Genomic DNA, 120,205 nt, shown 5'->3' on the forward strand with positions numbered 1-120,205 from the left:
GGGGTAGGGGTGGGAGGTAGATAGCTTGGGCCAGTGACACAGCAGCTGGGTGTGCTGGGAGCTGGCTGTCCCTGAACTTGTTGGCCCTAAGCCCGACCCAGAATAGATCAGGGCTGAGCCCAGCCTGGGTCAGACCTGTATGAGCACGAACTTGAGCTTATGCACCAAGACACTGGCGTGTAGGGGAGTGCCTTGCGTTCTGAGTGCAGCTCCTGTGTGTCCGGGTGTCAGTCTATGTCCTCATCCATGAATGCACAAGTGTCCACGGATGAGGCTGCTACCACGGAGATGTGTGGCACCGCCTTTCCAGTGGTGGAGGGCCCAAGTGGCCAAGTTGAATACATATCCTGCCACATTTCTCAAAAGGGGAACTGCATGTATGCGCGTGCTATGTGCAAATCTGTGAGGAGCTGAAGCAGGAGTCCTGTGATGCCAGGGGCAAGGGTGGGGGATTCAATGGGCTCTATCCTCTGGGTACTACAGGGTGCCGGTAGGGGGGCAGAATCCAGACCTCAGTCAAGAACTATCTGGAAGAGATGCTGGGTAGGCCTTGCCTCGTGGCAGATAATAAAACAGGGAGTGAGGATGCCTGGGAGGAGGCCGAGTGGATAAGGAAGTCGCATCTCATGAAAGTAGCTGGGATGCCCGTTTCTTCCCTTTTTCCTCTCTGTGGAGCCTAGGCAGCCTAGCCTCCCTTCAGATACTTGTGCAGATGAAGGAACTGAGGCCCAGAGAAGGAAAGGGCTGGCTCAGAGGCACCTGGCACAAGACCGAACCTTCCCTGCCGAAAAGAGGCAGGCAGAAGGCAGAGTTAGAGAAGCAGACATTTGGGGGTGCACAGGAGAAAGAGTATTGAAAGCAGCAGAGTCAGCTCAGTCAGTTCAGCGCTTGCACGCAGGCGTGAGGACCTGAGTTTGACCTCCAAACCCCATGTGAAACACCCAGATGTGGTGGTGAACGCTTGTAATCCCATCACTGGGGAAGCAGGGACAGGCAGGTACTCACTGGCCAGTCAGTCTGGTCTGTGTGGTTAGGTGAAGGCCAATGAGAGACTATCTCAAAAAAAAAAGGGACAGCACTGGAGGACACAGCCAAACATGTATGCACACGCCCGCAAACACACACACACACACACACACACACACACACACACACACCTGCATGAATGCATACACATCATACACGAAAAAAAAAAAAGAGAACCTGTAATACATTTACTTTAAAAGAAAAAGTATTTAAAAGAAAGAAAGAAAGGACTGGAAGGAATGAGAGGTCTTGGCCAAGTGGGGAGGGAAGAAGCGGCTGGGGGAGGGCTCTTGAGGATGGAGATCAAGATTGGGGGAGGGGAGAGAATGTGAACCGCATCTGTGATAGGGTTACTGGGCAACAAATTCAGAGCCTGTCGCTGTAGGGCAGATTGGCCCAACTTAAATGCTCACCAAAAAGCGACCCCAGGGAGCCAGGGCTGTTGAGGTTGGCAGGCCCCTTCTCAGAGACTCTTAGAAGTCTCTCTTCTCTCTGGCAGGACGCATGGAGACCGTCCAAAACTTGGGTAAGGGGCAGGTGGACCATTCTTGCTCTTTCACAGCTGCCTCTTCCCCAGGCTTCTCTCTGTGCTCAGACTTGGAAGGGTTAGAAGCAATTTAGCCGGGCTAGTCAGCTCCCAGAGGCCTGGTGCCACTGCAGGCGGAGGGGTGACTTGCTTCTGGCCAAACGGGAGCCGGGCAGCTGGACAGCAGGCGTCTTTGTTACAGGTTTGAACCATCGTCCCTCCTCCTTCCAAGAGTTTGGTTTGGAACTGCGCTGCTCTTTCCAAGGTCGAAGGCTTTGGCACAGGAAACTGGCCAGCTTCAGGCTCTACCCGGAATGAATGCAGGGGGCCTCTTTCAAGGTCACACGCAGCAGTGGCTGCTACCGAAGCGCCCCCAGTCTAGGGGTTGCGGGGTCATCATGGCCGACTGCCCTAAACAAGTTTCCCGAATCTACCCGGGGCTCCTTCGCGGGTGTGTAGGGGTGAAAGGGCCGGGTGACCCAATGGGGGTCGGCAAGGTCTCAGAGGTACAGCCTGCTCAGAGTCGGTGGGTAAGGCACTGCCTGCCGTCCTCGGATCGGGAGAGGGAGGTAAGAGGCGAAAAGACAGCCTGGGTGCGATCCCGGGGTGCTCGCGGACCGGAGGGGAGTTTTTGAAGTCTGGCGGGAGAGGCTCGGGGGAGAGAGTTGTTTGCTTGGGGACATTCCGAGGCCGCGCCCCGCCTCCTCGGAGACGCCCCCGCGCGAGCAACACCTCGGGGCGGGGCGAGGAGAGGGAGGGCGGCCGGGTGCGGAGCTGCGCGGCTACTCTGGGCACCGGGGCGCATGGCGCAGGTAAGGGCGCGCGTCGGTGGGCGGGGTCCGCTGCCCCACGAGCTCGGCGTGGGGTGGGGGCTCTCGCCTCCTCCCGCTGCCATGGTCACGAGCCGTCCATCTTCGGGCTCAGCTTCCTCCTCCGGGTCCCGTGGCCACCCAGCTCCGGTTTAAACGCAGCGCGGGGTCCAACACGTAGCAGCAGTGCGGAGTGCGAGCGCAGTGCCCTATGGCCAGGCCAGAACCTGGTGCGAGTTAATCACCCAGAGGGAGAGGCTGCCAGGAGCAGGTGACCTGGCTGGTTAGGGCGAAAGGGCTGACAGAGAAGCCGAGAAGGTGGTGTTGCCTGCCTGGGACGAGCGTAGCCGGATGTCCGAATGTTGGAGCAGAGTAGTTCGGGCAACTCCCGGGACTGACTGGGCGTCATGGCAGGCTGAGGAAGGGGAAGCGACTGCAGAGACTGGGAGGCGTGTAGGGCAAGAATCTTGGACCCTTGGAGAGTCAAAGACCGGGGCTGTAGACCCGAGGGCGAGTGTGACAGTTTTGTGTACTTGCCTGGGGCAGACACACTCTTCTCTGCCCACCGGGCATGTAGGTTGATTAATGGGCTTCCAGCATAAGCCAGGAAAAGGCCTCCACAGCCGAAATAAAGGCTATGCCAGTCTAGACCAGGAAATACCAGAGTGAGTGCTATGCTAGGGTGCGGCTTAGGGGCCTGAGGGGCCAGAACAGGGTGAGGGCAGGGAAGGTTCCAGTGACCCTGCTTGGGAGCAAACTTGTGGACAGAGGCCAGGAATGCAGAGGAAAGGTCCAGTGACTGTTTAGATGGCCACAAGGACAATAGCTGAGTCACCTGCACGCCCAACTTAACTTTTTTGGCCTCACCCTGCCTGTTTGTGAGCATCAAGTCTACCTGGGGATGAGAAGGGAGGCTGGGCCCTGCTAGGAATGCACCGTGTAAGTCAGTGAGTCACTGTGCACCTCTGAGCCACCTAGTTCTGGTGAGCCTGTTAGGGTTAGGGAACCAGGGGCCTGGGTCTGAGCTCCTCCCCTCATCTACATATCGTATCTCTAGACCCTCCTGGACTTTCCATGCCTCAAGTTTATCTGTTTTGCACAGCCTGCCACTAAAGACTCCAGAGTTGGCAGGAGGGAGAATATGAGGAACCCATGTTGTTGACATGGTAGTGGTGTGGGCTAGAGGCTGGGCTTAGGGCTAGACGGGAGAATACTCTTGCTGGCACACACGCTCTCCAACACCGGTGTCTGACCTTAGAATCACATCACTGCTTCCAGAGGAGCCCAGAACTCCTAGCTCAGAGACGTCTACATCAGACTCCTAGCCTCAGGTACAGCTTTCCGAGGTTACCTTTACCAACTCCGCTCAATGTCTGCCCTTTCCTCTGGGGGTTGTCATTTCTTGGGGGTGGAAATCCTTCGGGGACCACAGACCTGAAGGGTACTATAGAGTTAGGGGCTGCTCACCTGGGTCTGTTGCACCCACCCAGGTCCAGTCTATGTTTCAGGATTTTTGGGGGTTGTAGAGCTCAAGGACCACGTTCTATACCAAAAGAAGCTTCTCTCTGCGGTTTATTCTTTTGAGGGGCAACCGCAGGAGTTTGAAATGTCCTGATCCAGTTAGATCTCCATTTCAGAGAGGACCAGGGGTGGGTAAGCTGTGATGTAACAGGCTGTGCGGGATCTCTTGTGGATTGCAGGCAAGGTGTGGGCTGGGTACCAGGGTAGTTCGAGGTTACAGTGATAGACTTTCCATTCTGTCAATGTCTGGAAACACTGTTGAGGGTCAGGGAGGTCCAGGTCACCCACCTCAATCCCTCAGCTGGGCTCTCATGGTCTGCCCTCCCCGCCGTGCGTGTGTGTGTGTGTGTTTGGGGGATTGGGAGGCACTACTTTTACTGCCTGCAAAGATGGCTGCTGCTGGGCATCTAGCAGTTTCCTTTTCCTGCCTCTCCTCTCCAGCAGCAGGAAAAGGTGGGGCAGGAATGTCTGGGCCAGAGTTCTGAGGTTCCCGCCCTACTCTGTTTTGGAGCCAATTCTCTTGGAGTCCTCGGTTCTGCCCGGGATCTGTGATGCTCCTGTGACATTTGGGGTGCCTTCAGGAAGACTGAGCCGCCCCCTTAACATTTGCTGGGGTCTACCTGATGTCATCTGCCCATCGTTGGCCACCCTGGTGCCATCTGACCCACCCCCGGCTGCTAATTTCAAAAGTTTTCAGAGTGTCAGGACCAAGCGGAGGGAAGACACTTTGACCCCACCCTGAGGCGTCTCTCCAGTCAGGCCATTTGCATAGATGAATAAACGTCCTTGCCAAGTGAAGACAGCAAGGGGGCTGGCTAGCTTCAGGAGGCTTTGGCTGAGCCGGGCCACAGATAGCCCAACTGTTGGACAGGCTCAGACATACTTCCTCACTTCCCCTGCCTCCCGTCAGGACGCCGCACTGCTGCTTGCCTAGACGGTCCCTCAGTTAGGGCAGAACATTTCAAAGTTCTAGCCGATCTACCTGCCTACCCCAGTGACTGTGAGTGGGACCCAGCCAGGCGGCTAGTCTGGTTGGGGGAGGTAGACATGTGGGGCTGGGCCCCTGTCCAGGCTGAGGTTTCTCATTGCCTGGCCCCATCTATCACCTGTCACCAGGTTTGCCTTGCTGAGTCTGATGTTTGATCTGCAGTTACCTCGTTCTGAAACTCTCCACGATCTTCAGGATTGACTGAGGCAAAGTCAAGCTCGTCTGCTGGCCAATGAAGGTGGGCCATCCTCATGGGATGGGCAGGCGCTCCAGTGAGCCTTTGATTTTACGCCTGCCTCCACACTACTAAGCTGTTTTCTCCTTGCTCTTTTCCCTTCCTCCCTCCCTCCCTCTCTTTTCCCCTTCCTTTCTGACAAGGTCACAGTCTTAGCCCTGGCTGCCCTCAAGTTCATAGCAAAATCCTGCTGACTCTGCCTCCCCAGGGCAGGGTGTGCCCCACTACTCTCTACTAGTCTCTAGTCTCTCTCCCTTCTGTGGCTTCATCCGGAGGCCTCCAGAGTGCTGTAGTATCAGATCCCTCCTGGCTTACTGAGCTCTATTCAGTGACAAGGACCCTGAACCTGGATATCAGAGTATCGTTGAGCTCTTCTGATAGCGTGTCCCTTCCCCCAAAGATCTCAGAGTCCCTGGGTGGAGGCCTTCAGTGGAAAGATGGCCAGAACAAAGACCGACTGGGTAGTTATCCCCCTGGGTGCCCGGATTCAAGGAGTGTCTGAGCAGGCCAAAACCGAGCTGGAAGAGCTCATACTTTTGGGTGGGAAGGGATGCTTCTCTTGGTAGTTTTCAGCTCTTTTATTCCTCCCCAGGGCCCCGTCAGGGAGAATAGATCTCTCTGTGAGAAGCGAGGCTACTCACTGACTCTGATATGGGTGGTGACAGGTCTTACCTCCGGGAACTGGGGAGGATATCTGTGCCCCTGTCACATTCTCTGGGTTGTGACCTGTGTCCTTCCTACCCAGTAGGCCGAGTGAGCGTCTCACACCCTGGCTATGTGTAGCTCTGAGGAGACAGACCTGCTTCGGCTGGAGGAGGTCTTCTCAACCACTCTTGCTCGAACCATCAGCCTCATCCTGCAGCCTCTGCTCTTAGCTGGTGAGTTTAGGCCCCCGGTGGAGAAGGGAGCGGGGCCCAGGGGTTGCCCCCCGGGGATGAGATTTCTCTCTTGTTAGACATTCTGAGACAGCCTTCTCAAACTCAGGAGGAAGTGCTGGCACTTGATGCTGCCATCTTTTGATGGAGCTGATGCCTTGGCCACCAGGTCATGGCTGTTACCTTCCCAAATGGCCCCTGAGGACCACAGGCCTACATATCCACTTGCCTCACTCCCGGTTCCCACGAAGGGCTCCTTGTGATGCTTTGGAAAGCCCTGATTAGAAGGCAGGACACGTAAGGGGTCTTCCTTGTAATGTGACCGTGGGCAGGTGCTTTCCTCTCTCACAGCCTGTCTGTGTATCTCTGAGGTGGCTGGAGGTGACCTCGAGGGCTCCACATTCTGCATCTGGTTCTAAAGAGAAGAGGCAGAGACTCAGGGGGGCTAGGAGTCTTGGTTCCCCAAAATGATTAGGGTTGTCCTGTTAAGTAGGAGACACAGTCTAACCCTGACTACTCAGGGTCCAGCCCTTTACCCCAGCATGCCCTGGCCCCAAGGAGCAATATGGGGTAAAATAATAATAATAATAATAATAATAATAATAATAATAATAATAATAATAATAATAACAACAACAACAACAACGATGGGTAATACCGTCCCGAGCAACTCAGCGCTACAGGCCCATGCATCGATGCCAGCTCAGGGCGGCTCTGCTTTCCACAGACCCGGAACCCTCAGATCCCTGTGGCAAAGAGTGCCTTCGGCTTCTGCAGCAGCTGCATGAGAGTGCCCAGCGGTTGTGGGAGGTGACAGAGCAGAGCCTGCTTTCTCTGAGGCAGAGGCTATACCACCCACCTTCCATGGGTCTGGAGGCCGTCCTGTTACTGAACAATGCTGACTATGTCCTACAGGCCCACATGGAGTAAGACACCCCCCCCCGCCCCGGCCCCGGGCAATCTGCTGCTGGGCCACAGTGCCACATCTGCCATTTGGTCCTGAGGGTCAGCTGGAGTGGGTCTCCCAGGGGCTAGGGTGTTGGCTTGGCAGCAGGCTTAGAGGCTCAGATCTGGACCGGGCCTATGAGATACAACTGTGGGTCACAGCTAGAGGAGCGTCAAGCAATTACCTGGACCATCAGGATTCTGGCTGCTCAATGGGTGGGGTCTGGGACCCCCCCCTCCACCCCAAGAGGGCAGGGATTGAGTGTGAGTTGGGAGCTGGACTTCCAAGGTGATCCTGGGTCGCTCATAGGTACATCAACTCCTATACTGACTGCCTGGTGGTGCAAGCCTTTCAGAAGGTCTCCAAGAAAAGGAGGTGAGCTTGGGGCTACCACAGTAGCCCCCTGTGAGGGTGTTGAGTGTCAGGGTTAAAGTTGGAGAAGCCCACCCCAAAGCACCCACCACTTGAGTGTCTGTAGTTAGGGTCCCTATCTCCTCTGAGATGAGGGTACAAAGCCCCCCAGGAAGAGAGCTCATTGTTTTGCTGGGCCAATGGGGTTCAGGGTTGGTGTCCCTGGGTCTGGGAGCCGGGAGAGAAGTTACAACCAGGGATGGTACAGGTGGACGTGGGCTTGGAACAGGGGGAGGTAGTATGTGGCCCTTCCTAACCGCAGTGAGTTCTGGAGAAGTCAGCGCAAGGCCCTGCGGCAGCTGCTGTCCTCCGGGAGCTCTGAGGGCTCCGTGGGCACCACGCTGTGCCAGGCCCTCCGCCAGCCACTCGCCCACCACGTGCAGAAATACGTGCTCCTCCTTCTGAGCCTCAGGGACACCCTTGACGAGGTGGGTACCAAAAGCAATCCAAGGACGGAGATGTGGGGAAGAGGAGGAAAAGGGCTCAGGCTCGGGACCAAGTTAAGTCCTAGGGAGGGGCCTGAGAGAGCGTAGCCCTTCCCTGGGGAGTGGTTCTGAGGGCATGAATCTGCCCTGGGGAATCTTGGGCACATGGCTCTCCATGGGTGGGACGGTTGACACCCAAAGTACAGACATAGAATTCTCTACTCAGTACGAGGACATGTGGCTCAGGGCCATGCTATGGAGTCACTGAAATATCCACCTGGAAGCGCCTTTGTGCCCACTTCCTGTCTGCAGAAGAGCTGTCAGGGAGAAGCGAGTGAGCCAAGCTGTGGCTTCCGTTTAGGCCTGACTGGCTGAGGCCAGGCTGGGGCTTTTATAACCCTCACCGGGATGGGGCTTGGTTCCAAGTATGTCAGATCCCCCCTCCTTCCCTGTCCTCCCCCAGCACCACCCAGCCCAGCAGCTGGTGATGCATGCAGTTACCCTGTTTGGAAACCTGCAGTCCTTCATGCAACAGGCCTTGGACCAAGCCATGGCCACACAGGCCCTGTGGCACAGCCTTAGCAGCCGGCTGAGGGTGAGTCTGGGGCATTGGGACAGTCGAGGAAGGGGCTGTTTTCCATATTGGATGTGAGGCCATGCTGGGTGGTTTGAGCAACTCTATGCCTCAGTTTCTCCATTGGGAAGGAGGACTGGTGGCTGTCAAGTCACCCTTAGCCATCTGCTGGGTCAGCAGAACTGACTTTTCTGGCGGTACCACCAATTACGCATGCCCGCCACTGTCTAGCACAGCATGTAATGCCCCTGCAGGAAGGAAAGTCCCCAGAAGACATAGCAGGAGTAGAACAGGTCAGAATAACCGTGGGTGACAGAGGGTATAGCATACCGGGTAATGGTATCAAGTACCTGCCAGCTGTGATGGGGCCAGTGTGGAGACCACCCAGGAAAGGACAGAGAAAGAAACTGAGCTGATCTTCTGGGCTAGATCAGGGTGACCCCTCCCCTCCCTGCCCCCTCCATCTTGGAGCATCAGTGAGAGAGAGACAGACTGACAGACAGACCTGGGTGATACTCCTGGCATGCTGGGATGGTCTCTGGGAGGTGTCTGGGGTACAAGAGAGAGAGAGGTGCAGCACTGACCAGCAGCCTCCGGTATAGGCACTGGAACTTCTTGTCTCCCTCTTTATCCCACCAGGATGTGCTCTGTACCCCGACTCACCGCCTCTTACAGGACAGCCAGGACATCCCTGTGGTGGTCACCCCACTGCGGGCTGAGCGCGTGCTGCTCTTTGATGATACCCTTGTCCTGCTGCAGGTTAGGAGGGGGTAACGTGAGGTGGAGGTCCTGGGGTTGGTCAGGTTAGAAACTGAACAGGAAAGGACCAGGGCTGAGGCTGGGGCCGAGCGCTGGGATACAGGCCAAGGATGGTGGGTCAGGAGGAAGCCATAGTAGGCGTCAGAGTTTGTCCCAGAGCCAGTAACCTTGGCCAAACTCACCTGGCACTTGCAGTGCTCCCAGCACTGTCTCCCCTGCCTCAGCATGTCAGCCTGGCTTGGGGTTTGCTCTGACCATGTCTGTAGCCTCCTCTCCTGCGGTTGCAGCTCGTCTGCTAGAGGTGTTTCTAGCCCTTCCCTGCTTGTCTGAGTTCCTTTTCTTGTTGCCGCCACAAAACAACTTGAGGCAGGGAGGGAGGGGGGAGGAGGAAGGGAGAGAAGAAGGGAGGGAGGGGAGAGGGAATAAGAGAGGGAGGGAGAGGGAAAGGGAAGGAGAGGGAGATGGAGAAGGAAGAAGGGGGAGGGAGGGAGGAGGGAGGGGAGAGGGAAGAAGGGAGAGGGAGGAAGAGGGGAGCAGCTGGAGAGGGAGGGAGAGGGGGGGAGGAAGGGGAGAGGGAAGAGGGTGAGAGGGAAGAAGGGCAAAGGGAGGATGGGGAGAGGGAGAGAGAGTTTGTTTTAGCCTGGGCCTTTACTCACGGCCGTTGTTTCTGTGGGACTCACTTGTCTCTCTGCCATGACCTATAAACTCCTCCATTCTCAGGCTTGGCCTTGAGCCCCTTCCACTTCCAGGTCAAGTGAGCAGCCTGCTTGGGCCCAGTGGGAGACATAGATAGCGTTCCAGAGAAAGGGCCTTCCCATCAGAGTCAGAGGGCGAGCCCAGGAGGGCGTGGCGGCTGAGCAGCAGACGCTCAGAGCATGGAGAATGTGGAGGCAGGTGCATGAGCCTGCACATGTCAGGCTGTGCAGTGGGCCTCGGGCCCCAGGCAAGAGGAGCCTTGGAAGCTTGCAGCAGAGGCTGCCAGGGGCCAGCTGTGTTTCTAGAAAATCCTAGCACCCACAAGGGGTGAGGGAGGCCTGTCTTGGTCCTAGGGTGAGAAGAGGAGGAGGAGCTACAGCTAAAGGGGAACAGGACGCTGTGGAAGGACCACGTATCTGGGGGGCTCCAGTGCAAGTGCTCTGTAAACACAGCTCCGGGCAACACCGTCCCCATCTTCTTCCAGGGCCACAATGTCCACACTTTCGACCTGAAGTTGGTGTGGGTGGACCCCAGCCAAGACAAGTGAGTGACTTCTCTGCAGGTGCCCTGGACTTCCCTCCCTGCGCCCTATGAAATCTGGTCACATCTCCAGGCCCCCCACATGAGCCCCACTTCCAACCCTGCACAGAAATGGGGCTCACTGATCCTCCCTGTCCACCTAGGTGTGTGCTCCACATCCTCACTCCTGAAGACGAGTTCTCCTTTTGCACCAGAGACCCCCAAGGCCAGGTGAATGCAGGAACAGGGAGGGGGGTCAAGTCAGAAGCCGGGGAGGGCAGAGTGCCAATCGTACAGGCTCTGAAGTGGATCAGGGGTGCGCCTAGGCTTGGGTGTCAGGATGTTAGAGGAGCGGGAGTTTGTCCATCAATTGTTTGGAATGGAGGCCTGCTCCCACCCTCTCGAGCAGCCCTCTGGGCTGTCTAGTCCCTGGGCTACTTGAAGGATGTCAGTCAGGTCTGCTGCCATGACATAGGAGGGCATTGTGCTTGAGGATGGAGTTGAGGGGAAGGCACTAGGTCCCCTATGCGGCCTCTTTAGGACATACCTGCAGCGGCGATGACATGTTCCCTGCCTCCCCGTCCCCACCAGGTTGTCTGGCAGTGGAAGGTGACCCAGGCTGTGTGCCAGGCCCTATGTGGCAAGAAGGACTTCCCTGTGCTGGGATCAGGCCGGGAGCCATCTGTACCTCCCGAATGTCGCTGCCTGGCCTATACTTTCCGCCGTGAGGGCAGGCTCTACCAGGCTACCTATGAAGGCGAGTGGAGTCGAGCCAAGCCCCACGGCAAGTAAGTCACCGTTGCTTGTGATGGGGCTAAGCACTTCCAGCAGAAAGAAGGAGCTCATGAAAGACCCCATTGACTAGGGGTTTTCTCAAGCTTCACGTTGCGTTCTGCAACTCCTGTGGTTCAAGGGGAAAGAAGACTAAACGCTTCCAGGGCTCTCCCCGTGGGAAGGGGTTGACTGACGGTACCCCAGTGCTCCACAAGGCTGTCTGTTCAGCTGTGCCAGGAGATGGGGGCGCTTTCCGTGAGGTATCTCGGTGCTCTCCCGAGAGCTGGGTGAGCAGGAAGTCTAGTTGGAAGAAATTAGAGTAGAGGAAGGGAGGGTCTTCAAGAGGGCTATCTGGGGATGCGGCTCTCTGGGGATGGGTCTGGTGACCTGATGTTGTGGACCTCCTGTGTCCCAGGGGAACCCTGAAGTGGCCAGATGGGCGGAACCACGTGGGGGATTTCTACCAGGGCCTGGAGCATGGGTAAGGCTGGTTGGGCGGGTGCTGGCAGGTAGGGCAACCAGAGGGGCTGTTACCTACTGGCTGCCCCAAATTCCTAAGCCTCAATTGGGTGGTCAGATGGCCCAGCTCCTCTCACAACATAGACACAGAAAGAGAACCTGGCGGGAAATAGGAACGTGGGCCTCTCGGCCTTCCCGTGGTGGGGGAGGGGTGTCCCGAAGACCTTTTAGGGGACTGTGATATCCTTGGGGGACTCCTTGGAGACAGGAACAACTGGGTAACATTGGAGGGATGTGACTGGGGCATCTGATCAGGCAAATAGCCTGGATACTCACTTCCAACCCCACCCGACCAGCTTTGGCATCTGCCTGGTGCCCCAGGCCTCTGAGGACAAGTTTGACTGTTACAAGTGTCACTGGCGGGAAGGCAGGATGTGTGAGTACGGCATCTGTGAGTAAGTGACCTTTGGCCTGCTGGGGAAAGGTGTGGAGAGACGCGTCCTCTGGACTGAGCTCCTCAAGGTGGAACCGTTGGCGAATCTCTCCAGGTATGGCACTGACGAGGTGTACAAGGGCTATTTTCAGGCTGGTGTGCGGCATGGATTTGGCGTCCTCGACAGCGCCCCGCAGGCTCCCCAGCCCTTCAGGTACACGGGCCACTGGGAGAGAGGCCAGAGGAGCGGCTACGGCATCGAGGAGGACAGGGACAGGTGAGTGCTGGTAGAGAGAAGCCAGAGGTCCAGCGGGCTCAAGCCGCAGTCTCTCTGTCCCCTGTGTACTCCCCAGCTTTTTCATCTTGTTCTGTTCTGGACACCTGCCTGTATAGTGGCTCTTCCCTCCGTCTGTGCTTCCTGCTACCTCTAGGGGGCGGCGCTTCCCTCCGTCTGTGCTTCCTGTTACCTCTAGGGGGCGGCGCTTCCCTCCGTCTGTGCTTCCTGTTACCTCTAGGGGGCTCCACCCGGCATCCCTTCTCCTACCATCTTCTGTTCTCTTCGGGCTTCATCATTTAGCGCCATCCATCTCCCTGACAGCCCAGCATCCAGAAGCCTCTCTCACACTCCTCTTCCCTTAGGGGTGAGCGCTACATTGGCATGTGGCAGGCTGACCAGCGTCATGGCCCCGGGATCGTGGTCACCCAGGCAGGCGTCTGCTATCAGGGCACATTCCAAGGAGACAAGATGGCTGTGAGTGTGTAGCCCCTGCTTTGGGCACTCTGTAGGTGAATGAAAGCCAAGCTGGGTCGATGACAAGGGATGTCCGGCTCTGCCACTGTCTACTCTGATTTTGGCACCATCCTGGCTTCTAGCCTCGATTCCCCGTTTTGCAACTCAAGTCAATGATTGGACACACATGAGCTAGCAAGAGCCAAGTGTGCCGTGGGACAGCCAGTATCATTCATGGACCCCTCACTGGCCCTGGCTGAACCTTCACCATCTTCTGGAGTCCTCGAGTGACTCCTGTGATAGATGCCATTGTCCTTAGCATATGAATGACACCTGTTTATGGATGGCAGACATCAGAGAACCTGCCCAACATCACAGCCACATCCAGCTGAGACTGAGATCAAACCCAGTCCGCCCAGCCTGGGCCTCCACCTCCTGCCTCCTACCTCTCTATGAGCCCAGTGGTGGGGCTCTGGGCAGCAGCTGTACCTGGTTTTACCGCTTGTTTGTTTAGACTCCAGTTTGTTCTGGAAAGAACCAAAGGAGACCTGAAAGAAAGGGGGGAGGGAAACGCAAAAAGAACCCCTCAGTGCAGAGTCAGGGACAAGTTGAACTTGTCAATGAGCTTTCTGGCAGGTGCGGTAGTAAGGGTACTTGATCGGCCCTGAGGACCCAGGGCAGTGGCTGGGAAGCAGGGACAGCTGAAAGGAAGCCAGCACTTCCTGAGTAACCTGGGGCTTCCTGAAGAGGCTGCTGAGAATGAGCCAAGTCTGAGGGCTAACTAGGGAAAGCAAGGAATGGGGTTCACAGGACGAAACACTTTTGAGGAGGGCAGAGCCAGGGCTTAGGGGTTCTTGGCCCTGTGGGTCAGTGTCCACCCACCCTGGTTTTCTGTCCAATCTCATCTCCCTCTCCTCTGTTCTCTTCCTTCCTTTCCAGGGCCCAGGTATCCTGCTGTGTGAGGATGATTCTCTGTATGAAGGTACTTTCACCAGGGAGCTGACGCTCTTAGGAAAGGTGAGCGGGGCTTCCACTTCTCACCCCACCCCTTAAGGCCAGGGTTCAAAGCCAAGGCTGACGGTAGAGGATGGGCAGCTGGAGGACCAGATGGGAGCTCCAAGGGGCTCCATGTCCATGTACGAAGCATGCGGTACTGACTTGACAGAGCAAGGTGACAAGGAACTGGAGGATTTGCCTCATGCCCAGAGGGCACAGTCTGGTTGTGTCTGCGCTGAGCCAGCCCCACCCGAGTCTTGGACGGCTGTCCCCAGGGTCACCATTTTTCCTACGTCCCCGACAGAGTTGACCTAGTAAAGGGTAGTTGTGTTCACGCTGGGCATTTGGAGACTTGAGGATAATTTCTGATGCAGAAGGACAGGCAGGTCTGATGCCTTATGGGTACTCCTGAGTGCTATGAATTCAGCAACTCCACCCAGCGGGGAATTGTCCCTTCTAGATCCCTGGACCAAGCCACCTAGCCTCACAGCAGAGGTGGGTGAGGCTTCTAGAATATTCTAGCCCCTTGAATAGACAGGTGGGACACATGGTCAGAGGTTTCCATCTGACCCACTTAAACAGGCCCAGCATTGACATGCTTGCCTGGACAGCTGGCTGGGCACACAGACATTTCTCCTCTCCTTCTCTCTGCCCTCAGGGCAAGGTCACCTTCCCCAATGGCTTCACCTTGGAGGGTTCTTTCTGCAGTGGGACAGATAAAGGACTGTACACACAGGGAGTGCTGGACACAACTGCCCTCCCGCCCAACCCAAGCAGTACACGCAAGAGGTGAGAGCCCAGCCTAATTGGCAGTGTGTGTTGTGTCTCTTCCCGCCCAAGGCCTCGGGCTCAGCAGGGGCCTTATTACCAGAGTTCCAGCCAGAGGCTATTGAGGTCTAGGGGTAGGTGGATAGGCTGCCGTGCATAAACTGGAAGAAAAATAGGATTTGTGAGTCTCACTCTGACCCTGGTTTTAGGTTTTCTTTTTTCTTTTTTCTAGAAAGATCATGAGTTGATCTTAGAGAGATAGACACCTAGATATAGATAGAGTTATAGTGCCCCTTGGTCTGGCTCTGAGCTCCCTGGTAGCCAAGGAGAAGAAGAAAAGAATCTTGGTAAGCAAAATCACCCTGCTTCAAAGCAGTAGCTTGTGAGACAGATTATTTTCCTATAAGAACAGAACACCCCTTTCGAAAACTCAGCTCAAGCGAATAACTCTTGTTGAGACTCTGGCTGTGTCGAAGGGGGAATTGCAGAAAACGGTCCCAGCCGCATTTCAGAGATTAGAGAGGGGTAGAGAGGACTCATCCACCTACTGTCCCTGTATGCTATGCTACTTCTCGCTGATAGCAGGAGCTGGGAGAGGAGAGTGGCCCCGGAGAGGTCTGTCCCAGCCTGGCGGGGTGCAGGTGTGGCACCCCTGTGAGGTGACAGCAAGGTGCTGTTCTCTTTGGGAGGTGTACAGTCGGGTCTCACTTGACTAGCTAGGCAGGATCAACCACAGGGAGGCTCTGAGAAAGCAGGACAGAGGGAAAAGCAAGGAAATCCCAGACTTCTGGGCGGTGGTCTATCTTGATCCAAGACCTACCGTGTGGGTTCTGCCCTTTTCAGAACTGTGTGCCTGTCTCTTCTCCACCTCAGAACACAATGCCCCCCTCTCTCTGCCTTGTCTTCTCCTCTGCTTGCCTTGGAGGTCATCTGTGTGCGTTCTCTGACCTGCCCCTTCCTGGGGCCAGGCTAGTCCCACCAACCCTCTTAGTGCTTCACGGAGGTTGCTGGCTCTGATTCCACCTTGTGCGTCTCTCACTGTTCCCCAATCACAGACAGCTGGGACTGGGTGCCTTCCCTGTGGAGAGCCGCTGGCAGGGAGTCTACAGCCCCTTCCGGGACTTCCTGCGTTTAGGCTGTCCTGGGGAACTGCAGGAAGCCCTCCTGGGCTTCCACGTGCAGAGCTCCAGGGAGCTACGCAAGTCCCAGGAGTACCTGTGTTGTGAGAGGTGAGCCTGACCCTCCTGATGTCCCTGCAGGTCAGAGAGGGTTTGGGAAGCTCCCGAGGAGGGGTACTGACTCGGGGGTGGGTGAGGGACACTGTGCATGGTGCTCCAGGAGCCACCCCAAGGACTGTGTGGGCAGCATGGAAGATATCCTGAAGGAGCTGCTGCAGCACCGAAAGCCCAAGGCCCTGCAGCAGTACCTCAGGAAGGTGAGGGCCCAGGCTTGGGGAGGCCTCCTGTGTCTCACAGCGTGGTGCTAACTGGTGGGGACAGGCCTTTGGAGCTCCTGAGGCTTGGTCTGGGCTCACTGTGCTCCAAACCCTGGCTCTAAGCATCCCTGTGGTCTCTCATGGGTCCAGGCTCTGAGCAATTCCCGACACCCCCTGGGGAAGTTACTCCAAACCCTGATGCTGACCTTCCAGGCCACGTATTCGGGCATAGGGGCCAACAAACACCTGCAGGCGATGGCCCAGGAGGAGGTGAAGCAACACGCCCGGGAGCTTTGGGCTGCCTACAGGTGAGCCTGTACACAGGTTCCTGACCACTGCCTAGGGACTAGCCCAGGATTGCCCTTTCCAAGGCCTGGCTCTGTCTGGCGCCTCTAACTCAGGTCTTGTTCGGTACAGGATCAGAGGTTGGTCAGTGTGTCAATGGTAGCCAGAGGTGTAAGAGATGACAACAAGGGCCTCCCTTAGCTCCTGGCCAGGGGCCGATCCCTATCTGGTCCCTGTCACATCCCTGACCCTATAGAAACCCTACCTTTGTTGTAGGCTGAGCGTGACCCTGGATTTCAAGCTCCATCTGTCCTGTCGCAGGTAGAACCTAGATCCCACGAATGTTACAGACAGGAGCTTCAGCTGCCACAGGAGTGCCAGCACCGCCCAGCACTCACTATAGCTCCAGCCTTGGACTCCCAGTGGCAGGAGAGGCTAGACTCTGCAAGCATTCAGTCCATATCTAGCCAGCCAGTTCTGGAAGATGGGACCACCTGCCCCCGCTTTGGGAGGATGGGGGGATGGGGTCCCATTTCCATGGGCAGAAGCCGTATCACGCCCATCTCGTTGGCTTGCAGGGGTCTGCTGAAGGTCGCCTTGCTGCGCCAGGGCCAGACCCTGGAAGAGGAGAGCATGGAGACAAGGTACCCGGCCTTCGTGCCTGGGGCCTCCCTCTGGGTGGCAATGCTTCTTAGGAGAGCACTGGGCATGTATGCTGTTCACCAAGCGTGGCGCGTTAACCATTTATACAACGCAGTGACATACGTACGACCTTGGTCCTGGGAGCCACCCAGGAGCAGGGCCACCACGCGCTAGGTACATCTCTGTTCTAAATGTGCCCTCACGGCCTCACGCTTGAGTTGCGCAGAGAGGGGTGCAGTTGTGAGAGGCCTCCGCCTGCCTGTGCGCCCTGAGACTGAGGTGTGGGGGAGATGGGTCTAAGTCACCCAGAGCAGGGGTCAGCTGGCCCCGGGTCAGGCTCCAGTTCTGCCTGCGCAGCCAGCGGTGGCCCCGACAGCAGCTTCCCTCCCACCCCGGCCTCTCAGGGACCTGCAGGTGCACGGGTTGCTGTTGCCCCTCCTCCTACCCAGCTTCTACTCGGAGCTCTTCACGCTGTATCTGCTTCTCCACGAGAGAGAGGACGGGCTGTACAGCCGGGGCATCGCCAACCTCAGCCTGTTCCCCGACACCAAGCTCCTGGAGTTCCTGGATGTGCAGAAGTAAGCTTGTCCCTGCCGGCTCAGCTAAGGGCTCTGGGGGGAGGCCACCGCAGAGGCTCTACCCAACCAACACCACAGAATCCTGGGGAGGTGGCTGGGTCTGGGTGCTCAAGCATCTCGCCAAGGAAGACACCTTTGTTTTTCCCCTCTGATTTTGCCTGAGCTCTGCACCAGCCACCCCAGCTTCCACTGTCCCCCCACCTCCCAGACAGAGCCGGCCTTTCCTGTCCCTTAGTTCCCACAGTGCACTTAGAGCCCCTCCCGGCTTGGTGTTCTACTCTGAGTGCTGGCCAGCATTGACTGGGCCTGCCTCCAGATCCACCATTGGACTTGGACTGAGAGTCGGGGAGCGGGGGTCTCCAAGGGGAAACTGAGGGCTGCTCTGGGAGCAGGCCAGACAGGTGTTTGCCATAATCTAGTGCCCGCCCTGCTGCCCTCCTCCACCCTCACCCCCTCTAACACATCCTTTTTCCTTAGTGCCCCTCAGACGCATGCATGTCACAAGTGCTTGATTGTCCCAGCTGGGCTCTCAGCCGGCCCCATTCTCCTCCAGAGCCCAGCGTTCCTTTGTCACACAGCAGTAGATCTCTTCCTTCAGGACCCAGTGGCTTCCCCGGCCTTAGGCTGTGTGTATACACCCAAAAATACCACAGTGACCCCATTCCCTTCCCCTTGCTCATGCTTAGCACTTCCTGGGGAGGACACAGAAACAGGTCCTCTGAGCACAGACTAGCAAAGCATCCCTCATGTCTCCAATTTCAGGCATCTGTGGCCCCTCAAGGACCTCAGGCTAACAAGCAATCAGGTGAGAGGGCTGTGTTCTGCTTGCCTGGGAGGAGGGGCCTGTGGTCCTGGGGGGGAGGGGCCTGTGGTCCTAGATGGAGGAGGGGCCTGTGGTCCTAGAAGGAGGAGGGGTCTGTGGTCCTAGAAGGAGGAGGGGCCTGTGGTCCTAGAAGGAGGAGGGGCCTGTGGTCCTAGATGGAGGAGGGGCCTGTGGTCCTAGAAGGAGGCGGGGCCTGTGGTCCTGGAGATTCTGAGTCCCGACTGCCTGGGGAGAGACTGGAGTGGGAGGAGAGACTCCAGGCTTCCTCCCCGTCTCATGTAGCTCCCACATGATCAGGCTAAACCGCAGGCGCTGTTCTCCTCTTGTCTGTGGCAGTGGGTCGGCTACGTGAGCTTTGAGTCTCAGTTTTCTCCTGTGTAAAAAGCCATACCAGACAGCCATGGTCAAGGGCACATGAGTCTACCCACGGTCTCCAGAGCATCTGGATCCTCCTAGGGAGACAGATTCTTGCCCACCCCCACAGCATTTTGCAATGCTAGGCAAAAATTCTACCACTGAGCCCACTAACCTTAATCCTAACCCATCCCCATCTTACCCTATAACCCGTAGAGTCAGAAAGCAGGAAGTCAACTTGGGAACATGGCTTTCGGGAAGCCCTTGCGTCTGGCGACCATTGATAATAGCTTGTGGGATTGAGTGTCACCAAATGATCTGTCCCTCTTGGTCCTCTCAACCCCTTGATCCTAGTTCCTCCGTGAAGCACACAGAGGAGCTGTGGGATTGCCCTGGGTCACTTAGCCACCGGGGCAGGAGTGTAATTAAGTCAGTTATGGCGCAGGTGTGAGTGGCAAGGGACCCTGAGCACCAAAGCATGTCAGACTGGTTCTCTGTCTGCTTCTCACCTTTACAGAGATACTCTCTAGTCCGGGACAAGTGTTTCCTGTCGGCCACTGAGTGTCTGCAGAAGATCATGTGAGTGTTTGCCCTAGCCGGGGAGGGGGGCTCATCTTCCTCCTGCTAAGACTGAGCCCTGAGGCCTTGACCAGGGGTCGCACCTTGCTTACAGCACCACAGTGGACCCTCGGGAGAAGCTGGAGGTGCTTGAGAAGACCTATGGGGAAATTGAGGCCACCGTGTCACGGGTGCTAGGCCGGGAATACAAACTACCCATGGATGACCTGTTGCCACTGCTTATCTACGTGGTGTCCCGAGCTCGGTGAGTGAGGACTGGGGACGCTGTCTACACCAAACACAGGACAGAGGGGGAGTCCAGGCCCAGAAAGGAGCCGGTCTCGTGGGAGCTTGGGACACCACTGGGGTCATTTCAGAGCTGTCTAGCTCTCTATGTGGGGGCTGCTGCCCCAGATGTGGGGTGTCTGTCCACGACCTCCTCCTTCTCTCCATCGCTGCCATGGTACTTTCTCTAGAATTCAGCATCTGGGAGCTGAGATCCACCTGATCCGAGACATGATGGACCCCATCCACACAGGTGGCCTCCATGACTTCCTGCTCACAGCTTTAGAGGTGAGGGACCGGGGCTACGAGCCCAAGAGAATTCCTTCCCTGCCCCAGACACCATGGTGGAAAGAGCTCAAATCCCCGCCTTGTGTGTCTCCATGGCAAGGGTCCTCACAGGGCTGGTGCTTTTCACAGAGCAGGTGAGCCTCACAGCCCCTCAGGCCACAGTTCCAAGCCGTGTGCAGAGGGAAGGCTGCTGGCCTGCAGAGTGTGGCTGACAGCTGTTCCTAGCTGGGGCTGCGAGCACACGGGGAGGTGGAACAGTGGCTTGCAGAGCCTAGAACCATGCATGCTGTTGGGAGCAGGTCAACCAGCTGGTCCCAACCTTGTCTGTCTGTCTCTCTCTCTCCAGTCCTGTTATGAGCACATCCAGAAGGAAGACATGAGGCTGCACCGCCTGCCTGGCCACTGGGACGCTAGAGAACTCTGGTGACACGGCCACTGTGGACCAAGTGCAGTGCTAGGGGCCACATGCCCGCCGTGGACTTTTGTGAAACAAGTGCTGAACACCTGCTCCTGAACACCTGCTCCTGAACACCTGCTCCTGAACACCTGCTCCTGAACACCTGCTCCTGAACACCTGCTCCCCAGTGCCTTGATGGAGGCAGGCTGTTCTCAAAGGAGATGGTGTTCTGCTTCCTACGGGGACACACCTAGCTGCCTCAGTGTGACCCCAGAGTTCATGGCTCTCCTTTGGCCTCTGGTCCTCTGGTAACCCTTTCCCCAGACTTAGCATCATCTCGGGTGAGGAGCCCTGGTTCCACTTGGCCTCAGCCCTTACTCTGCAGTCATCACTCTCAGGGCTACGTGATGGTCTCCACCGCTCTTCCAGTCCAATTCACGGCAGCCCTTCCCCGAGATCTGGCTTCGTTCAGCTCTTTGGACTGAAATGGTCCCAAGCTGCAGAAGGCTCTGTTTGCTCAGTTCTCTTTCCCGAAAGGGAACCTGTTTCCTCCTCCTTGGCTGGGATTCAGGCTTAAGCTGGTCTCTCAGTAGGGCCTGTGGCAGAAACACCTCAGGTCCATGCCAAGCTGCCCCAGTTGTCTCAGGCAGGCTTTGCAAAGGCAAGGGGCGTAAACACCAGCAGCCATTCACCTGGCCTAGCTTGCCAGCAGACATACCTGAAACACTTTCTGACCTCTCTGTGGGAGAGACAGCCAGCATATCCAGAGCTTGCTACCACCCTGACTGACAAACATCTCTGGGTGGGGACCGTGAGTAAGTCTGGTCCCAGTCCTGAGCTCTGGGTCACTGTTCCTGGGTAATGCCTCCCACCAATTCAGCCTGTGTGGGAAGGACTGAAAGATGCTGAGAAAGGTACACACTTAATAAGGCTGTGACAGGCCTGTGGGAGCCTCAGGGAGGGGCACCTCCAGAGGCCCTCAGAAAGCGGGAAGCCCTGTATGAAGAGAGCTGGTGATTCTCCTGCACCGTCAAACCTCAGAAAAGCAAAGAGAGGCTTTCTCTGGCTGGGTTCACCAAATATTTTATCACAAATATAGGACCTGAACTCGAGTTCTACCAGAAACCCGTGTCCCAAGAAGATCCTTGGAAGGGTTAAACTGACCAAGGCTCCTCCCGCAAAGACAGCCCTAAGGGCCTGTGACACAGTTCAGCTGTGACAAAACCCTGCCACCCACCTTCCTGCCCCCAACACTAACTGAACTTGGGCCTCTGGTCTTTGTGAGTCCACAGGGTTTCCAGAATGCCCTGGTGGGTTCCAGAAGCAGCCAGGGCTGTAGCAGACCCTTCAGACACATGACGGGCATGCAGGAAGGAAGCCGACTGACAGCAGAAGCGAGTGCCAGTCAGCCATCTGCATTTGGAGGCAGACGGGATGGGCTCACCTACGGTCAGTGCAAGGCCGTCTTCTGTAGATGTCGAGCCTGGAACATCTCCTGATTTTCGACATGTGAGCCATGCAAGAGGGCAGTGTGAGGAGTTCATGGCTGTTATCATCAATACCCCTACCTGCCTAGATCTAGCAGGTATGGCCAAGAAATAAGAGAATCAGCAGGCCGGATGTCACTCCGCCCCACTTCCAGGCTTCCCAGAAGGTGGGCCTGGAGTCAGGAGGCAAGACTGAGCTGAGACACGGCTGGTCTCATACATCTTTGCCGGGCCTTTTCACTCCCCCTCCTGCCTCACGATGTTTTTTCTCTCTCTCCTTCTCGGGGGGATGGCCACAACTACAGTCTACATATTTATTCAGCATTTTTAATAAACCCATTTCATCTTTATGTGGGTGCATGTGTGCACATGTGTGTGTTGGCATGTGCATATTTTCGCATACAAAGGCAGTAGCTAACATCAGGTGTTGTCCTTGACTCTTCTCTACCTTATTCTTTTGAAGCAGTCTGTCCTCGAACCTGGGGCTCACTGATTTGCCTAGACTGGCTCACCAGCAAGCCAAAGGGATGCTTTGTCTCTGCCTCCCCAGGTCTGTGGCTGCAGCTATGCAGCTCTGGGCCCGGCTGTGTTTGTGTGTGTGTGTGTGTGTGTGTGTGTGTGTGTGTGTGTGTGAAGCAGCTTTAAGCTCAGTCATTGCACAGTTCTTGGCACAGTAAGAAATGATCAACATGTTTTGTTCTGGGAATGGGGACTACAGTAGGGGGAATCACCTTCTTAGAAAGTTGGGAGGGCAGAGGGTGGGGAGACTCCTTCCCATGCCTGTTATGCCCAACTTTTCCCAGTGGGTCCCAGGGGTAAAAGTCAGGCCCTCTGGCTTGCACAGGTACCTGACTGAGTCAAGTCATCTTGAAGCCCCCACATCCCCATTTTGTCTCTTCATGGCGTCTCCTGACTGTGGGTGACTAGGAGCTTGTGATGCTCATAAATGCCCAGGTAGCTGCCCATGGATGGAACTCTCAGCTACAAGAGGGGCCAGAGCCCTGTTCAGACACAGGGATATTGGGAATTCGGAGCTTGCTCTCTAAGTGGGAACTGCATCGTTCCTATAAAGGGAATGTGTCGTGTGCCACGCCCAGGGGCACTCCAGAGAGGTCAAAGGGTCTGCAAAGTCCGTTTGCCAGGACTGGGTGGAGTTGGTCTGGGCATTAGTGTTCCTTTATCGCCCAACTGTGAATCTGGCCTTTGGGCACATTTGCCGGAGTCTCCAGGCTTCATGGCCTGGATTTTGGCCTGGTCCTAACACCAAAAAGTTTCCATGCCTATGTGACTGTATCCCGGCACTCTGGTCCTTACCTGGGCATGCATCTTGGTGCTTCTGCTGGTAGGCATTGCCGAGGGCTCCTTTAACATAGGATCCCATAGGCCTTTGCCATCCACACCCCTAGTGTCTATCTGCGTGGCTCGGGCTTGGATCATCTAGCTTCCAATGATGGGTGCCAGCCCACACTACCATCCCCTTGGCTGTTGGCCGTCTCCTGGTGAAACTGAACAAGCTGTGTTGTGCCTGGAAGGACCCTTTCCAGGGCAAGCACTGCTGTCTGCACCTCTACTCATAAGGCAGAGTTTTTTTGGTATAGTTCTGGTTTGTGACTACAATCCTGGTAGGCTTTTTAATTACCTCATCTTCGACTCAGGCCCAGGCTCCCCAGGGAGGGTTTTTGCAAGGAGCCTAAGGGGCTGTCCAGACTTCACCCTGGGATGCTGTACCCATGAGGTAGGAAAACAGAATTAAAGGAAAGCTTAGGTCTAGGCTTGGTGGTACGTGTCTTTAATCCAAGCACTAAGGAGACAGAGGCAGGCAGATCTCTGAGCTCAAGGCCAATCTGGTCTACAGAGCAAATTCCAAAACAGCCAAGCTTAGGCAGCGAAGGAAGTCATCGAAAACAGAAAGCTGGCGATGTTGTAATTGAACAAGAGGCCATGTTCCAGCCCCAGCTAGCAGCAGACCTCATCGACTTCAGCCAAGTGGTTCGGGCTTTAGAGTCAAGGATAGAAGAAAGGGGTTTATGGAATCTCCCTCCGTGACTAAGGAAAGTCGCCGAGGCCAGGCGCGTGGCAGGGATGTCCCTGCATGGAAGCCCAGAGAAGCCATTGTGTGACGCTGTGAAGGTGAAGCCTGGTTGCCTTGGAGATGCCAGAGTCTTGGGATCCTTGCTAAGAAAAGCTGCTAACGGAGCAGAGCCAGCCGGACGGGAAGAAGCGAGTTGCAGTCAACAGAGCTGAAAGAAGCTGGAGGTCTGAGAAGCATTTTCATATCAGACATGGAGATGCAGAGTTTGGAGCTTGCCCAGCGGGTGTTCTGTCTTGTTTTGGTCCAGTATTTCCTCACTATGCTGCCTTTCCTCCCGTTTGGAACTGTAACGGATATCCTGTGCCATTATGTGTTAGAAGTGCGTGATCTGGTTTTGTTTTTTTTTAATTATTTTGATTTTATAGGAGATTATAGTTAAGAGATGGCATGAATCTCGGAGACTTTGAACTTTGGATTTTTAAGCAAGTTTGAGGCTGTTGTAGACTATGGGGAATTTTGGAGTTGGACTGAATGGATTTTTGTATTATGTTATGGCTATAAGCCCATGGGGGGCCAGGGAGGGGAATGTGGTGGTTTGAATAGGTATGGCCTCCATAGACTCATGTTTGAAAGCTTGGCCGTGGAAAGTGATACTATTAGGAGGCGTGGCCTTGTTGGAGTAGGCGTGGCTTGTTGGAGTAGGCGTGGCTTGTTGGAGGAAGTGTGTTGCTGTGGAGGCAGGCTTTAAGGTCTCATATATGTGCTCAAACTCTGCCCAGTGTGGAAAAACAGTCTGCTCTGCTACCTGTGGATTAAGATGTAGAACTCTGTACTCCTTTTCCAGCACCATATCCACCTGCATCTGTGGCAGATAATGGACTAAAACCTCTAAAGCTCTAAAGAGCCACAGTTAAATGTTTTCCTTTACAAGTGTTGTTTTGGTCATGGTGCCTCTCTCTCCACAGCAATGGAAACCCAAACTAAGACAACTTGCCACCTATATTAGTAGTTCTAGAGTCCCTGATGGCCTTCCTTTACCCCCTGACCCTTGCTCTTCCCAGAAAAGTCTCCCTTGTGTCCTGCGGGTTTCCTGGTTCCACAGCGTTTCCTGCAAAGGCCTACTCCCCCAGGGTCCACGGCCCCTGCCCCTTCTCTTCCCTGCATCCTGTTTAGCTTTTACTGATGCATCTCAATTTCCTTGACTGTTTGAACCCCCTCCTGGAGTCACACAGAGTCCCTCCCTCTAGTCCCAGACAAGTGCCACTGTTGTTACTGATCTTCATGAAGGAGGAAGGAGGCAGATGCAGGAACACGGGCTTCAGGTTTTCAATGGATAGGGTTAATGCAAAACATGGCTCAAACCCCCAGGGATGAGGTAGTGACTAAGACAGCCAGGATCCTCCCCAGCAAACGGTGGGCTCTGAGTCTTCAAGAACCTTGCTCTTAGCTTAGAGTGGTATACAGTCAACGAGAGCGGGCAGGGACAGAGAACGACAAGGATTCCAAACCATCTCCAGCGGAATTTCACTGGAAATCAGACCTAGTTTCTGTGACACTGAGGAGGGATGAGGGGTGGGCAGAGCAGAGGAGACTGGGAGGAATTCAGAGCCTTTGCCCTGCTGTTCACGGGAAAGGGGACAGGAGGAGTCTGGCGTGCCATTTCTTTCCTCACCCTGATGCCCAGGTCTTCTGGGAGAGATCCCTGAACCCAGGTTTGAATGGAGGGAAAGAGGGCAGAAGCACGCCAGGGGCAGGCACAATGTGTAGCTTCTCCAAGACGGGAGAGAAGTCACAGTCTGAGCAAAGGAGAACTGAGCAACAAGGCTGTGTGAATCCAGCTGCCTCCCTCAGCCCCCAGGTTCATAACAACACTGTGTTTTGGCTGGGTGGTGTGGAGACAGAGCTAAACAAGGCCTGCAGTGCCCCTGGAGGGAGTTGCTGGTGATAGGGATGGATGAGTCTTGTCCAATTTATTCACTGAGGTGGTGACATCTTCTCTTGCTCTGTTGTCACATCAATGCAGGAGGAAGAGGCATTTCCTTTATCTCTAGGAGCTGGGAGCTCTCCTCACCTGTATCCCCCGGAAGCCACAGGGCAGCAGCCTGGGGGGTTGGGTACCTAGTACTGAGAAAGCACTGGGTGGGTGTAGCCCTGAGTTCAGGTCTATGTGGGAGCCAGGATCACTGGTGGGAAGACAGCAGTCCTGCTACCTTTGTCCCAGATCCTTGGTCTGTTGCTCCCAGGCCTGCCCTCTAGGACAGGGTCTTCTTGACTTAGATTGTCACGATATAGGCCTCTCATAATCTTCTAAGGTCAGGGTTGGAGGGAAGGAGAGAAGAGAGCCATCAAGGCACGAAGGAGACAGATGCCTTAGATGTTGGGAGCTGCTGTTTCTTGCTATCAAGGGTCTTTAAAACCCTTTCCAGATGCTCAAGCTCTGCCCAGCGTGGCTCACAAGTCCTATGCTGTCTGCAGATCAAGATGTAGAACTCTTAGCTCCTTCCCCAGTACCATGTCTGCCTGTCTGCCCCCATGCCTCTCTCCATGACGAAAATGGACAAGACCTCTGAAATTGTAGGCCAGCCTCAAATAACTGTTTTCTTTTATAAGAGTTGCAGTGGTCATGGTGTCTCTTCACAGCAATAGAGACTCAAACTAAGACAGGAAAGAGGCCAGGGGTAGGAACTCAGGGAGACAGTTTTCCCTCGGCCTTCAGTTTCCATATCTCTTTTGAGTCGTAGCTCTGACTGCCCTCTTCCAGGTGATTATTCCAAGGCTGTTTATAGGATCAGTAACTTCAAAAGATGGGGATTATCTCGGGAAGCGCATTTCTTCCCTCTCAAGCCCCACTGGACACCGCTTCCTCACCGCATCTCATTGGAACAGTTCCTTCTCTATGTTTCCAGTTCTTACTCGGAAACTCACCACTCATCCTACCATGCGGTTAATACCGTGGGTCACTCCACAACACACCTCCCATCTAGCGTCTCAGCTACTCCAACCTCTTGATAAGTCAGTCTCAATTAGACAGCTGCCCCCGAGACAGCCGATGGGTTCCTGGAGAGTTTGAATGGAGCCAGTTGTCAACGACTCAGGGCATGAGCCAGCCACCATGGAGTAGAAATCATATTTATCAGGGAAAATTACAACTGTGACTGGGTTCCGGTGGGCACTGCTGGAGTGGACATACCTCGGGAAGGTTCTAGAAGCCCCACACCCTATGGCCTACCCCATTCCACAGAAATGTCTGGAGAATTAGGAAAGTTTCCTGGTCAGGAGGGGACCTTCTAAAAGGACCTTCGAAAGCTCACCCACAGGCTGCAGCCTGCCTCCTGTTACTAGCTCAATGCTAAGCTGGTTCTCTGCCAAGAGAGAGGAAACACGTGGTATCATTCAGCCCCTCCCTCAGCCAGATCTGAATGGGGTTATTATGGCGGTGGCTCTCATAAAACATAGTGCTGTGCTGTATGCAAACGTTCCCCTCATTTGCCCCACAGATCAGCCTTGTGTCCCATCACATGGACGCTGTTCCCATCCCTAAGGGCTGTTCCAGATGCGGTGTGACCCATATTCAGCCTCAAAGCCCTGAGTGGTGGGCATCTCAAGTCCTCCGTCTTCTCCATTCGTCTTCGCTTTCCATACAAAGACTAGGTAGCCACAACCTGCCCTTCATGTCCCTTCCCTATTGTATCAATCAGTGTCTCCAGAAGCTGGCTATCATGGCTGCTAGGCACGTTAATCCAATTGCTTTTGCTCACAGGCAACAAAAGGAAGCATCTACAGCTCGTCTCCAGGGTATCAAGGTTTCCAGCGGCAACAGCTAGGACTGCTCAGATCCCTGTGTGGAGGCCACCACATTGATGGGGCGGGATTGACACAGAGGCTAATTTACCTACCAGGGCTCTATTTACAGCTTAAATGAACCATTTATGTGTTAGGTACACACACACACACACACACACACACACATACACACACACACATAGATAGATATATATGGAGAGAGAGAGAGAGAGGGAGATAAAGAGAGACCGAGACAGAGAGACAGAGACAGACAGAGACACAGAGAGAGACAAAGACAGAACAGATAAAGACAGGGAGAGACAGAGACAGAAAGAGACAGAGACAGAGACACAGAAAGGCAGAAGAAGAGATGCAGAGAAAGAGACAGACAGAGCAGACTGGGGGCTGGAGCGATGGCTCAGTGGTTAAGAGTACTGAATGCTCTTCCAGAGGTCCTGAGTTCAAATCCCAGCAACCACATGGTGGCTCACAACCATCTGTAATGGGATCTGATGCCCTAGTGTCTTCTGGTGTGTCTGAAGACAGCTACAGTGTGCTCATACATTAAATAAACAAATCTTTAAGAAAAGCTAGAGCAGACAGAGACAGAGAGAGACAAAGATAGGAGTTCATATACCTACATAAAAACTAAAGTCCACATGTGAGAGAAAGCATATAATATTTCTGCTTTTTTAAAAAAGATTTTTATTTATTTTAGTTATGAGTACACTGTAGCTGTCTTCAGACACACCAGAAGAGGGCATCAGATCTCATTACAGGTCGTTGTGAGCCACCATGTGGGATTTGAACTCAGGACCTCTGGGAGAGCACTCAGTGCTGTTAACCACTGAACCATTTCTCCAGCCCAATATTTCTCTTTTTGAGTCTGTCCCTCACCCCCAGTAATGTCATGGTCTCTGGCTGCATCCATACTTGTAGCAAACAACATAACTAAAAAAATGATTACTCAAGTTCGTGTGCGTGAGTGTTTTCCTGGATGCCTGTATACCGTGTGCTTATCTGGTGCACACAGATGCCAGAAGAGGGTCTTGGGCCCCCTGGGACTAGAGTTACAAATGGTCGTGAGTCACCATGTGGGTGCTGGGAACTGAACCAGCGTCCTCTGCAAGAGCGGCCACAGCTCTCAGCTGCTCAGTCGTCTCTCCAGCTTCCCAACCGTTTTGTGGCAAATGATATCATTTTGTTTGTGGCTACATAAAATTCCATCGTGTATCGAATCTATATGTTCTGTTGTATATGTAATCTATAATATACGCCCTTTATCCATCCTCCGTTAATGGACACCTGGGCTGCTTCCACGACGGGTATGGGGAATGGTCTTGCAATAAACGCACGTTCAGGTGTCTCTGTGGTGTGATGACTTAGAACCCTTCAGGTCTCGACCCTGGAGTAGTGTAATTGACTTGTTTGTATGGTGATTCTGTTTTTAAGGGTGGGTTTTTTTTTTTAAAGAATTTTCATAATGAGTGGGCCAATCTACCTTCCCAGAGTAAACCTTTAAGTGTGGGAGACTGAATTTTCTTTTAAGCAGATTTGTACTAAAGATGATGGACTTTTATAACTTTTATAAAAAGTTGACACAGAATTCTTGTAGCCCAGGCTGACCTCGAGCTTTCTATGGAGTCAGCATGTCCTTAAACTGCTGACCCCCTTGCCTCCACCTCCTGCATGCTGGGATCACAGGCCTGTACCACTAAGCCTTGCTGAAGACGATAAATTTAAGTGTGTTAAACTTTTGGAAGCGTTTGAATCAAGGGATAGTGGCTTAGAGTCTAAATCTTATGGCCTTAAGAAAGTGAAGCTGACATTTGACACTTGCTTATCATCATTTGTGTAAGTGGGTATCGTGTGTGTGTGTGTGTGTGTGTGTGTGTGTGTGTGTGTGTGTGTGTAGGACGTGTATATATTTGAGTATATTGAGTTGCCGTGGTGAATGTGTGTAGGTCAGAGGACAAGTTTCAGGAGCCAGTTCTTTGCTTCCACTGTGGATTCCAGGACTAAGCTCAGGTCCTCAGGAGCTCTCAGTGAGTAGCTTCCCCCCACTGAGCCATGTTGCTCACCCAAAGCAGACTTACAGGACCTTGAGTAGCCTAGACAGGACAGATGTGAGGGAGAGAGAAGACTGGGATGGCTAGATTTTAGCCTGAGTAACCAAGAGAATAAAGCATTGTTTATTGAGAAAACAAGATGGTGTTGGGGTCACTTAGAGTTGAGAATGGGAGTGGAAAGGCTTCTAGAAAAACACTTTTGGAGAATCAGAGGAGCAAACAGTAAGATAGCCCAAGTTTGATATTAAGAGTTGGAATAAGTTTGCTATCCTGGGGGTTGGGGATTTTGCTCAGTGGTAGAGCACTTGCCTAGCAAATGCAAGGCCCTGGGTTCGGTCCCCAGCTCCGGAAAAAAAAAAAAAGAAAAGTTTGCTATCCTCATATAATTCCCTTAATTGCCATTACTGGAGACTTGTTAATCTACTCAGCTATGTTCAGCACTGTTCACACTACCGGTGTGCCCACCTTTTAAATTAATCCAATGTAAACACCAACATGGAAAACGAGACAGGGGGACACATGGCGTCCACCGGGGAGATGGGACTCCTTGATTTGGAACACCAGTTGAACTGGCTGTTGCACACACACACACACACACACACACACACACACACTGCCCCATGCTGACATTTTTTTTTTTTTTTGGTTCTTTTTTTTTTTTGGGAGCTGGGGACCCGAACCCAGGGCCTTGTGCTTCCTAGGCAAGCGCTCTACCACTGAGCTAAATCCCCAACCCCGCTGACATTCTTTGTGCTGTTACTAACATAACCTTTCTGTTCAGGCTGCTGAGACAAAACCCTTGAGATACACAACTTCTGGGAGGGAAGGTTCATCTCTGCTCACAGTTTAGAGGATGAGTCTATATCATGGGTGGTGTTGGGAGCAGCTCAGTTTGTGGTGACTGGAACCTGTGGTGTGGCTGTTCACATCCGAGCGGTGAGGGAGCTCAACCCTCAGGCTGGAACCAGGTATAACCTCTCTCCAGCGCCCACTTTGGCTAGCTACCCACTAGCCCGAAGGATCCAAACCTTCCCAGAACAGGGCTCTCGGCTGAGGACCGGGTGCTTCAAACCTGAGTCTTCCTGGGAGGTTTCACTTCCGGCCCTAACAAGACCTACGAGCGTCTTCTAGGGAGCTGGTGCAGGCTCCCGGCATCTGAAACGGGTCGCATGCACGCCCCACACTTGAACTCTTCAATTCAGACTCCGCTGAGGATTTTTTAATTAGTGGGATTTTAGCACCATCTTATACATGGATTTTGGTATTTGATTAAAATACATTACCACCAAGCACAAGTCATGAAGTAGGGACACTTGGGCGGTCATTAATTAGTGCGATGTTTTGAAATGAGGATTTGCTTTGGAGTTGGAACTGATACCGAATCTCGGCTCTGTCGCTAATCCGTTTTATACTTGTGTCACGATTCTGAGCCTCTGTTTTCTTGTCCATAAAAAGCTGTAATAGTTGGGGCTGGAGAAATGGTTCAGAGTTTAAGAGTTTATACTGCTCTTGCTGAGGGCCTGGGTTTAGTCCCCAGCTCGGGCAGAGGGAGGCTCACATCCACCTGTAACACCAGCTCCCAAAGACTTTACAGCTCTCATAGTCCCCTGCACTCGCATGTACACCCCCACATGCACAACCACACGCAGACACACAGACACACATGCACACACCCATACATAGACACACATGCACACCCACACACAGACACACATGCACACCCACACACAGACACACATGCACACCCACACACAGACACACATGCACACCCCACACAGACACACATGCACACACCCACACACAGACACACATGCACACCCCACACACAAACACACATGCACACCCACACACAGACACACATGTGCACTCTACACAGACACATGTGCATATCCCATCTAAATGCACACACCCTCCCCAACAGATACACATGCCACCCCTGCCAGATACACTGCACCCCAGATACATACACACACCACACATTCCCCACACAGGTACACATGCCTACACATAATTTTAAATGAAAGTAAGTATTTTTAAAGTGTAGTAAATGGTAGCAACAACAACAACAATAATAATAGTAATAAATGCATATGTGACCAGGGAATTGCTTTTCTGTTTACCAGTTGAATTAGCCCTGTGTTTAAAGACTTACAGGTCTCATATACAACAATCATGAGTCTCTCTCCTCTTTTCCTCTGTGCAAAAACAAAACAAAAAAAAAAGGTTTCCCAGACCCAGTTACCACTGCATTGTCATTGATGGTGACCCTTACACTTCTGGACCCAAGAGACGGAGTGACAATGCCACTTCCGAGTCTAGCACCTGTGTGCTAAGCACCCTTGGCGTGGCCTGACACCAGCTTGGTTGAGCTAACAGACTGTACGTTAACCAGTGCAAACTCGTGGAGAGCCCACCAAATGCGTACATAGAAGAGAGTGCTCACGGACTAGCACATGACTGAATTTATTAAAATTATTTCCATATTTTATTGAGAGACATGGTTCATGAGTTCACACAGAGACTGGTTCTTCGCAAGCCTTATGTTATGACTACTGGTGTTACTGTTCCTGTAGATGGGCTCTTCTCTTCAAAGGGAAATACGAGAAAAGATTTCATGTAGTGATGTTTCCTGGGTGAAACGGTGGGGCAATGCTTAAATCCCTTCTGATGTGCACCCTTCTGGTATGCTCGTACTTTAAAACACGAGTATTTTAAAGCTAGAGGGAAGTGATAGGAAAACAAACCCCTTGATATTAAACAAGCTCAGGTTCAGAGGCGTTGGGAGTAGTAGCCTGACTTCCATGCAGAGAGGAAGACTTGGCAAGCAGCTGCCATGGGGCATTAGGGAAGGACGTGCAAGCAGAGGGGCTTGGGGTTCAACTGGCTTCTAGCGGAGTGACCTCCGGTGCCTTGGTCAGGGCTGCAGGAGCCCTCAGCTGACATTTGTCTGCTTCTCAGCCTCATCTGGGTTGTTCCTCAGCCTCAGCTTCGTCTCCAGCCTCTGCTTCCATTCTTCCCTGAGTCTAGAAATAGAAACATGACAGATGGGGCCCTCGTCACTGCAGCTGAGGCCCTGAGAAGCGTCCTCCCTGAAGCCATTCAGCATTAGGGTTTTAGGAGGGTACATGGAGGACTTGCAAGTTGAATGTATTTGTGTTTTTATTTTCCTGAGTGGAAAGGGGCAGAGTCACTTTCTGACTGGGTTTTCCATGTGTACATATACGTATGCATGTGGGGAGTGGGGGGGGCGTTGCGCTCGGAGACCAGAAATCAATGTCTGGTGGCTTGCTTGTTGTCCCTTACCTTATTTTTAAATTAAAGTGTGTGTGTGTGTGTGTGTATGTGTGTGTGTGTGTGTGTGTGTTGTATGTGTGTTGTATGTTGTGTGTGAATATTTTGTCTGCATGAATGTCTGTGTACCGCGTGCATGCCTGGTGTCCCAGAGACCAGAAGAGGGAATTGGATCCCCTGGCACTGGAATTACAGATAGTTGTGGGCCACAGATGTGGGTGCTGGGAATTGAACCTGGACTCTCTGGAAGAGTCTCTCTCTCTCTCTCCCTCTCTCTCTCCCTCTCTCTCTCTCTCTCTCTCTCTTTTCTTTTTTTCAGAGCTGGGGACCAAACCCAGGGCCTTGAGCTTCCTAGGCAAGCGCTCTACCACTGAGCTAAATCCCCACCCTCCCCAGGCTCTCTCTCTTTCAGAGCCATCTTTCCAGCCCCTACTTTATTGTTTTATAAAGGAATCTCTCGCTAAACTGGAACTGGCCAATGCAGCTAGACTGGCTAACCAGCAGGTCCTAGCGATTCTCCTGCCTCCGTCTCCCCAGCACAGAGATTATGGGTGTGCACTGCTGTGCCTGAATACTTTGTTTGGGCTGGGGATCAAACTCAGGTGTTTATGCTTGTGTGGCAAATGTTTCACCAAGTGAGCCCTCTCCTCTGTCCATTTTGTAGCTCTTTTTCTTCCTCCTTCCTTCCTTTCTCCCTCCCTTCCCCCTTCTCCCTTTCCTTCCCAACGTCCCTCTTTTTCTTTTTTTTTAACAGTTTCATGTTACCCAGACTTGCCTCAGAGCCATCTCCAGTACTTATTTTTATTATTTCAAATGATGTGTATAAATTCCTGTGCACGAGGGTGTGTGTGTGTGTGTGTGTGTGTGTGTGTGTGTGTGTGTGTGTGAGAGAGAGAGAGAGAGAGAGAGAGAGAGAGAGAGAGAGAGAGAGAGAGAGAGAGAGAAGGTATACAAAGACACCAGAGGTGTTGGGTCCCCTGGAGCTAGAGTTACAGTCGATCGTGAACACCCACTCGGCAGCTAACAAGTCTGCTATTCCAGTTCCAGAGGATCCAGCACCTTCTTCTGGCTTCCAGGGCACTGCATGCGCGTGCTGCACAGACATACAGGCGAGACATCACGGAAAACATGTAAGTGCATAAGTCGTTTTGCTGCATACTTTCTCAGCGCGCTCCTCCCCAGGCGGTGCTCCTCAGACTCTCTGTAGCATGTCTGCTTGCCGATCTCCCTCTCCCAGAACCGCTTGAGTTCATGGCAGGTGTTCCTACAGAAGACCTCTCGACGGACGTACTGATTGTTCATCCCCTGAAAAAGAAAGGAGCCGTGAAGCCCTTCCGAGCGTGATCCTTGGATTCTGCAGGATACAGGATCCATTTGAACACAGACTGCAGTTTTCTTAGGACCCTGGCCAGCCACAGGACCGGAGGCACCCGGCCTCCTGAGGGCATCCCTTGTCAACACACAGTAAGAACTGAAGACAGAAGGTCCAAGCATGAAGAGTGGAGTGTACCTGGGCAGGAGTGCTGTGAACACCAGCCTGGAGGAAAATTCCTTCCTGGAAGGAGACCCATCCCTTCACAGTAAGCACAGGCATGTGCACTGTGGGGTTGGGGCACCCACATGAGGAGCTAGGCAGTGACTCACTCAGCAGTGACAGAAGTCACCTGTGTCATCTCAAATGATGACCTGACAAACTCTGAAAGTTTTAAGCCTTCTCTGCCCAAGGGATGTGTGACGACGAATGATCTCAGGGTTTGATGCAACCAACGCCAAGCTGTCTTCAGTCAGTATGCACACGCATGGGCACCATTCATGCTAGATGGCCCTAATTTTCACTTTTAAAAAAAATGGACAGGGTATCACCGTGTGGCTCCGGGTGACCTGGAGTTTGCTGTGTTGATCATGCTGTCCTCAAATTCATAAAGATCCACTCAAGTCTGCCTCAGCAATTCTGGGATCACTTTTAACACACACACACACACACACACACACACACACACACACACACACACACACACACATTGCTCAACTCCCAGAGCTCAGTAAGTCCAGCCGACAAAACACAACTAAGACAGCAAGTATGTTCAAAGCCAGTCTGGGTTACATGGAGAGTGCCAGTCAGGCAGGGCTACACAAAAAGACCCTATCTGAACTAAGCAAGGACGGCAGCTGCTCCTGTTTGCTGGAGTTCCCCAAAGAGGCATGCACAGGAGACGCCAATCTGGAGGGAAAGCCGTGGCTCACCCAGAGAGGATTTCAGTCTTATTTTAAGAGCAGTAAGAAGGTCTGCCCATATGTGTGTGAATGAAATCAGGGCTGCCCAGACTATCTCTGTGCAAGGCATGCTGGGATGTAGACTGGACGGGTGAGAGTGGGTCCCGGGGAGGGGTGACCAAGCTGCAGGAGGCAGCCTGGGATCAGCCGAGGCCAGAGTATGAGGGGCAGAGATGCTGCAGTGTGCACTGATTCTCAAGGGATCCGGAGTGGTCAGCCCAGGGGGTCAGTGAAGAAGAGGGGTTTCAATGAAGACTCCCCTGCTGTACCTAGGGCCTGTGTACCCTTGGGGAGAGACAGAGGACAGAACTTGGGAGAGCAAGCCCAGCAAGTCAGATGGAGATGAGGGTGTGACAGCTGGATGCTGATGAAGGGCCACCGGGACTCCTAAAGGTCTGGCCCATGATTCAAGGTCAGCGACCATGAGAGTTGGGTGGGGTCTAAGTAAAGAGGAGATTGAAAACATGTTTTTTTTCCCAGACCTCTGTCTTCACGGAGCCAATGTCCTCGGCTTGTGACAGTTCTCTGAGGGCTGGGAAAATGCCTCAGTTGTCACGAACAGCTACAATTCTTTCAGAGGATCCCAGCCCAGTCCCCAGCACACAGGTTGGGCAGCTCGCAACTGCCAGTAACTCCAGCTCCAGAGGATGGATACCCTCTTCTGGTCCCCAAATATATCTGTACTCATGTGCACAGAAACATTCACACATCCGGGAATTTAAAACTTGAAAGAAAAAATTATCTTGTCAGCTAGTGGTTGTTTCACGCCTTTAATCCCAGTACCTGGGAGGCAGAGGCAGGTGAATCTCTGAGTTTTGAGGCCAGCCTGGTCTACAGAATGATTCCAGGGTAGCCAGGGCTACCCAGAGAAACTCTGTCTCGAGAAGCCTAACAGACAGACGAACAAATAAAGTGAAATCTTTAAAATATTATTTGATTTAAACATTTAAACTTAAAACATTATTTCTAATTTAAATTTAAATTTAAAAATATTCCTGCCAGGCATAATAGTACGTACATTTCTTTAATCCTGTGCTCAAGAGGCAAAGACAGATGGGCCTCTGTGAGTTTGAAGCCAGCCTGGTCTACATAGCAAGCTCTAAGCTAGCCAGGGCTACCTAGTGAGACTTGGCTTTAAAAAAAAATTGGTTTTTTATGGCGTCCACTTTTCTTATCTTCAATATTTCTCTTAAGTTCAACTTGGTCACAGATTTAAAGCACATTGCAACGTATAAGTTTTGAGTACATTTACAAACTGAATATCTTACCCAAAATGCTTGAGACCAGAAATGGTTAAAGATATTTTAATATTTGCATATGCATAATGGAATGCTTTCCCAATTCTAAACATGAAATTCATTTGTGTTTGCTGCACGCCTTGTGCACATGGCCGGGGATGCGATTTTAGGCATCGTTTTAGAGAATTTCATGCATGAAACAGTTTCACGATGTGGAATTTTCCACTGTGGCAGTGTGTCAGCACTCAAAAAGTTCTGAATTTTGAATTTTTTTTTTTTTAAGACAGGGTCTATGGTCCAGAGTGTATGGAACTCCCTACATAGCTGAGGGTAACTTTGAACTTCTGATTCTCCCGTTCCGACCTCGTGAGTATTAGGATTACAGATGTGCACTGCAATCCGTGAGTTGGTTTTTTGTTGTTGTTGTTGTTGTTTGTTTGTTTGTTTGTTTGTTTTGTTTTTGTGATCAGAATCTCACTACATTGCTTTGGCTAGGAGCTTCTGGGCCCACTCAGCGTTCCCAGAGTTAGGACTATAGTCTCAGACCTCAGACTTTCTGACTGTTGTCTGGTGGGGGTCACCAAAGCTGGAGGAACATAATAGACATCTCAGGAGAGAGTCCGTTTTCTTCGTTTGAACACGACCGTCTGGTTCCTGGATATGTGACTGAGACTCTTTCTCATTACACCTGGTCTGCTCTCTGCCACATAATGGTTTGGTGACAAGAAACCATTGTTTCTAGGTTAAGCAATGTCACCCAACAGCCCACACTCAGAGGAGCATCAGGGAAGCCCTTTCGCCCCTCTGCCCTTGGAACATTGCCACATCCCTAGAGGTGTTCCATATGTGCACTCAGACAAAGAAACACCCCAGACAGAGCGATGGCTCAGAGGATAAAGCACTTGCCACCAGTCCTGAGTTGGTTTCCTTGGCCCAACATGGTGGAAAGAGAAAACTGACTCCCTGCCTGTTGCCTTCTGCTTTCTCGGGAACGCTAGGGTGGGGGCCACGCCCCTGAAAATCATTTTTATTAGGGTATCTCACTTTCATCCCCCTCAACTCCTCAATCTGTTTTCCTCGTCAGTGTCACGAGGAGCAGGACTACAGAGGTTGCTGTTGGTAACTTTGTAACTTCCAGGAAATCAGGAGCGGAGAGACGGCTCCACCTCTCAGAGCAGTGGTTGCTCTTGCAGAGGACCTGAGCTCAGTCCCCAGCAACCATACGGTGCCTCACAACCATTAGGAACTCCATTTCCAGAGGATGTGATGCTCTCTTCTGACCTTGCAGGCACCGGGCACGTATGTGGTGAACAGACAAACAAGCAAAACATTCACATAAGTAAAATAAAATAAATATGTGACAACTTTAAAAACACGCTTTCAGGACAATATGAAAGCGAGAGTAAAGACAATGAAAAATACCTAATACTCCCATCCACCTCATCTGATTTTTTTTTTAAAAAAATATTTATTTTATTTATATGAGTGCACTGTAGCTGTTTTCAGACACACCAGAAGAGGGCATCAGTTCTCATTACAGATGGTTGTGAGCCACCATGTGGTTGCTGGGATTTGAACTCAGGTCCATCTGGAAGAACAGTCAGTGCTCTTAACCACTGAGCCGTCTCTCCAGCCTAGGGAAGGGGGTGATTCTTATCGCAGACATAAACACCTCTTGTGTCAGCTGTTAGGGTGGGAGTTGAGACAAAGTGAATCCACATCTGGCCCAAGGGGCTTGTGGGTGCTTGGGGGCAGGTGTTGGACATGCATATTGGTTGACAGGCAGGGATAACCTGGGAGGGACGTGGTCTCCTCAGAGTCTGTGCTGAGCCACAGCTACCAGAAGCCAGATAGAGTTTTCTAGTTGGTCTGGGCAGAAGGTCCTGGCTACTTTGTAGTGTTATGAAAACGTGCTGTGTCTTTGTTTATAATTGTGGTTGGGTAGCCGGGTGCAATTGTTAACATTTGTCAACCTGTGCACTGAAATGGACAGATCTTATTACACTCGTTAGGCTCTATAAAGGTGAAGAACTCTTTCTTCTATCCTTGGTATAGAGACTTAGTCCTGGCCCACTGCCTTCACCCACGGGGATGGGACGGGTGTGCTTTGGGGTCAGCGTCTCATCTGAAGGGCCAGCACATTCTGTCACAGGCATGTGTTTCCTGTGTTTGTGTTTTAGTTTCCTCGATTTTATAGAGACCAACCGCTTCTCTTTGCAGAGGGGTGAGGGAGAGGCGCTAATAACCGGGAAGCTCTTGGGAGCACTGGGGACTGTTCTAGAGAAATAAACGACCCCCCTGTGTCTGTTCACTGAGGAGACCACGGGCCAGACTTTGCCTGAAGTTAATTCTGCTCACTCTCCGGCTTCTAGTCACCATGGCGCCACTCCCCCGGATTAATCAATGCTTAAACCATAGCATTAATTCAGTTACACAGAACTTGAACCGATCACATCTGTGAAGCATCTATTCTGAATGGGGAGCTGACACATGCTCAGGGAGTCAAATGAAAGAAGAGAACATTTGTCCCCCGTGAGTCCGATGCCATGCCAACAGCTCAGTCCCTCGGGTCTCGTGTTACCTAGGGCATTAGGACCAAATGGAGGAATCTGAGAGGGTTTTTTTTTTTTTTAAAGAGTTTTGGCTTATACTGGTCATTCTTATGACTCTTGGCTAGAAGGCCTCATTGTTACACAGTGTACTGTGCATTCCAAGAGTGAGCTTCCTGCATGGCCAGCATTTCCTAAGAGCTACTTTTTAACAAGATTACTTTTCAAATTTCTAAAAATGTTTAGCCACTTTCCAGATTCTTATTATTATTATTGTCGTTTTTTTTTTTCTTTTCTTTTTTTTTTTTTTCGGAGCTGGGGACCGAACCCAGGGTCTTGCGCTTGCTAGGCAAGTGCTCTACCGCTGAGCTAAATCCCCAACCCCATTATTGTCGTTTTTTAAAGATTTATTTTTATTTTTGCTTGTGTGTACACTGGAGTTTCAGGTAGTTGTGAGTTACCCAGAGTGGGTGCTGGGAATTGAACCCAGGTCCTACAGCAAGTTCTCTCTCTCTCTCTCTCTCTCTTTTTTTTTTTTTCTATATGTGTGTGTGTGGTATGTATGTGTGTGTGTGTTATTTATGTGTATGTGTGATGTCTGTGTGTATGTGTGTGTGGTGTCTTTGTGTGTGTATGTGTGATATCTGTGTATGGTGTGGTATGTGTGTTTGTGTATGTATGTGTGTGCTTTGTGTGTGTATGATATCTGTGTATGGTATAGTGTGTATGGTGTCTGTGTACGTGTCTGTGTATGGTATGTTGTGTATATGTTTGTGGTATCTTTGTATGTGTGTATGTGTGTGCCGTGTGTGTGTGCCGTGTGTGTGATATCTGTATATGGTATGGTGTGTATGGTGTCTGTGTATGTGTATGTGGTGTCTTTGTGTGTGTGTGTGTATGTATGTATGTGTATGTGATATCTGTGTGTATGTGTGTGGTGTCTGTGTGTATTTGTGTATATTGTGGTGTGTATGGTGTGTGCGTGTGTATGATGCATCCATACTCACAAAAGCCAGAGAGTGTAGGGTATTCTCTTTTGTCACTCTCCATCCTGTCCCTTTAGAGCAGGTTCTGTCCCTGCACCTAGAGCTCATGTTTTGACTACACGGTCAGCCGCAAGCTGCAGTCTCAGTCACAGGTGTGCATGCATAGAATCACACTAGACTTTGCATCGGTGTTGGGATTGGAATTCAAATCCTCGTACTTGAGTAGCAAGACGCCTGCACCATTTTCTCATCCCTCGGATTTTTCTCTATAGTCATGGCTTGTACTGAATAGAAAGGTTCCAGTTTCTGACAAAATGGAGGACAGAAACCCCACTATTGACCATAGAAACAGGCCAATAAGGAGTGGACACAAACTGTGAGGTGACATGTGAGATTCCGAACTGCACGTAGTCGGAGGAGGCTTGTGGGGAAAGACTAGAATTGCAAGATTAGTGAGCACCGCTAAACTTTCCGTTTGTTTTTGCGGTCCTCAGTTTAGACTCAAGGCCATCTGAAACCCAGAAACGGCGCAAGAACTAAAGTTCCCGATGCTTCCACATCGAAACACCTGACCTCCAGTAGAGGGCGCTGCAGCCCAGCAGGGAGGAGCTGACCTTTCTGGCCACTTTCTCTCTCGGTAGTCCCAGCAAAACTCGGCCACCTAAGGCTCAGATTTTAGCCGGAGGGACTGGAAAAGGGGGATTCTGAGAATTAGAGCTAAAGAATTAGAGGGGATAAAGAGTGAAGCCCAGGAAAATATATTGGAACAAATAAAAGCCAAAGTCTCCCAATTTGGAAAAACAAAAACAAAACAAAACAAAAATCCTCCATAAATCCTCAATCTTTAGTTTCGAGAGATTGAATCCAAAGGAAATCACATCCAGACACGCGCGGAAAAGGCTAGAATGCTGAAAGCACAGGATTTTCAGGACACACGGACAAACCCTGGCAGAGCTGGGCAAAGAAACAGACACATCTGGATGTGGTAGAAATGACATTTCTCCTCTCTGAATAATCAAAGAAACGTAGAGAGGATCCAGAGGCAATCACGGATATTTAAAAACGTGAGTGTCACCTGACTAGATTGAAGTTGAACAGGTACTCTTTTCAAGTATATATAAAATAAACCACTCAAAATTTCCTGAGGGGCCAGGGATGTATGTAGCCTAGTGCTTGCCTAGCGTTCCTGGAACTCCAGGTTCAATCCTCAGTAAGGAATAAAGCCGGGTGCATTGGTCCATGCTGCAATTCCAGCACTTGGGAGATGGAGGCCGGAGGATCAGAAGTTCCAGGCTATCTTCAACTACATAATAAGCTCAGAGCTAGGCTAAGCTACAAAAGACTGCGTTTAACAGATTGGGTGTAGGGTTGAGGTCCAGATGGCTCTTTCAAGCCCAATGAGTTGAGCGTACCGGGTCCATGGAAGAACAGAACCGACTTCCAGAAGTTGTCTTCAGACTTCTACATGTGCATTATGTATGACATGATCATCTCTCTCAGCAAATAATAAATAAATAAATAAATAAATAAATAAATAAATAAATAAATGTAATTTATAAATTCCCAGAGCTAATCAAGGAATTTAGCAAAGATGTAGGGCATATAAATGCCCCCAAACCAACCCATGCTAACAATGAACAATGAGCAATCCAAAACTAAAATTTAAATCTTAATGGCATTTGCAATAATTCTCCCAGCATGAAACACTGTAATATTAATTCAATAGAACACATACATGTTAGACAGTAACCCAAGAGGACATATACATGTCTGCTAGAGGCTGATGAGGGGAATACGGGAAACCTCCTTTAGAATGAGAGATACACAAGGTTGTGACACAATACAGTACATACACCAGTCTCCCCAAACTAATTTATGCATGTATTATGACGCGAAAAAAAAAATCCAAGGTAGATTGTAAAAACAGATACAGACGAGCTGATACTGAAATTTATCGGCCGAAGGTAAAGGAACCCGGGTAACCAGAGAACTTTGGGAAGGGGAAACATGATGTTTGAGGAACACCTGACTTACTCTAAAGCTTCCTGATGGAGGAAAATGGCACTGATCGACTGAAGATCTAACACAGGGCGCAAAGCAGAGTCCGGCAGCAGGCCGCCCGACAGGGAAAGGATAATGTCTCAATTAATAGTACCAGAATAATCAATCAGGGCTGCAGAGATGGCTCAGCAACCGCATGGTGGCTCGCAGCCATCCGACGCCCCCTTCTGCTGTGTCTGAAGATAGCTACAGTGCACTCACATACATGAAATAAATAAATTAATCTTTTAAAAATGGACCTCAATACAAAAATCAACTCAGAGCAGTTTATATATCTAAATATAACTTTTAAAGACAAAATAAAAAATAAAAAATAAAAAAATAAAAATAAATAAAGACAAAATAAAGGAAAGTGTTTGTTTGTTTTTGTTTTGTTTTTTGCCCTCATAGTTTGGGTTTTGACAGGGAGCTGAGATATAAGACCAAAGACAGAATTCACAAAAGAAGAAGCAAAAACTGCTCACTAAAGTGAAAAAAACCCTTCTGCTGTGTTACAGACTCTAAGAGAGTGAAGGAGCGTGCTAGAAACGGAGAGAATGCTTGCAAAGCCAATACCTGACAAAGAACTTTCATCTGGAATATATTAAGAGCGTTTCTTTTCTTGCTTTTCTTTTCTTGCTTTTCTTTTCTGAGACAGAGTTTGTGTAGCCCTGGCTGCCAGGGTCTCACTCTGTAGACCAGACCGGCCTCGAACTCACAGAGATCTGCTCGCCTCTGCCTCCTGAGTGCTGGGATTAGAGGTGCGGAGGGACAAAGTTCTCTTGCCTTCTGACTGGGAGCGGGGGAGTCGAGATACACTGTACATTTGTGGAGTAAAATTCACAGAAAAAGCATACACAGCCAAGTGTCTTACTGTGTGATAATATGGAAACAAAAAAATTGGAGCAATCCCAGTACTGGAGAGGCAGAGGCAGGAGAATTGTAGCAAGTTCCAGGGTCAGCAGAGCTACACACAGCTAAAACAAAGTATAATGAAATAAGGGAAATGAAATAAGCAGCGGAAATGTTCATTTTTGCACATTGTACCAGATTTGCTCATTAACGTCTTGAAGACTTTTTATTGCTATGGGATCCCCACCGAGTGCTGTTGCCCTCGGTCCCTTGGGCCAGCTGTATTCTTGCCGCTCGGGAATTGATACAACAGCATCGTTGGTTCAAGATCAAAATCTCCATCAAAATCTGCCTTTTAACCTCTCCCAGACAGTTCTTTTGCCTTCTAAGGAGTTTAGTTCAAGATGATATACAGCGAGGGCCAGCGCTCCGACACCAGTTTATTGAGAAGCCACTGAGATGTGCCTCTGAGTGGGAAGAGACGTTTGTTGTCTGGAATTTTGGGGTCCCTCTGTTAGTATGTGGCCAGTCTCACTATGCTGGCATGGCTGGCCCAGAATTCACCACGTAGCCCAGGCTAGCCTCAAAATCTTCTTCTTTTTTAAATAATTTACTTTTAATTTATATACATTAGTGTTTTGCCTACATGTGTGTCTGTTGGACCCCCTGGAACTGCAGTTACAGGCAGTTGGGAGCTGCCTTTGTGAGTGCTAGGAATTGAATTCAGGTCCTCTGAAAAAGCAGCCAGTGCTCTTAACCTATGAGCTCTCTCTCTCCAGCCCCTAGTCTCAAATTCGTAAGAGACTCACCTACCCTGGCCTCCTTTCTGCTGAGATTAAAAGCATGTGCCACCACACCTGGCTTAAATTAAAATAAATAAATAAATAAATATAAACAAACAAAGAGGTCACTGATAAGCAGATACAAGAAGGGAGTTTTAGAAGAAAAGGTCAATTCCAGGCCTGAGTTAACTGTCAGAACCATAGGCTACCATGAATCCTGAAGCTATGAAGACCTGCATATACTGGCTATGAAGACCTAAATTTGACTCAGCAGCTAAAAGCAACAGGCTTACAAGGGGTCAACCCACTTCCCTTCCTCCTCAAACTAACCTCCATCACATTGGACGTCTTTTACCTCTGAGATGAGTCTGCGGCCGTCTGGTATGGTTTAGAGCCAGCAAATGCCACAGCCCTCCTCCCTCGGCTCTGCCACTGAGGTCACCACCGGGTTCTGAACCCTCAGGGTCTCTGCCTTTTATACACTAAGTGGGAGAGCTACAGGAGCGCCTGGGCCTGTCAAGGTTACAGGTACCAATTAGCAGCGGAGTGCGGAGATGACAAGGTGGCCTTATTCCTGATGAAAAATGGTCCCCATTCTCTGATCCCACTGCCCACCAGGCAAGCTTCAGCCCTGGCAGGCCTGCAGAGGCCATGACTTGGCTGGATATGGAGCTGGTGTTCAGAACATGGTGTGGATTATGTGTGAACAGGAATCCTCGGGGCGGCAGGCAAAGCTGCCTCCACTCTAGGGGTACAGGAGCTCTGGCTGTCATGCTGAGCTACAGTTTGGGGTCACCTTACAGGATGACTTACAGAGCCATGGTGTTCTTTGAAAGCCCTTAATCTGTGGACCAAGATCTGCGTAGTCGCCCCCCAATGTGAGCAGGGCTGGCACCAGTGGTTGTCTCCCAGTCTAATGAACCAAAGCGAGAAGGACCTCTTGGTTGGAATTGTCCTTCGTGGCTTTTCAGTTCGTTAAGGTTTATTTCGTTTCTATTTATGGGTGTGTGTCTGTGTGAGTGAAGACCGACAGTGCTCAGCTTCCTTCGGAGGCCAGGAGAGGACCTTGTCACCCCTGGAGTACTGAGCTATCTGACATAGATGCTGGGGCCTGAACTCAGGTCCTGCACAGAGGCAGCTGGCACAGGTAACCCCTGAGCCATCCCACCCCAGCCCCTCTCCCCGCCTTTTCAAGGAGCACATTGGTTGTATTTTTGAGTTGAACGTCTTGGGTATTCTTGTCTGAGGATAAACACAGCTTGGGCTATCATCAAACCGAGACTGTGTTTCTGAACATGCTTATGAGGGTGTGAGAGCAATGGCGCCAGTGATCACAGAATCAGGACAAAACGCTGGGGATGCTGGCTTGCGAGGGATATATGATACACACTGTTTTTAAATAAATAAATAAATACTATTAAATAAATACTAAGTAGATAAATCGGCTCGCTCATTCACTCCAGGTAAATTTTATTGTATTTTCTAAAGCAAGATTTTGAAAATAATTTATTTAATTTTTTTATTTCACATGCACTGATGTCAGTTCCCCTGGAACAGGGGTTACAGACAATTGTGGGCTGCCATGTAGGTGCTGGAGATTGAACTTGGGTTCTCTGGAAGAGTAGCCAGTGCTCTTAGCCACTGACCCGTCTCTCCAGCCATTTATTGTTCTTCTGATGATAAACATCACACGCAAACGAAAGGGTTAAATGGTAGTGAAATGTTTGTGGTGTGTGATTTTGAGGTTTTTGCTTGTTTTGTTTTGAGTCAGGATCTCAGTGTGGGCCCTCACTGTCTTAGCTGTTGTCCTATTGCTGTGAAGAGACACCATGACCAAGGCAACGCTCATGAAAGACAGCATTTGACTGGGGGCTTGCTTAAAGCTTCAGAGGCTGAGTCCATGATCATCATAGCAGGAAGCACACAGGCATGGTACTGGAAGTAGCTGAAAGCTATCATCCTGATCTGCAGACAGAGAAAGAGTCACAGACAGACAGACACTGATTGACTGAGACTAGCATGAGCCTTTTTTTAAAAACTAATTTATTTATTTTATGAATATAAGTACACTGTAGCTGTCTTCACACACTAGAAGAGGGCATCAGATCCCATTACAGATGGTTCTGAGTCACCATGTGGTTGCTGGGAATTGAACTCAGGACCTCTGGAAGAGCAGTCCATGCTTTTAACCGCTGAGCCATCTCTCCAGCCCCTTAGCATGAGCTTTTGAAACCTCAAAGCCAATGATACCCAGTGACACACTTCCTTCAATAAGGCCACACCTCCTGATCCTTCCCAAACAGTTTCACTCCCTGGCCACTGAGCATTCAATGGAGCATTCAGATCTATGAGCTTATGAGAGCCATAACCACTCATTCCAATCACTACCCTGCGGTCTTGTTTTGAAAGAGGGTGTCACTCTGCAGGCCAGGCTCACCTGGAACTCACTCCATAGGCTGAGCTGGCCTCAAACCAACCTTTCTGCCTCAGCCTCCCAAGTACTGGGATTACAGATAAAAACTGCTAATCCCGGCTTTTCTGTTTGTTTCCTTTTTGAAACTGTGTTGCTATGGTGCTTGCTAGCCCGTCACTCTCAGGTACAAGCAGTCTCCTGTCTCAGCCTCCTGCACAGATGGCACTTCAGGTAGTACCTCTGTGCCCAGCTAGGATTTGGGACACCTGTTCCCTTTTTGAAAATCCACCATGAAACTGACATTTATAAGTCAGAAAATTGGGACTGGAGAGGTGGCTGGTTGGTTAAAAGCAGTAGTTGTTCTGGCAGAGGACCTGGGTCACACCACAGGGTGGCTCAGAACCATCAATAACTTAAGATTGTGGGGACCAAAGCCCACTTCTGACTTCTAGAGGTACTGGGTATGCATATGACGCACATAATACATGCAAGCAAAACATCTTTACATACGAAGTATAAATAGCAAAAAGTTTTACGTTGGGTGATTCCTGGGAAAGGTTCTTGTTGGCTGTCGTTTGGGTGAGTATCAGGTACTTCACATCCAACAAAGCCTTTAGCAAGCTGTCTAGAAAACATGTTTATAAAGCTAAGTGTGGGGCCTGGAGAGATGGTTCATGTTAAGAGCACTGACTGTTCTTCCAGAGGTCCTGAGTCAATTCCAGAACCACATGGTGGCTCACAGATCATCTGTAGATGGATCTGAGGCCCCTTGTGGTGTGTCTGAGGACATATGAACTCAGGACCTCTGGAAAAAATAGTAAATAAATCTTTTTTTTAAAGCTAAATGTAATTGTTGCTTGTTCCCTGAGCTCATAAGACATTGGGAGAATGGGCTGGAGTGATGGCTCAGCAGTTGAGAGCACTGACTGCTCTTCCAGAGGTCCTGAGTTCAAATCCCAGCAACCACATGGTGGCTTACAACCATCTGTAATGGGATCCGATGCGCTCTTCTGGTGTCTGAAGACAGCTACAGTGTACTCATATGCATAAAATAAATATTTTAAAAAAAAGACATTGGAAGAAACCCACTTGACCCACCAATGTGGGGCATCCATAACCTCCATTCTGGGTGTATGTTAAGGAGTACTCATTTATTACTACTTCAGATTCGATTTGCATTTTAGATCAGTATTTTCTCAATTTCCCAATCTTCATTTTATATTCAGTTTCTTTCATAGATAGAAATTTCTACAAGGGTCTTCGCCATCAGAGTGAAGCACAGTACAGTTTACTTTAAAATTTAAAAAAAAAATGTATGGTCTGTCTGTCTGTCTGTCTACTCAGAGTTGCTTGCCTGGACCTGTTTATTCTCGGTGCTTTGGGGTTTTCAGTTGCATGGGGAGAAGTAAGAGATGCTTCGGGTAAGGCGCGTTCTGCTCTCATAGAGTTCTGTTGTGTTACGGGCTGGGAACTTGAAAGGATAGTTCCAAATCTCACAGCTCAGGAGGGGCCCGGGTAATGACAGGGCAGACTGTTTGAGAGGTTTAGCACGCCTCCGCCCACGTCTGTGCCTTTTGTCTGGCAAAGACTTGTATTTGTCACTCTTTCGACTTCATTTCAAATTGGTCCAGTTGGCTCAGCTCTTCGCTAGTGGCAAAGCTAGTTCCTCCTGAGTAGCAAGGAGACCTACAGAGAGAGGGAGTGTGCTCTGTGCTGCAGTCTAGGCCTGGCCGTGCCTGGACCCCTCTGGAGCAGGAGCCCCTCCCTGGCAGTGTCCTGGACAGAAAAACATAGTCAACTTTCCTGGTCGTGGGATTCTTTCTAGCAAAGACCTAGACAGGAGGCGATGCAGGAGATTTCCGACCTGGAGCCCTTAGGAGCTGGGGTGGGTTTTCTTTGCCAATTCTTCCCACTGCCTTGAGCTCAGAGTATCTCTGGCTGATGTGGAGATTTTTAGATGGGGATTAATTGAGATCCCCTTTCCAAAAAATAGAGCCAGGCTTGGGGGGCGGGGAGGGGGTTATGTCTGTAATCCCAGCTCTCCAGTGACTGAGGCAGGAGGATTGCTGAGATTTTTGAGGTCAAGCCTGGACTACAGAGTGAGACACTGATACAAAGGAACAAACACCAGGGATGATGATGTAATAGATAAAGTCCTTGCCTACCACCCAGGAAGTTTGTGGAAGGCACATCCCTGTGATCTCGGGAACTGGGAAGTGGAGGCCGGAGGATCAGGAGTTCAAGGTCATCTTCCTCAACAGGGCTAGAGACTCTTGAAATTAACATGAATGCCATAAAAAAATCAAACATTCGAAACAAAAAACTACAAACACATGCTTGGAGATGTCTTCTCTCCCTGTTATTTTGCTGTGCTGGTGCACGCCTTCTGGAATGGGAAGCCTTGCCTAGAGGCCACAGCGAGAGCTAACACATTAGGAAAACTGGCGGATTTTTAAACTACCATGTGGTTAAACCCATCGCTAAGCTTCAGAATGACAAGCCCCAGAGGCCCTAGACTTAGAAATTCATATGCAGTGTGAAAATTAATTTCCTCCATGGTTTAATGCAGTCAAGGTGTTCTTTGACACACTGTTTTCTGGGGACATAATCTGTTCATCTGTTCCTCAATCCTGCTTTCTGTGTGGATTCCTCCCCACCCCACGCCTCTCTCCTTTTTCTGGTGAGATTTCCACTCTTAAAAGAGACCTCTCTGGGGATGGAGAGATGGCTCAGTGGTTAAGAGCACTGACTGCTCTTCCAGAGGTCCTGAGTTCAAATTCCAGCAACCACATGGTGGCTCACAACCATCTGTAATGGGATCTGATGCCCTCTTCTGGTGTGTCTGAGGACAGCTACAATGTACTTATATACAATAAATAAATAAAAATAGAAAGAATGTTACTTAAAAAGTAGTGACATCTTAAAATTGGCACAGAAAATCTGTACAGAGATCAGACAGCTTTCATAATAGTAGTTCAGTGCTTCTTACTACTGTAGGTAATAACGAATATTTATTAACTCTAGGTGCAGCTCTTTTGATCCGAGTCCTATCACCAAACCCATCATACTGACAAAGAAATGGAGACACATAAGAATCTTTCCTGAGACTTTATCAATAGTAAGTAACAGACTGGTTTTTAGGAATATTTATTTATTGATTGATTGATTGATTGATTGTATAGAAGTGTCGGGGTTGGGGATTTAGCTCAGTGGTAGAGCGCTTGCCTAGCAAGCACAAGGCCTTGGGTTCGGTCCCCAGCTCCGAAAAAAAGAAAAAAAAAAAAAAAAAGAAGTGTTTCTTCTTCAGGCCTTACTGGTTCTGTGTGCCATGCACACATGTGGCTCGCAGGCTCGCACGCTATTCTATCACATGTGCAGGTTTGTGCGCCTCCCTCCACAGTGAAGAGTCAACCTGTCCCATCCCAAGGTTCTCTCGAGTTTCCCTTTCACAGCGGCAGCCACCTCTCTCCCTCCCTCTTCCCACCACGTCTGACAACCACTCCTTTTTCCCGCGTCTGTACTTTTGCCATTTCAAGAACGCTGCACACCTAGAGCCACGCAGCGTGGGATCTTCTGAGGTTGGCACTCGGCATCATTTCCCGGGCTTTCTCAATGCTGTACCGCAGGGCGAGCTCCGCCACAGTTTAACCATCCGCTCGTGTTTCCGGTTCAGCACTATTACCAACAAAGCTGCAGGGAACATTCGAGTTCAGATCTCTGTGAGCGTGAGTGTTCATCTCCTGAAGACGAACTGCCAAGAGCTGGTTGCTGGGTCACATGGTAAGGACACGCTGAAGATTTTAGGAAGCCGCAAACTTTCCTCCAGAGGGCCTATGCTAAACCTGTTTCGTGTATTTCTTTTTTTCGTAAAGAAGAAATTTTGGGGACAGGGTATCACTTTAACCAGTTTTGAGACTTTGCATTAACTGCTGGCAACTGCAGAGAGAAGTTCCTCTGGCCAAGGTTGAGGGCAGCACTGAGCACTGTGGGTATAAACAAATGTTAAAAAGACGGTTTGGCAGCAGGTCTATCTAGCAAGACAACAGCATTGGACGCCTTCCCAACCAGTCCATCCCAGGGCTAATGACCGCTTGAGTCATGGACTTCGATCAAGTCTGCAGTATCAGGCATGAATTTTCCTCCTGTGGAGCAGGCCTCAAACCCAAACCAAAATGTTGGTCACCTCCAGAATCCTTGTGCCACGGTTACATCACGGTTACCCATCATGCCTCATAGGCTGGCATTCGAAAATCTTTTTTGATTTGAAATAATTTCACACTTAGAAGTCCCCTTCCCTTCCTTCCCTTTCTCCCCTCCTCTCCCGTCTCCTTACTTCCTTTTTCACTCATGACATTGTAAAGGCTTCAGGCCTGTGTTTTTTTTTTTTTTTTTTTTTTTTTGGAGCTGGGGACCAACCCAGGGCCCTTCGGTTTGCTAGGCAAGTGCTCTACCACTGAGCCAAATCCCAACCCCGAGGCCTGTGTTTTTTTAGAGTGCTTCTCAAACTGCTTAAGCTAGATGCATCCTCACCGTCAGAATCAGCGTAGGGAGGGGCTTCGGCTATGAGTACCATGGAGGTGACATTGTGAGTACCATGGAGGTGACATTGTTCTGGCGTCCGTATCTTAGCCCAGGACTTCTGGTTGGTTGTCTGTTGCTGTAATGGACACCATAAGCAAAAGCAACTTGGGGAAGAAAAGGGTTTGTTTCATCTTGTGCTTTCAGACAACCGCCCGTCTCTGAGGGAAGTCAGGGCAGGACCTCAAAGCAGGAACCTGGAGACTGGAACTGGAGCAGAAACCCCAGAAGGGTGCTCCTTACTGGCCTACGCTCCACAGTTTTCAAGGTTGACTTCTTAAAGGATCCAGGGCCACCTGCAGGAGATGGCACCACCCACTGTGGGCTGTGCCTTCCCACATCAGACATTAAGCAGTAGAATGTCCCCCAGATTCTCACAGGCCAGTCTGATGGAGGCGACTCCAGTCAAGTTGACAGAAGTTAAGCAGCACATCAGAGTGTGAGACAGCCATTTGTTCTGGTTCTGACCTAGTGACACATTAGCACCTGACAGTTTCTATGGAAAAGTTGCCCCTTCTGCCTCTAATTAGTAAGTACTTGGTAGGGAGATCTTGAGGGACTAAGGAAGCATCTCAATTGGGCCTCATTAAACTTGCCGCCTCTGGTTTTTGCTTGTTTTAGTTTTTGTTTTTGAGACAGTGTTTCTCTGTGTGGCCTTGAATATGCTGAAACTTGATCTGCAGACCAGGCTGGCCTCAAACTCACAGAGATCCTTTAGCCTTTGCCTCTCGAGTGCTGGGATTAGAAGCATGTGCCACCATATCCTGCTCTCTACTCTATGTTTGAGGCAGGGTCTCTCACTGAACCTGGAGCTCATTGATTGGTCAAGACTAGCTGGCTGGCACACATCAGGATCCTCCCGTCTCTGCCTCTGAAGCACTGGGATTACAGGTGTGTGTCAGCAAGGCCAGCTTTTGTACGTGGGATCCACATTCATGTACTTATGTCTACATGGGACCGAACTATCTTGCCAGCTCCTATTGGGTGATAATGCACAGTACAAATGCATTTCTTCTAGTGCTATGTATCTCTCTGAATAGCTACCTAGCTATCATGAGCACTACTGAGTGGGTTACTATAATTACTGTCAACCTTTACTTCTGATGTTCAACTTGTCCCAGACGTGGCCTGTAAGAGCCAGTCACACTGATTCCCCTCCTTTGACGTGTTTCCATTGTCCTTATTTCAGCAGGAAGTGCTCCAGTTCCCCCTTTCATGCCCTAGACCAACCCTGCCATCAGCCACTTCTCCAAGGAGAAAAGGTGTAGTTGAATCCATCCTGGTGCTTGACCTGCCGGCTTCAGTAGAGGTGCGTGTCACAGTGTCCGGCTTCTGTGTCCTCTGTGTCCTGCGCTTCCCGATGAGAGCCATGGAAGCAATGCAGTTTTGTGAGGCCGAGTAAGTTTCTCCTCACTTGTACTCAGCCCTGTGGATGCGAGACATTTCTGACCTCAGATTCCAAGGGCTCTCTTCTTGGACTCTGCCTGGCTGCAAGAGGCGAGGTGGCTGACTCAGTCCTTGGAGACGGGGTGGAAGCAGATGCCACCGTCTATTGAGACGCCCACCAGGAAGGCCATTTGGAAAAGCTACTTTGGCCGCCAGCGGAGCCTCTGTCTCAGAGGGGACCCTGGCAGATGGTGACGTCCTGTTATTATGGACATATCCCTGCAGTCGTGCTTCCTTCTTAGAAACAGAGGGTGTACTCAGTTCCAGTTCGTTACCATGGGTTGTCCCAAAATGATGGAGGAAAAATTCAAGAGGCTGCCAGGGGCCGGTTGGAGTTGAAACATTTGTATTCAGCACAGCAGACACTCTTGGCTACAGGAACAGTTTTCGGATGTGAAGGCAACAGGGAAAGAGAAATAAATAGTAGGGACAGAGGACTGCCCCATGGGAGATGACAACGAGGCTCAAAAACTCTCCACCAAAGGGGCCAAGCAAAACAGCCAACGAGACAGGCCCGCACCCGGAATGCTAACCATCAAGGGTGGATTCTGGGAAAGTGGCAACCTGGCTCAACCAGCCATTCGTAAGGAAAGACTGAATGCAAGCTGAGGTCATGTGGTACTGGCCACAGAGGTCCAGCCCAGTCTGCGGATGCAGCAGAGTCCAGGAAGGGCTATCTCTGGCTTTTGTAGTGGGACTGGGAAAGCCCCTCATCCGAGGAAGATGTCTCCTTTCACTCCTGAGATGCAAGAACTCATTCTTGGCCGTGCTTAGATCCTTCATAGGCAAATTCAAAATCCCCCAGGCATAAGTCGGGCAGAAAGGGAGCAACGCATCTCTTCAGGGGATCTTAGCTGCTTAGCAATGTCGTTGTTTTCTTGGGCAGGGACTGGCTTTGGACTTGGCATTGTGGCCAAGAACGCCCTTGAACTTCTGAGCCTCCTGCCCCTGCCTCTTGAGTGCTGGGATTATGGGCATGTGTCACTAGGAACACGAGGTTTTCTGCACGCCAAGCGAGTACGCTACCAACTGAGCTACCTCCCAGTCCTGGTAATGTCACTTTCGTGACACCGCCAGCCTCTACTTGGCAGCTTTTTTTGGGAAAAGCTGACCACAGCAGAAAAAGCTTTCCCAGGGCGGGGTGCACAGGCCTTCTTCCTAGTGATTGACAACAGTCCTTTCTCCTGTCCCACGGGGTGGGAGCCATTCCTGCAGGCCCCCAGGATGTTTTACATAGGACTCGACAGCCATTTGTTTCTTCATGGTCATAGAGAAATATGTAGTCAATGAAAGACGTAGGATGGATGGCGTCTGTGAAATCTGTGGAAAGCGAGGGGAAGACGGTGTGTTTTGATGGAAGCCTGGGGGGACAGGGCGGGGGAGGGTCAGGGTGTTCTGGCTGTGAAATGATTCCCTCAGACTCATGTTCTGCACACTTACAGTTCTGCTACTTCGAGGTTTGGGGAGGGTGTGGCAACTTCAGGAGGTGGGGCCTAACTGGCAGAAATCAATTACTAGGGGCCACTGCCATAAATTCTGCTATGCCCTCCCTGCCATGGTGGACCAAAACCCTTTCAAGTCACAAGCCACGGCCAGTGGCGGCTGACAGCTCAGTGGCGAAAAGTACATGCAACATAACTTGGGGACCCACTTCAATCCCTGCTGGGGGAGAGACCCAATTTACAAGAGTTGTCCTCAGACCTGAGGCACGTATGCTCCCCATGCAGTAAAATAAATGAATAATTGGGTAAACAAACAAGTGTCAAAAAAAACCCCATAGGCCCAAATGAATCTCTTTAGTCTGTGTCAGATGATTTGATCAGAGCTCTATGGAGGTAACTTTTGTACTGCAACTGTAGAGAGGGTGAGGAGAGTAGAGGGGAACAGGCCCAAGAGAGGCCAGCCAGGGCTTGACAGAGAGCCAAGACAGCAGGATTGACTTATGCGCTCCATTTCCTGTATACTCAAGACCCCACCACACAGCTGTGGGACCTGGGGATTCTGTAAGGTGACTTGATAATGACTTTCCTCTGATCACTGCCTCTGAGTGGTCTGAGATGAGGGCTTTTGCATGGTGTATGAAACCTTAGGGAATTGGAAACCCAGGCTCCTGGTGACTTGTCTTGAAGGACCCCATTGAAGGTGACACATGACAGGAGTTGCAAAACCCATGGGGCTGGACTTGTACAACTCTTGTCCTGACCTTTTTCAAGCCCTCTATAAATCTGATCCATATTCGATTACCTTTGGATAAGCAGCCCCTGCCTGGCTACTGAGGTACACGCAGCTAGTAAGCTGTCTGGATTACGCTAGCCTGTCATCTGGAGTCTTCCAGGTCATTCCCTGAAGAAAACTGAGAACAGGGAAGATTCTTTGGCAGTACTTTGGGGAGAATTATTTTGGGCAAGAGACTTTGAGGTCTTTCCAGACATTCCAGATGAAGCCTCTGGGGCCAGTCATGTGAGCTCAGGCGTATGTATTTATGGGCTCCAAAAGACACAGCTTGCCCATAAAGCTGCCCTGCAGCCAGCCCGATGCTGGCTTTTTAAGAAGGGGGTGGAGCAGAGGGACGGTGAGGTTGGAGTCTTCAACTCCAGTAACTGTGTTGACAGAAAGCTTTAAAGAGAAGGTCACTTGATAAGGGACAAAAGAAGGAACCTTTCGGTGCAAGGAGCAACAGTTTGGGGGTTGAGACTTGCTGAGAGAGAACTAATTAGGCTGTGGTAAGAACATATCTGAGCTTCAATAGAATGAGATGCGGCCATTGCTGTAGTCCAGGGAAGAAGGCTTCAGCTGGTGGGCCATAGCCTTGAGAGGGAGCAAGGCCCCCATTGTCCTAATGGGAGGTGGCGTTTGGGTTAGAGAGTCTTTATTAATATACTTACTGGTATTGCTGTATCCTGACGAGGTGTGGCGAGGGAATGAAGAAATGACAGATGAACAGCCACACACACAGAAAAGCAGGGGTCGGGTGGGCTGCGTGTGCTCTGACGGAGACGAACCTGCTACTTACTATGCAACCTGGAACCTCAGCGCATTTATTATACGTGGTCGTGGGAGGGGCCAGCTAGCTTGGAGGAGGAGCTGCAGTTGGTCTTTTCATGACACACACTCAGACCCATGAGGAAGGTTTTGCCACCCTCATGGAGCTGAGACATGGCGTCGCTCATGTCAACTGTACTTTGACTCATTCAGGTCTCCCCTCACTCTCTGCATGGAGTGCCAGCTCTTCTGGGTGTGGCTGTAAAAAGACCGTTTTAGCTCTAGGTGGACCTCATCAAAGGCTCTAAGCCCTCAGCTTAACCTTTTGGGAAAAAGACATTGCCCAGACACCATAGTAGCTAAGAGATTCCTCCATGCGACACCCAGATGGACTTTTGGGGGCTGGGCTGTGGTCAGTCTTCAGGTGTGGCTAGAGCGGCCTTGTCTGAGAAGCACCAGCTGCTTCCTCACTTTCACAGTGTAGAGCTGACGTTCCCGGGTCAGAGACAGAAGGGAACCCACCCTGGCCTTCCCAGTGATCCTGGCCTCTGTTCTGAGGTCAGCCTTTATCCTGCTGACTTTGAACTGATGGACAGTCTCAGTTGTATGATAGAATAGTAGGCCTTAAAAGCTATACAGGGTTAGAGACCCTGAAGAAAAGTATCACAACCTTTTAAGATTTGCTGCATTTCATGTGTGTTGTTGTTTTGTCTGCTCGTATGTTTGTGAGCCAGTGCCCATGGAAGCCAAAAGCCAGCCGATCCCCTGGAATTGTAGATTCAGGTGGTTGTGAGCTGTCATGTGGTTGCTGGGAATTGAACCCAGGTCCTCGGGTAGAGTAGCACATGTTCTTAACCATTGAGTCATCTCTCCAGTCCCATTACTGCTATCTTAAAAAAAAAAAAAGATTTATTTATATATAAGTACCCTGTAGCTGTCCTCAGACACACCAGAAGAACATCAGATCTCATTACAGATGGTTGTGAGTCACCATGTGGTTGCTGGGATTTGAACTCAGGACCTCTGGAAGAGCAGTCAGTGCTCTTAACCACTGAGCCACCTCTCCAGCCCATGTGTAGCCTAGGCTGGCCTCGAACTTGTGATCCTCCTGCCTCTGCCTCCTTCAGCAAAACCTACCAGCATGTGCCATCACAGTTGGTCATAACTACTATCTTAAGAAGCAAATTCACTTGCCCTGGTTGTAATCTCAACACAGGTAAGGTTTCCAAAAAACAAGAAACAAAGAACCATCGTGCTGAGCGGGAGGGGTCTGTGCAGCTGCAGAAGCGGCCGCCTATGGTTTCTCTAGTAGCAAGGCCAAATCTGACCCCTTGTAGAGGGGCTGTTGGCTAGAGTGTTGTCCTGGAGGGAGGTGGGGGTGGGGAGTCTCTCTCTGGCCTACTCTGAAACCATTCACATGGGGACCTGGGTTGGTCTTTTCTTGTCTTCGATGACATGGATGGTGTCCACAGCTGGTAGAAATGTCAGATTCCCAGCACTACTCCAGCTGTGACTTTGATGCTCAGGGGATGGGGTCGTCAGGCTATTTTCTCTGCTTTAACAGTTCATAGAATTTAACAGATCAGAGTTAGTGCCTTTCCTGCGGCCTCGCTCTGGAGTTATGAAAACACACACATGGTTTACAGTTTTCCTATATCCCTCTCCCTGGCCACCAAGTATTTTGAAAGTGGGCCTCCTTTTAAACTTTGCTTTTTTTTTTTTTTTTTAAGTTGAAGGTGACAATGTTTCTATGTATGATGAAACTCAATGTCTACTGAGATAAGTGTAATCTTACCTATCAACATTATATTTTAAAGCCACGCCATGGAGATACTGTTGTGTTTATAAAAGATAAAGAGATGGGGTGGATATGTTCTACAGGGTCTGGGAAAAGGGGGTGCCTCAGTGGGCCCATGCTGAGGTGTCCCTTCCCACTGAGGTAGAATAGAGTTTATTCAGGGCGTGGGGAGGGGAGTTAAGAGGTTAGTAGGGCAGAAAAAGAGAGAGAGAATAGAGGAGAGGAGAGGAGTAGAGGCCGACCATGAGCATGTGGGAGAGAAGGGGAAGGGAAACGGGGAGAGGGGGGACAGAGGGGCAAGAGAGTGAGGAGGGGTCAAGCAGCCCCTTTTATACTGTCAGGCGTACCTGACTGTTGCCAGGTAACTGTGGGGGGGGGTGGAGCTTAGACAGAATACTAATAGATATCACCCAAGTTCTGTCATTTTGTCAGATTTACAGTACCTTTAACCCCCTCTTTTAGCGTTAAATAAAAATAAAATTGGGAGCACACACACACAAAACAAACTAACAGACAAACAAAAAACCCCACATTCATTCGTCCTTCCTCAGGAGTTCTCATGGAGCATTAAAATGTTGCAGAGATCGCTGAGTGCAGAAGAGTCATTTCTTGGCTCATAAGGGTTTGGGTCAGAGAATTGGGGCCCTGGAAACTCAGCAGCCAAGAGGGATACCAAATGTGTTGCCAACCTAAGCCGGGTCCTTTCTACACCCACACTTAAGCCGGATGGACTTGGAGTTTAGAGGCTGATGTTTGGCGGAAAAGAATGGCTATGGGGGACTCTGGTTAAGAGGTAAACACCCCCTCCAGCACCCCAGAGGAAGAAGTACCAGAAAGAGAAGATAACGTAGGCTGGGAAATTTACCCACCAGAGTAAAAATTGGTGAGTTTCTGTAACCTTGGTAAGTCAGGGGCCTTTCAAAATTCACAGCTTTTGAGCCGAGTTTAAGGGGATGAAGATTCTTAAACTGAAGCTGTGCCCCCAAAACCCAGTCCAGTTCTCACCAGCGGGCAGGGCAGGGTTCCCAAGCTTTTGAGCTACACTCAGGTATTTTGTAGTTTTGGGGCCCGGTCTCTGTTCACTGTCAGAAGAGTCATTGGGAAGTGTTTACAGATGTTTTCCTCTTAGATGGGCTTATGGCTGTACTGAACACACTGAGAAACTGGTTCTGCTAGGAATTCTCCTGTCTGGATACTTAAAAATGGAAACCCTGGGGCTGGAGAGATGGCCCAGCGGTTAAGAGCACTGACTGCTCTTCCAGAGGTCCTGAGTTCAAATCCCAGCAACCACATGGTGGCTCACAACCATCTGTAATGGAATCCTATGCCCTCTTCTGGTGTGTCTGAAGACAGTGACAGTGTACTCATATACATAAAATAAATAAATCTTTTTTTAAAAAATGGAAACCCTGGGGGCTGGAGAGATGGCTCAGCTGTCAAGAGCACCCACTGCTCTTCCAGAGGTCCTAAGGTGGTCATAGCTGCTTGTTCCTGGCCCAGGGAATCTGTTGCCCTTTTGGGCACTAAACACGTGCACTCCCCCTCTGCATACCTAACTCCAGTTATAGGGAACTGATGCATTCTTCTGGCCTCCCTGGGCGCTGCATACATTCAGACACACAAAACCAAGAGAACGGTGTTGGCACGCGCCCTTAATCCCAGCACTTAGGAGGCGGAGGCAGACGGATCTCTTGAGTTTAAAACCTGGTCTACAGAGCAAGTTCCAGAACAGACAGGGCACCAGATCCCCAAAATAAAATAATACTAAATAAAGATAAAAAGAAGCTATACGACCCCTATTCTGTCAACCTTAGCCTCCTTCCTTATTCAGGACCTGCTATTGTTTGGCTGGACATCCGCTCTGTGTTTCCTGACTTCCCTTTCCCCACAACTCACACTCTTCTGCAGTTACCCTGGATTCCAGGGAAGCTAGGACTGATTTGCGATGGGGGTGGGGGGCTATCACTACCCCTGTGCCCCTACCACACTCCCAAGCAACCGCTGGGTCTCTGGGATGAGATCACTCAATGCCACCTCATGATGGGAACAGACCCTGAAGCAAGAGTGAACAGGGATCCTTCATGGGAACCAGTGTTCCCCTCCAGTGATGACTTCTCTAGAACTCTGCGACATCAGAGTTGGCAGATTGGACCACTAGATTGCCTGTTGTCATCTAAGCAAACCCAACTCTTCTATAGAAACTGGAAGTTCCTGTTAGCCCCTTGAAGATTAGGTCGTGTGTGTGTGTGTGTGTGTGTGTGTGTGTGTGTGTGTGCGTGTGCGCGTGCGCGCTTGCATGACAGAAACCCTTTATCTGTCTTTCCCGATGTGATCACAAGTAAAAGTTAAAGGGACATGAGAAAGGTCAGAAGCCTGACATTTCCCAGCTCTGGTTACATCTCACTGGCCGAGAGTCAAGAATTCCAACACAGCTGATCAAGAAGCTTGCAAAGGAATCTCGCAAACAAACAAACAAACAAACAAAAAAACCACACTTACAGCGCCGGGACCGAAGGTGTGCGCCACTACCCCCAGCTTTGTTTTTAAACTATTTTTTCTTTTTCGCATGTAGGGGATCCACTCAGAGAAAACTGCTTGTGCCCCTCATTACAATGGTCCCAGGTTCTTGGGTGGGTCGTATAAATTATTTTTATATTTATCTATTTTGTGTGTGTGTGCGCGTGCATGTGTGAATGTCAGTGTAAAGTGTCTCTGTTCTGTACCTTCTTTCAAAAGATCTGCATGTACCAGCCTGGTGTATGTGCACGTTGCAGGGGTGCTCTTGAAAATGTGATCAGAGCTTACTGACACGCAGAGTGAACTAAGAGGGAAAGAGATAAAACACTGCACGACTCCACTTCCCAGACCACAAATCACACGGATCTGGGATCAAAATTCATCCGAGGCTGAAGACTGTGTAACGGGAACAGGTTGACACAATGGGAAAAACAGCGCAGACGCTAACTACAGGGCACAAGACAAGCCCCAGTCCTCACTAACACACAGCCATGAACTGCACCCGTGCCAATGGGGGCGTCGTTTCTAAGTTATTAACCTCATGCATACAAGTGGTTTTGCCTGCGTGTAAGTGCACTGCTTGTGTGCCTGGTGCCTCTGGGGGGCAGAAGAGGATGCCTGATCCCCTGGGATAGGAGTTATGAAAGCCATGTAAGTTACCGCATGGATGCCAGGATCTGAAACTCAGGTCTTCCGTCAGAACAGCAAGGGCTATTATCTGCTGGTCCATCTCTACAGCCAAGATTTGTTACTATTTTTTTTTTTTTGATGTTACTTTTTAATATTATGTGTGTATGTGTCTGAGACCACAGAGGACTGTGCACCCCTTGGAACTGGAGTTATAGGTGGCCGTGAGCTGCCATGCGGGTGCTGGGAGCCAAATCAGTGAAGGTTTAACCACTTAGGCATCTTCTAAATCCCCAACCCACACATCCCCTTCCCCACCCCAGCCACAGTGCCACTATGTATCCCAAGGTGGCTCCTGTCACAGAATCACAGAATCGCCAGTGCTGAGATCACAGACGTGATGATGCTTCTTTGGGGGTGCTCTGAGAATGTAGCTCAGCGGGCTGAACGTCTGCACAGTGCACACCAAGGAAGGCCTGGATTCGGTCTTCAGCACTACCTAAAGCAAACTGTTGGTGCGTGCCTTGAGGCCTTTCGCTCAGGAAGCTGCAAGATCCAAAATTCAAGGCCAGCCTGGGCTACGTTCAAAGAGTGACATGTGTCAAAAAATAAGGAAAAGGGGAGCTGGAGAAATGGCTCAGAGGTTAAGAGCACTGGCTGTGCTTCCTGAGGTCCTGAGTTCAATTCCCAGCAACCTCACGGTGGCTCATAATCAAATGAGATCTGGTGCCCTCTTCTGGCTCACCCACAGAATGCTGTATACATAGTAAATAATAAGGAAAGAAAATACAATTTGAATATCCACCAGATTCTGATTTGTGATATGGTTGCTGTGTTCCTTAAGAAAACACATTAAGGGGGTTGGGGATTTAGCTCAGTGGTAGAGCGCTTGCCTAGAAAGCGCAAGGCCCTGGGTTCGGTCCCCAGCTCCGAAAAATAGAAAAGAAAAAAAAACCAAACACATTAAACATGTTCTCATCGTAGAGAATTTGAAAAAATTTTAAGTATGGGGGGGCGGGAAGGCCAGCCACCCAAATTATTTATCTTACCACCTAGAAATACACTACTCACGTTTTGATCAGCAGAGATCCCATTTTACTGTGCATACTCATGAACAATGTATTATAAAAACTGACTTGACAATGAGCGGTTTTAGAATCTGGTCCACTACTTCAGTAAACATTTTCTTCCCTCCACAGCAGGTGATATGACTAACTGCACAGCTTGGAGAACGCCTTCAGGATTTTGCAGAGGAGTCTCAGCTGTGTTCTGTGAGAGGGTCTTGCCATTCGGTCTTTGCTCAGCACACAGCCCAGGTTGGCCGTGAGCTCAGTAGCTCTCCTGAGTGCTGCCTTTACAAGTGTGCACCACCGTGCTTGGCTCAACAACTTAGCTCTTAAATTTTCTTCTCAGCACCCATGGAAGCATCCACCCATCCATCAATCCACTGTCTCCCCAGTCCCCCCACATCTGCTGCTCCCTCTGCACAGACCCTCTTACTTCTACAACTCCCTTGTAAGAGGCTTTTTCCTTTTTGAAGACAGGGGTTCACTAAGTGGAGCAGGCTGGCCTTGAACTCGGAGATCCTCCTACCCCTACCTTCTGAGCGCTTGGATTAAAGCCATCTGCCTCATTCATTTTATTTATTTGTTTTTAAAGACTTATTTATTTGATGTATGCGAGTACACTGTCGCTGTCTTCAGACACACCAGAAGAGGGTATCGGATCCCATTACAGATGGTTGTGAGCCACCATGTGGTTGCTGGGAATTGAACTCAGGACCTCTGGAAGAGCAGTCAGTGCTCTTAACCTCTGAGCCATCTCTCCAGCCCCTCATTCATTTTAAGATAATAGTTCTCCTTATTTTTTCCTGAGACAGGGTTTCTCTGTGGAGCCCCTGCTGTCCTGGAACTCAGAAATACACCTGCCTCTGCCTGATTTGAGGTAGGCTCCATTACCTCCATGACTAAAGATAATTTCTTAGCTGTTTTCAGCTATTCTGAATTTACTTCTAGTTGCACAGTAGGATTTAATCATCTCCAGAATTTAAAAACATTAGGAGGGAAAGTAAGAATTACTTTTATTAAGAAGCACAGGATGTGCTCTTCCAGTCCCAGGCGCTGTGGGAGCCGAGGCTTACCATGCAGACATGGCCAGGTCCAAGAACCACACCACACACAACCAGTCCCGCAAATGGCACAGAAATGGCATCAAGAAACCCCAGTCACAAAGATACGAATCTCTTAAGGGGTTGACCCCAAGTTCCTGAGGAACATGCACAACAAGAAAGGCCTGAAGAAGATGCAGGCCAGCAACGCCAAGGCCATGAGTGCACGCGCGGAGGCCATCAAGGCCCTCAGGCCGTCAAGCCCAAGACGCCAAAGGGCTCCAGCCTCAAACTCAGCCGTCGGCTTTCATCGCTCACCCCAAGCTTGGGAAGAAGATTCGAAGCCACATGGCCAAGGGTCGTAGGCTCTGCCAACCAAAACCCAAGGTTCAAACCAAGGCAGAGGCCAAAGCTCCAGCCCAGGCTCCCAAGGGTGCCCAGGCCCCTGTGAAGGCCCCATAGAACAGGCTCCTTCCTGCCAGTGTGAAGACAGACGGACGGCAGTGACACACCCACCTACACACTATTTGCAGATGACCAGTGTCCTATGCTGTTTTTACAAATAAACTTAAAACAAGGGAAAAAACAAAACAAAAAACAGGATGTGGCAGACAGCACATTTTTAGAGTAGTTTTTAGGCTATGGAGTTACAGCACTTGCCACACACACACTGTGGCCAGCACATCCAGAAAGAGGGGCCACGCAGAGGTAAGGCCTAGTTAGCGTTCGGAGGGGTGATGTTAGGGATTCGCTGTGAGCATTATTTAAGACGAATGACATCTCTGCTATGACGTGGGCGTCGAGTTCACGTGTCAACCTATACTTTCATTTCTAGGAAAAGGCAGACGCCAGCCAGCATACCAGTGGTTGGCACGGACGGTGTTTGGCGTGGAGTCCTGGATGCCTGGAGGTCTTGGTCCATCACGTAACCATCTGAAAGGTTGAGATGTTCGGTCACTAAAGGAAGTCTCTCCCTTCAGCGGTTTACCCCGCTGCCTTCACTGCCTGAACTCATACCTGCCTCCAAGATCCAGGACTCTGCTGGGGCCTAACTTGATGAGGACAGTTTACTTGCTTAACCTAAGATCAGCAGTAGCTACAAGACACCCTTACGCCTTGAAGATCAGAACCACAGACCTACTGTTAACTCTTCCCTGGATACGTTCTATTCCAATGTTGGTGCAGACCTTGGTTAGGCTCTGGTAAGGGGACAACACATCCCAGGCCCTAGATTCCAGGAAGAAAAAAAAATGACCCCCATTCATCTAATCACTCTACTCCCAGTTGCTAATCTATGCACAATACCCAGGATGCAACGGTAAAGATACTCCATAGGGCTCCATCTTGTACCAGATGACACATCACTTTCATTTGTTTAATGGACTTTCACAGTCAATTATAAGAGTCCAGATGTGAGTGGCTCAAAAAAGCCCCAGCCATGTGGGGTGGGGACATCACTGGTTGCCTTGCTCTCTTCTATGTCCCGACCCCCTGGTGAAGGAGGCTGTGACCTTCAGGATGCAGGAAGAACCAGTCATGGTGGCTCCTAATTTTAAACCACAGCCTTAGGGATGGGATGGGGCAGAAGCAGTGGATCTGAGCTCTGGGCCAGTCAGTTATGATAAGACCTTTTCTGATAGTACAACTGGTAGATCCTAGGCTAGTGGTATGTTCCTGGATCTGCACACTGGAGGCTGAGGCAGGAGGATTGATGGGAGTTTGAGGCCAGCTTGAAGGGAATTCCAGGCCAGCCTTGGATACAGAACAGGATATCTTATCAAAAAAACGACAAAAACCACACCCAAGTACAGGAGGGATTAATTGTAGGGCTGGGTTCTAACTAAATGGCTACCCTCCAGTCTATTGGGAATCTTCTGACCAAAGGAAGAGACAGCAGAAAGCACTTCATGTCTAAACAGCTAGGTTTTCTCCTGTTCACCGGCTGACTCTCAGTCTCAAGTAGGCTTGAGGGAACTCTGTAGGTAGCAAGACAGTTGGGGCTGAGGGAGTGTCCTTCAGCCAGGACCCCACACCTCCTACAGATGCATTGGTCAGGGAACGCAGGCCAAGAGCTCCACACCTGAGGGGTCATTTCCTCCCCCAAGCCTATGCTTTAGGAACACTCAACAGCCTTGCACCTGAGGGCACGCCTACTAAGAACCCCAACTCTGAATGACCTGTGCTTGAGGGAGCACCCCAAGGATTCCATGTGTTAGGACCTCATATACTTAAGGTATCAATCATCCACCATCCACCATAGTGCACATCTAAAGAATCCTTTCACAGGGTTTCTAGCTAAGGGAGTATTCCCTAAGGAGCGAGCATCTGAGAGAGCACCCGACAAGGATCCCTGGGCCGTATGCCCCTGGAGCCCTCATGAGGTCTGTCTGTCTGTCTGTCAGGTTATGTCAGGACATGAAGAGCTCTGGCAGAAGAAGAGGTAGAAAGGGAGTCCCTTGGGCATCTGAAGGACCTGATTAAAGAGAGAGGGACATTTGCTTACCACAGCCAGGTAGAAAGGTCTGAGGAAAACAGTGGAGCTGGCCGTGCCAGCACCTGCACAGGGAGCACTTCTTGGGCAGCCAGGCGCCATGGAGGACGGACCCACAGTGCCTGAGAAGAAACATCACCCACTGTCAGGAAGTTCCTTTCCCCTCCTCCACTCCCCATCGCCCTTCCCGGTCCTGCTCCCTCCAACTGGACTTACTCTTTGCGTACATCGTGTTCACAGTTGCGTCCGTAGAAGGAAGGGGGACAGGCACAGAAGGACCCCAGGATGCAGGTCCCCCCATTCAGACAGCAAGTTTTATTAAGCAACTTATCTGAAATGTAAGGGAAGTCATGGGGTAGGAGGATCACTGAAAAGCCCAAAAGCTAAGGCTCAACTAGCCCTAAGGGGTTTCACTCCCCAGGGTACTCTGAAACCACTCTACCTTTCAGGGAAATTACTTTCGTTTAGGACCAGGTCGGTTACCCAGTCTGATGGTCAGATGGTTACCAGGTCCCAGCATGAAGTGGCATCAGGAGAGAAACTGAATATCAGGGATCTCTCTCTCTCTCTCTCTCTCTCTCTCTCTCTCTCTCTCTCTCTCTCTCACACACACACACACGCCTCACTTACCTTTTTTTTATATGTCAAGCTAGTACAACCCACCCAACTGCTAACTCACACATCATGTCTCTTGGGGTACGTGCTACCGCGTCAAAGGCTATGACAGAGATGGATTAAGGCAAAAGTCTTACTGCTCTGTATCCCCACGGAAGGCACAAGCTGGAGAGAGCGAGGGCGCACTGCAGGTTCTTCCTGGTCCCGAATGTCGTTATCTCTGACGTCGAGGTCTCTTGGAGACGGAACAGCCAGCTCACGGCGGCCTGTCCCTGTTATTATGTATTGTAGGCCACATAAAATATTGTTGGTGTTCATAAGGAAAACACCCCCCGTCCACATCCACCAACAGGTACGGTGGTGTGTGCCTATCTATGATCTCAGCACTGAGGAGGAAGGATACAGTTAGAGGCGAGACTGAGCGGCCCTGTCCCCAAACACTAAGGGCAGTGTACTAAGGAAGCACAGTGTTTAATCCCAAGTCTATTGGGGTACAGAGGAGGTGGGGGTGGAGGTCATCTGGGAGTAAGTCCAATAGGTGTAAAGCCTGGGTTAAATCCACAGACAGTACCACCCAAGCGACAATGGGGACAAAAGCTGGGTGGTCTAAAGAAAAAAAATTGAACAAAACCTCAGCTAGATTTGGTAGTGAACTTAGGGGCGCAGAGGCAGAGGCAGAGACAGGAGAATCAGGAGTTCAAGCAACCTTGGTTGTATCATGAGTTCCTAGAGTATAAGGTCTTTAACAAAAAATGAAAGTGCACATGTGCATGTGTGTGCGTGTGTGAACTGGGATTGGAGGAGGAAGAGCAGGGGTCCCAGGACAGACTGGGTTCAGTGACATCCAGTTTCAAGTACCTGAACCCCAACCATACAGTGGTGGTACACACATTTAATCCCAGAGCTCCGGATCTGGAGACATGTAGATCTCTGAGTACAAAGCCAGCCTGGTCTACATAGTGAGTTCCAAGCAAACAACGGTTATACAGAAACTCTGTCTTGAAGCCCGGACTCAGAAAAAAAAGAAACCCCCAAAACGCTAAAGTCCAAAACAAAAGAAAACTCACCAGCAACGAGTCCAAATTCAAATGCATTGGAAATGGCCACAAGTAAAACCACACTAGGAGAAGGAAATTGGACATCAGTTAGCCAAACAAATCGAAAACTGGAGGCTTCAGTGTGGGGCACAGGCCACGAAGGAGAACTTGAACAGCCCCACCTCACTTCTTTCAGTGCTGCCCCAGGTAAGAAAACTAGGCAGAAGTTCTAGCTCAGAGGTTCTTCCAGAGGTCCTGAGTTCAATTCCCAGCAAGGACATGGTGCTTATACCCATCTAAAAATGAGATCTGGTGCCCTCTTCTGGGCTACAGGCATATATGCAGGCAGAGCGCTGTATACATAATATATCTTTAAAAAAAAAAGCCGCATAGACTGATATGTGTGATTGTAGAGCTGGAATGCGGCACATCAGCAGCCAAAAGTATCCTGGGCTGTGTTTAACGACCTCACAAACCTCTGTATGTGATTTAATATCCTTTTGGCGGCCACATAGAAACCGCCGAGACACGTGGTGTAAGCAGATCACTAGCTCCAGAAAAGACTAAGGCTGGAACCCTACCTGATACCTTCCTTCACTGCCACAGTTAATGCTTACGTTATTTGCACATGTACAGTTATGTTTACAAATCAAATCCATATTTTCTTTTCTCCTGTGACTACCGGGGAGCTCATGTAACTTCTCCCATGTTCATTTAGGACAACACAAATCCCTACAAGGCTCAGAATAAACTCTTACTCTTCAGAACACAGGCTGTGTTCTGCATTAACTATTTAAAACAAGTCCCCTACATCTAATATTTTATCACGTAGGCACCACCCTGATACACACACACACACACACACAACCTTAAACAGTTATAAAATTAAATAGCGGAAAAACTACTTTGCATAAGCTGCACATTTTTCACAGCGCATTGTTTGAGTATATAAATTTTTAAATGGCTGTACGGACTGGGGACGGAGTGGAAGATTTGCCTACCGTGTCCAAGTGCTGGTTCAATGCCCAGCACCACCGGGAAAAACCTATTCTGTCATTTGAAATGGTTCCAAGTTCAAATCTGTTTGTTATTCTTAATGTTTTTTTAAGTATTGGATCTGTCTCTACCATTAACTTTTAGAGGCATTCCTAATTGGGCCGTCATATTAATATTTATGCAGGAGAAGGAAAGCATTGTTTTTCTGGCAGAATCATCAGCATGATTGATGTGATGAACCTAGAAGGTGCCTTACGACCGGAGTTAGACCCCTAGAACTCAAAGCATCTGATCCCACAAAGTCACCGTCTAACCTTCGTACCTTCGTTCACGTACACACACACACACACACACACACACACACACACACACACACACACACACACACACGCACCATAAAAATTGATACTTTTAAGAAGTGGATGGCAAGGAGTATATATCTAACTACAATGTTCCAGGTTCTTCAGGAAAAGCAACAATGTTACTGGCAACGTTTTAAGGTTCAAGCAAGACAAAATCAGAGAGGCGTAGATTTTTCTGAAGTGGCTAACTCCAGCAATTCAAAAGCTCATACCTGGTTAAGAAGTCCATCTTCCACGGCCCGTAAAAAATGTTGGAAGGAAATACCAGAAAGGCAATGTTAGTTCATAAAGCCATTCCCAAAACACCCAAAGGCTAATTTCACACAATGAAAATAGCAGATTAAAAAGAAAGATATCCCAGATATGAAAGGCGCCTGCCCCGGAGAGTCTGTAGGAAGTTAACAGCCAAGATCTCCGTGCAGACCACTGGGGGATGGGGCTTCTCCTTCCTATTAAAGGTTTGTGATAGAGAAGGACTTCAAGGTACTCGAGGTGTTGGGGAGGACCCTCAGGTGGGCGGGGAGACGAGAGCCCCACACCCACTACTATACTAGGCCCTAAAATTGCAAGGCCCAGAGGTGAATTTAACTAGCATTGTCTGGTTATATGCAGATTCTCTCTTCTCTTGAAAAGGGGGGTTGAAGAGAGTGTAGCTATTCTACGAAGGTGTTCAAACACAAAAGTAACTCATTAGGAAAGTCTAAACACCATGTATAAATGTACGGGCATTGTCAAAATTCGTTGTTGTGTTTGTTTTTCGAGACCGAGGTCCTCTCTGTAGACCAGATTGGCCTCGAACCCAAGAGATCTACCTGCCCCTGCCTCCTGAATGCGGGGATTAAAGGCGTGCTCCATTACCGCTAGGGAAACTGACAGATTTTAACTCTGCATTGGTGTTCATCTTTGGCGGGGACTTGTTTGGGTGTGGAGCAAGGTCAAGTTCAGGGTGGGGTGGGGAGGCTTGAGTCTGTTTGAACTCAGGCTTTGCCCGAGACCCTGAAATGCAAGCTCGGGCCCCACCAGCCCGGAGTCAGCGGGTGGGCAAGGGGTAATTCTAGGACTTGGAAGGAGGAGGCAGGAGGGTTGAAGTGAGTTAGAGGCCAGCCTGGCCTCCAGAGTGAGTTTAAGGCCAGCCCGTGCAAAAGGGAAACATTCTATACTTTTGGTTTCTCCCTACCTTTCTTTTTGAGAGAGGGTCTCAATCAAGATCAAGCTGGCTTGAAACTCCGGGACCTTTCTGCTACCTTTTCCGGAATTCTGAGCTTTAAAGCATGTATCACTAAGACCCAACCTCAAAGTAACAAAACACAAAAGCAACATTCCGCCCCCACCTTCGCCATAGGCTTCTAAGGTGATTTACTTCCGTTTTGGTCCTCAGAGAAGACCCAGACCGGCCTGGGAATTCGGTACACGCCCAGTCTCTCTACCCTCGCCCCCATCCCCTCCCATTCCCAGTCATACTGAGCTTCCAGCCATTTTTCCATTTCCTGAAACACTGGGGAATGGGGCGGGGAGTGGCGGGAGAATCTGTTATTTCCTGGAAGGCTGCCAATCCTTCATTGACAAGCTAATGGCGGTTTTCACTGAGACCTTGACAAACAGAACCTGGTCTGAATACACTAGTTCCCTGCTGGGGTCTGAAAGACCAGATTCCTGCATACAGATGGGAGGAATGGCGAATGGATTAGGATGGGGACTCCGTTTGTTTCGGCGGGGCTTTGTTTTCTACCTATGAGGACTAAAGGAATTGTTTCTACAGAGTCTTCCCTTGAATTGAACTTGGGGATACTTGAGGGTGTGTCCGGTCAATATTGAGCCCTGAAATTGCTTGCCTGATCTGTGTTTCCAAAACGTTTTCCCAGGATCCCACCCCGTCTCTTTTCTTGTGTAGAGTTCCACTCTCTGGACTTGTCCACACCTACAGCAGCCAGCATCTGAGGCTTCGCTTCTGATGATTCCAGATGTGGAAAATTCGTACTTTATTGTTTGAATTTGCAGGTTTCACTGTGTATCTGTATTCTGTTTCCTAGGACCTGGCTGGTGGGCCTGACAGTGCCCTTCAACTGGCTTCTTTGGGCTCAGCCCGAATGTCCTTGGCTCTGGGAAGTCCTTCCCGACACCTTTTGCTCTAAGCCGGCTTCCAGCTGTGGCCTTGAACTGAAGGGCGGCCGTTGGAGGTTCTGCTGCCCCACCCCACAGTTTATCTTTGCTAACACTGGATTGTAAACTGCTTATTTTCTAGTCTCTCACCCCATTTCCCCTGGTTCCCACTAGGAGGCCTTCCAGAACTCTCATACAGTGTCACACACACACACACACACACACCCCGAGCCAACCGACTTGGGGAAATCTTCACCTGTGGGCCACCCTGTGGTGGACTGAAGCATTAAGACACTGCCCTAATTCCTAAAATAGGGGCTAAAGCAAGACATCTGAGACTAGAGCCAGGAAGAGAACACTCCCCCACAACCTAGTCTAGAAAATTAACAAAGAACATTGTTTTCCTCCAAAAAGGAAGGAAAGAAACACCAAAGTTGCAGACATTATTGATATGCTGGGTTCCTTATTTGGGTTTCTTTTTTTTTTTTTTTTCCGGAGCTGGGGACCGAACCCAGGGCCTTGCGCTTGCTAGGCAAGTGCTCTACCCCTGAGCTAAATCCCCAACCCCTATTTGTTTCTTTATTGTGTATGCATTTACGTGCGTTTGCCATGCCTGGCATGTGGGGTGGGGTGGGGGCGCTCAGAGGACACCTTGCAGGAGTTGGTTCTCTCCTCCCATTATGTAGATAGGTCCAGATAGAGTTCAGGACCTAAGGGCAGTTACAAAGCACCTCTGCACACAGAGCCACCTCACTCCCCCAACTTTATCTCCTCTTTTGCACAAATCTTTCTTTTGCCAATCAAACTGATTACCTATTTACGGACCAGCCATTTTGGGCAGGGCACAGCGGGGGAGCCAGAAATTGCCCGGTGGGACAGGCTCTGGCTTCCTTTTCCCACTCTAGATAAGACAAGCCAAATACTATTTTAGTAGCATCCTCAAACTCCTGGTGAGGGAGAGGGACAGTTCTGACTGCTCCCAGACATCGTCCAAGTTAATTGCCTCAGCAGACAGGCGGGCAGGCAGGCCCCCAGGAGACAACTAACTGGGGAGATCTTCAGAGGATCTAGGGAGGCTGTCATTTCAGAGTGAGCCTTGAGTGGATTTGTATTTGAGTGTTCACAGGCACTCTTCGCAGCTCTCAGGGATTTTGAAATGGGTGTAATGCTAAAGCAAGGTGGGTGCCTGGGTACAGGCGGAAGCTGTCACCAGAAACATTTAAAAGTCTGTCCTGCGAGGCCAGCAGATGCTTTATGTGCAGATGTCCCAAGCACGTTAACGTGTGTCTTCCCCTGTGAAAAGTCAGTCGAGTCGGACTTCTGGCTTACAGACATGAAGTGTGTGTGTGTGTGTGTGTGTGTGTGTGTGTGTGTGTGTGTGTGTGTGTGTTTGATTGGTTTTGTTTTTTTTCCAGACAGGGTTTCAATGTAGCACTGGCTGTCCTGCAGCTCACTCTGTAGGCCAGGCTGGCCTCTGCCTCAGAAGTGCTGGAAATAAAGGCCCAGCTTGGATATTGAATCTGTAAGAACTTAGCCATGTAGAACTAATGGAACCATGTCGTTTTAAAGATTATTATTACTGGTGCCGTTGTTGTTGTTGTTAGTGCGATGCTGGAGATTGAACCCTGGACTGTGGGCATGCTAGGCGCGTGCTCTGTTACTGAGATTCAACTCTAGCCTTTGCAAACTCTGTAGATTTAGTTAATGTATTGGTGTTCCATGGGCGGGTGTTTTTTTGCCTGTACGTCTGCCCAGAAAGGACAGAAAAGGGCATTGCATCCCTGAAGCCTGATTTGCAGGGGGGTGTAAGCTACCATGTAAGCTCTGGGGATCAAATCCAGGTCCTTTGCAAAAGCAAACGCATCTTTCTTAACTGCTGAGCCATCTCTCCAGCCCTCCACCCGCACCTTGCTTTTTGAGGCGGGGCCTCCTACTTAACCTGGAGCTCACTGATTTGCTAGGCCTGGAAAGCCGAGAAGCTTCAGGGATCTCTGCCTCTGTTCCCTGAGAACTGAGGATACGGGAGCAAGACTACGCCTGCCTTGTTGAGGTTCAAAATCTCTAGAAGTCACCCAACATAAAACAGGGGAGATTTACATTGATATTATATCTTGTTTAGCCCAATATATCTCTAATATTATAAACAGTAAAACAGTGAACTAATAGTGAGGTGTGGTTACCTTTTAAACAAGTTAAGTCTTGCAAACGCAAGGCCCTGGGTTCAGTCCCCAGCTCCGAAAAAAAAGAAAAAGAAAAAAAAAAAAACAAGTTGTCTTTAAAAATTTCATGTTAACTTTATTGCTCTGAGGGTATAAGATTCTCTGGAACTGGAGTTACACACAGTTGAGAGCTGCTACATGGGTGCTGGGAATTGAACCCAGGTCCTCTGGAAAAGCGGCCAGTCCTTTTAACCACTAAGCCATCTCTCCAGCCCCTAAGATTAAGTTTTTTGATGCATGTATTTTACCACAGTTGATCTCAGGTCAGCCTAGTGTATTGGTCACTTTCAGCAATCTTTTTATTGTATTTTATTGATTTGTGTATTTACTGTGTGTGTGTGAGTGTAAGTGTGAGGACGTGTGTGTGCCACAGTGAATGTGTGAGGTCAGGAGGCAGCTCAAGAGAGTGGCTCTTCTCTTTCCATCATGTGGGTCCCAGGAATCAAACTCAGCAGTCAGATTCCACTCTGGTGCCCCTGAGCCATGTGACTTGCCCAACATCAGGACCAAGAAGCAAGCTGGGGAGGAAAGGGTTTATTCAGCTTACACTTCCACATTGCTGTTCATCACAAAAGGAAGTCAGGACTGGAACTCAAGCAGATCAGGAAGCAGGAGCTGGTGCAGAGGCCGCGGAGGGATGTTGCTTACTGGTTTGCTTCCCCTGGCTTGCTCAGCTTGCTGTTTTATAGAAACCTAGACTACCAGCCCAGGGATGGCACCACCCACAATGGGCTGGGTCCTCCCCCCTTGATGAGTAGTTAAGAAAATGCCTTATAGCTGGGTCTCATGGAGGCATTTCCACAACTGAGGCTCCTTTGTGATAGGCTCCTTTGTGATAACTCCTTGTGTCAAGTTGACCCACAGAACCAGCCAGTACACTTTGTGGGCAGTCATGTGGTGTGCACCATCAGGAAGCAGAGAGAAGGCTAGTGTTTGCTCACTCATTCCTTGTTACTTTGTGTGTGGGGTGGCGCCACTCACACTCAGAACAGGGTCTTAGTACTCAGTTAATCACACCCACAGACAACCCACAAATGTTGGGATGGAAATCGTGTCTCAAGTTCGGACAAACCACACCAGGCTAACACGGTCTCACAGGGAGGAGGTTTAATGGCGGAGACAAGGGGGAATTGGAGAGGGACAAGAGAGAAGGGGAGTGTGGGGCAGGAAATGTCTGCCTTTTATTTGAAATGTGACTTAACTGCTCCCAGGTGAAGATAGGAGCTGAACCAAAGGCATGCTGGGAATGTATGGCTGTTGCCACGGCAACAATTGCACAGTTGACCAGGTGACATCACTGCTGGAGGCAAAAGCAGTTCCTGACACCAACAAGAAGAGTGTTTGTTTACTAGGAGATTCTAAGCCCAATCGAGTTGACCGTGAAGATGAACCCTTCGGCGTTCCATAGCTGAGGCTGCGTGGTACTTTTGCACACTGTTCAGGAGTGCAGCCAATGACCTATGAGGGCCATCATCAGCCCAGGGTGTCTGGAGTTTTAGCCTGCAGATGTGTGCCAGGAGCCCTTGCCACTTGCTCCCACACCAGTGAGAACCATTTAATAATGGTCATTGAAATGGAAGGCAGTGTTCGTAGCATTTTTCATTCTTCTGCACAGACGTCATAAAGGGAGGGAGGTCAGGTGAGGGACATTGGGGGTTTTCCTGGAAGAAAGCTTTGCTGGTATGTGTGACTCATGCTCCAGTAAGAGGCACAGTCTCAGATGACCTGAGTACAGCAGGGTTATCGGGGTGTGCTCGTGGGTAGAACCCCTTTGGAAGGGAGCTAAGTGTGGCTATATCCTCACAGAGAGCCAGAACCTTCACCTGTGGACGACATTTCAGCAGAGACCGTGAGCCGAGCCGTATGCCTAAAAATAGTGGTTCTCAACCTTCCTAATGCTACAACACTCACGGTGTGGGGACCCCCCCCCCCAACCACACAATTATCTTGTTGCTACCTTGTGACTGTAATTTTGCTATATGTATGAACTGTAATGCAAGTCTCTGTATATTCCTGATGGTCTTAGACAACCCCCATGAAAAGACTGTACTATTTCTGGGGTCAGACCCACAGGTTGAGAAACACTGCCTTAAAAGGTATGATTCTCTTGGACCCCAGCTGGGGATAGTCATGAGGAAACCGTGTTATCAGTGTATATTTTGGGAGGTCTGTGGTTTTGAGGACACACGGGGAAGTGAATACCACAGGGCATAGGCCTACCTGGTGCATCCTAGGAGCTCGGAAGCTGCAAGGTGTGTGTGTGTGTGTGTGTGTGTGTGTGTGTGTGTGTGTGTGTGTGCACCTTGACAGGGTCTTATAGCTCAGGCTAAGGAGCTTAGGATGGCCCTGAACCTCTGACTCTGCTGCCATTATGTCCTGAGAGTTAGGATCACAGGTGTGCACTGCTTGTCCTCCCTCAACTTGGAAGGTCTCTTCGGGTATGCCTAACCCAGTGATGTGGTACTCTGTACATGTGAGTTTAGTGCACTGACAACAATTCTTTACATTTTTTGTTTGAATTTTGAAAACCGTGTCTCAAGTAGCCCAGACTGGCTTTGAACTTCAAATGTAGCTGAAGCTAAATTTCTGATCTTCCTGTACCCACCTCAGGAATGCTGGGATTAGTGTGTGGGTCACCTTGCTTGTTATTTGAGGGGAGTGGGGTGGAGACGTAGGACAGGTGGTTGGTTGGCCTAGGTTGGCTTTGGCCCATTCTCTGATGAGGATGACCTTGATCTCCTGACTCTGCCTCCCAAGTTCAGGTATAACAGGTCGGCTCCAGGGTCCAGGTTCAAAGCAAGGTGTGTGATGAGCCCTTGCTGTTATAACCAGTTGGATTCCTGGGAGTAGATTGGAGTTCCATTATTTATTGGGTGTCATTCCCGTGTCTGCCATCAACCAGCAAGACTATTTCCCCAGGTCGCAAACTCTCTAAAAACTAAACTATCGCTTGTAAGGAAGGATACAAGGAACAAACAAGCAAACAGACAAAGAGCATATGAGAATGAAATCTAGACTTCCAGTGTATTATTGCTCCAAACATTGCAGAAAACGTTTACTATCCTTGATCCCTCTCTAGGGCCTTTCTAATCCTGTCTCTTGTTTGGCTCCTAGTCCTGAGACCTCAGAATGCTTTCCCCTGTTTTGTTCCGTTCTCCCGAGCCTTTACTTGTTGGGAAGAGCCAGCCTTCTGTGGAAACGAGCAGCCCAGCTTGCTTAATAATCTTGCTGTGCCCGGGTGCCAAGCCCTCCCCGACCAGATCTGTTTTGTCTCCTGCTAGGCTGAGTCACATAGAATAGATAGATAGTTTATCAGCACATGTCCTCCAGATCATGTTATCCGCTTACAAATATAGCCTGTTAGCGCACAGGCACGGTAGCCCTTCCGCAGGGGGGTGTTGCTCTTGCGGCTGTAAACAGCATCGAAAACGGATTACAGCGTGGCGGCTTGCGACCAGGGACTGTCAGCGCCCACTAGCACAGGGAAGGTGAGTGGGGGGGTGGTCTCTGCCCCAGCGGCCGAGGGGTGGGAGCGCCGGTCTTGCGACTGCGCAGAAGCTGAGTGGGGGGGACGTCGCGGCTGCTTAGGGGGCCGGTTGCTGAGCCCGCGTTGTGCGCTTTGGCTGTTTACGACGTCACCAGGTGTGCGGTGAGCTCCAGCCAGCCACCATCTAAGCACTCGGAGAGGACCAGGCTTTGACCGGTGCTTAGCTCAAAGAACCATAATTGAGTGGGGAGACAGAGAGCACGTGGGGCGCTCAGTCTGCGAGCGGGGCAAGGTCCTCAGGAATCCTTTGAGTTCCTTCGAGAGGACCCCACCCCCCGTGCCCAAGAATGAGCTCTAACGTGCTGTCCAAGGGGCGATAAATCAACTTTGTTTGTGCCCTCTTCTGGTCCTTGGAAAATATACTTGACAGCTAAGAGGGAGGGAGGGTTGGGGAAGTGGTCTTTCCTTTCGTAAAGCTTCGCGCGCCCTGGTGTAGTTGGGACAAGGGTGGCAAAGTGATTGGAGACCCAAGGAGAATTGTCCAGCTTTGTAAACAGCCTCAAGTGCCGTGGCTTCTTGGCTGGACAGGGCCTGGGGGAGTAGAACCCGCTAACCTAGTCGAATGGGGGCAAGCCCCTTAATGCCCACAGACCTCTGGTGTGTCAGTTTGGTTGCTTGTTGTCTCAGGTAGCCCAGGGTGGGGAAGGAACCTGGGTTTCCTGCCTGCCTCCCCTCCCTCAAGAACTCTACCAGCTGAGCCACACCCCAGCGCTCACCTCTTGTTTAGATCTTACATTTAATTGATGACCAATGGTCTGTCTTAATTTCTTTAAGTCATTGGCTCTCCCTCCCCAAGCCTTACTGTGTGGCAGGTCCCATTTAAGCAGCGTTTGACCCAAAGATCACAGGGTGCCTCCTCACTAAGCAAGGGAACTGGGTGCCGTGGTTGTATTTTGCCCACATGAAAATCCAGTCGCTCTGCCCTTAGGGACATGTGGCCAGTAAAGCAGGGGGCAGGATTCCAGCCTGGGCCATCTGACTCAGCCCCTGTCCTCTTAGTCCTTTCTGTGCCCTCTGTCCCTAGAGCTTCTAGTTTAACGGATTAACATAACAATAATCAAAAATCCCAAGGGAAACAGATCTGACAGCATAAAATACGATTCAGTTTATAATTCATCTGAAATGTAGTGGCGGCTGTTCTGATCTTACTTTAAACCTTAGCCTCTGGCTACCCCCCTGTTCTATTGGAAAACTCGGTCTGCCTTCCTGATGTGGAGTACAGCAAACGCCCCACTTCCCTAACCCCTACCCTGCTCAGTTTCTACTGGAGCAAGCCATTTTTTTAGAGCAAGCTAAACAGAGGGCAGGGCATCTTCCCACAGAGGACACACCTAGACGGAGCCTGTGGAAGTTTCAGGGAGGCAGGTGGGATGTCATCAGAGTTGTTAGGGACAGAACCTGGATCCCAGCTGCAACAAAATGGGGTCAACTGCTGTCCTTGATGGGCCAGTTAAACAGACACCAGTACAGGGCAGAGGAAGGGGCTACATTGGAAATAGAACAAGATTCCAAGGGACTCTGCTCCCAAGTCCAAGTCCATTTTGAGTCAACATGAGGTTGACATGTAAAGACTTTTTATTTATTATATGTAAGTACACAGTCAGACACACCAGAAGAGGGCATCAGATCCCATTACAGATGGTTGTGAGCCACCATGTGGCTGCTGGGATTTGAACTCAGGTCCTCTAGAAGGGCAGTCAGCGCTCTTAACCACTGAGCCATCTCTCCAGCCCGAGGTTGAGGTTTAAATGGAAGGTAAGACGGTGTAGACTGCTAAACTGTCCTGGTCGTGTGATCCTGCCCATGGCCATTGTCTGGGCTCCAACACGATTGGCCAGTTGTCAGAGCTGTGCAAAATTTTCTGAGATACACGTTCCTCCATTAGCTGGGGCCAGATTTCAGTCATTTCTTTCCCCCAGCATTACTGGGAGAAACTTCAATTTTAGGGAGAGGGTCAGCTGTCTCGGAGTCTGCTAGTCAAGGGTAAGAGGCACAAGGATCTCTCACTTTAGGATATCTTCATTCCTCCCGATGGTCACAAGAAGTCAGTCTGTCCCTCTGAGTATTCAGGTGTTTCTTGACACATGCTCTCTGTTTCTCTCAACTCCATTCCATTCCCTCTCTTTCTTTTGCTGTTCCCTCTCTCTGAATCCCTCAAAAGGGAGTATCAAAATGGCTTGGCATCCTATGGGAGACATGTTGGGCTTCCTGCTAGCTCCTCCAGATCTTTCCCGTGATGCTCTGAGGTACCCACTCCACACCTCCAGCCCCTTAAGCCCTTGACAGAACAATTTATCGTTTGACAGGGCGGAGGACTAGGTGACCTGAGTGTTCCCTTCCTCCCCCCTGGCATATGACTTCTGAGCGCAGACCAGAGCCCTGGTGCCAGGGGACATATTTTTCCATTCACGCCCTCTGGCTTCGAGGAGCCAACGCTTTTGTAAAGCGATTCTGACATAATCAGAACTTATTCCGATTGTTGGGGGTGAAGGCATGGAAAGTTTGTCAACTAAACTTAAGGTTGTGTCTCCGTTCGCTCCTTACGCCAGCCCCACCCCCTTGCCGGTTCTCCACACTGTCTACCTGGCTTCTTTCCTCTTGTGGCTCCTTGGTGGTTTGTTCAGCTCAGATGTCTGATTCACACGCTGAGCTGAACTATATCCCTGTGTGCAGATGTTCCAGTATTCTCCCCTATAGCCTGGTCATGTGGGAAGTGTGGGGAAATCTCAGTCATCCTTTTGCTTTCTGGCTTTCATGGGCACTACAGCACATGGCACCCGGACATGGATACAGGCAGAACACATATACACATAAAAGTAATAAAGAAAGTTTAAAGTCTGATCTGTTGGGCTGGAGCGATGGCTCAGTGATTAAGAGCACTGACTATTCTCCCAGAGGTCATGAGTTCAAGTCCCAGCATCCACATGGTGGCTCACAACCATCTGTAATGAGATCTGATGTCCTCTTCTGGTGCGTCTGAAGATAGAGCGCTTATGTACATAAATTAAAAAAACAATCTGATCTGCTAATATCACCCTGTGTTGGTCCTCACCCCACTCTCCGCCCGCATCCCAGGAGGCGCCTCCCAGCCTCTCCCCTTGCTTAGGCGCCGTTAGCTTTACTTTGGCATTTTGGTTGCCTCTTTAGAAGTTTTATTTTAATTTAAAATGTATTTATTATTATTGTTGTTGTTGTTGCTGCTGGTGGTGTGTGTGTGTGTGTGACAGTGTGTGTGTGTGAGTGTGTGTGTATGTGCGTGTGTGTGTGAGTGTGTGTGTGTGTGAGTGTGTGTGTGTGTGAGTGTGTGTGTGTGTGTGTGTGTGTGTGTGTGTGTGTGTGTGCGTGCGTGTGTGTGTGTGTGTCTGTGTGTGTGTGGGTGTGTGTGTGTGTGTGTGTGGGTGTGTGTGTGGTTTTATGTGGTTCTTGTTTTAATGGCTTTTTACCCCAGCAGTAAGACTCTTGAATGTAGATTGTTTTTCCTTGTCTTTTTTTTTTTTTTTTTTTTTTTTTTTTTCGGAGCTGGGGACCTTTGGGCCTTGTCCAGGCAAGCACCACTGAGCTAAATCCCCAACCCCTGTTTCTCCTTGTCTTTGTTGTGTCTCATTGTGTCTGTCCACAGCAAGAAATAGAGGTGCCCACTCTTACCCCAGCCAATCAATAATTCAATATCCATGGAGAAACTGCACCTCTCTAGAGGATCTGAGTTTGGTTCCCAGTCCCTTACCAGTGGCTCACAGGCGTCTGTAACTCTGGCTCCGTGGGAATCAGAGGCTGAAGCCTCCTGGGGCACCTGTGCTCACTCCATGCACACACACACACACACACACACACACACACACACACAACCACAAATCACACATACGTACACCATACATATCACATCCACCACATACAATACACAACATGCATGTATGTATGTATACATGCATGTTGTGGTTTGCCCTGAAGTTATCTGTATTTTGATGCTAATTCCACTGCCCCAAGATATCTGCTAGATATCTTGGCGGAAACGTATTCCAGCCGCACAGTTTACACTTTACAACAACACATACACAGCATAGATACCTACACACACAACACACACACACACACACACAACCACACACATATGCACACACATACACCAACCACATCCACCACACACACACACACAAACCACACAACCTCACACACACACACACAACCCCCACACCACACACACACACACACACACACACACACACATACAAACCATACAACATCACACACACACACATACAAACCATACATCACACACACAGACATACACACATCACACACACATACACATACACCAGACATACACACACCACACACATCACACACACCACACACACATACATGAGACATACAAACACATATATCATATACATCACACATATACACACACACTACACACACCACACATATATACACACACACATACACATACACCAGACACACAAACACACATCACACACATATACAACACACATATACAACATACACAACACCCCCACACACAAACACTTTAAAATATATGCTTGAAAAACCCAGTCTATGTGCATATGGAGCTGACACATGTATTTTTTTATAGGTAACTTTATGCTGCTCCCCAAATGGGACACAAAGTGGTCGTGTTTGATATCTCTGTTGTCAGAGCCTTATGGGAAACTCGTGTCAAGAAGCACAAAGCATGGCAGAAGAAGGAGGCGGAGCGGCTGGAGAAGAGCGCCCTGGAGAAGTACATTTTGGTGCCTGTTATTTGAGCTTGGTGGGAGTGGGCACTCGGGCAGGTGGCTGTGTGTCATGGCGCGGGCGGGCTCTTTCACTGGGATCCCGAACACTCAGGGCCACTTTCCTCCACAGACTTCATGACCCGTGTGCTGCTGTAGCCAGTAGCACTTCAACAGAGACACCCAAAGCTGTCAGGCATTACACAATGTCCCACACTGTGCTGGGCACGAGGAGGACAGAGATGGTACAGGAATCCCGTGTGGTAAATGGTGTAGAGGCCACTTAGCTGTCCTCGCTGACCTCGCTCACTAGCCCACCCAGTGCCCCTGCTAAGCACTTTCTTCACACATTTCAGCTTTGCCTGCTGCGCTGAATTCTAGGTAAGATTCACTGTGCTCATGCACTTGAGTTGAAATGATGTAATCTGACCGCCAGAAACTCGTGAAGTATGAGTAAAAGTTCTGTACAAAAACTACGTTGAGCGGCTGGAGAGATGGCCCAGTGTTAAGAGCACTCACTTCTCTTGCGAAGCATGCCAGGGCTCAACTCACAACCACCTGTAGTTTCAGCCTCTCAGGGTGCCTGATGCTGTCCTCTGGCCTCTGTGGGCACTACATACATTCTGTGCACACACAGGACACACACACACACACACACACACACACACACACACACACCCCACTATGTTAAGGAGCTGAAGAGATGCTGCTCAGGGATTAAAAGTGTTTGCTGCTTTCTCAAGAGGACCCGAATTCAGGTCCCAGCGCCCAGGTTGGCCTGTTCATAACCTTCTGTAACCCAGCTCCAGGGAATCCAGAGCCTTCACCCTTGGATAGTCATATTTACAACATGGAGCCACGTGGTGGTGGAGCACATCTTTTATCCCCGCACTAAGGCGGCAGAGGCAGGTAGATCTCTTGAGTTCAAGGATAGCCTGGTCTACAGAGCAAGTTCTGCAACAGCCAGGGCTACAGAGAATCCCTGTCTTGAAAAACAAAAACAAACAAGAGCTCATATACAAATATGACCTATGTATGCACACATGCATATACGCACAATAAGAATAAAATGTAGGGGCTGGGGAGATGGCGCATTGTCTGCTCTTCCAGAGGTCCTGAGTTCAATTCCCAGCATCCACATGGTGGCTCACAACCATCTGTAATGGGATCCGATGCCCTCTTCTGGTGTGTCTGAAGACAGCGACAGTGTGCTCATATACATAAAATAGATAAATAAATCTTTAAAAATAAATAAATAAAAATAAAGTGTAGCAAACCCCACTAAGTTGAGGAGTTAATGCTTCCAAAACTCTCTTTATGGTCAGTGTGAGCACAGAGTCCCATCAACACTCTGGCATGGTGGAAGGTGACAACATCAACACTCTGGCATGGTGGATGGTGACAACATCAACACTCTGGCATGGTGGATGGTGACGTGCTAAGGCTGGGCACTCAGAAGGCTTTGCATACATCTATAACGTTCATTCTCTGAGAAGAAACCAAAACCAGAATTCTTGAGCGGTGCTTGTAGTTAAAGGGAAAATGGCATTCTGATTGGCTAATTCACCTCAAAGGCTGTTCTAGGTGGCACATGGTGGAGAATCTGTTAGCTTTGCCTTGCCTTGCTTTTTTTTTTTCTTTTTTTTTTTTTTTTTTTTTTTTTTTTTTTTTTTTTTTTTTTTTTTTTTTTTTCGGAGCTGGGACCGAACCCAGGGCCTTTGCGCTTCCTAGGCAAGCGCTACTACTGAGCTAAATCCCAACCCCTTGCCTTTCTTTTCTTTTCTTTTCCTTCCTTCTTCCCTCCCTCCCTCCCTCCCTCCCTCCCTTCCTTCCTTCCTTTCTTTTTTTTTGAGACAGGATTTCTCTGTTTATCCCTGACTACCATGGGACTTGCTCTGTAGAACAGGCTGGGCTTGAACTTACAGAAATCCACCTGGCTCTGCCTTCTGAGTGCTGGGATTAAAGGTGTGCAAAACCACCAGCTTTGTGTGTGTGTGCGTTTGTGAGTGTGTATGTGTGTGTTTCTGAGTGTGTATGTGTGTGTTTCTGAGTGTGTGTGAGTGTGTGTGTATGTTTGTGAGTGTGTATGTTTGTGAATATGTGTGTGTTTCTGAGTGTGTGTGAGTTTGTATGTATGTGTGTGTGTTTGTGTTTATGAGTTTGTATATATGTGTATGTGAGTGTGTATGTGTGTGCGTGTGAGCATTTGTTAGCTTTAAGTTAGCAACAAAAGGTGTAAAGTGTGAATCAGTCAATCAATCAATCACCACTGTAAAATCTATTTTTTTTTCTTTTTTCTTTTTTTCGGAGCTGGGGACCGAACCCAGGGCCTTGTGCTAGCTAGGCAAGCGCTCTACCGCTGAGCTAAATCCCCAACCCCAAAATCTATTTTTTTAAATTTATTTAGTGTGTGTGCTCATGTGCCCTCTGCTACTGACCTGTGGAGGTCAGAAGGAAAGTTGCAAGAGTCAATTCTCTTGTACCATGGGCTCTGGGTGTCAAACTTGGGTCATTAGGCAGTGTCTTCACTGCTGAACCATCTCACCTGCTCCATTTCCTGGTCTGAGTAGCCCAGGGTGTCCGGGTCTGATACAGAAACAACACAGGTGCTACCTCTCACTACGTTGCTTGGATCGGCCTTCAGATTCGGTTTCAGAAGCAAGAAAAGCTGGGGCAGGGGGATGTCTCTGCAGGACAAAGCCATCTCCTGTATCTGTGGATCTGAGTTTGATCCTAGGGACCTGCATGATGGAGGGAGAGAAATGACATCTTTGAGTTGTCCTCTGGCCAACTGTGTTTCAGAGGGTGGCATTGAACTCATGATCCTCAAAGTGCTTCTTCCCGTGATAGAAACCTTGGAGCTGTGTTAATTATTTAAAGTGTTCCCGATCCCTTAGCTTAATGCTAGGCACGAAACCTTCATGATATCTAAGGTGGCTTCTTACTGGCACTAGGAAAGAGATGTTTACAGAGCAAGGCAGCATATGCCTGTGATCCCAGCCTCTGGGAGGTGGAGACAGGAGGATCAGGAGTCTGTGGTCATGCACAGTGAGTTCAAGGCCAGAATGGGCTGTAGGAGCGTCTGACTCAACAAAACAAACAAGGAGCTGACAACTGCAGACAGACGTAGGGGACAGAGATGTGGAGCTGTGGAGTCAAAGGCAGACAGGACACCGGGGTAGTTTGGAAGAAACCACAGGTAAGGAAAGCCATAGGTAACATTGGTAGGAGGTTAGCCAAAGGGTCCATCAAACTCAGCTCATTTCTTAGTCACAGCAGCCAGTGATGTACAGAGGGCTCTCAGATTCCCCAGCATCCCTGGCGGCAGGAAGGAGAGGCCAGGACAAAGCCTAGGTACCCCACAGTGGGAAACCAGGTTCCAGGGAAGTAGAGGATCGAGGCTGCTTATTTCCCCGGGAAATAACTAGTGTTCTGCTTCCTGTCTTAGGATAAAGGAGGAGTGGGAATTTGTGGCCGAGTGCAGGAGGAAGGGCGTGCCCCAGGCTGAGTACTGCAAGAATGGCTTCGTAGACACCAGCACAAGGCTCCTGGAAAGGATAGAGAGGAACTCGGTGGCCAGGCAGAGCGCACGAGTCAAGGACAGAGGCAAACGGAGCAGTCCATTCGTGTTTGAACTTTCAGGGACACAGTGGAAGGTGAGTCGAGGTGTCTGTCTGCCTGCCTGCCTGCCTGCCTGCCCTCCCGCCCGTCCATCTGTCTGTAATAAACAGGCTCCCGTGGCTATGCTGGCTATCCGTGGCTATGTACTTCAGCCTTGGCCAAATGAACGCCCCATTTGTATGCATTGAAAGAAGTCTATCTCCTTTTTCAGTGCTGGGGGTTGATTCCTGGCTTCAGGCCTGAGCCACAACCCCAGCCCCTCTTGTGCACATGGGACTGTGGCGAGGATTACCTCACTGACCGTTCTGTGAGCTACGATTCTCTCAGGCTGAGATTATCCTATGCAGCCTCCTTGCTACTTCCCTTCTGAGTTTCCATCATTTAGATCGGGAGGGAGGGAGATGGTGCCTGTCTACCGAACTCACGTCATCTGGCTTGGCATATACCCAGTGAGCCATCTTGCTGGACCAGAATGGAGTGTGCCTGTGTGCGTGACATGGAGGTCAGAGGGCAATTTTGAGGGGGTTGGTTCTCTCTGTCCCCCATGTTGTTGGTTCCAGGGATTGGACTGTGGTTGTCAGGCTGTGGCAAGCACCTTTGCTTGGTAAGCCATTCCATTGGTCCTCCATTTTATTTGTTTTGGGACACCTTCCCACCTCACCCTTACCCCACGTCCCCACCCCATACGGGGTTTTTCTTTTTTTTTTTTAAAGATTTATTCATTTATTATATATAAGTACACTTAGCTGTCTTCAGATACACCAGAAGAGGGCATCGGATCTCTTTACAGATGGTTGTGAGCCACCATATGGTTGCTGGGAATTGAACTCAGAACCTCTGGAAGAGTAGTTGGGTGCTCTTAACCGCTGAGCCATCTCTCCAGCCCGGGGTTTTTCTATGATGCCCTGCCTCTGAATGCTGGGACTAAAGGCGTGTGCCACCACACCCAGCTGACATTATTATTATTATTATTATTATTATTATTGTTGTTGTTGTTGTTGTTGTTGTTGTTTTGGAATTTGTTATGGAGGCCAGGCTGGCTGGCCTCAAACTCAGAGAAATACACCTGCTTCTGTCTCCTGAGTGCTGGTAGTCAAGATGTGCGCTACCAACATGTCCAGCTCACTTAATTTTTGTTTTGTTTTGTTTTTTTTCTTTTCTTTTTTTTGGAGCTGGGGACGAACCCAGGGCCTTGCGCTTGCTAGGCAAGCGCTCTACCACTGAGCTAAATCCCCAACCCCAGCTCACTTAATTTTCTTGAGACAAGACTTCTTACTGAATTGGAAGGTTACCTTTTCATAAAAATTGTTCTGAGATTTAATTTTTATTTTATGCGTATGTGTAATCTGCCTACACATATGTAAATGTATCCACACGTGTGTGTCTGGCATCCACAGAGACCTGAAGAAAATGTCGGGTTACTCTGGGACTGGGGTTACAGATGGTAGTGAGACAGCGTGTGGGTGCTGGGAACTGAACTCAGGTCCTCTTCCATTATTCCGATGACTACAGACATTAAATAGTTTGTAAAGTTAGCGATATCTGGAGTACAGGCTCTCACTAAACTGTCCAAGCTGGCCTTGAACTTACGATACGCCTGCCTCGACTTCCCAAACAGTTGGACTTCCAAGCCTGCACCACTAGACCTGACTAGAACTTGATTTTAATATTGAAAAAGGGCTGATCTGCTATTGTGATATTATCACTGACAACCGCCCTTGGCTTCTGTAGAAATGGCTGCAGTTCGGCTCTGATGTTCTCACATGCCTTGCGTATTTTGAGATCCTTGGCCTGTCAGGCTTGGTGCGCACCGAGGAGCTGCCTCTGACTGATGCTGCTCCCTCTGTTCCAGGAGCTGCCTGATTCGCTCAGGGAACAGACACACCTCAAAGAATGGCACATTCACAGCACCCTCATTCAGATCATTCCCACGTACATCGAGCTGTTCCACTCGATGAAAATTTTGGATTTGCCAAAGAACCAAATCACGTGTCTTCCCGCCGAAATCGGTAGGTTACCAGGGTATCTCTGGTCCTTGTTGGCAGTGAGCAGGCAGGTCCCCATTTCCTTCTCCTCCTGCTCCTGGGTGTCCCTCAGCGGTTTCCCTGTTCTCTGAGCTGCCGGTTCACCCTGGCTTTGTCCCCTTTAGGACGTGGAGTATCACAGGCTACCTGCCTGCATGACTCGGTATTGATAGATGTTTGGCAGTTGCTTAGAAACCTGAAGCCTTGCGAGTGGGCAACACTTTAAGAATTTTTTGGTGCTGGGTGTGGTGATGCATACGTTTCATCCCAGCACTTGGGAGGCAGAGTAGTAGAGACACATTAATAACAAGACTATTGTAAAGGTACGTTAAAATATATCCTGTCTCTATGGCCATCCATTGATATGATTAGCTTAGCTTACGTCATTTTGATTGATCGACATCTAATAATGGTTTGTTTGTTTTTGCTTTTGTTTTCTTGAGACAGGGTTTCTTTGTGTAACAGACCCTGGCTGTCCTGGACTCACTTTGTAGACCAGGCTGTCCTTGAATTTACAAAGATCTGCCTGCCTCTGCTTCCCGAGTGCTAGGATTAAAGGCATGCATGTACCACCACGCCTGGCCAACATTTAATAATTTTTGAATGTTCCATTGTCTGGTTGAATCTTCTTAAAATGAAGATTACAATTATTATTGCTGTCTTTCTCTTGGGTCTGAGGAACTAGCATGCATGAGTCCAGCTCTGGGCTACGCCGGGCCCAGGAAAGTTATGAATGTGGTCCAAGACAAAATCAAAACCTTACTTAAAACACTATGAGATTTTTTTTTAAACTTCACTGCTTGATTCTTGAACTTTGCAGGCCATGTCCCAGTGTCAAATGCTGAACATTCCTGGCACTGGTCCCACTCCCACATGTCCTAGGACACTAGATGGGGAGTCATTGGACAGTTTATCAGAGGCCTTGTTACTTTCCTATATGCAGTGTGGGAAGATTACAAGGTGCCCTGGTTCAACAGATAAAGGTATTTACTGCCAAGCCCGACAAGTGACTTCAATCCTCAGTACCCACATGGTAGGAGAGAGCACTGACCTCTGCAATTGTCCTCTGACTCCCACATGCTGATCCTCCTGCCTCAGCTGCCTAGCTTGCCTGAGCTAGCAGACACAGCATCACCATACCCGAGTTAGGCACTGGTGTTTTAAAAATTCCCTACAAAACTCTCAGGTGCCGCCAGCACTGATGGGCGCTGGAGTGGGGGATGGGGGGAGAACAGTAAGTGAGGTCATCACGGGAGGCCAGTGTGTGAGTTGGGCAATCACTCAGCCAACCAAGTCTTGTGTTTCCTTAACTGTAGCACGGAGATCATGCTGTACAGGCTGGGCAAATTCATGAACACTGAAGAATCGGGCACCTCATTCTGGTCCTCTATTCAAGGTCCTTGTGATTGTCGGAGTATTATTATGTATTTATTCTTATGCTAGTTTCTAGATTGGAGCTAGCTGTCTATATTTTCCAACAAGAATCAGAATGGGAGGGAGGGGCTGGAGAGATGACTCAGCAGCTAAGAGGACCAGCGCACTTGTTGCAATTCATAATTGCCTATAACTCCAGTTTCAGGGATGATCTGATGCCCTCTTCTAACACCAAAGACTCCTGCATGTATGTGCACACATATACACATACAATTAAAATAAAATTAATAAGAAAACAGAATCAGAACTAGAAGACAGTATTTTTTCGATCATTCTGGAAATGTCCTGTTCTCTTGGATGTACTCTCACCCCGCTTGACTTGGATATTCTTCGGAAAGCATGACATATCAGAAGAGAAAGAGTGCAGATGTGAAAGATGAACGGTGCATCACACGCGACCTGTAAACTATGTGTTCATTTTAGTCACTTACCATGCAGGCAGAACTTCGTGCATACTTTTGTATCTGCCTCATGCCCTGTTAGAATCTACCAGCAGGCACTGCGGTTTCTATCTTAGGAGCTGCAGCGATCTTCACAACCAGGGCCTGATTCAGCTCTCATGGGGTTAGCACACCGAGGGTGCTTGATTGGACGCAGGCTATACAGAGGACAAATCCCCTTGACACCTTGAGGTAGTTTGAGCGAGAAATGTAGGTCTCTGTTGGTGGCGCTGCTTGTGGGAAACAACCTTTTGGACGAAGACCCGCGCGGAAGGAAGTACGTCGGTGGGGGCGGGCTTTGAGGCTCTGTATTCTACTTCCTGCAGTGGGAGGACATGTGATCAGCTAGCTTCCTGCTTCTGTATCCGTGTCATGCCCTTTCTGCCATTATGAATTCTCCCCTTGGAAGCATAAACCAAAATAAGCCTTTTGTTTTTCCTCTTTCAATTTTTAAACATTCTATTTATGTAATCGGTGTATTGCCTGTATGTGACTGTGCGCCACATACATGCAGTGCCCGAAGAGGCCAGAAAAGGAGTTAAAGTGGCTTATTAGCTGCCACAAGCATGCTGGGAGATGAACCCGGGACCTCTGCAAGAGCAGCCAGTGCTCTTAGATCGCAGAGCCGAGCCGAACCTGCAACCTCAAACTATCTTCTCCAAGTTGCTTTTGGTCATGATATTTTATTACAGCAACAGAAAAGTAACTAATGCACACCTTAACTTTAGTGTCAGCAGGGATGGAAGAACTAGGGAAATGAAACCGATCGTTAACCCAGTGCCTACGCTCCGACTAAAGCCGGAAGTGCCTAAGATGAGCAGACAGCTAATAAAGAGCTCTTAAAATACAAACATAGAATTGCTTTATGTCTGCACACCTCTTTTGCTTTTGTTTTTTTGTTTTGTTTTTTCTTTTTCTTGTTTCGAATTTCTTTTTGAGTCGGGCTCGTTAAATACAACTGTGATCTTTTCTGCTTTCGTAGTACCAGTAGTAGAAATAGGGGCGCTCACTGACATGTCTGGACTCCCTGTCATTAGGGGAAGGTTTCACCCCTGAGATTTGTTTCTGTTCTATTTGTTTTTGAGAATGTTACTGTGTAGATCTGGCTGGGCTGGAATTCACGAGATCTGCCTTTCTCTATCTTCTGAGCACTGAGCTTTAAGGCCTGTGCCGCCACCTTATCAAGCTTGTTTCTGTTCTTAAGACTCTGAAGGACCTACTCAATGGAGGTTTACATTTTGTGTTGCCAGGTCGCTTGAAGAACCTGAAAGAACTCAATGTGAGTTTCAACCATTTGAAGAGTATTCCCCCGGAGCTAGGAGACTGTGAGAATTTAGAGAGACTAGACTGTTCTGGGAATCTGGACCTGATGGAGCTCCCCTTTGAAGTAAGAAACAAGCACATCTGTCCTACGACTTGCTTTATGTAGCTTATGACAAAGAGTGCTCTGTACTGGGAGAAACCTTTACTAAAACTGTTGGGGTTTAAATCTCGGCCCGCGTCCAGACAGAACACACCATGGTTCCACGAGGAGAGGTTTAATGAAAGAAGAGAAGGGGAGATAAGTAAAGGAGACCGGACATGGGCACGTGGAGGGAAGTGGGAGGAGGGGAGTGAGGAGAGAGAAAGGACAAAGAAAGAGAGAGCAAGAAGAGTAAGAGGGAGAGGAGAGGGCAAGCAGCCCCCTTTATAGGCAGGCATACCTGGCTGTTGCCAGGCAACTGTGGGGCGGAGCATACCTGGCGGTTGCCAGGCAACTGTGGGGCAGAGCATATCTGGTTGTTGCCAGGTAGCTGTGGGGGTGGAGCTTAGACAGAATACCAAAAAAAAAACCCCTCTAGTTTTGTTGTTGTTGTTAGTTGTTTTATTGCTAAATTGTTCTTTTTTTTTTCTTTTTTCTTTTTTTCGGAGTTGGGGACTGAACCCAGGGCCTTGCGCTTGCTAGGCAAGCGCTCTACCACTGAGCTAAATCCCCAACCCCGCTAGAAATCAGAGAACTCATACGCTGCGGTTTCAAAACTTACAAAGAATTCTTTGTCCCAGCAAAGAATTAAAATAAAAACAGAGAAAGTGAAGCAGATTGAGATTGCAGAGATAAACCTCAATAATATATTTGCATATATATTATAATTTTATTTAGATAGAGTATTATTTTGTAGTCCTGGCTGACCTGAAACTTGCTGTATATATTGGGATTAAAGGTGTGCATCACCATGACCAACTATATAACTATATTATATTACAATCAATTGAATTTTCAACAGAATCATCCAGATAATTCAGTAGAGAAAGGACAACCAATTTAATAAAGTCTTGGGAAAATTAAACCCCTCGACCAACTGTATATTATGACATAAATGAAGGATTTAAAGGGGCTGGAGAGATGGCTCAGTGGTTAAGAGCACTGACTTCTCCTCCAGAAGTCCTGAGTTCAATTCCCAGCAACCACATGGTGGTTCATAATCATCTGTAATGGGATCTGATGCCTTCTTCTTGTGTGTCTAAAGACAGCGACAGTCTGCAATAAGTAAATCTTTTTTTTTTTTAAAGGAAATTTGAAGAACACCAGACTTAAAAGCATGTTACATGAACTTTCCAGAAAGAAAACCTTGTAGAGATATGATGTAGATTCACGGTTTCCTCATGATAAAACTGAGAGCACAGAATAACGTAGGAAGAAGAAAATCTAAGCATACGTGATAGAGATATCCTGAAGTTGACTTATGATCCACTGGACATCTGTGATGGGTGTGTTTTATGGCATGCAAACACTACCTCGTTACAGTCTAGAGAATTAAAAGAAAGGATTGCCCAAGTGCAAATGACTGACTGTACCGTCTTGAACTGGGGGGTAACGGGGCGATGAACGGAAGTCAGACACAGAGACAGATATAGAGTATTCTCTAAAGATTTGTCTAAGGATTTTATAAGGGACATGGAAGCAAGACAGAGAAAGACGACCTAACCCACCGCCACTCTGAATGTCTGAGTGGAGTTGGAGTCCAGAACTGAGCATTGGCGCATGCGCAGATCTGAGCAGCGAATGTGCGTCTTGACTGTACCATTGCCAAGCTCATTCAGGGTGAGCTGAGGTACCAGACACTGTCTCCCACTTAGCAGTGTTCTGGAAAGCCCGCGCTTTGTGACAGCTTTGCAAGCAACAACCGTGCCTAGCAGGATGCTGTGGTCCTTTTTCTCTTAGCACAAGAAATCCCTTGAGTTTTATTCAGTGATAAAAATTGTTCATTTTGGGGTTGGGGATTTAGCTCAGTGGTAGAGCACTTGCCTAGCGAGCGCACGGCCCTGGGTTCGGTCCCCAGCTCCGAAAAAAAGAAAAAAGAAAAAAAAAAAAGGAAATTGTTCATTTTTTCCCTCTGTTCTACTTTATCTGACAATCATTTAAAAATCACGTTTTAACATGAATACAGACTAGATCTAATGACTATTTTCAAAATTAGTACATCTCTGAAGTACTATCTGTAGGATCACGTCAGCCAGTTAGAACCGTATGAGAAAAGATTTACTCCTTTATTTCCAGCTTCATCTCAGTGAATAGTTAATCAAGTTCTCCGTTCTAGATTACAGATATCATCTATTAAACAGGCATAAAAATATCTTGTTGGAAATTGAAATCTTTTGCTTCATCTTCTTCTAATAGTGTTTCTAGGGCTAGGGTTGGTGGTCAGTTGTTTGAGTCTCTGTCTAGGATGTGCAAAGCCTTGGGTAGACTTGATAAACTGGGTTTGGTGGCATGAGCCAGCAACCTCAGAGCCTGAAGGTAGTGGCAGGAGAATCAGGAAGTTCAAGGATATCCTAAGCCACGTAGAAAGTTGGAGGCTTGCCTGGGCCACACAAGACCCTGTCTCAAAAAAACAAACTATATATATATTATATAATTTCTATCCTTAGAGTATGGTCTGTGTCTAGTGTATTAATGTTTCCATAGGCCTTATGACAACGGGAACAAGGTGATTGAAATGTCCAGAAGATATTATGGATTTTGTCTTTTTAAAAAAGAATTGATATACTTTTATTTTATGTCTATGAATGTTTCGCACACATACATGTGTATCATATGGGTGCAGTACCCTCAGTAACCAGAAGAGGGCATCAGAACCCCTTGGAACTGGTGTTTGAGAAGGTTCTAGACATCACGTGGTCGGTGGGACTTGAGTCCAGGTGTTCTACAAAACAGCAGGTGCTCTTTTTCTTTTTTTTTTCCTTTTTTTCGGAGCTGGGGACTGAACCCAGGGCCTTGCGCTTGCTAGGCAAGCGCTCTACCACTGAGCTAAATCCCCAACCCCAACATCATGTGCTCTTAGCTGCCGAGACCTGGGCTATCTACCCATCTACCTGCCCACGTATGTATGTATGTATGTATGTATGTATGTATGTATGTATGTATGTATGTGTGTATGTATGGTAATATTTTTGTCTGTATGTATATACGTGTACCACATGCATGCCTGGTGCTCTCAGAGATCAAAAGAGAGCACTGGGTCTCCTGGGTCCCCTGGAACTGGATTTACAGATAGTTGTGAGCTATACATATGGTTGTGGGCAATGGAACCCCAGTCTTCTGCATGCTTTTTTTTTTTTCCTTTCGGAGCTGGGGACCGAACCCAGGACCTTCCGCTTGCTAGGCAAGCGTTCTACCACTGAGCTAAATCCCCAACCCCTTCTGCATGCTTTAAACCACCGAGCCATCTATCTATCCCCAGAGTTCATCCTTTAAAACCTCCTCAGGTTGGATAGTTTCTTTGAGCTGCCTTTCAGCTCTCTGATTTTTTCTTCTGCTATTTTGAATCTGATATTAAACTCTTTTTTAAAAAAAAAAGATTTATTTATTTATTCTATATAAGTACACACTGTAGCTGTCTTCAGACACACCAGAAGAGGGCATCGGATCTCTTTACAGATGGTTGTGAGGCACCATGTGGTTGCTTGGGATTTGAACTCAGGACCTATGGAAGAACAGCCAGTGCTCTTAACCTCTGAGCCATCTCTAGCCAGAAAATACCTCTTATATTCATGGAATTTCCTTCTCAGTTGGTTAATGCTGTCAGGAGAGGGATCAGCAGTTAAGAACAGCAGTTAAGAATGCTTGTTGCTCATGCAGATAATCTGAGCTCATTTCCCTGCCTCCATGTGTCTGTACAGCTCACAATACCTGGAACTCCAGCTCCCGGGAATCAGATGCCCTCTTCTGGTCTCAGCAGACGTGTTTGTGTGTGTGTGTGTGTGTGTGTGTGTGTGTGTGTGTGTGTGTGTGTGTGTGTGATGACCCCACCCCACAAAACAAACATCATTTTCTTCTGATACATTGACAGCCCCTCTTAGTTGTGGTTCTGTGATGGGACATCATGGCCAGAGCAACTCTTATGAAAGAAAACATTTCACTGGGTCTGGCTCGCGGGTTCAGAGGTTTAGTCCGTTGTCACCGTGGTGGGAAGCAAGGCAGCCATGTGCTGAAGGAACCAAGAGTTCTACATCTGGATGGCAGGCAGTAGGAAGAGGAAGTGAGCCACTGGGCCTGACTGGAGTTTCTGAAATCTCTTTTTTTTTAATTTTATTTTTCTTGCATATTTTATGTATTTACATTTCAAATATTATCCCTTTCCCCGCTCTCCCATAGCTCCTCCCACCCCCACCTGCTTCTATGAGGAAGCTCCCACTCCTACCCATGCACTCCCACCTCAACACCCTGACATTCCCCTACACTGGGGAGTCCAGCCTGGCAAAACCAAGGGCTTCTCCTCCCCTTGGTGCCCAACAAGGCCATCCTCTGCTACATATGCTGCTGGAGCCATGGGTCCATCCCTGCGTACTCATTGGTTGGAGTTTCTGAACTTTCAACACCCACCTCTAGTGATAAGTACTTCTCCAATATGGCCACACCTCCCAACAAGCACAGACATCCGAATTCTTTCAAATAATGCTGCTCCCTGTAAGACATGGAGGGCCACATTCATTCAGAGCACCGTACAGCCTAAACAGAAGAAAAAAGAGACAGATGGTGATTGGATTTTTTTTTATTTGTTTTTCTGTCTGTCTGACTGTTGTCACCCTGGGCAGAGCCTTGGACCGGCACCCAGCGTAGCTCTCTGATCGTTCACTGTCATGTGCCGCCTTCAGATTCATTTTTCAGAATTCCAGACAAGAACACAGTTGAAGCATGTATCTTCGGTGGAGCGTATTGAAGTACGCCACGGAGATGGGATTCATGTTAAGCTATCTATGGACACGAGCCCAGTGCTTTTCCCTTCTACTGTGGTCCACCTCATTCTGCGTTTCTAGTAATGTTGAACGCTGTGCTTTGGATTTCTTTATGGCATTACTTGTCTTGTGTGCACCTATGTGTGGTGCATGTGGAAATCAGAGGACGGCTCTTGGGAGTTGATTTTCTTTCCATAGTGTAGGCCCTGGGGATCGAACTCATATTGTGAGGCTTGGCTGCAAGCACTCTTATCCCCTGAGCCATCTTCGTGGCCTGCAAGTGTGCTTTGAGAGATTACCTAATTTTATTCAGGGACTCTCCAAGTAAGCAAGTTTTTAAAAAAAAGCTCTTCTGTTTCATAGCAGCTACCAAACATCCGTAACAACATGCAGCATCTGTTCAACTTTATTCAAGAGTCGTAGATTTGCACTGAGGTAAAATATATCTCTTCATGTGTTTGAGTTGGCACCTTGCAAACAAGAACTGTGGATATAAAAACCACAAAAGAAAAATCCAGGGGTTGGGGATTTAGCTCCGGGCTAGAGCGCTTGCCTAGAAAGCGCAAGGCCCTGGGTTCGGTCCCCAGCTCCAAAAAAAAAAAAGAACCAAAAAAAAAAAAAAAAAAAAAAACACAAAAGAAAAATCCAGTCTGCCCAGCTACCGACGCCAGACAAGATCAAGGGGGTCTTTATCATATCACGTGCCCCGCGCCAATGTGGGTTTCCTCAGGATTTGTCAGAGCCTGATGCAGTTCTCCACACACCATCATACTCTCTAAGACTTGAACTTTCCAGTTATCCATAGTGGCACGCGTCTTTAATCCCAGCAGAGGGACACTGATCTCTGTGACAGAGGCTAGCCTGGTCTACATATTGAGTTCCGGAACAGCCGAGGTATTTTTAGTGAGACCCTGTCTCAAACAGACAAAGCAACAACAGCAGCAGCAGCAAGAAGAGACTTGAACTCTGTCTTTTATGACTCTGCACACGCTACTTCCCAGCCTGGAAGACTCAATTCCAGTCTTCTGTCCTCCAAGAAATCCTTTCGGACCCCTGGCCACCACTCCATCATGCTGCTGGGCAAATTCACTCTTCATTTCCTGAAAGTCGATGCTTGTCAGTTCTTCCTACATGAGTTGGCTGCTTTGTGAAAACGTCACCTCCCAAGGGCAGCTATCGTTTTGCTATCTGCTTACTCTAATATACCCAGCAGGAAGTACAGCGAATGCTACACAGTGGGTGCCCCAAAACACGCAGCGGCTCTGGTCTTCCGTGCATAGACTCATGGATGCTTTCGAGAATGAGACATTACTCTAAACATCGTTAGACGAACTTAGTTCCCGTTTTCACGAGGTGTATTAGTGACATGTCTTGATGCCATTTATAAAATATCCGACAAAAGCAGCTCTCGGAAGGAGGGCCTCACGATGGCTCACACTTCGACGGTAGCATCCTTCATGGCCGGAAGCCGTGGTAGTGGGAGGAGCTTGGGGTGGTCACTCCTACTGCGTAGTCAAGCTGAGAGTGACGGACGCCGCTGGCTGCTCAGCTTGCTCTTCCTTTCTGTGCAGCCCAGGACCCCAGCCCAGGGACCGTGTCAGCGCAGCCGCAGTTAAGGTGGGGTCTTCCAAACGCCGTTAACTCACTCTACACAGTCCCTCCCTCCCAGAGGTGCCCAGAGGTTGGTTTCCATGGCGATTCTAAATCCTGTCAAGTTACCAATCAGGGTTGACTGTGACAGAGGGTAATTAGAATGTTCTTTTATTCCTTTCCAGTTGAGTAATCTGAAACAGGTTACCTTTGTGGATATCTCAGCAAACAAGTTCTCCAGCGTCCCAATCTGCGTCCTGCGGATGTGTCGTCTGCAGTGGCTGGATATCAGCAACAATGATCTGACTGACCTGCCACAAGATATAGACAGGTAGCTACTTGCATCCTAAGGTGAGGTACATGAATTGATTGCTAACACACTGAGACCGGTTGGCACTTAGATATGCTAGCACATAAATATTCTCTGAAACCAACTACTTTTCCAGGGTTTGTCTCTAGGAGATGATAGAACAAGACAGTTTTTGTTGTGTATCACACATATGTCATGTATGCATTTGAACACATTTTCATTGTCTTGGCAAATTTGATTTGTTTTAGTCATCTGTCTGTCTGTCTCTGCCTATGTAATAACTGGTTCTCCCCTTTCAGCCCAGGCTGGCCTGGAACTCACTATACAGATCTGGTTGGGCTTGAACTTGCAAAGGTCTGCCTGCCTCTGCCTCCCAAGTGCTGGGATTAAAGGTATACGACACCACACTCGGTTTTTTAAAAACCGAGTGGTGTGTGTGTGTGTGTGTGTGTGTGTGTGTGTGTGTGTGCGTGTTTGTGCGTTCTTGGGAATAGAAGTCAGAGATTGGCTTGTGGGAATTGATTCTCTCCTTCCACCTTGTGAATCCAGGAGACCAAATTCCGGTTGTCAGGCTAGGTGGCAGGTGCCCTTATCTGCTGAGCTATCTTACTGCACCTTCCTTCTCTCCCTTCCTTTGAGACAGAGTCTTGCAGAGTAGCCCAGGTTAGCCTCAAACTCATGATCTTCCTGCTTCAACCTCCCAAGTCCTGGATCCATAAACTTATGCCACCACAAACAGCTTCAGAGAGATTCTTGGTTTCTTTTTTCTTTTTTTGATTTTTGAGATAGGGACTTACTCTGTAGCCTGGAAGGGCTCAGAACTCACAGTGTTCCTGACTCAGCTTCCTGGGTGCTAAGATTATTGATAAGAGCCTCTTTTAAAAAAAAAGATTTATTTTATTTTATTTTTTTTTTTTTTTTGGTTCTTTTTTTTTTCGGAGCTGGGGACCAACCCAGGGCCTTGGCTTCCTAGGCAAGCGCCTACCACTGAGCTAAATCCCCAACCCCAAAAAGATTTATTTTATAAATATGAGCATTCTATTTGCATGTATGCTTGCATGACAGAAGAGGGCATCAGATCCCATTATAGATGGTTGTGAGCCACCATGTGGTTACTGGGAACTGAACTCAGGACCTCTGGAAGAGCAGTCAGTGCTTTTAACCACCAAGCCATCTTTCATAGAATAATATTGTTAATTTTACTTCATGGGAATTGAAAAGAAGATGTATTGTATATAGAAACATTATTATGTATAAACACATTATTCTGCTTAGAAGAACATCAGTGAGAAAAAATTTTATTACTTTTCACTTACTAATTCAAGGCATATAACTTTAAACAGAAAGGACATGGGAGCTATGTTGTTAAATTATATCCATGCAGCCATTTCTTTTTAAAAACAACTATGTGCTGGAGAGATGGCTCTGCGGGTGAAGTGCTTGCTCTGTAAACTGGGTCCCTAACAGTCCTAGGAAGGTCGTGTGTGGCTACTCCCAAGTGTAACCCTCGTGCTCTTGTGGGCAGAGACAGGGAACTCCTGGGAGCTTGTGGCAACCGGTCTAGCCTATTGATTATCACCAGATTCGGTGAGAGGCCCTGCCTGCCTCAGAATGTAAGAGGGTTGGTCAGATGGCTCAGTGGTTAAGACCAAGCACCCTTGCAGAGAACTCAAGTCCCGGAATCTACATCAGAGGCTCACACTTGCCTGCCACTCCAGCTCCAAGTGATCTGCCTCCTCAGGCAGCTGCACTCTGATGGCCTCCTCACGTTGGATACACATAAGTATGTGTAAGTTAAAGGGAAAACAAGCGAGATTAAGTGAAGGAGCTGGAGAGGCAGCGTGGCTTTTAAGATAGCCAGTAAGCCAGTTCCAGTGCTCTGGAGACAGAGGCAGGTGGATTTCTGTGAGTCCAAGACCACGCTGGTCTACATTTCAAGTTCCAGGACAGCCAGGACTACATAAAGAGACCGGGTCTTAAAAAAAACAATGATAAAACAAAGGGCAAGAAAGAAAGAGTATTTAACTGTTATGCTGGAGGACCTGAGTTCAGCTCCCGCCACCCACTCACCACACTGGGAAGTTCACAACTGCCTGCACCTCCAGTTCCAGGGACCTAACACACTGGCCTCCGTGGGCAGCCACACTCGTGAACACATAATTAAAAAACATATAAGGTTGATTGATTGATTCATTCTTTCCTGCCACTGATACTATTAAGCCTGTGCCAACACACAAATAGAAATAAAACATAAAATGTAACCTGTTCTTTAAATAGTAATTATTGCACTGAAACATGTAAGATAGATAGGTTCATTCATTCATTCACTCATTCATTTGTGCCACTGATATTTTTAGGGCTTCTTATCTCAGGCCTGGAAAGAGGACTGAGTCGGCTTAGTGGATGAGAAACAACTCATGTTCTCTTGGATTTTACACTCTTGCTAAGGAAGTGTAAATAGACTGTTAGGGCTTACAGACTGGTGGTGGCTTAGACCTGTTGTCATTCCAGATAGCATCCCTCTACTCTTGGTCCCTCTGAGAAATGAATGCTGGCACTTGCTGGGCTAGGGAGGCCAAGTGGCACTTGTTTGTGTTTGAAATGACAGAGGAGTCTTTGAGATATTTCTGGCATTACACAAGACACGGTAAATAAATGAAAAAAAAAAAAACAATAAAAACATAAAAACAAAACAGAATCTGGAGGTAGGATCTCCAGACTAGAATGAACTAGAAAGCAAAGAAAACAAGCCTAAGGGCCAGAGAGATGGCTCAGAGGTTAAGAACACTGACTGCTCTTCCAGAGGTCCTGAGTTCAAATCCCAGCAACCACATGGTGGCTCACAACCATCTGTAATGAGATCTGGTGCCCTCTTCTGGCCTGCAGGCAGACATGCAGGCACAACACTGTATACATAATAAATAAATATTTAAAAAGAAAAAAGCAGGGCTGGAGAGATGGCTCAGTGGTTAAGAGCACCACTGCTCTTCCAGAGGTCATGAGTTCAATTCCAGCAACCACATGGTGGCTCACAACCATCTGTAAAGAGATCTGATGCCCTTTCTGTGTATCTGAAGACAGCTACAGTGTACTTATATATAATAAATGAATAAATCTTAAAAAAAAAATTAAAAAAAAAAGAAAAAAGAAAACAAACTTAAATCACCTTGTTTTTTCATCCCCTTTTGTTCTGTGGCTTCTTCCTTCTTTAACGTTAAAAAAGAGTAGACTGTATGAAAGGAAACAGACTGCTCTGTTTATTCTCACAGGAACCCTGGGAAATGCAGGAGACACTTAGGCATATGTTGATTTTTAGGCCCCGTGTGGCTTCTCCTGTAACTTGCTAAATCCCCGTCTTCAGTGGGCGATTAAGTCGGTAAAAAGTAAAATCTACATAGTTTCATGCATAATTAAAAAAATAGTTCTAACTGTAAATGTGAAGCGAAAGGTCCAGGTTGCACGCGTCTGTACCCTGCGGAGGTTTCCGGGGGTGGAGGGAGTGGGGAGGTGGGGTCCGTCCTGAGCCTTCGCTTCTCCACAGGCTGGAAGAGCTACAAGGTTTCCTCCTGTATAAAAACAAGCTGACCTACCTTCCTCAAGCCATGCTCAACCTCAAAAAGCTCACCCTGCTGGTTGTCAGTGGGGATGACCTGGTGGAGCTCCCGACCGCCCTCTGCGATGCTTCCACGCCTTTGAAGTGAGTACACAGAACGGAAGGGCTCCCGGGGCCAGCACCCCTCCACAGGCGCAAGGGCCAATCGGCTCTGGCTCCATCCAGGGCGGTAGATTAGATTACAGCCTGAAGAGATGATTCTCAAATTCCCCAGAGTCTGACCCTACCCCACTTTCTATGGGAATTCGAAGGGGTTCGTTTTTCTAATGCCCCGAGGAATACGATCATTAAATATACGGAGCTACAAATACTACTTGCCATTGGGCAACATAATGTGTGTCTAGCAAAGGCTAGACCTCTCATTTGTCACGCCCCTGTTGCCCTGGATAGAGGAATCCTTTGTTTGCTTCATCTTTCTGACTTCCTCAGTGAGCCCCAAAACAAAGACAACCATCCATGCAAAGGTGATACAGGCTCTAATTCGGGGTGAAGTCTTGCTCCCTCCAGAGTGGCTAGAAGACGACAAGGCAGGAAACCGTGCCCTCGGGAACCTTCCCATACGTCTCCAAATTTCTTGGATGGTGCATTGTGAACAAGGAGGGGGAAAACGGAGTTACGACCGGCTGACTCGTGACTCTTAATTTCTGTTAGACAGGGTCTCTCCTGCGGCTCAACCACAGACTCACTACGCAGTGGAGCATGACCTTGAACTCCTCACCCTCCTGCTTCCACCACCGGAGTATTGGGAGTCCAGGCATGCGCAGTTTATAGGATGCTAGCGATCAAAACCAGGGCTGTGCGCGCGCCAGGGAGGCAGTCTGCCCACTGAGCCACATCCCCGACCCCTGAGCATGGATTAAAGAAAAAGAATGATGATCCGTGTGTGGCTCAGTGGAGAAAAGGAAGGATGAATAAATGGATGGGTTGAAGAAACTACTGTTTGGAAGGAAAATACCTTCATACTCTTTAAATGCTCATAAGAAAGTAATTTATCTGTCCATCTATAGAGTGAAAGGGGACAGCTCTTTACCTAGTCCTGCTATCCTGGAACTCATGTAGACCAAGCTGGCTTTGAACTCACAGAGATCCATCTGTCTCTCCCTCCTCTAATTTTACTCTATAAGAAGATGTATTGGGCTGGAGAGATGGCTCAGTGGTTAAGAGCACTGACTGCTCTTCGAGAGGTCCTGAGTTCAATTCCCAGAAATTCGATGGTGGCTCGCAACCATCTGTAATAGTATCAGCGACAGTGTACTCATATACATTAAATAAATACATCTTTTAAAAAGATGTATTAATTTTATGTGTGTGTCTTGCTTTCCTGCATGCTTGCATGCATAAGCACATGCATACCTAGTGCCCTCATTGATCATAAAAGGGCACTGGATCTCAGGAAACCTGAGTTCCAGATGGTGGTTGTGAGCCACCATGTGGCTGCTGGGACTCAAACCCAGGTCCTCTGGCAGAGCAGCCAGTGCTCTTGACTGCGGAGGCGTCTCTCCAGCACACAGAAGAGGGGTTTCGCAGTCGAACATTCACAGTGAACCCGTGTGCTTTCTGTACTTTTCCTACAGATTTGTAAGCCTTTTGGACAATCCCATTGACAAGACCCGATGTCAGGACAGTGACGACACAGTAGAAAGCGAACAGGACCGCCAGCACTTCGATAAGGAATTTATGAAAGCATACATCGAAGACCTTAAAGAAAGAGGTGAGCTGGGGACTCGGTAAAACCATCCGAAATGACATAAATCAAACTGACAAAAAAAAATTATTTGTAGCTATTCATGAACCAAAACGATAGCACGCACACCTTTGATCCCAGCACTCAGGAGGCAAAGGCAGGTGGATTTCAGTGAGTTCGAGGCTAGCCTGGCCCAGCTCCACACAGAGAAACCCTGTTTTGAAAAACAAACGAAAAAAGTAAATAAATAAATATCTTAAGTATATATTTATGTTTTTCTTTATTACAGAAGCTGTTCCCAGTTATACCACCAAAGTGTCATTTAGCCTTCAACTTTGATTCGCTCCACCGGAAGACCACAATACCTTACTGCCCCGTGCTCTGAATCTTTGCATATGCGTTACCTCTTATTGGAATTGCGTCCCGTGCTTGAGGACAAAGTCTATAGAAACTACCATCATCACTGTTAAGGAGAATAACATTCAATTTATTGATAAATTTGCTTCTATGTCAATGTTAACAGGCTAATGCATATACTTGTCTTCCATACTGCGTATTTAATATTTTAGGAAACACATTACTTAAAAAGTGACGACATACGGAATGGGTTTTGAAATTGGATGCATTGTGTTCAGGAGTCAAGGGCTAGAGGGCTGTGAATGAAATAGAGAATTTACCCCTTGAAAGGGGTTCGACACACTGTTCGTCTTCATTGAGAAACAAGTCTAAACAAGTTGCTACTTCCACACTCCAAGCTCAAGTATGTTGTAAGTTGTCCTTTGACTCTCAGGAGAACCTGAAGGTATTACTTGGGTCTTGAAGGTGGAAAGAAAGGTTGGTATACGTAGGGCGTCCGGCACCAGCCGCTCAGACAGTGGGAGCCTGGGAGGATCTGAATACTGTGCTCTGTAGTGTCCTGACTAGTCACCTGGTGGTCCTCAGTACAAAGAGCCAAGGAGTGCCTTCAGGGCTCGTTCCTGTAGGTGTTGGGGACAGTGTGGAGACCTCACCGATGGCTTCCACATGGGGATCACAGGAGGGCTCTGCCCACTGGAGCGCACCTGTGCGTTGGCAGGAGCCCCTGGGATGTTAATTTGTGTGGGCCAAGGCAGGGACTCCGTGTTCTTGAATCACGTTTACACCACTGGAAGAACTCTATAAAGCTTCTATTTTTATACCAGTGCCTCAGGCTAAAGCAAGCAGGAAGTGGCTGGTTGCTCTGAAGAGAATAAGGAAAGACACATGTATCTCTTGTTTGTACGTGAGTGGACTCCTGGGTGTAGTCCAGTGCAGCCCGCTGCAGCCTTCACAGTGGGGAAAACGTTCTGTGCCTGTGTTGTTAGGTGTCATAATGTCCAGAGATGGAACACGTAGTGTCTGACAAGCTTCGAAAACTAAGTTTTAAATGCAACTTCCTTAAAGAGTCACTTGTGGCTACCGTACTGTACAGTAAGGCCTAACCTGCCAGGTTGGGGTGGGAGGGCAATGTCTGTGGTTATAAAATAAATGAATAAGTAAATAAGTAAGTAAATAAGGGGGTAATTTTTACTTTTTTTTAACCTGAAGAACTGATTTGCTCTCAGAATCATATAATTTAAAAAGGTTATCACATACACATAATTAAAAAAAAAAAAAAAAAAAAACAAACAAGGCTAGGAGATGGCTCAGAGGTTAAAAGTGTTACTACTTAAATCTGAGAACCCAGTGCAAACTGGTTAGCTGGCCAAGCCTACCGGAAGCTCTTGTTTTGAATAGGAGATGCCGCCCCAGGAACTGAAGTGGAAAGGTGCCAGAGGAAGATTCAAACTCTGGCCTCTCCATGGACACACACACCCAGGTGCACCCCACACACATGCGAAAATACCACACGTGCGCACACTCACGGAAAGTGGGAAGAGGAAAGATTAGTAATGGTGTTTCGGTATTTTCGCCTTTCGCCTGCCGCGGTTCGAATGAGGCCCGAGCGTTTTTACCATTGTCTCAGCAGAGCATTACTTCAACGGAAAGCAAAGTGTCCAGAGGCAGGCTAAAGGGCGAAACGTCTTTCGTCCCGACACTTAACGCTGTTTCCAATTGATGACTGGTCCTACTTGAGTGACTGCTGGATTTATTCCATACTCAAGGACATACCTCATATCAAGATATGAAAACTAAATATGAAAAGATGAAAGTGTAGAATTTCACACAAATGGACTGTTCATAATTTATGTAAGTTTTTTTTTTTTTTTTGGTTCTTTTTGGAGAGCTGGGGACCGAACCCAGGACCTTGCGCTTCCTAGGCAAGCGCTCTAACCACTGAGCTAAATCCCCAACCCCTGTAAGTTTTATTTTAATAAAACTAGCCTTTGCGTAAAAGCCTTGTTCCATGTGTGCTTGGCTCTGTGTGTGTGTGTGTGTGTGTGTGTGTGTGTGTGCCCCAATGGTTGACACCGGGTGTCTTTCTTACTTCACCGCCTTGTTTGTTACTATTCTTACTATTGACACGGTGTCTCTCATTGAGCTTGTAGACTATTGTTCTGGCCACACTGACTGGCCAGTGACTGCCGTAATCTGTCCGTCTCAGGCCCCCACCCCACCCAACCTCAATCCCCCCTCCACCTCCATGTGCGCATGCGCAGGAGGGACTACATGACCACGCCTTCCTTTTTACTCAACTCCGGTCCTTGTACCTGAGTGGCATTTTCAGCTGAGACCTCCCCAGCTCCCTAACTGGACTTTTAAATCAATTCTCTCTCTCTCTCTCTCTCTCTCTCTCTCTCTCTCTCTCTCTGTCTCTCTGTCTCTCTCTCTCTCTCTCTCTCTCTCTCTCTCTCTCTCTCTCTCTCTCTCCACGCAGTGGCTGGCTGCATGGGGACCATTGAGAACCTAGGTGTTCAGTTTACTATTCCTGTCTCAAACCTTACCAGACTGATAGCAGAAAGTCTGTGCAGAACATGCTGAGGAGATCCCAGGTTCAAGGCTCCCCTCCACACTTCAGACTCCGTTCTGTTTTGATAGGTCAAAAACCATTTTTTAAAAAATGTATTTAGGTAAAAGTCGCATCAGAAAATTAACTATGTGCTGAACATTGTGGCTTAGATCTGAGATTCAAGCACGTGAGAGGCCAAGGCAGAAGGATTGCTGCGAGCATGGGGCTAGCCTAAATCACCTAGTGACCTCCAGACCAACTTTACATTGTGAGACCGCAAACCTAGCCTAATCCCCCCCATGGGAAAAAAGCAAAGAAAAGAAAACGAATTATTTTTTCAAAAGCTTACTTTTTTTTTTTTTTTTCTTTTTTTTTCGGAGCTGGGGACCGAACCCAGGGCTTTGCGCTTCCTAGGCAAGCGCTCTACCACTGAGCTAAATCCCCAACCCCAAAAGCTTACTTTTTATTGATGTGTATTTGAACGTTCTATTTGCTCATGTGCCTGATGACAGAAGAGGGCATCAGATGCCATGATAGATTGTGCTCTGAGCCACCGTGTAGTTGCTGGGACTTGAACTCAGGTCCTCTGGAGGAACACCCAGTGCTCTTAACCGCTGAGCCATCTCTCCAGCCTAGAGAAACTCACCATCTTAGGAGGGAAAGCTCAGCGGCTTAGTGCACTGACAGTGCTAAGAAGCTGCTACTGTTCCCACCAAATTCCTAAAAATGTCCATCACCTCTCCACAAAGGCCGCATTGCTTAAACCGTGGCTTTGTACTTTCCCCCTTCTCCAGTCCGGGTAGCTACCTCTGGATTCTACTGATTTTATCGACATTTCGCATGAAGGGGATTACTCAACGTGTGGCTCTTTTGGGATGTTGCAATTCTTTTTGTTTTCCCACTCAGGGTTCTTTTTTTCAAGGCTCGTATATTGCATTTTATAATAATATTGCATTTTATAATAAGTACCACAGCAACAAAAACAAGATTAGAAAGAACAGGCAACACTGTGGACTCTCTGACCCGAATTTACAGCAGCCCAAGAAGACCTCACACAAGCACCGGCCGCAGCCCAAGAAGACCTTACAGCAGCCTTCTAAGACCTCACAGAAGCACCCACCGCAGCCCTCACAGCCCGTGCAGCAGGCCCCGCAGCAGCCCCCACAGCCGGCGCTGCAAGCTTTGCAGCAGGAAGACTGGCTTTCTGGGTGGATTGGGGCGCTTCTCTCTACTTGGCAAGCGGTGTTTGCTGGTGGTCTACATGAGGAGGAAGTGGATGGGACATATGAGGGAGTGGGTGGGGGATATAAAAAGGAAGAGGGTGGGACATTTGAGGAGGAAGTGGGTGGGACATATGAGGAAGTGAGTGGGACATATAAGGAGGAAGTGGAGGAAGTAGGTGGGACATAAGAGGAAGTAGGTGTGACATACAAAGAGGAAGTGGAGGAAGTGGGTGGGACATATGAGGAAGTGGGTGGGACACAGGAGGAGGATGAGAGGGATGCCTTTGGGGCCTTGGATCTGGTGTTCTTTGCTGTATCTGCTGCTCTGTTGCTGCTGATGGGAGAAGGCATTTGAATAACACATTCGAGGGCGGACGAGCTTACTTCTGACAGCTGTTTGATTGTCAGTCTTGGATTAGTTGATGGTTTTGCGGACGAGCTTACTTCTGACAGCTGTTTGATTGTCAGTCTTGGATTAGTTGATGGTTTTGCGGACGAGCTTACTTCTGACAGCTGTTTGATTGTCAGTCTTGGATTAGTTGATGGTTTTGCGGACGAGCTTACTTCTGACAGCTGTTTGATTGTCAGTCTTGGATTAGTTGATGGTTTTGCGGACGAGCTTACTTCTGACAGCTGTTTGATTGTCAGTCTTGGATTAGTTGATGGTTTTGAGGTGCAGCTAACCTTAGGGTCCTCTTTGGAGGGGTTAGTGGCATGGGGGCTCATGTCCGATGCTTGGGGCTTCTCCACTTTAGAGGAGGACTGTGAGCAGGGAAGGTCTCGACAGGCGGCAGTGACCTTAGGCTCTCTGGCGGATTTGGAGGAGGTAGGAGATAATGGGGGTGCTGGTGGTTTTGAGGCTTGGCCTAAGTCATTCTGAGCACAAAAGCCCAGCAGACAGGCCTCACAGTTGCCACTGTCATGTGGTCCTTCGAGACTGGTGTCCCCAAGCAAAGGAATCTCGCCCATCTGCTTAAACCCTTCTTTATAACACTTCTTCAGAATTCGGAAGAGCAAGTTGTTCAAAATCCTTGAGATGTTGTCCCATGTGAACTCTGGAGCTGCAAATGGAGCCTCGGGGCACTGGTTACATCTCTGTGCAAACACCCTCATTTTCACCTGCCCCTTGGCCTTCTTCTCACACCAGCGCATGTGGAAGACGATCAAGACTCTGCCAGAGGCCCAACTTCGAGAGCAGGAAGAACAGTGGAACCTGTGGAGGAGAGGGCCAGAGTTTCAGCCGAGCTGTGGGCAGGTGCCAGAGGGAGAAGGGGTCTCTCACTAGTGGTGAGAGAAGTGAACGGACCCCTCTTTCTCATCTCCACTGTACCACCAACAGGCCCTGGGACCATCATCAGGAACCTACTGAGCAAACAATACATCACAAACCATCTGGCTCAGAAGGAACCTAGGGCATTTTCTAAGTCTTGGTGTGCACATTTCAGAGGCAAAACACACACTTGAAATGCACCATGCCCAGGACTTGAGCTTAAGAGTTAGGATTGGGGGTTGGGGATTTAGCTCAGTGGTAGAGCGCTTGCCTAGGGAAGCGCAAGGCCCTGGTTCGGTCCCCAGCTCCAAAAAAAAAACCAAAAAAAAAAAAAAAAAAAAGTTAGGATTGGGGTTCTGGTCACTGGGCCCAAAGCCATCGTTTCTTCAGATATTGAGGTAAATGTATTCAAGGCTATACATGCAACAGCCCCCAAGGACCCTGTACTAAAATCAACAAGTGGATATAAACGGGTGCTGGGTAAGTCACCAAACAGAACAGGAGAGGGTTTCAATCTCCAGCTTACAGAGACAGCTTGGCTGCTTTTGTTTGCATGTGCATGTGTGTGGTGAGGGTGTGTGGGTGTGGGGGGGTGGGGCTTCCATGATTGCAGGATCCCCAGAGATCATGGCCTCCAGCTCTCTCTTCTTTTGTGGGTCCCCCTCCCCCAATTCATCCTTTTTCTTACATGCACCAGGGAATTTTACATTACTTCTGAGTGCTTGCCTCTGACAAGGTGCAGAATGACACCCTGTCTCAGGAAAGGGAGCACTTTTTCTAAGGTACTTGCACAAACACCTGTTGGAAACAGTGAAGACAGGCTGGAAGAAGCCTGTGCCATCTAGAACAGGAATCCTGCAAAGCCAGAACACTGCAGTGTGGCGTAGACATTTATTGCTCATCAAGTAATTCACAAACCCCTTCTCGATTCAGTGATGTTGGGGCTGTGGGATCTGCTGGCCAATGAGACTTGAGCAGCAGTGAGTTCTTCCCAAGGCTACGAGATTTCTCTTCCTCTACCTAAGTGACCTTGTGAACCTTTAGCTCAGCTAAAATCCTGGGGTTATTTTTTTCTTAGCAATCGATCCTAACTTTGCTTGAGACAGGGGTATCTGCAGTCTGAGATGAGAAGTTGGGGGAAGTTGGGCAGAATAAGTTAGCTCCCAGGCTGGATCTAGGCACAGAACCTGGGACCTTGTGCATGCTAAGTAAAGATGCCATTGAGTTCCAGTCCTAGCCTTCTTTGCTGTGTTTTGATTCTAGATTGCCCTCTTAGGGCAAATGTGGGAATAAACTGAGAAGAGATGATGAGAAGCTCTGAGCCCCATGGAATGCACTGACTGGGAGTGCAGCTCACTCACTCGGTTTTGGTTTTGCACACGGGACTGAGCAGTCCCTAGCAGCCACCCACAGAGAGGGCCTGGTCCCAGCACTCCAGCTTCGCTGTGTGGCAGAACTGAGTCCCAGGCTCTCAACTAAGCCAACTAAAGCTTTGTTCTGGAGCCTCCCAAGACATTTCTTGGCTGGGAAAGGTCCAGTCCCCTCACAGATGGCATCGGGCACGGCAGATCCCAAGACTCTATCCTCTATGCCCTCCTCCCATTACCCCTGGGACTTGGAGCACCCTCTTTCTCTTTTGGAAAAGAAAGTGTAAAACGTTGGGTGGCCTCTGAAAGTCCCCTTGAATAAATGAGCTCCCTCCGCCCCATTCTTTCCTCCCTTTTCCACATTCCAGCCTGGGCTCCTAGAATCTCTCCCTGACGCTGTCTTAGGAAAATCCCAGTCCCTAGTGAAGCTGGAATTTCTTCCCAAGCTCTTCAGCGTGCAAGCCCAGACAGTTGAGGGGCCAGTTAGCAATAAGCAAGACTATTCTGGCATGCGTACCATCATACCTCCCTCACCTGGCAAAGGCCTTTTGCTGGTATTGCGTCCATCCTGGCTTCAGAACATCGGGAAGAAGCTCCTTGTCTGGTGTGAAGGTCCATTTGTGCCACGGTTTCACCTCTTGAATCAGCTCCTGGAACACATGTTGCCATTGTCCTACGTCGTCTTCTGTCATGGCTGCAGGGCTGTGCCCAGGCTGGGGCAGGGTCTTCTGATCCAGACAGACCTGTGGCAAGAGGTGAATTGTCCACTCAGACAGCAAGGCAGAAAAGAAGGAAGCAAGGGGAGGGGCTTCCTGTGACGTTTGGAAACAAGGTTTCCCCAGACTTCACCTCCTCCTCTCCCTCACCACAACAGTGTCATGGCCAGCCTCAGACCATGGTCTTTGGGCTAGCAATCCCAAACACGAATTGGGAATGTAGTTCAAATCCTTCTGTACGAGGGACAAAGGTCAATTGAGTCTGTTCCCAAGTTCAGAGGGCAGCAGTGGACAGCCACAAGAAATCACAAAGCTCCAAGCTTTGGTTTTTTTTTTGTTTTGTTTTGTTTTTTTTTCTTGGGCTGGGGACTGAACCCAGGACCTTGGGCTTCCTAGGTAAGCGCTCTACCCCTGAGCTAAATCCCCAGCCCCCAAGCTTTGGTTTTTAATGTCTCAATGTACTAGAGAGGGAGAAAGTGTTGGAATCCAAATCAGGGATGAGCTGCCTCTGGCAGAGTCCCTGCAATGGTTGGAAGGCACACTTGCCTTTCCTGCTTCTAACATTTGGAAATCTCCATCTATCGTGCTGCTGAGCTCCTGCTAGAGGCAAAAAGGGCTTCCCTGGGATCCCCACACTCTGGGAAGCCCCTCGGCCACACCTTGTATCTCAGGAAGATGGTGATCCGTAGACATCCAGCTCCTCCACTCCGCCTACCCTCAGGCCCAAATTCTCCACTTACCGGAGATCAAAGTTGGTGCAGTCAGTGTTTGCCTGGGCGATTAGGTGATGTCTCCTTAAATGGGTGGAAGTCTGCTAGCTCAGGACCGACAGGGACCCATTGCCTTCCTCCACAAGAAGGTTGGTTCACACCATCACCCCAAACTGAGGAAGGGGAAGGGGAGCTAGGCAGAGAGGAGCAGAGTTGGAACGGGCAGTGTCCTATGGAAGGCAGACACGGTTCTGAGTGTCTATCTACCCCAAGACTCCGTCCACAGATGGGGTGGGTCTTCCTATCACCCAGATGGCCATTGGCCTACTGCCCTGGTTGTTTCCCAAGCTGGAAGCTCCTCAGCCTGGAAGAAAAGAAGGAAGCAAGGGGAGGGGCTTCCTGTGACGTTTGGAAACTAAGTTTCCCCAGACTTCACCTCCTCCTCCCCCTTACCACAACAGCGTCATGGCCAGCCTCGGACCATGGTCTTTTCTTCCCGCCCTCGTTTCTCAATGTTATTTGCTCAGTTATAAATTAACTACATTTGGGGAGGTAGTTCAGTTTCTCCTTTTTGACCCTCCTCCCTTTCAGCCTTTCACTATAGGGTGTCTCCCCCCCGACCCCCCTCCGCCCCACACAACCCCTTTGCTTGCTTATTCTACCTTTTGATAAATAGGCGTTTTCTATTTGTGGTCAATGGTGCTATTCTCTTCCCATGTTTGGGGTCTTTCTTAGAGGTCTCGCTGTGTAACACAGTCCCTAGAATTGATGGCTGATGTGTTCCCAAGAGAAAGGCGGCCACTGTGTTTCTACTCTAGAAAGTACAAATGTTAGGGGAGCTTCATTCCCAGTTATAGTGTGGCCTGTGACCTCACTGTTGATAAGTCAACAACTGGATGTAAACTAAGGCACCTTTAAAGAAAGGTTTAAAACGAGGCTTGCATTAGCTTCTCCTGGGAAAACAGGTGGATGTCTAGTTACGAGGATGACCCAGAGCTCATAGATCAGGTGACTGAAACACGAGCAGAGGATTGCTAGACACTCATGGTAGTCCCCTTAGGAACGACGACTCTGTGCTCAAGACAACATTTAGGGCCTCTAGAGAATCAACGAGTCCTTCCTTTGCCCACCTCGTGGCTTGCCTCCTCCTCTCTTACACTATACAGTAGAGCTAAGTTGGTGGTGGAACAAAATCTCTCCGGTTTTTGTTTAGAATGTTATTAAAGCCTTAACCAGTGTCCCCCAAGACCAACGTCCAAAGTTCTCTCTTATCAGCTCAGGGTTCTGAGCCCATGCTTAGGACTTGTGGGGCTTTCCTAAGTGCGTTTAATTGTGACATCCGAAATGAGGTGTCTACTTGTGAATGTGTGCGGAAAACTTGGGTGTTTTCAGATATAGTCAAGGACCTGAGAGGAGACCTTCGTTGAAAGATTTAGAGTTTCCGTGGTGACTAGGACACAACACAGCAACAAGAAGACAGGCGAAAAGCCAAGTTGCATGTCACTCACAACCGGACCAAGAGAAGGATTCCAGGTGAGGCCACACAGGGTGCCCAGGGACAAGGAACAGCAAAGTGTAGCTACCAAGCACAGCTTACCTGTGACACTGACAGGAGAATACTAGGCTTGCATTAGCCTCTCCTGGGAAAACAGGTGGATGTCTTGTCATCCCAGGTAGGGCGACAACCACAGACAAAAGTAACCCTTTGCCCAGAGTCTAGCCTGAGTTTATAGGGGTTGCTTATGGGAGCATGGCTGAGGAATTGCTAACAGGAGCCTGGGCAGCTCCATAAAAGCTAAGTCACTGGAAAAGTCTGACCCCAGTATGGTTGACAACTTCCCCATAGCTATATAGACAGCGTCTCCTCTTTGATGAATGTTCCATCTCCCATATACTGTGGTACCCCTGAGATCATATAGTTGGGGAAGAACTATGGACATCTGAGAGGGAACAGAGGAAGGAGAGGCTGGAACCTCACTGGAGGGCCTAAGGACCCTTTCCTAGTATGAGTGTCAGCCACAGTTGCTCCAACTAACAGCAATGGATGTTACCCCCTTGGAAACTGGAGTTTCTACAGCACTAGACTTTTTTTAGCACTAGACTTCCCACTGATAGGCTCATTGAAAATTTTTCGAGGGTTGTGGAACATTGGAGATATATTTCATTTGCCCTTCATTGTCTTGTGCTGAGGCTTGAGGCTGTTAGGGGCAGATACACAGTGGTTCACAGTGTGATCAACCTATAGACATGACTGGGTGTTGACCAGGCTCTCAGCTAGCAACTCAAAGCTGGGAAGAGGCATACTAAGCAAAACTGTGTTATGCGATGATTCTTGACCTATTTTAGGCCAAAGTTCAACCGCAGGCTTCTTTACAAAGGGAGGTGGAGGAAGGTGTGCCACAGAAGCATAGCGAGGAGGCCATTTAGAGACAGAAGCAGTGAATTAGATTGTCACAAGCAAAGGAATGCCCAGAACCTGAAGAGTGAGAGAAGTTTCTCCCTAGGGCCTCGGAACGGACAGAGGACTGCAGACCGCTTAATTTTGGATGCCTGGCTTGCAGAACTGTGAGAATACATTTTTATTGCCTTACATCATTCAGTTTGTGGTCTCATTGTAACAGGGGCAGTGGAATGGCCTCTTTATACTATTCTTTAAGGACACATGTGTATTTCATACCATAAAGGAATGTGCCCATAAACATCGTTGATGGCTCAGCAGGGATGTCTGCCAACGATTTGTTTGTTCTAAGTTAACCTTTGACTTAGCACTTCAAGAGGAAGGCCAAGCTCAGTGGCCTTGAGAGTATGTAAACCCCGCTGGACACACAGAGAGACAGTAATGGGGGAGACATGCGGGGACCACAAGTAGATGAGATCAGAGCCTCAGAGCTCAGAGCCAGTTGACCCCGTGACCAGAGGATAAAGACTACACTGCAGAACTGCTTTTGTTTGCCATTCCCTATAAAGTCTGTTGGCTGGAGACGTGGGGACCGCAGGTCCAGAGGATGCTGATCCCTTCCTCCCTCAGATTGCCAGCTCTCTGAATGAAGCAGAGCCTGAAGAGTCAATCCCGGCCTCTGCTCACTGTGCTGATGGGTCACCATGTGCCTCAGATAAAATTCGCAGTCAGGGTCAGGGCTTATGTAGCCAACAATCGCGAACCAGTGTGAAACTGCCAGACTTCAGTTCTGGCAGACCGAGCCTGGACATTCTTAGCTCTTCCGACAAGGTGGAACAGCATCTGCTAACTGGAGGCAGAAGCAGAAGAGGTACCCGAGAAGGTTTCACAGGAGCGGCTCAGAGGCTGCAGACCCCCGCGACTACTACAGTCCCCAAACTGGAAAACCCGTAGTAAATGAACAGCGACCTTTAATGCTCTGAGTGTTAGCCCTACCGGAGACCCTTTGGGTTGTTTTTCACAATTCCGCTGTAAATGTGTAAAAACAAATAATTAAAAAGATTTTAAAAGTTCTTGGTCTAATACAACCTTTTCTACCCCTGGGCAGGAAACATCGTGTATCTTACAGTGAGTGCTGGGAAAGCTGGCTCACAGAGGGGATACCCGTAGTGGGGCAAGGGATCTAGGGGTCAATTTCATGGCTCTGTCTGGGGTAGAATTGCCAGATAACAGTTTTATTTACATTTTATTTGAATTCAAAGTATCATATTCTAACAGCTGCTTATTTGAAATGAGAATTTAACTAGTTCAGACTTTGTTTTCTTTACTAAATGTGACTTTTCTGTAAGGCCTAGCGACCACAGCCAATAGGCTAGGAAGTGGGCTGAACTACAAATCCCATGAGAACATGGGAGGCGGCCCGCCGGAAGTGTTGTGGAGAGACCGGAAGAGAGCAGGGCGGGAAGGGAGGGCCAATTTAATTGGTTTGTGTTGGCTTTCAGACAATCCCACTAGGCTCCGCCCAACAGCTGCCTAGCAACAGCTTGCAGAGCCACTTGCCAAATGCGAGCCAGGCATGTAAAAGGAGCAACCCTAGTCATTTCCCTTTTCCCTTTCCCTTTCCCTTCCTTTTCTTTTCTCCCCTCCCCTCCCCTTATCTCCTGTCCCCCTCCTCTTCTCTTCTGTCTCTCTCTCTTTCCTTCTTCCTCTGTCCCTACGTGTTCCTGGCCGGCCTCTTCTTTTCCTTTCTTCCTCTCTTTTTCTTTTCCTGTTCTTCTTCGTCCCCCTCCCCGCATCTCTTTTCCTTTCCAGGTCCCTGACCCCCTCTTTTCCCCATCCTTTTATACTAGGTCTGTGGCATAGTCTGATTCCTCAGGGGGACTCCTTGGGAGGGGCCCGCCAAGGTACTCCCTCCCAACGCATTATACCGCTTTATAAAACATAACAGTTTGCTGATAACCTGCCTTGTTCTCCTGGGGTGTGTGTGTGCGTACTTGTGTGGTGTGTGCGTGGGGTGTATACAAATAAGTAGAGGCCAGAAGTCAACCCAAGCCCCAGAAATTCCGGTTTCTTCCTCTGCATTGCTGGGATATAAGTGCATTGTCATACCCGGCCTTTCTTGCAAGGCAGACACGTTACTGACTGAGCTATCTCCCCGGACCTATTTTTGCTTTAATCTATAAAAACCCAGGGCCCTTAGCTGGTGCTTGAAAAAGCACTGACTTCAGGTGTCTAGACTTATCACCTAGTAATACAGTAATTTATGACCGTCATCATCATCTTTGTTCTCAGGTTGGGTGTGCCTCAGCTTGCTGGTAAGGCTGACGGTCCCAAGGACAGACAAACCTGGAAAGAGTTTAGACCACCAGCAAGTATAGAGGCAGACTGGTTCAGACATTCTGATGGTGGCCTGAGGAGTTGCTGGGCGGGCAGTAGCCCTGAGATGCAGGGGAGCTCTGAGCCTCGTGGAAGTATAGAGTAGATGGTACAGCTCAGTATACAGTCTTTAGGGGCTGGTCAAGCTTAGAAGAGGACCTCACCGGAAGTCATCAAAGAGTGCAGAATCCACAGCTGCTTAGGTCTTTGAGTCCTTGTTGAGAGGGCAGCAGGAAACCAGCTCTACCATCTACAGCAGTGGTTCTCAACTTGTGGATCACAACCCCTTGGGGGGCACCAAACAACTGTTTCATAGCAGGTCTTCCAAGACCATTGGAAAACACAGACATTTACGTTATGATTCAGAACACTAGCAGAATCACAATTATGAACGAGCAACAGGAAAAAAAAATGTATGGTTGGGGCTCACCACATCATGAAGAACTGTATTAAAGGGTCGCAGCATTGCGGCATTAGGAAGAAGCACTAGTCTGCAGGCTGAAAAGATACCCAGGGAACTCCAGGGCCACCACCAACACTGCCCTCTCCTGGTTCTTATTGGTAACCGCAGGAGCTCCCGTTCCTCTCCCAGTGTTTCTTTAGGACCCTAACAAGTTGTATGCTGTATTTCACCTCTAATGACACTAGGGATGTATGTGGTGTACGGATATACATTGAGGCAAACAGTCACACACATAAAAATAAAACCTTAAGAATGCTTTAATTATCATCCGCTAATTATCCATAATAATGTATTTCTCTGTATCGCTGTATTTTCATACATGGGGGATGTTATTGTTTCACTCTCCTCAGCTGTGAACTCGCTGCTGTGAGTGGTCAGTATGATGCTGAGTGTACATATATAAAATTGTAAATAACAAATATTTCAAAAGTCTTTAGTAGCGTCAGTAATTAAACATCATAATGGATATTCTTGTGACAGTTTCATATATTAACATAATGCATTGCAACCATATTCAACCCTTGATTATCTCTCTTGGCCTTGTCCCACTCTTATTAGATTCCATCCTGTTCCCAAAGAACCTTTAGTATAGTTTCATCCCGTGTGTGTGTGTCCTGATGGCATTAGTATTGTTCACAGAAGCATAGGTGGGAGCTTGGAGCATGTGCACCTCACCAATGGCTACCTGAAGAACTTGTCAGGAGATGTGTGTCTCCATCCCATTGGCTATCAGGCTGTTGGAACAGGTATACTAAAACAATAAACTCCACAGAACAAAAAATCCCCCCTGAAGGGGTTGGGGATTTATCTCAGTGGTAGAGTGCTTGCCTAGCAAGCGCAAGGCCCTGGGTTCGATACCCAGCTCAAAAAAAAAAAAAATCCCCCCTGAAATCCCAGCCAGGAAGATTAAGAAAGCCTGGTGCCAGCGGACCGCTCAGAGAAAGGCTGGTTTCTCTGACGCTTATTGAGCAGCCAAGCTACGTACTCAGGGCTCTTAGCTTTTGGTTCATCTTTTCTGTGGAATTTAACACTGGTTTAGGAGAGGTGGAGAAAAATTAGAAGTTTCTTTTTTCCTAGTTTGTCTAATCTATAGTCAAAGCTGTTTTCTCTTTTTTGGTTCTTTTTTTTTTTTCTCGGAGCTGGGGACCGAACCCAGGGCCTTGCGCTTCCTAGGCAAGCGCTGTACCACTGAGCTAAATCCCCAACCCCAAAGCTGTTTTCTCTTATCAGACTCTGTTTCCCAATTTCTTTTAAATTATAAGGAAACTGCCTGGTGGTGGTGGCTCATGCCTTTAATCCCAGCACTTACGAGACAAAGACAGGTGGGTCTCTCTGAGTTTGGGGCCAGCCTGTTCTACAGAACTAGTTCTAGGACAGCCAGGGCTACACAGACAAACCCTGCCTTAAAAAACAAAAGTAAACCAACCAAAATGCACATAAATAAAGAAACTAGGTGATGGAGTTATAGATACAGGTACTTGATGATACTATGACATCATACCAACTACAGTATCAAACAAAAAGGAAACATTATTAAAAGATCCCCGTTTGATATTAGTGTAGCCATTTCTTTTCTTTTTTCTTTTTTTAAAGATTTATTTATTTATTATATATAAGTACACTGTAGCTATCTTCAGATACACCAGAAGAGGGCATCAGATCTCTTTACAGATTGTTGTGAGCCACCATGTGGTTGCTGGGAATTGAACTCATGACCTCTGGAAGAGCAGTCGGGTGCTCTTAACCGCTGAGCCATCTCTCCAGCCCTAGTGTAGCCATTTCTTAAGAATGAGAATCTTTTAAGCTGACCCTTGCTTAGCCCCTAGACGTTAGACAATAGACCAGAAAGTACAGAAAGCACATCCCACCCACTCTTTAGGAAGCTGCCGGACCATAAGAACAGAGGGTATAGAACATATTTACTGCAGGGCAATTACAAGACAGGAAACATCTCTGGGAAGCTGACTGACCACTATAGATTGAGCCCCAGGATGAAAAAACCTATATCAAGTTAGATGTCCTTGGTACTGACATAGCTGTGCTGACATAGCTATAGCCTTGTCCTGGGAACTCCAGGAGAGAAACATCTGCCAAGTCAGATATCCTTGGTCCTTGTCCTGGGAACCCCAGGATGGGAAAACATATATCAAGTCAGACGTCCTTGGTACTGAAATAGCTGCGTTGATATGGTTACCGCCTTGTCCCAGGAATTCCAGGACGAGAAACATCTGCCTAGTTATCCTTGGCACCGAAATAGCTGAGCTAATGCAACTGTGTAAACTTAAATGACTATTTAAGCTGTACATTTCTGTTGTTCGAGGCTCCTCACATCCCTCCTGCGTGAGGACCGTGTCGAGCCCCAGTGCACTGGTATCCCAAAGTAAACCTCTTGTTTTTACATCAAGACTGAGTCCTGTGTGTTCGTGGGGTGGTGGGTGTCCTCAGGACTGGAGCGAGCGTCTCCTCTGTCTGAGGGTCTTTCATTATAAGCTCATGAGAACACTGTACTTAGCATATGTGGCTTACCATTGCACAGAATATTGGTATATGATTTATTTATTTATTTTATAGATGAGTACACAGTAACTGTCATCAGACACACCAGAAGAGGGCATCAGATCCCATTACAGATGGCTGTGAGCCACCATGTGGTTGCTGGGATTTGAACTTAGGACCTCTGGAAGAGCAGTCAGTGCTCTTAACTGCTGAGTCATCTCTCCAGCCCCCAGCATATATTTATAATGTAATATATATATGTATATGTATACACACATATACATATACATACACACATACACACACATATTTCTTCTCTCTGCCTGCTGATAGGTCCTAGAAATAACAGCACCTCAGCAACAAAAGCACTTAGTGTTGCTTCTTTGTTTCTAAACACTGTTCTCTAACAAAAGGAATGACACCTTTGAGAAGTATCTGATTCTAGGGCTGGGTTAGGGGAGAGAAGAGCTTGGAGCCTTGGGAAGCTCCACGGTCTGGATATAGTGTGTACATATGTAATCCCAGCACTCAGGGAGCAGAGGCTACAAGTTTGCTGTAAGTTTGAGGCCAGCCTGGGCTATATTAATGAAACCCTGTTTTCAACAACAACAAAATAGAAAAGCATTCGAGACCCATACAAAAGTATAAGACAGCTCAAAGGGACCAGGATCTAACTTCCTGGAGTTCTATTGAATGAAGCTGGAATGATCTGTACAATTAAATAACATCACAGTCTTATGTCAACTTGACACAAGCTAGAGTCATCTCAAAGGAGGGAACCTCCATTTAGAAAATGCCGCCTTCCATAAGATCCAGCTGTAGGGCATTCTCTTAATTAGTGATTGATGGTGGACGGCCCAGTCCATTATGGGGGGGGCATCCCTGGACTGATGGTTCTAGATTCTATAAGAAAGAGGCTGAACAAGCCATGAGGAGCAAGCCAGTGAGCAGGACCCTCCATGGCCTCTGCATCAGCTCCTGCCTCCTGATTCCTGTCCTGTTTTGAGTTCCTGTCCCGATTTCCTTCAATGCTATACAGTGATGTGGAGGTGTGAGCATAATAAACTCTTTCCAACTTGTTTCTTGGTCATGGTGTTTCATCACAGCAATAGAAACCCTAAGGAAGACACTATTAGATTATAACTTAAAGTATAAAAGAAATACACCAACCCATACAGATACAAAGGAATGAATAAATGAGTAGAGGGGTGGAGCTGGGAGGTAGCTGCTCAGATATAAAGACTTGGGATCAGCTCCCAGCATTCTTGCAAAACTGGGGTTGGAGAGATGACTCAGAGATTAAGAGGCTACTCTTCCAGAGGAACCTGGATTCAGTTCCCAACACCCATGTGATAGCTCACAGCTGACCGTGACTCTCGTCCCAGGGGATCTGACACCTTCTTCCTGGAAACTAGACACATGTGTGGTACACAGACATGCATGCCAGCAAAACACCTATACACATAAAAATAAATGAATAATTGAAACAAAATTTAAAAAGCCAAATGCAGTAGGGCCCATCTGTAACACCAAGGCGGGGGAAACCCAGCAGGCAGATTTCTGAAGCGAATTGGCTGGTCAGTTTAATCTGGATGAGCTCCAGGCTCAGAAAGTGACCGACTGTTTGAAAACATAAGACAGGGAGAGATTAAGATGATGGACGACAACTTCTGTGTACACACATTGCACACGCACCTGCACGCATTTGCACATCCATTGGCCAGTATATACATCTCTCTCTCTCTCTCTCTCTCTCTCACACACACACACACACACACACACACACACAGAGAGAGAGAGAGAGAGAGAGAGAGAGAGAGAGAGAGAGAGAGAGAGGAAACAAAGAAAACAGCATTTCAAATATCACATCTGATCATATCTGGTATCCCTTCTAGGAGGCAAGGCTTGGTTTAGCCCCCATATCTTTCCTTCTGTGTGGGCTAGACTCACTTTATAGTGAGTTCCACAACAGCCAGGACTGTATAAAGAGAATGTCTCAAAACAAGCAAGCAAGAAAGCAAGCAAAGAAACAAAGAAACAAAAGAATAAAGAACAGAAAAAAGGAAAAACAGTAACTTCATAATGAAACAAGCAAACAAGCAAACAAAAGCCATCCCAGTGACAGAGGTTACACCTCTTATGTAGGAGGCACACTCTGATAGGACCTTAAACTTACGGTACTTCTCCACCACGGAGACATCTGTCCAGCCCTTGGTTGGTTCCGTTTTAACCAATAGACCTTGCTAACAGGATGGTCACCCCTAGAGTTCCTGGATGAGGGGGATGGGTGGGGGGAACCATCCATCTGTAAAACTATGCCAAAACAAAACAAAACAGTTTCTTTTAAACATGAGTGTTTGGGGCTGGGCGTGATGGCACACACCTTTAATTCCAGCCCTCAAGAGGCAGGGTCCAGGGGCGGTAACAAAAACAAAAGCAAAAACAAAACCGGGTGTTTGAGGGCTGAGAAATTGGCTTTCCTGAAAGCTAAACCGAGAGAAATAGTCTCAGCTGGGTCTGACATAATGAAGTTAGCAGATACACAGCCAGACTTGTTGCTGTCAGTGGGAAGAACAACAGGGAACAAGGAGGTTACAAGCTCACGCCTCTAGAGGGCGCCTTGGTCCTGCTCATGGGGCTGAGCTGGACTTCCTGGACTCCTGGCAGATTTTGAAGGAGTTGTGGTTATTGACTTAGAAGTTACCCACATAATCAAGTCTTCTCAGGGTCTTTCAGCTCAGATACTTGTGATTCTAGGTCTGGGGCAGGGTGAGCTCACTGCGGGCAGCCAAATTCTGACACTCCTTTCCTTTCAGAGCTCGTTCAGAGTTCCTTGTCTCCCCTCTCTGGTTTCTCCTCTTAAGATGGCCTGAGAAGAGTCTAAGGCAAGTTCTCAGGGACACTGGCTCTTTTGGGTTCTCCTGTGTTCTTTCCAGGATCTTGGCAAGGGGAGAGTTGGTTTGAGGCCTCTAGGGCTGCTGCTACCTATCTGTGTGAAGGACTGTCTTTTTCCCTAGGGGCCATGCCAGACCCTCTGCCTGCCATTTCCTCCCTAGCCTTGACATGTGACTTCAGTGGCCATCATTGGCATTAAGGGATGGCCTATCCTCCTTGATGGGTCATGTGGTTTTACACTCCTGCTATGGGCCTTGTTCTCTGTCACTGGTCAGGGAGCCTCCTGACTTGCCCCACCCCCTCCCCTTCATTACGGGGAACTCCTTAAGCAGTGACTCAAACCTCACACAGTTGGCTTAAGCTACAAGCATATTGAGCTTGAGGA

General features: G+C 48.9%; 5 protein-coding genes and 1 long non-coding RNA gene across 6 annotated transcripts; 3 read left to right on the forward strand and 3 right to left on the reverse strand.

The window, feature by feature from the left end:
- Window positions 1-5,854: 5,854 nt before the first annotated feature.
- Als2cl (ALS2 C-terminal like) lies at window positions 5,855-21,952 on the forward strand. The gene is made up of 25 exons (XM_032910793.1): window positions 5,855-5,983; window positions 6,708-6,906; window positions 7,236-7,301; window positions 7,600-7,765; window positions 8,226-8,357; window positions 8,976-9,095; window positions 10,276-10,334; window positions 10,475-10,541; window positions 10,902-11,098; window positions 11,500-11,565; window positions 11,900-11,998; window positions 12,092-12,253; window positions 12,616-12,727; window positions 13,646-13,723; window positions 14,361-14,491; window positions 15,526-15,699; window positions 15,809-15,905; window positions 16,056-16,213; window positions 16,769-16,834; window positions 17,237-17,410; window positions 18,173-18,215; window positions 19,105-19,166; window positions 19,261-19,410; window positions 19,622-19,718; window positions 20,065-21,952. Exons 1-25 carry the CDS (start codon window positions 5,881-5,883, stop codon window positions 20,143-20,145), a joined length of 2,859 nt encoding a protein of 952 aa, XP_032766684.1. The 5' UTR covers window positions 5,855-5,880; the 3' UTR covers window positions 20,146-21,952.
- Window positions 21,953-23,498: 1,546 nt separating this feature from the next.
- LOC116907404 lies at window positions 23,499-49,677 on the forward strand. Its single transcript, XR_004388825.1, has 3 exons — window positions 23,499-23,858; window positions 48,936-49,029; window positions 49,585-49,677. It is a non-coding gene; the product is annotated as an uncharacterized LOC116907404 (long non-coding RNA).
- Fam240a (family with sequence similarity 240 member A) lies at window positions 32,271-34,292 on the reverse strand. The gene is given in 3 exon segments (XM_032910357.1): window positions 32,271-32,421; window positions 32,424-32,509; window positions 33,937-34,292. Coding segments are annotated over 3 exon segments (480 nt in total). The 5' UTR covers window positions 34,272-34,292; the 3' UTR covers window positions 32,271-32,362.
- A 13,106-nt stretch (window positions 49,678-62,783) lies between the features above and the next one.
- On the reverse strand, window positions 62,784-67,696 carry Tdgf1 (teratocarcinoma-derived growth factor 1). The gene is made up of 6 exons (XM_032911514.1): window positions 67,680-67,696; window positions 66,140-66,192; window positions 65,210-65,344; window positions 64,674-64,788; window positions 64,470-64,579; window positions 62,784-62,899 (listed from the first exon to the last, which is right to left on the reverse strand). The coding sequence occupies exons 1-6, from the start codon at window positions 67,694-67,696 to the stop codon at window positions 62,784-62,786; spliced, it is 546 nt and encodes a 181-aa protein (XP_032767405.1).
- Window positions 67,697-75,002: 7,306 nt separating this feature from the next.
- On the forward strand, window positions 75,003-101,692 carry Lrrc2 (leucine rich repeat containing 2). Its single transcript, XM_032910093.1, has 9 exons — window positions 75,003-75,274; window positions 79,928-80,074; window positions 83,515-83,722; window positions 85,540-85,696; window positions 88,836-88,972; window positions 95,577-95,722; window positions 99,243-99,398; window positions 100,889-101,025; window positions 101,288-101,692. The coding sequence occupies exons 2-9, from the start codon at window positions 79,950-79,952 to the stop codon at window positions 101,335-101,337; spliced, it is 1,116 nt and encodes a 371-aa protein (XP_032765984.1). The 5' UTR covers window positions 75,003-75,274; window positions 79,928-79,949; the 3' UTR covers window positions 101,338-101,692.
- A 3,170-nt stretch (window positions 101,693-104,862) lies between these two features.
- On the reverse strand, window positions 104,863-108,458 carry Rtp3 (receptor transporter protein 3). The gene is made up of 3 exons (XM_032911389.1): window positions 108,301-108,458; window positions 105,071-106,342; window positions 104,863-104,962 (listed from the first exon to the last, which is right to left on the reverse strand). Exons 1-3 carry the CDS (start codon window positions 108,456-108,458, stop codon window positions 104,863-104,865), a joined length of 1,530 nt encoding a protein of 509 aa, XP_032767280.1.
- Between the last annotated feature and the right edge of the window lie 11,747 nt (window positions 108,459-120,205).

Source organism: Rattus rattus, chromosome 8 (genome assembly GCF_011064425.1).
Source record: "Rattus rattus isolate New Zealand chromosome 8, Rrattus_CSIRO_v1, whole genome shotgun sequence".
NCBI classification, from domain to species: Eukaryota; Metazoa; Chordata; class Mammalia; order Rodentia; family Muridae; genus Rattus; species Rattus rattus.

Bases quoted from the DNA above. Each gene is read 5' to 3' on its own strand.
- Als2cl (XM_032910793.1), top strand. From the start codon at position 5,881: ATGTGTAGCTCTGAGGAGACAGACCTGCTTCGGCTGGAGGAGGTCTTC. The intron at 7,766-8,225 runs GTGGGTACCAAA...GTCCTCCCCCAG, and splicing joins TCAGGGACACCCTTGACGAG to CACCACCCAGCCCAGCAGCT. The intron at 16,214-16,768 runs GTGAGCCTGTAC...GTTGGCTTGCAG, and splicing joins GAGCTTTGGGCTGCCTACAG to GGGTCTGCTGAAGGTCGCCT.
- Tdgf1 (XM_032911514.1), bottom strand. The intron at 64,789-65,209 runs GTAAGACTTTTG...CTTACATTTCAG, and splicing joins TTCCGTGGGGATACAGAGCA to ATAAGTTGCTTAATAAAACT. The intron at 62,900-64,469 runs GTAAGCAAATGT...TCAACCTTTCAG, and splicing joins GACCTTTCTACCTGGCTGTG to ATGGTTACGTGATGGACCAA.
- Lrrc2 (XM_032910093.1), top strand. From the start codon at position 79,950: ATGGGACACAAAGTGGTCGTGTTTGATATCTCTGTTGTCAGAGCCTTA. The intron at 85,697-88,835 runs GTAGGTTACCAG...TTGTGTTGCCAG, and splicing joins GTGTCTTCCCGCCGAAATCG to GTCGCTTGAAGAACCTGAAA. The intron at 101,026-101,287 runs GTGAGCTGGGGA...TCTTTATTACAG, and splicing joins CGAAGACCTTAAAGAAAGAG to AAGCTGTTCCCAGTTATACC.
- Rtp3 (XM_032911389.1), bottom strand. From the start codon at position 108,458: ATGACAGAAGACGACGTAGGACAATGGCAACATGTGTTCCAGGAGCTG. The intron at 106,343-108,300 runs GTGAGGGAGGTA...TCTCCTCCACAG, and splicing joins CAGCAAAAGGCCTTTGCCAG to GTTCCACTGTTCTTCCTGCT. The intron at 104,963-105,070 runs TGGGGGCTGCTG...CGGCCGGTGCTT, and splicing joins AAAGCTTGCAGCGCCGGCTG to GTGTGAGGTCTTCTTGGGCT.